Here is a 144179-nt window from a genome sequence, read left to right as displayed (position 1 = left end):
GATATAGAGAATTCTTGCCCTTTTCCCCTGCGCTGGCTCACAATGGGCAGCCAACGCAGGCACCCTTGCACAACAGTGCAAGGGTGCCTTTGTTGCGGGGCTGATAAATTTTGTGCAGGAAGGGTTACCTTCCTGCCCAAAATCAATCAATCCAGGAGATTTCCTCTTTCTATATGTGCTGCAGAATGCAGCACACACAGAAAAAGGTAAAAACTAGGAGAAATGAAAACATTAGATTTTGATGCATGCCCAGGTTTACAATTTCTCATAAATTTGGGAATGCTTCAGATTCCATGCGTGTTGCGTGGGAACACCCACAGCAACACCCATGGAAAGCCCTTTTCATGCAGTGTTGTGTGTGAAAGGGACACATATTTACCAGGCCATGAAAAGCCACGTAAAGTGGTTTTATGTAGCTTTATAAATATTCCGTGGCACATTGCGCCACTGGATCGTCCAAAAAGTGAGGTTACAGCAAAAAAACATTTGGTGTTCAAAAGCAGGTTTTTGCGGATGACCTCAAGGCACCTCCTCATGTGGTCCCTGCCATCCAGTTTTTCCATCAGCACATAGGACTCGTACCCCCCAGTATGGCTCCCGGCCCAGCCCCCATCCAAACCCACGAAACAATGCTTAACAACCAGCTGTGGGTTAAAAAGGCCATGTTTATTACAAATCATCACACAAACATGACAATAGATAAATCATACAATTTGATACGATATGTATCTATCAAATTCAAACGTTAAACACCATTTTTATTTAAGCTGCCCCTAGCTTCATGCTCCATCCGCAAGTCGGGCAGAACTCAATTTACTTACACGAAGAACGTTGTCTATTGCTCCAGCACTAAGGGGCTTTCTGGCTCGCGTCCCCCTCGACCAACTGAGAACCACGCAAGGCGCAACCCACCTGCGTCCTTGAAGGGTGAGCCCCTGTCATCTGGTCTAAGTCCGCCACTTGAGGGGCCCACCCCTCCACCAACAGGCTGCTCATCGGAGCTCGTAGGGAATAACCAGGGGCGGAAGCCCCATGCCCTATTTTTAAACTGGCGCCCTTGCCCCCAGCCGGTGACCCGTTCTCTCTGGGGTGAGCTTACCGTCTCTCCGCCTCAGTGCTGGCCTAAGGAGTATGCAGGAGGACTCCCCTTAACAATGTAAATGCAATTTATGTGGCTTGTTTACCGCCACAGGGGGGACCAGGGCAGACCGCCCTTCGCCCTCCCCACCCCACAGCTACAAATGACCCCAAATTCTCACCAACACCAGGCCAAGAGCATGCCTGATTCAAATGGCCGGATTCGGCCTGTTACCTCTGCAATGCAAGGTAACCCACTCAGGGGACAGGAGTCCCACACGGCGTCTTGCGCCCGCTGCCACTGTGTGGGCTCTGAAGATCACCCATGTCGAAAATATATCTGTCTGAACAGAATCAATGGGAATTGAACCTGTAACGTTGAGAGTAAGCATCTCAGACCCTAACCATTAGGCCACAGTTACTCCCATCAACCACCCTACCTAAGCCCTGGCCAGTGCATTATCTATCCTGCTGTGCATGTCGCGGGTCCAAGTCTGACTCTTGCGACCAACTATCGTGATCCGCCCGCCGCGGTAAATAACCCTGTAAGCGATATGTTCCAACTCTGCACGAGTTTGTCATGATCCTCGAAGGCCCTGTATACCCCTCTGCATATCCCCCTCTGCTACAGAATCGATCTTAACCTGCTCAGGCTATCTTCTACCGTCGGTAAGGGGCCTGTCTACCCTTAACTAACCCAGTTTCGGGGCATCACAGGCCTTCCCCCGCCCTGAGCAATGATGCCCATACCAGTCATTTCCCTCTGGGGGAGCGCCCACCGGCGCCCTGCCCCCCCTGCCCGTGTTGCGAGAAATCAGGAAAGAATGTCAGAAGACTGCTCTTGAAGTAGGGAACCCCTCACCCACCACTTCCTAACAACTTCCTCCTCAGGAAGGAAATACCCTTACCCTACGTTTTTCATGAAAATGACCGCCACTTATTGCGTCCTCGCGCCAGCTACAGGCTCGCTTCGTGGACTCTGTCCATGCCAACCGCCTCAGACCTAACATCCTAAGCAGGCTTCATCCTCTTCCCAGATGGGACCCCTGGCATGTACCTGAGCGACCCAGCGAACTAGGGATGCCCTCTAATTGCAGGTGTGTTGAAAAGCCCCTCTTTGTCCACATTCTTGTACAGTGCAACTTTATCGCAAGGAATATGGGCGCAGCACATGAGCCCCAGCTGTGTTATAGATGATCACCATCAATGTGTTATACCTGGAATGATTTCTGGCTGGCAACGGGCAGTTTTCCTTATACAATAAACCCTCACGGGCCTCCACCGGTAGTACGCTACCCACCCAGCATCCGCCCATCTGCCTAATTGGTAACCCCAAACATTCAAACCGTATAAATAACATGCCACCTGAAGGTCTATCTAATGCGATGTTACCCTAACAGGAAGCTTTCTTGCCTGAAGTGAGCTGAATGATGCGCCCCAACTACCACCCCCTGACAAGGTGCGACTAATCTTCAAACCAGTTAAATGATGCCTACCTGTGATGCAGAACACCACACCCCTACCTATCCCAGAGAGGCACGTGACCCACCTGTATTCCGAAGGTGATCTCAGGTGAACCCTGTACCTGACCAAGCCCACCTAGTAGCCCTATTATTTGCCAGCCAGATCTCGGCTGTACACTGCCCACACTGGGACACATGGTGGGCCCAGCGTTACGGAGGACCGACCCAAAACGTAAGACAGGACTGCTCGCTCCCGTCCTGTGAACCCACCTGCGTAAGGTACACACAAAAACCACCCCTCGTACATGAACATTCTCCCATGGCGGGAGCGATGTAGCCACGGGGGAGGGGACCCAGCGAAGAAGCCTACTGGTACTGTACAATAATAAGTGCATTCACCGTGGCCCCGACAAGGGCGGGGTCAATATACAATTTAATAAATGGCAGCCCCAACGTGTGTGTAACCGTGTGCGCGTCAACCAATTCCTACATGTCTATTCTCAGTCAGGGTGCGGATTCTGTAAGGATGCGGTATAACACCATACCTCACACTCTGATGTTCTGATTACCACCCAATGATAACAATCCCACCACTGTAGTCACTATGCAACGCAAGCGTGTCCTATTTGTGTTGCTATATGGGGGGGGGGCAAGCTGAGATCCCGCTAGTCGCCTCCAGGCCCCCCTTCCTACCCCTTAAACATTGACCGAGCAGGAGCCCGCCAACCTCGCACTTGTGTGACAAGCCAGAGAGTAGGGTGTGCGTCCGCCTCCGCTTTCACGAGCCGTGAGTGAGAAACGGGACCAATGTCACGGGAAGACGAGAAGCGGTCCGGGCGGTGATAGTAACCACGCGCATGTTTGTCTTTCATTTATCTCCCTTACCACCGCACAGCCACCTGGGAAACCCGATACTGCCGCGCGCCCAAACGTTGATGAGTGCAAACGCTGCATTATTGCAAAAAACGGGCTTGGGCTTCGATGCACACTTTCTGAACTCGTGAGTGGTTTCACATTGTACGCATGTTAAATGACAAAAATTCAAGCGTCGACCGAAGGACAAAGTGCAACCGGAGATTACTAACCAAGAGGCCCGGGTGCGCCATGCATTCTGCTTTGTATCCCTCCGTTTTTTAAATTGGAAGAACCCTTTTAAAACGTTGATCCACCTGTACTGGGGGACAAGGCCAGCCTGTACGTGATAAATCCCCGTTACTACCGAAGGCGTTTATAGGCCCCAGGATCTCCCCAAAAGAAGGAAGTCTATGCAGTCTATATTTATAGCTTTCAGAGGCGGGTTAACCCGTTATCACTGCTGCTTTCTTCAATAGTGGGTTTGCTTAATATAATAAATTTGGGTTGTCTGTCTGCACTGCCCATCCTCTTTGGCGCACCTCGCATCAAAATCTGTAACCAGCCGCACTTGCTCGAGTCAGGCATTGATAACGATGATTGACCCAGCAACGTGCGCGAGATCCCTGGCCCCCGGCGCCCCCATTCTAACCAAAGAGTGCCCGCCATTTTTCCCCGGTAGACCTCAAAGTGCCTATACAAAGTACATTTTTCCCACTTCTTAGGCACGCTCGTCGCAGCGATTAACTGAGCGTTATCCAAAATGGGATATTGTTGGCACATTGATACTTTCCAGTGCAAACCTTGCAGCTGGGGAAAAGATACAGAGGGGGGGTCGAGGGATCTGAGTGGCAGGTGACTGCCCAACCCCAGCGGCTCCCAGAAGAGGCGTGAAACGGTGTCCACCTAGGGGTACACATGGGGCCACGTCCAGACCAGGCAGGATGTTGTATCTGCCGGTAAGTGCCTGCCGTCTGTTCGACGCTGCTGCTCGTCCGGGAGTGACGGTGCGGTGTGAGCGCTCGGGTCCAGATTGAACCCTTGTGGGTATCATTCACCCTTGCGACCACCCCGTCATTTCTAACTCCTACACCCCCTAATCCAGTGTCGAGACGATCCGTGCTTCCCCCGGGTCTTTTCACAGCTTCTCTCCCGGCTGAACCCCCTGATAGAAGCCGCCGAATAACTGGCGAGTAGTTCACGAATAGCGTGGTTTACTACTAAGCGCGTTTTGCTATAAAGGCGCAACGCTGTGATTGATTGAAATGGGGTTCTAACCTAAAGTGCATTATGGACAGCAGTAATTGAATAATAAGGTTTTATATATTAGAAGGAGCGCTGTGACCGTCAGTCGCTGAATAAAATGTGCCCAGAGAGGAATAAAAAAAGCATTGATTGATGTGGGATGCGAACACCAAGCACTTTATGAATAACAATTCTTGAATAATGTGCATTTTAACAGGAAGCGCTGTATAACTAACATCTTTTTAACAACGGGCTAAAACATGACACTTTGACAAGCGTGAAATATAATGAAGCGCGCACCCCCACCTACCGGCCGACACAGGCACTCTGATCCACCGAGACACGCCCGGCATCGCCCGTGACCCTAATCCGGTACCACCACTGCAACGAGGGTCGCTACGCAGACCCACAACAGACCGCGCCATAGCTCCTGTGAGCGCACCTAGATACGGCCAGCCATTAGCCAAATTAGGCCAGGGGGGGGGAGAGGGGGAAACAGAGGACCGCAAAGCTAACAGCCCACCCCCACACCGCAGAGACCGACAGAGCGCGAGCGACTCGGACTCTCCTAAACGGAGAACTGCCCCAATTGGCCAACTGAGCGAGGTTGACCCCAGCTCCCAAATTCTAAGGCTCCCCACTTTAGACGGCGCACTCCAGCACTCCCTCCCCACAAGGACACAATCCTGACTCGAAACACCCAATGTTGAGCAGCCACAATGCTAAGCTAGGGCCGGCGCTGCACACCCAAGGACACAGTACGCACGTAGCGTACAAGGGGGGAAAACCCACCACATCGTCAGAGCTATAAGCAACTACAGGCAAACGATCGGTAACTAGGGCCCCTAAAGGAAATTGATGCCCAATCCCCTCCGGCGCTGAGTTGAAATAATTAAATAAGGACAAGGGGTGCAAGGTGACCAAAGCGAACACTCCTTTCCCGCGCGCTTTCTAAATCAATCGCGCACTGGGCAGCCGCTGGGACTATCGGCGTGAAAAGGGGGGCACCTGATCTAGTCCTCCCTACCCCGTCTACCACAAAACAATCTAAGGCTTCACCCGCGACTGCCCTGCCCGCAACCGAAGAAACCCCGTACTGTTTGCCTCCGTGCACCACCAGTACACCATGGCTAAATCACCTCTTCCTATGCTGCGCCGCACTTCCGGCTCTACGGGAACTCCGCCGCTCTCCACTTTTTTAACCTGCAGTCCTGCTATCCCTCAACTGCCGTCCATCAAAATCCACGAGCGCCGATCCTCTAACAACGCGTAAGTCGACGACCTGCACAGAAGATTAAACGGAGCCCCCTGCATTACGAGGCCGGCGCAGAAAGAAAGAGAGGGCGAGGACAGGGCCAGGTGCCCTAAATAGGCCCACGCCCCCTCCCCTCGAGGTGCCGGCTCCAGCCGGAAGTGACGTCACGACGCTGACCCGGAAGTAGTTGGTGCTGCCGTCCCGTGTTCTTCTTCGATGAGGACCACCAAGGAGGGCGTGCCCGGGCGCCCGGGGGGCCGAGTCCTAAGTGCTCGCTTCATTATATTTTGCGCTTGTCATTCCTTTCAGCTTTGGGAGTTTTAGGGGTTGCTTTGCTGTAATATGTTTTTTTATTACTTGTTTTCAATTGCATGGTTGATAATTTTCTTCTCTTTTAACTGTAGTATTTTGGGGCGGTGGGGCATTTGTTGGCAATGCAGCTCACATCTGAAACAATTTTGTATGATTGGCTATTTTTATCTTGAGCCTCTAATGGGGCATTTGGGCACCTTCAACATATTTTGGTTGAGGGTGGACGCTGCCACTACGGTTTCTGGCCTGCATTTGGCTGGGGGGCTCCATTGTTTGAGCTCTTTCGGGTTGTGAGGGATGCGATCTGTGCTGGGGAATCAATTATTGGTCTGGTTGTCCAGCCCATCTCTTTTCCTGGAGCTCGGGGGTCCTACTAGGGTGGGATACTTGCCGCATGGTTGTTTTAGATTATTATCTGAGCGGGTCTGAACAACCAACATGTTGGTGGTCCTTCAGACTACCAGGGAGAGCTCTGATTTGGTTTCTGGGGATGTTGGGAGGACCTGGGCAAGAGTCAGATATTGAGCTCTGCGTCGGGTGGTTAGGATGAATATGTCTAGCTCTGAGTACTCTGTAAGGGGGGGGCATTCATATATGCCAGGAACTGTAACTTGCTGTTTGTTGAAGTAGTTGCTTGGCAGCCATTAATTTTACAGTTTTGCAAAATGTTCTTGTTAATAGATACGGTGAGAGATGTTTATCACCAACAAATGAATTCTGCCTCAGGTCAGTTCTTGTGTTGGCTGGTTGCTGCTTGGGGCTCCACGCGGTACTTCCGGGGTCCCATTCCTATGTTACAGTGCTACAAAGTTATAAAATCCGAAGGACAGCTCCGCTATAGAGCGCGTTTCTTCAGTGGAATGTGACCTGCAGATCACGCTGTCGAATAGCTGCAAGTCCACTTCGGCCTGTCATCCTTCCAAGGTTGAAAAACGTAGTATTACCCAGCTAGATATTAATAACTTTTTAGGAGACGGTAAAAGAAGGGCAGAATTCAAAGAAATCACCCACCCCTCCAGACACACACACATACAGGTGCAGCTTGGGTGATGATGACAATAATACAACATTCAGGGTAGACCCTGAAAGTACCAAGAGCGAGTTAAACGAGGCAACGCGCATTTCAAAGAAGTAAACACAGTATTTGTACGCGCGTAAAAAAGCCGTTATGCGGACTCCGGCCGCCAGGCAGGTGGACGACAAGCTGGCATCTGTAAGAGCGGCCCCTCTGCTATCACAACTCGGCGAAGTGTGAGACTTGCCTCTCTCATCAGATAAACGGAGATTAGAAACCTTTGTGGGGTTTCCTCATTAAAGCCCGGGGTGCCGGGGGCGGAGGGACGGGGGCGGTCAGCTGCAGCCTTGACAGACATGCGGCAGCGCCGGGCCACTTCAGTCCCACCCCTCTCAGTCTCCTTCCTTCCGAGTGAGACTGACCTTTCCCCAGCCCAACCCGCCCATTTCCACCAGATTCCGTTGTTGGCATATGGGTGTTTGGATTTATACTGATAGCTGAGATAAAAGCGCCTGTGACTGACAGGTAGGCCTGTCTTTGCACGTGTGACGCACTAGATTAAAGAGCCATAAGATGGAATCAAGACTACACCGTTTTAGTATTCGCCACCCCCCACCCCCACTCCACCCCTATATTCGAAGCACTGACAGGCCGCATGTTTCTAAACAAAACGTTTGGCTCCGGCACCTATTGTTGAGCAAATTAAGCACGGTGTACGGCGCGACATCCAGCCAGTCCACACTGACAATGCCAAATGTAAAACTGGAAGACACCGAAAGTAAATCGATATTAGCTAAATGGTCAAGGTAGGTTTTCGAAGTAAGAAATCCAAAAGGCCAACAGACAGCTCTGAATGGCTGCTACATCTAGTTGTATCGCATCTTGTAACTTTGAGGGGGAGAGAAATGGTCTAAAGGCGTCTATTCTTGTCAGGTTTTTTTTATCAACCCCTATTGCTACCTACGTGTTGTTTTCTGCCTGCAACATATAGTTTATTGTCTAAAGCCCTTATGCTTCCCTACATCTGGATGGAATACATCATTGCAGTTTGTCAAGTGGATTGTCCCACAAAAGTCCTCTCTAGAGCGGTTTCCCCAGACTTTGTATCCCAGAATCGTAGTCCCCGCGTGAAAGAAAACAGCAAATGCAGTCTCGGTTCTACTCATTTGAATTTTGAAATTTAGCAGCATTCAAGCGCATGCAAATACGTGCAAGTTCAGATTTTAAGCAAACATGTAGGAGTGAATTGACTCAAATACTGCCTTTCGGCGCCTACTGACTGGTAGATGAACAAATACCATGTGCTTAGTAAGGCGCATGTATTTGTTGTATTCTGCGTTACCGCTCGGTACACCCTGCAGCTAGGGTGGGCGGGGCAAATGAAGCTGGCGCACGAGCCCTCCCAAATACTTTCACTGGCTAAGGACGTGTCAAAGCAAAACGAAAGCACCATAATTCGACGTAACAATCATAACTGAACTGTCTCCCCCCCCCCCCCCCCCCCACGGACCACAGGACATCTCGAGTTCTTTAAAAAACAGAAGAGGGAATTGTCGTTGTTTTCGGTTCACCCCACCACCATCCCCCTGTCTCCTCCCCAGAACACGGACACTAATGTCTCGAGCTCCCCCTCCCCGTCTGCGGAGGACACAGTGTCAGACACGAGTCTGCGGAGAGCCCCTCCCGCAGGATAAGGCAGAAGTGATAATTGGGCCCCGCGAGCCCCTCGGCTGAAGAATGCCCCGCATTGTGCTCGGCGATAAGTCTCTAACGGGACAGAAGTTTGTTTACACTCAGATATCATTGTGTCCAGGTACAGGACAACTGCTGCATTGAAAAGCGCAATCGCTCGAAACATCCATTATTTAAAACCAAATTCAGTGTATATATACAGTAAATATGGTTTCCGGGTTTGCCTCGGATAACGTCGTTCAGCACTTATCTATACCGTTATCCTAATCTATTATACATCACCCTCCGACCTCTCACCCCTCCGTGACGTGGAGTTTTCCCTTATTTGTAGCAGATGAGCACCAGACAACCTCACACAGGCTTAACCTCTTCTCCCCCCCAGAACACGCCCCTTACCTATTCGAAAGTAGTTCCAAGGAGCATATGATCTTTCCAATTTAAGGTGGGTAAACTCTAACAATACAGGATGTGGCCTAACGGGCTAGGGCGGGTTCTCTCAAATCTGAGGAACCGGGTTCGAGTATGGCGATGACGTCAACATCCTGTGATTCTGGGCAAATTCCATAATCTCTCCATATCTAACAAACATGAATGTGACCTTGCGTAACGTAACTGGCGCTCGTGTAAAGCGTTCGCCTACATCTTTAAAAAAACATACAGCCAACTCTATCTAGATTTCTTAGCAGGTTCAGGCTATGTATCAAATCATAGGTGCAAACCGAGATACCGCCCAATCAGCCTGTAATTCCCCAAGCTTGATAGAGATATAGGTTAGTTTTTGAATTGAAACTGTGTGTACACATAGCGGCTACCGTACCTTCTTTACTACTGTAGAAGATGTACCGTGCTGTGTTTTACGGGGGCCGCCGAGTGTCTTATGCACAACCCCCCCCCCCCCCCCAGGTTCAACGTTTTCAGTCATTAATAAAACAATGACGTGCTATATTGTTAAAAGAGAGCAGCTAATTTGGAAATGTTGTTATGGAGATTTCTGTAGCGCTTAGAAGTCCCACTGAGATAAGCAGTGGAGGGATCAAAGAAAGCCTGATTTTGGAAGCGAGGGGGCTGCGTCAGTAGAGGAAGTGAGATCTGAGTGGTGTTCAGAAGTCCAGCAGGTTGTTATATATGTGGAGCAGGCGAGTCCCTGTAATGAAGAGCGTACATCAGTCTGAGTAATTACATGTAAGTGTATTCCATAAATGGGTAGAACAGGTAAACGTGTACAACTCCAACAAGATCTCCCCTAACTGTGTCTCCCAACGGTCCTACCCCAACATTCTCTCCTTTTCCACATTCCACCATCGATCTGAGTGACGTCATACTCACATCAATATAGCACTTCTCAACACCACACATCTCCCTCTTTACAATCGACAATTTTCCCAAATACAAAAATTATAGAAGTGCAGCTAGACATAAACATTAAGAATGCGATTAGAAATGACCACACATTTGCAACCGAAACTAACAATAAAAGACCTGTGGCTCTGCATCAAAATATCATACATCTTTCTAAAACATTACATTTCTATTTACATTTCACATGGCAATTTCATCGTATTTCTTAGGCAATGTCACATGTCTGCCCACACGAGTAGATATTCCTGAGCAAAAAGGAACTTGTATATCTTCCTCATGTCTCATTTCCTAGTGAACTCTCTCACAACCAGTTTGTTCCACTTCAAACCGAAAGCAGTTATCACTCTCTGCCGATTTCCCACGCATTCCTTCATCACGGTTCCACTACAATACTTTATTACACTTCACCGTTCTGTTCAAATGCCACATTTTTCCAGCAATCAGCAATGCCCAGCATGAATAAAGTTCCTTCACTTGGAACGGTTCTAAAAATGTGCTACTTCCTTTCCTAGAACTCACTCCTAATTTCACTCTTACCCAGTCTCACACACACAACACAATGTGTTTTTTGTCATAATCCTCCTTATACACTTTTTGTGCATTTAGCAGATTACCCTTGACAATTGAGGGGGGCCGCTTGCTCTGTCGCTTAAACCATGCTGGATTATCTCTGGTATATGGCTCTCTCCCCCTAAGAAATCTAAAGGGACTATACCCCATCACAGTAGGAGTGATGCGGTAGGCCCACATAGTCCGAGCTAACCGTCTCCTAATCCTTTCCAGTTCTGATTGCAGCTTGCACAGGGCAAGTGATGTAACAAAATTTGAGACCACCCCCTGCAAAGCACATGGAGGCTCCCCACAGCAGCCCAGCCCACCACCTACCACTTTGCCACACTGCCCAAAAATCTGGTATATTCTGATTTGAAACCTCCAACATTTAATGAAATGCCTCTATTTTGTCCTGATTAAAGTTCTAATTAATAAGAAAGTGGGAAACACTCTTAACATATAAACTAAGCCATTTGTAACATTATTGTCAAGAGCAGATTATTTAACTAAGGCAGCAATCAGAACAATGCCAAGGAGCGGTCCTATTGTCTTAGGAACTGCCTATCGCTGACGAATAAAGACCAACTATGAAATTCCGGTCTGAATTAGAATTTACATTGATGGAAAATAACTTGAAACTTTGAAAGACAAACCAAAACCTGCAATTTCATAGACTCGACTGACAACATACATGAGGAGTACACATGATATAACCCAGTATCTTGAAATATGCAAGAGAAATAGATTGGTGAAATATCTGCATGCCACACACTTGTGACTGTCAAGGGTTGTGCATGATAAAAACGTGAACTGAGGAAGCAATTTCAATTCCTACCATCATGTCTTTATTAGTAAGCAGGACAAAACAGACAGGCAAACGAGGCTGAGGATGAAAACAGTTTGGATGCTTCAGAACACTGATGCAGATGTTTGTCTGTTTGAATTTGTCATTTGTGTATATAAGCAATGCTGATTACAAGATTTAAGGCATTGCGTGTTACAGACAAGTGCAAGCAACACCATAAATAACACAGCATGTTGAATAAAAACATACCATATCAACAAGTAACTGATGACAGAATCCTTACAAACTGTAGTTGGTAAAGCAAAGGAAAAGTGCAAATACTTTCAAAGTGCACCATGAAACAATCAACAGTCCAGCAATATACAAAAATCAAGCATGTTTTGTAAAACAGTCACCCCCTTTTCCCTTTGCACCAAGGTGAAAATACGTTCAAAGTGCATGATAAAAACAAGTCCAGCAGTATGCAAAAATAAAGCCAGGTTAGTCAAACAATCCCCCCTTTGGTTTGTTCATAAAAGGCACAAATATTTCAAAGCAACTGGTAAACAATAACAAGTACAGCACCAGACAATAATCAAACTAGTTTAGGGAAATAATTCCCTTTTTAAATGTGCAAATATTTCAAAGTTACTGGTAAAACAATAACAAGTACAGCAAGCAACAGCATACAAAAGTCAAACCTATTTATTCAAATTAATTCCCCTTTTGTTTGTGCATGAAGGCACAAATATTTCAAAGTAACTGGTAAAGCAAGTTTAGCAGCATAAACATCAAACCTGTCTAGTCAAACCGGTTAGAGGTGAGGCGCAGCGGCCATGGCGGCAGACTCTGGACCGCAGGGCTCACAGTTGATCGCTGGCGGCAGCTTCGCTAAGCACCATGTGACTCTCGGCAATAGCTCACTTAATCTCCATGACGGCCCTCAGCATCTTGAGACCCTTACAAGTGAGTAGTTCACGTTTACAAATACAGGATATAGATTTGGATTGAGATTTAAACAATTCCCCTTTTATATATATATAAAAGCGCAAATATTTAAAAGTGACTGGCAATACAATAACAAGTTTAGCAGCATATACATTAAACCAGTCTAAACAAACAATGCCTCTGTTTGTGCTTAAAGGTGCATATATTTAACCTCTTCAGTGCCCATGACGAGATAGTCTCGTCATGGAGCACGGTTGCGCTGTGCCCATGACGAGACTATCTCGTCATGAACCCCGCCCGTTAATGTAACGCCCGGCACAGGGCGGGGAAAGGGCGGGGCACTGAAGGGGTTAACCCCTTCCCCGCTCATGACGGAACCGTTCCGTCATGAGCCACGGTTGCCGTGTGCTCATGACGGAACGATTCCGTCATGACAATCCTGTTGGCGGCCGCTCCGCCTGCGCGGCGCTGTTTCCCCGCCTGTGCGGGGCGACAACGCAAATGGGCGGAGTCATGACGGAACCGTTCCGTCATGAGCACAGCTCAACTGTGGCTCATGACGGAGCGGCTCCGTCATGAGCACAGGCCCACCGCGCTGCCCCCCTGCCCCCCCCAGCGCTGCAGCGGAATGTCCGCAGCAGCGAAGGGGTTAAAAGTGACTGGCAAAACAATAACAAGATCAGCAGCAAAATAAACAAACCTGGTTACTCAAATTATGCCCCTTTTGTCTGTGCAAAAGAAAGTGTCAAGGAGGGGCATATATGTAAGCTTAAACTGAATACTTTTCTTCTTGCCCCTATAAACGTACCTTCAGAATATTGAGGTAGCCTTTTTATAAACACACAATATTTAAGTATGATATACTGGCAAAATACCATATTACGTACTGCTTCCTCATGGGATTCAAAGGACAGATACATTTAGAAAATCACACTGTGAGTAAGAACACTACTTGCAGAAGCCTGACAAAATTAATTGTAGAGTTTGAAGGCTGGTACAGCAGAAAACAATACTTAAAAAGTGGACACAGGGCTGAAGGCTGCTCACACCAGGAAGGGTGACTTGTAAAATAAACTGGCGGCTGAAGTCTACTACTACTTGGTTCACTGAATTGGAGAGATGTACTTGATGGAAAGAATCTCTTTGCCTTTCTTCGTGCAAACTCTTCTGTTTAAGCTTTCACATTTAGTTTTTTTGCCAGATCACTGAAAACCCCAAATTACTGGCAGCAGCCAACAGCTCTACGAACGGATTGACATCATTAATGCCAACTACTGAGAAAAATGCCTGGAGTGCATTTCAAATCTAATGAAGCCAGGCACTGTGGAGTGCCAGCATTATGACCCACTTGACCTCAGAATTCCAGGACACTGTGCTAAGCTAACATTATTCACATTCTGTTACTCCCTGCAAGATTGACCAAGTTCTTAGAACTTATTTTTCACACATTTTCTGGTAAATAACGTGAGAGATGGAAATTATTACCTCCCATGTGAAAGTTAAATAAGTTTAAAAAAAGACATGCATTTCATTATAATTTAGGCTTTGTTATGCTGCTCAGTGCTCATCTTGTACCTTTCTTGATAACATGAAGCAAGAAGAGTATTTTCTACTTTGATATTAGGCAGTCTACGAAAGAGGAAGTTAGAGCAATCCATAGCCTGTAGCATTTCCTATAACCTCAAAAACATTTCTGCAGAGTTTAAACATTCTGTACCTTTGCTACAATATTTTTTTGCTGAACTTTGTACACAAAATGTCATTTCCATGGACCTAGAAGTGCCAGCCCAGCACACGTGGTAAATAGGGCCATCATAGTCGCAGATGGCACAAGGGACATCTTAAGGATTTTGGGGGCCAAGCATATTTTGGGGGCCAAAAACCATCCCTGGCAAAGTGCTCAGCCGCCCCCCCCCCCCCGGGTTGGGGTGCCGCGAGCTCTTTGCCAGGGCCGGTTTTTGGCCGATTTTGTTATAGGCTCTGATTTTGCAGCTAAGCTGCAAAAACGGCCCACCCGTGCGGCCCACCGGGGGATTGCCCGGTGCCCGCTACGGCCAGTCTGGCCCTGTTGGGTGCCCCAGTGAGGACAAGTTTTGAATTTATGATCCTATTTCATCTTTTTCATGCCCTCTTTGGCAGAGTCACTGACAGTGCATAGACACACTTGTCCATTTTCTAAATGTGTTTACATTTAATACTCAGGAATAGTCATGTGTGTTTTCAGTATTGTAACACAGCAGCTGCTCGCTAATATTATTGGTAATAATCTCTGTGACACTCTCCCAATTCTCATATGTGAAATCCAGATTTGATCTAAAAAAACTATTTTATGGATGTTGCATGAAACATAAACACAACATTTCTCTCCAAAAAGTCTGTAATGGAGACACATATGACTGATATTAAAAATAAAGCAAAGGAAAATGGTATTTAAAGCAATATGTTTAAGAATCATTCAATGCCATGAGGCAAAGACTCTGAAAGTTTGGGGCCCTGGGCCAGAGCCCACTTTGCCCATGCCTTAAAATGTCTCTTGACAGCTGTTGAAAATAGGCTCTTTACACGTTGAATAGTGTTGATCTGATGTTTAATCAGGAATAAGAATGGAAAGGCATCAACAGTCTCCGTTCATCACGACCCCCAGCTCCAGTCTGAGCCTTCCCTCACTAACATTCTATATGACATCTCTATATTCTAGAAATAACATTCTAACTAGATTACAACACATCCCCCCTACTTAGAGAAAATAATAATCAATGTATACCATGAACATACTACAAAATAAAATGCAGAAAATAAGCAATAAAAATAAAAATACAATCAAACAATACTAACATCTGTCAATTTAGCATAACCTGGGCAAACCCTCCAAGGAGATACAACCCAGAGTCACAATTACTGTAACTCATAATCACTGAATCTCCTTGGCATGTGTTTCTCTCTTGAAGGACGCACACCAAATGGCACAGCACCCCCACTCTCAGGAATCCCACTTCGAGATTCCACACCATTCTCACAACCACCCCTTTCTACATCATCGCTGTGAGAGTTGCCGCGATACTTCACTAACCTGGACATGCTCCACATAGCACCAGAATCTACTCTCACTACATTTTTCCTGATAGTCACAATAGTAAAGGGACCAAGGAAAGAGGACTCACCTTTCAAACAATGTCTAGGATTCTTCACTAATACCTTGTCCCCCACATTACACTTCCTGCACTTAACCCTCATTCTCAGATCATAATCAGCCTTGTACTTATGCTGATACTCTAAGACTTTACTACGACAATCCTCTCTGCTCGCCACAGGCCCAGAGGACACAGGCAACCAAAAAGGATTAAGTTTCGACGTAGCCTTTCTGCCCCTCAAGACTTCAAATGGCGAGACCTGAGTAACCGCATTGGGTGTGGTACGGTGCGCCCACCACGTGTCTCTCAAAACCCCACTGAACGAGACCCTCGAAGTCAATGCCCGTTGAGCACAATCTTTCACCATTCTGTTCATCCTCTCAGATAACCCATTAGCCTGTGGAGTATACAATGCTGTCTTTTGATGTACAATACCATGATCTTTGAGAAACTCAGCCATCTCATGGGACACAAATTGCACACCATTGTCTGTGACAAGAAACTTTGGAAACCCCTCCGATTAGAAAACATCCTTCAAAAAGTCAATAACCACCTTCGTGGTCACAGAACTCACGGACTTGGTAACCACCCACTTAGAGGTATAATCTACCAGCAAGATAACAAAACGTTCATAAGATGGCAGCAACTCAAAAGGGCCCACAATATCCAAACCTAACTTTGACCAGACCGCATCAGGAACCACAACAGGAGACAGTGGAGCCTTACTAATGACATGTGACTTATCGCTAATGGCACAGGATACACACTCTCTTACCACCTCCTCAACCATACGATCCATCCCTGGCCACCAGTACCGTTCTCTCACTCTAGCCTTCGTAAGACTCCGCCCCAAATGGCCTTCATGGCCCGAGTTAACAATTCTCTCCCTGAACTCAACTGGAGGAATCACCCTCTCACCTCTCATGAGATTACCCCCAGTGAAAGACAAGTCATCCCTTACCAGCCAGTAAGCTTTCATTTCCGAATCCAAGGTTTTGCAGTCAGGCCAACCCTGAGTCACCCAGTCTTTTAGTGACCCCAAGGTTTTATCCTTGTTAACCCCCTCAATCCAAGATTCCAAAGATAATGATGGCTCAACCACCCAACACACAACGTCGCTTTCACAACCTCCACTTACTGTGTTAACTGGCAATCTAGAAAGACAATCTGCAGTCTTTTATTGCTGGAACCTGGTATATATTGCACAACAAAATTGTACTCCTGCAACCCCTCACTCCATCGTTTTATCCTAGGAGTAATATGTTCGCTATGTCTGCAAGAGAAGATCTGTACCAGTGGGCGATGATCCGTCCTCACCAAAAATGGTATCCCCCACAAATAAAACTTGAAATGCTGAACAGCCCAGAACATACTTAAAGCTTCCCTCTCTATGCACGAATGATTGACTTCCGCATCCCTAAGTGCTCTTGAGGCAAACGCCACCGTCCTCTGCTCACCATTAACCACTTGGGATAGAACAGCTCCCAATCCCTTAAGACTGGCATCTGTAGTCAAGATCGTTTTGTTATTAACATCGAAATGACCAAGAGTGGGCATCCTGCCAATTTCCCCTTTGACAACCTCAAAAGCTTCCTGACACTCCTCTGACCACACAAAGATCGACCCCTTTTTCAGCAAAGCCCTGATAGGTTCAGTTACACTCGCAAACCCTCTGACAAATTTGGAGTAAAACTCAGCAAGCCCCAGAAACGATCTCACCTGCTTCTTGTCTTTTGGCACAGGAGCTTCAACCACACTCCGCGCAAGTTCAAGCTTGGGCTGGATTCCTTCCCCCGATATTAAATGACCTAGATATGTGACAGTGTGAACACCAATACGACACTTTTCCTTTTTCACAGTCAACCCCTTTTCCTTAAGTCTCTCCAAAACCTCCGTCAAAGTCTTATTATGTCCTTCTATATCCTTACCATAAATTAATATATCGTCTTGAAAGAACAATATATCCTTCACCTCACCCAGCACTTTCTTCATTATCCTTTGAAAGCACGCCGCAGCTGAAGCCAACCCAAATGGCATCTTTAAGAACCGATAGGCTCCAAGTGGTGTCACAAAAACGAGGTGAGATGCCTCGAGTCTTTATGCAAAGGAATCTGGTGGTATGCAGAGGACAGGTCTAACACACTAAAAATGCACGCCCCCTTAAGCATACTCAACGACTCAGAAATATTTGGCAAGGGTTGCCTGTCCACCCAGATCCACTCATTCAGGCTTCTCAGGTCAGCACACATCCTGACCCCAGCACCACCATCCTTCGAGGCCAAAACAACGGGCGCCAACCACTCTGAGGCTTCAATCTCCTCAATAACACCCAGACTCAACAATCTATCGAGTTCAGTCTTGAGGGGTCCCATCATCATGTTGGGTACCCTCCTCACCTTATGAACACAAGGCGTGGCTCTGTCCTTAAGAATGATCTGGTGTTCAAACCCTTTGAGGCAGCCCAACTTATCGGTAAAGACCTCAGGAAACCTCCTAATACATTCATTACCTTGCTCACTCCCAAACCCACACCTATCCTTATCATCAACCAACATGACCTGGTCTTTGGGATCTTGGGCATTGGGATTGAGCATAATCCCCAAATCCCTTTGATGTCTCCATCCCAACAAGTTATCGCCCCGTTCAGCCACATACACCTTCCCCACCGTATCACGTTCCTTGAATCTGATACAAGCCTCAATATATCCTAAAACATTGATTTTAGTACCTCCATAGCTGACTGGATTAATATCTGGAGGGAAAATGTTGGAGGGTGGAGTGCTCATTACTTGAGAAGCTGAGATGAGGCAGGCATCAACCTTTAATGGATGCAACAATCTCCCATCCAATAATGGCAGCTGAAGGCAGCAAACATGACCTGGGGAAAGTAAAGGAGGCCCTGGCAAATCATGTTTTTTCCCCAATACACTCCATTCCCATAAAACAGACCTGTGCAACCAGCCACCCAATAAAAGCAAAGGTGCAGCCATCACAACCCCAATATGAATTCCGTCCCACCCCGTCTTTCCCGTACAGCAACTGGAGTCACTGACTGGACCCTCCATTAAAGAATTCTCATCAATCAAAACAATCTACAATGCCCTCGCTTGCAGGGCGGCATGCAGGCACGCAAAATGCATTTATTCCCAATGTCGCGCGGTAAGGACAAGGTTTATTAAATGTGGCTGTGTGTGGTAGGAGTCTCACATTGTAAACAGACCATGTGTCGGGGCCCTAAATTAAAGCAGCCCCACCGCAGAGAAGTACAGAACATTCCAACTAGTCCACAAAATAAATAGTGAGGGACTACTACTAATCGTCTTGTCCGTAGGTGTCACTCTGTCTCCGTCCGAGACTCCAACTCACATGACCTGAGGGCTGAGGCCTGCAGCTTCAGCCGGCACAGACGGGCTTCGGCTATCAATTATTAAATCATGGCCTCAGATCACGGTCCCTCTCAGGGCCCCTTGGACCCACCGGCCGCCTCGCTCAAGTGCAGTTTTAATTGAGCACTGCGCTTCATTGTACCAGCCCTGCTCCAACCTATGCTAGCCTATGCTGCCCCACCCTGACTGAGGCTGAAAAGTAAGACCATGCACCACGGCCGCGCGCATTGTAGCCAGAATGCACGCACCATTTAAATTGCGAGGCGGCGAGTGTATATTTAAAACGATGAGGTCCCCAGATGGATGTCACTCATGGACCCTGCTGTCACTGTCGGCGAGTGTAGTCATTACCTGCTCAGTGTAGTAGTGAGGGGGGCCCTGAAGTGTGTGATACTGCGCTGAGAAGGTGCCCTGGAGGCTGGAGCACGTGGGACTGCGGAAGCCTATGTTGGCGCCCATGTCTCCGAGACAGACTCCGACTCACATGAAGCCTGCGGTTTCGGTGGCATGCACAGGCAGGCGGCAGAAGACCGTGGCCGGCTAGCAATTACTAAATTATGGCCTCATGGTCCCTCTAGTCAGTGCCTCGGATGGACCCACTGGCCGCCTCACGTCACGTGCAGTTAATACCACTTAGCCCTGCCCCACCATATGCCCCACCCTCATGCTGAAGACCATGCATGCACCATTTAGGCGAGGCAGCAATGCCGGTGAGCTTAACTTTATAACTAGGTCCCAGACGGATGTCACGGACCCTGCTGTCAGCGAGAGTTGTACGAGCTGTACTGTGCGCGGTACTGCACGTAGGGGTCCCCTGGAGCATGGACCTTCCCCCGCAATTCAGGGTCTGTGGGGGCCTGTGCTACGCCCCTGCATGGGGCCCATAATCACTCGATTGAAACGTTCCATAGCTCCTTTCCCGGCCGGATGGTAAATAGGAGTATTTTGTTCCTTTACACCATTCCTAGCCAATAATTCTTTCCAATTGTTTGAAACAAACTGTGGGCTGTAGTCACTTAAAATAGATCTGAGAATTCCTTCACTCAAGAAGACATTGGTTAAGAAGGAAACCAAGGAAGATGCATCAACCTTATCACACAGCTTGAACTTTGGCCATTTAGAATACAGATCCAATAATGCCATAATGTATTTGGGAGCACCCCATGAATCCAAAATAGGACCCATTACATCCACCGCTAATTCATCCCAAGGGCTCTCAGGACATTTATACTACCCTAATGGTGGTCTGATGACAGTTAATGAATTGTCAGCAATGGCACATGAAGTACAAGATCTCACATTCCTTTCGATATCCATGTCCATTCCAGGCCACCAATACAATGACTTCACCCTCCTCTTGGATTCAACAATGCCTAGGTGTCCTTCATTCATAATGTTGAGTATACGTCTCCTAAGACTCTCCGAAGGAATTACTCTGTCTCCTTTAAAGAAGAAGCCTTCCTCACTGATTGATAATTCCGTCCTCAATTCCCAAAACTTCCTACATTTCTCTGATAATTCACTCTTCCCAGGCCATCCATTAGTTATAAGGTCCGTCCATTCCTTCAAAGAGCTCTCAGCTTCATAAGCTGCCTCCCAGTCTTCCTCTTGAATTACACCCTCCTTTTCCATAGTACACGCAACACTGTATTACTCCCATTCACTGCTGCATGTTCTTTCAGTGGGAAAGGTGAGCTACTCAAATAATCTGCAACCTTTTTCCTGTTGCCCAGTAGGTATTCTACATCATACACATAGTCTAAAAGTCTTAAGGTTATCTTTGCAATACGAGGAGTTACTTTAATAATACCGCTGGAAGTCAGAACTTTAACTAAGGGTTTGTGATCTGTTCTAAGGACGAATCTGGTACCCCACTAATACTGTCTGAGCTTTTCCATAGCCCAGACAGTGGCTAACATCTCCTTCTGTATTACAGAGAGTTTTTCCTCCGATGAAGTAAGTGATATTGAAGCATATACTATTAGTAGTTTCCAACCCATCATTTAACACTTGGGTCAGCACTGCTTGCAAGCCCTTGCCACTAGTGCCAGTAGTGAGTACACTGCACACCAAAAAATCAAACCCTTGTAGGGGTAACGCAGCACAAATGTCAAGCTTAATACACTCAAGCTCTTGGTTCAATGTTGTCTTCCTACTAAATACCTCTTTCTCCTTCAAAAGTGGCCTTAACCCTTGCTGCAAAATACTTCACAAATTTGCTGTAAAATTCTGCAAGACCTAAAAATGATCTGACTTCTTCCTTGGTCGTAGGGGTAGGTGCTAAACTTATGTAGCTTTTAGTATGTCCTTTTTGGGTGTGATACCATTCCTCTCAACTTCATGCCCTAAATATGTCACTGACCATAGAGCAAATTTACATTGCCCTAAGTCGGCTGTCAATCCATTCTTAGCTAGTGTTCCCAAAACCTGCCTTAATTTAAAATCATGCTCCTCCTTATTCTTACCCATAATGAGTATATCATCTTGGAAGTAGATAACTCCTTTCAAATGAACAAATAACTTATACATTAGCTGCTGGAAAACAGTGGCGGCTGAATGCCAGGCCGAACGGCATTCATACAAATCTGTAACATCCACAGGGTGTTATAAATTATGTTGACTTTACCCGCTGAGTCCACACTTAGCCCCTCTTGACATAACTGTCGGCGATCAGATAATTACCTGGAGCGCTGCCGCGCTCCGATACCTAGGGGTAAGACTGTATCACTCTCCCAAACACCTGTATGAAGGGATCCACCTCAGGGTACTAGCGCAAATAAGGACGGCGGTAGACTTCTGGAGAAAATTACCTCTAGCCCCTATTGGCCGAGTAGCCCTCGCTAAAATGATTATAGCCCTCAGACTACTCTATCACTTCGCTAGCCTTCCAGTGATACCACTGTGCCTATTTTTCTGGGAGTTGGACACGCTGCTTGCCTCCCTTATTTGGGGAACGGGTCGCCATAGGGTGGCATTGACCACGCTGTATCTGCCCACGGATCAAGGGGGTTTGGGAGCACTATCATTCGAAGCACACTTTATGGCAGCACAGTTACAGTGGTTATCACACTGGACAGCCGAGCGGCACATAGGAGAGACAAGCACTGATGAGGGACGGATACCTCGCCTGGCAATACAGCGAATGCTAATGCCAAGTACCAAACCGATGCTCACTTACCCTCTACAGGTGTCAATAGCCCGTTCGTGCATGCTGAGGATACACCGCATGTCATGAGACAAGCCCCTATACTCCCCCCTACTCCTACTAGTAGGGTTCCCCTGAAAGGACAAATGCTACACTACCCGAGCCCTTCAGGTATGGACTGAAAACTCCGTCACTGAGGTGGAATCACTATTTGACGACGGACGGTTACGGACCTATGACCAAATGGTGGCGGACTACGGCCTCCCTCTGGGCCAATTTCTACTACATAGGCAACTCTTAAACAGTAGTTATCAATGCTGGGATTTGAATGAGGGGGAACGTCCGACACATCCGGTACTGCACATAATTCTGCATATTAGGGCGGGTCGACACCTAATTGCTTGGCGCTATAAGGCTATCAGGGAAATGCTTCTTAAGCCGCTGCACACGTTATGGCAGACATGGGGGAAACGAGGCAGGAAGGGCATTCAACGATAAGGAATGGGAGACAGCACTAGAATACCCCAAAAAGGTTTCCAGGAACGCACGATTCAAAAACATACAATTTAACATTCTCCATAGAGCATACCTCATGCCAAAATGCCTTCATCGTTTTAATCCAGACTCACAGTTTGCATGTCCCCATTGTCAGACCCCTGAGGCTGGCTTCAAACATATGTTTTGGGATTGTCCCACTATCCAGCAGTATTGGAATAAAATACATCAGACACTCCGAGTGACGACAAACATCACGAGCATCTCTACATGGGAAGCGTGCTCCCCCGGGATATTCCACAGGAGGAAATCCGAAAAGTACAGGGTCGCTTTGCGTCCCTAGCTATCCTTTTGGTGGAGAGGGGATTAGCCATGTACTGGCGGGCCCCAGAGGGGCCCCCGGAAGCGGCCTGGGTGGGTGCGGTGAGAAAGTGGGCTGCAGCAGAAGCAGAGGTGTTGAGGGATGAGGAAGTGAAGGGAACGCGCAAACACCCCATATCTCTAGAGTGGGCACAGATATTGCACCAATTCAAGCACGAAACCACTCCTGCGGAAGCACCTAAGGCCTCTCCACCCCAGACACCACACCTGATCGAACCGACAGCACTACGTAATAGGCTAAGCCTGAGGACCTAAGGCAGACGCCATATCCAGGCCAACCCAGTAAGCCCCACATGCAGAGCCAGGACTGCCCATAAAGGCCCCCCCACGTACATGCGACCCACTATGACCAACCACATAATGGATCTCAGCGATACATATCCGCGCTGTCCCCTAACAACTTTCCCAGTTCATCCCCAAAGTTTGGAGTTAATACTCTCCATTGGCAATTCCACAGCCGTTGATCATGACTAGGGAATGCAGTCATCACTCACCACACTACATTGCACCCATACGTCAGAATGGGGATAGACAAACCTCCGAGCCCACGGGAAAGGTACCCAGCCAGGTTCTCACACATGTCTACCAAAGTATTTGGACCTGCTAAACAGGTAGCACCCAGAATGTACCACCGAGAAATGTTACTTGTGTACTGTATGAAAAGCTATTGTAAACTTGATCATCAGCAGATGTTCTCCTTTTTGTCCTTACTGCAAACATATGTCGTTCTAATATAGCTGTACTATATCAATCTGCTATGTGTTATGCTAAAACCCAATAAACAAATTTAAACAAAAAAATAAATGATGTTGACTTCTGTTTTTTAAACAATTTTTTATTATACATTTTTTTGTCCTCATTCGCCTTGGATATACACAGAGTTATTTTGGATTTCTCTGGGGCCCCCCTCTTGTTCAGCACCAACCAGAGAGCTCTGTTTCCAAGATAGGTGCACTTTACACAGAACCTCTCCTTTCGTGGTTGATCTATTCCATCCCTCTCTCTGAGTTATCCAAAAGACAATCGGAGTGGTGAAGTATATTGGTGTAGAGGCATAATCATCGGACTGTGTTTACCCTAGTTTCCAACCAATTTATGCATGTTAACCAGAAATCTTTTTTCTTTCTTCTCTCATTCAGGGATGCCCTATCTAGCTTTATTGTGCATTTGACAGAATTAATCCAATATAAGGTAGTCGGGGGAACATTCTTGATCCTATATTTACAAATTTCCCTCCTTGCAAGTAAGAATAAATAAAACAGTAATTTATTTATTTCTGTGGATAGAGATTCATAATTTGCCATAACCCCCAAAAATACCAGCATTAGGCTTACCTGAAGGTCCACCACAAGTACGGCTGAGATATTTTTTACATACATCGGCCCAAAAATGTTGTAACATTGGGCAGTCCAGAAACATATGCATATCATCTGCCTTTTCTAAGAAACATTTTGGGCATTTCGGAGTGGCACCCTTCCCAAATTTGGAGAGCCTTAAAGGAGACCAGTACACTCTATGGAGACAAAAATATGATTTCTCCTTTGGTTTGCAGCCTGGACAGTTGAATACAAGTGTCACATGATACTTGCCATAATTCTTATAGATGGATCCTAGGCAAGCTCTTTTCCCACAGCTCCATCGGAAGTTCAAAATCGCCCTCTGCAAGATTGATCAGGAGGCAATATAAATTTGCCACCTCTTTTTTCCTTTCGACTTTCCTCCATAAGGCGAACTCCAATTCGTTCGGTATACCAACAGTTATTCTGACTGATTGATGTCAGCTTTTCAATTGCAGATATTTAAATCTAGACAGCTCATTGCCTGTGATGCTCCACAAATCATCCCAAGAAAGCAAAGAACACTCTTTAACAAGCTGCTCCCTGCGCAATATTCCGTCTTTTTTCAGAGGTGCTGCTAAAGAATCCTTTGTCCACTCTGGGGAACGGGGGGCATCCCAGATAGGTGCCAGTGCACTATAATTGCTAATTTTTAGTGTCTTTCTGATGTTATGTTACGTAGAAGCTAACCCATGCAAAATCTTAAGGCGCACCTTTTTAAAGTATCTGGGATCTCCAAATTTATATATAAAACCTTGGTCTCCTCCTTTCAGATCTAACAGCATCACCCTCAACATTTTCCCAATGTCTGAACCGTCCGGTTCATGCAGCAGCATTTTTGCGGCCCTCATAAGAAAAACCCATGCGTAATAAACAGAATCCGGCAGACACAGACCTCCCCTGTTTTTTTTCTACCCAGTTTTTTCCATGCAATTCGTACACCTCTAGAAGCCCAGTTAAAACTGCTTATTTTTGACTGGAGTTTCTTCAACCACTCTTCTCTGAAAACTAAAGGGATATTCTAGAATAGAAAAATACATTTTGGAAGAACCATCATCTTAATTAGATTTACTCTGCCAATCATAGTCAGTGGTAGATGTGCCCAACTTATTAGTGATTTACATATATCTTTGCTAACTTTTTAAAAGTTTATTTCTAGAATTTTCTCGAAGTTTTGCGAGATCATGATGCCCAGGTATCTTATCTCCATTTTCATTGTATGTTGTTGCGTATCCATGTTCCATGCCATGCACTCTGTTTTTGACGCGTTCACCTCATAACCTGAAACACGGCCAAACTGTGAAGCCAAATTGTACAATATTGGGACTGCCGAAGTTAGATCTGACGTGTATACCATTAAATCGTTGGCATACAGGCCCACCTTTTTGCTACAGTTACTATATTTAAAAGGAGATATTCCAGCATGCTGTCTGATCTTTACAGCTAGGGGCTCAATATATAAGTTAAGGAGTAAATGCGAAAACGGACATCCCTGTCTAGTTCCCCTCTGGATCTTAAAAGGGGCAGACACATTCCCATTCACTAAGACTTTAACTGTAGGGGTTTGATATATCAAACTCACAGTCCTGCAAAAGTTTTCTCCCAAACTACACAACCTCAGTATTCATTGTAAATAGGGCCAATTTACCCTATCAAACGCTTTTGTTGCGTCTAAGGTGATAATTGCCAAAGGTGTTTTATGGAGCGTAGCTAAGTCTATTGCCCCTATTAAGTTGTAAGTCAGGTCCTGAATTCCTCTCCCGCAGACAAAACCTTTTTTTTATAGTCGCAATTAAGTAGAGAGATGGGCCTATATGAATCGCAAGAGTTTGGTGGTTTTGCAGGTTTAAGAATCAAAGCAGCTATGGCTTCATTCCATGATAGTGGCATATTTCTACCTTCATCAAAAATTTGAGAGAATAACTTCTCCATTATAGGGATGAGAACCTCCATCAAACACTTATAAAGTTCCGCTGGTGTCCCATCAGGACCTGCCGCTTTCCCAGACTTCCCTGCCATTATGGCCTTCTTAACCTCGCTTCTTATAATTGCACTGTTGAGATTTTTAGAATCCTTCTCATTGATTCTGCACGGTACATCTTGGCCCAACCAAGCCTCAACATCAACAATTAAATCCTCCTGATAAGCCTTTTCAAAGTGATTATGAAAGCCTCTTCTATCTCTACTCCTCTCCTAAGTGGATTTCCCGATATTACACACCTTAATTCTTTTATAAAACCTTTTGCCTGGTCATGTTTAGTTTTCTAGGTTAGAAGTTTTCCACAGCCTTCCCCGTATTCGAAGTGGGCTAACTTGCTAGCTTGCCACCGTTTCCTTAGTCTCTGTTCCATTACCCTAGCAAGTTCCAGTCTGAAACATTGAAGAGACGATTGAGTGCCTTCTGACTCCTGATTACTCCTCTGGGCTAATAGCTGCTGCTCCGACTGCTGGATGTTATGTTCAATTTCCCCTACTTCGGATGTTGACTTCTTACATGAATGATGCAGGGGAATTTGATAAAAAGCAGCGGTTAAGTCAATGTACCCTTTGTCGCAGCAAAAAGTTCATTGATCCTAGGTAAGGGAAACTTATCCACCACAATGCTTTTATTCAGACCCCTAAGATCGACACATAACCTGATTTGACCATTCTGCTAACGTGTGACCACCAAAGGTTCCAACCATTCAGCACTTTCTATGGGCTCAATTATACAGTGCTTCTCCCATTTGCTTAATTCTACATGCACAGCATCTGTTACTTTCAAAGGAATGTTGCATACTTTATGACAAATCGGTAATGCTCCTTTTTTTTTTTTTTAGAATTTTGTGTGCAACATCGACAATTTGCCTACTCTACCTGAAAATACATCTGGAACTTCCTCTTTCAGTATATCTTCCATTGAAACAACGGAATCACCTAGCATTAATACCTGATCCTTACAATTGGGATTAAGTGTAATGTCAAGTGCACCCTGGTCTGCCCAACCCAACACAGATGGTCTCTTCTCTGCAACAAACAACTCCCCTAAAGTCTGTCTGCCTTTAAAGAAACAAATCGGGGTCTGTAACCTAACATGGGAATTCTTTAGCCAGAGGTGCTCCCTCATGCTCAAGGTCAATAAATATCTGTGCGATATGAGTGACTTGGGGGTCACCCTTCACATTCTGCAAGGTGACCCCATCATTTTACCTTATGCCTCTGGTTGGTGCTTGATGTACGTTTGGAATAGAAGCTGGCACAGATGTATCAGCACGGGGACTACATAGGCTTTCTCTGCTTAGTATGTTTTGACTTTTTAGATGTCTGAAATCCTTTTTTAGCGAGTTCTGTCTCTAACAGGTTGTCTTCTGTATTATATTCAAGGTAAATGGAATTAAGCAGCAGTGAAATTAAGCATCAGTGTTGCCAAAATTATCCAATTATTTATGCATCCGATAGTAGATTTTGTGCTAAGGCGACTGAGCTGTATTTCTGTGCAGGGACGTAGCTCCCATTGGTGCAGCAGGTGCAGTGGCACCGGGCTCGACTGAACTGTGATAGTTGCTGTATTTTATTACCCCAAACAGCAGCCAAAGCGTTCATTTTCCTTGCCTGCCAGGGTCCATGGCATCTTTTCTATGCTGCTGCTTATGTGGAAAACGCAGCATGCACAGAATTGCATAATTCTAGTGCCTTGACCATATTATGCAGTCTGTTATTGGTTGGGTGGGTTTTTGATAGTAACGTCTGAACAGCCTTCAGTGGATTTGTGTAGTGGTGGGTAGGTTTCACAGTGCTTATGTGATTCTGCGGTCTCACAAGAGTTTTGTTATCTGAGGTATCAGATACCAATCTACAATGCAGGTGTTCCTTCCCTTTCGACTGCAGTTGATGTATTATATTGAAGTGTTTCCGTAGTGGCTTTTCTTCCCCTTGACCAAACTGCAAAGCACTTTGTGGTTTCCTGAGTAAAGAATTATGCTGTTGTGCTCGGTCGGAGAAAGGTGTTGGTTGCAGTGTCGCCCATGACTAGTGAGTTTGGTGTGGCATGCGGGGCCTGGAGAAGTTATCAAGACCAGGTGCAGCAAAAGGGAGAAGCATCATAGGGCCTGGAGACCCCCAGTTTTGGACCCCACCCCCTCTCAAAGTCAGCCAAATCAATGACAAGACAAGAATTCCTTAGGTTAACTGGTCATGTTTATTCTGAAACAAACGACAAACATAACTTTCAAGCTTACCAAATTGATCGATGCTACAAAATCAAACTGAAAATGGTCATTACGTTATACACCAAAACAACATAAGCATCCGCTACAAAACATGATTGTGTACAAGGTTATAAAATGTTTCAAGAAACATATTTACAACATTGTATTAGATTTCTAGAAAGAAAAGTTGACGCAGCACTGAGGACCAGACTACCATCCCAATTCTACTTTGACCACACAGTTCTAATCACCTGCGTCATTGGGGGGTGGTCCCAGCCCTGGATCTGCCTGCTGCCTTGTTCTGGCCCTCCCGTCCAACACCATGCTGCCACCTGGGCCCAGGTACAAGACCAGGGGCTAGAGCCCCATGAACTCTACCGGAAAAGTGTAACCTATGTCCCCGGGGCTGGGCTCCGTCCTTTGTAGAATAGGGACTGCTGCTCACCTGCCCCCAGTGCTACCCAGTGAAGTAATTTGTAGGAGAGTTTGTCCTTCCCTGAACTTATCAGTACTTGCTGCATGTCACTCCACAGCCCTGCTTAAGTAAGAATGAGAAATGGGACAGTAGGAAAATGTTTGCTGCACCACCACAGCAGTTTGATCCCGCCGCAATGGGCAAGTCGGAAACGGCCGAGGTGTTGCCGACATGGGCATGAACAGTCCGTCGCCATCGCGACATGGGCCCAGAAGTGATGTGCAACTCACACAACTCCCTTCCTCTGTCCCACGTTCGTGAGACCTGGGGTCATAAGCCCTAACCCGAGGACCCGTATATCCTCCACTCGCTTGTAGGCCTAAGAGTCGCAAGAGCAGTGGCGGGCTTGTGGTCTGCGGAGGCCCCGTGTCCTAGTGCTGCGCACTTCAAGCAGTGCGCTCTCCTCAAACTTTTGGAGCAGCATAATGAGTTTTGCCCAACGGTCACTGCTGTCGAATTTGGAAATGGAGAACTAGGTTAAAATCTCAGCGTCGGGTCAAGATCCTGTGATTCTGGACATATCACTTAATCTCCCGGTGCCTACAAACATTTTTTTTCAATGAATGTGTCCTTGTGTAATGTAACTGATGCTCATGTAAAACGCTCCAATCCCTTCGGATTTAGTTTGCGCTATATAAAAAAAACTAGCCAAAAAAAGCGAAGGGTGTTTGAGGGATAAATCAGCAGGCTGCGTATACAAGCTCGTGCTACAGTAGGAGAGAAAGATGCCATGGGCCCTGGTGCAAGCAGGCTCCTTTGACTGCTGTTGTGGTAGTAAAATACACTATTTGGGTTCATTTTGCCTCGGTGCACTGGACCTGACGCATAAATGGTAGCTACGCCCCTGCGTGCAACATGCAGCCTGAGATTGTGACGCTACATCAAGACAAGTACTTCCGGAAGATCTCTGCAGTACTATTCTTTCAACTACCATTTCTGTGGAAATTACAGTAGTCGGTGCCGTGAGATGTCGGAAGGCCAGAGGGCATTCTGAGTGGTTTAGATAGCCTCAAACTGTTATGTTACTCTCCGGATCTGCAGGAAATGTCAATTTGTTTTGAACTCTGATTTTCTTGAAATGGATTTTGTAAAACGAATACCCTTCTTTCTTATCCTCTCAGCAGATGCCCTCCAATCTCCTCAAGACAAGCCCAGGCACAGGTGAAATGTCGCCTGCTTTCTTGGCTGTCTAGACTCCTCCGGACATGTCCGGGCGGCTCCTGGCCCCAGTTGCGCCAGTGACCTCCTGTCTTCCTCTTGCACCACACACACGCCACAGTGGTACTGGCGCTTTAACACGGCCAGAGATGGCCTGTGTAGCGCGTCCCGTGCACCAGGTGACAGCTAACATAAAGGTAATCAAGCTGTCTGCGCGCTCATGTTGTGAGTATTTGAGCGCAAATCTGCATATCATGCGCAGGCGTATTTCGCGGGCTGTGACCTCACCACGCGCCTGTTCTCTTGCCAGCACCGTAAATGCCGATAAGGGGCTTACACTTGTAAGGTGGTGGCCAACGCATCTTAAAAAAAAACACAAGCTGGCGCACAAGAGACTATGGGGCAGAGCAGCAGTCGAAATTGGTGTGAGTCGCTTTTCTGGGCAGTAGTGTAGCCATTGTGTCAGGTACCTTAGTGCATGGAATGAAATGGGGCCCCTGGCAGTTTTCTGAGTTACAAATAGACAGGGCCCTATTTACGAGAAACTAACTCAGCGTGGTGCCGCAAGTCATTTTGCTGCGCCGCGCTGCGTTAGTTTCGAAGCACAGGGTTGTGACATATTTACAACAATATGTTGCATCTCTGTGCTTGTCCCTGCGCTGGTGCACAAACTGCTGCCATGTGCCGGCGCAGGCACCCTTGCAACATGGTGCAAAGATGCCTCCGTCTTTGTGTGATTGCTTTTGTGCAGGAAGGGGCCCCTTCCTGCACACAACCAATCAATTGAGCTGATTTCCTCTTCTAGTGCGTGCTGTAGAATGCAGCACGCATTGAAACAGGAAAAAAACGATGAGAAATGAAAAATGTCTCCTTGTTGCTCCACGCTACCCCACGTAGCATTCTGACGGATTTCCAGATTTACAATTGCGCGTAAATCTGGAAATGCATCAGTGGACATAGGTGTTGCGTGGGAACACCCACAGCAACACCCATGTCATGCCCCTAACACGCAAAGTGTTGCGTGAAAGGGGCAATATTTACAAGCCCATGTAAAGCCACGCATGGTGGCTTTACGTGTGCTTGGAAATATCACGTCGCCGATGCATAACGCAACATGACGCACCGGCGGCGCAAGGAGTTTGTAAATAAGGCCCGCTGTGTTTTAAATGAAAATATAAAACTGCAGGTATGAACAGCTTAACTAGCACACAACTTTCTATGTTCGGGTAAATTATGAATGGCTGAACTATACTGGCATGGGTATTATATGGTAATGTCAATTCATATATAACCCTTCTGTCCCTCACTAATATTGTAACACTCAGTGGTAGTTCAAACAGGCTTCATAATACCTCCCTATGTGTTTGACTCTCTTATGCTCACATAAAACAGAGCTCATACAGGTCTTGTCCATCACCCAGACCTTGTCAGTCAACAGCAATAAATCATCCATCGCTAAGTGAAGAGACATGGAATAACAAAAGAGATCTGCAACATACGGCTGGCCATCGAAGGACTCTAAGTTAATCCACCACCGTGGGTCTCAACATTATACATACTATGACTGCTTCCTAACATCGTGCAGCGCTATATAAAACTCTCAAATAAATAAATAAATAGTCATATATGGGATGACAGTAATGAAGTTGTCCCATCACAACTCGTCACCATCTATCCCTCCAACATATGCCCGCTTAGGACCATAAACATTGAGCTAAAATTCTCAGAATAGACAATCCAGATTGCTAACCAGTTTAGTGGACTGTGAGCATAGCATAAGAAATACAATCAACGCACTGGCATAGCTGTTCAAAGCTGCCAGTTTATTGGAAATGCATATCCTGCGCACCTATCACTCACACCGCTTCATACATCACTTTGCTAAGCTCTGTATCCTATAACACAATAACCACTCCTGAGTAGTCCTCAAACACAACATGGAACCACTTCCCAAATAGGATCAAAACAAAGACAACACATTTCCGACTACATCATACACAGTGTAGCATGCTATCCACTAGGCAAGTGCTCAAGAGCCCCACATAGGGGTCCTCAGCGCTATATTATTATATTACAATACAGTACAATACACCTGGATGCTGAGAGATAAGTTCCAGTGGCTTCAATTCTCCTGACACTTGAGGACTCCTCCATGGTACTGCACACATGTGATGGCACCGTTTCTGTCCCTATTTGTAAAAACCGGAAGGCTGAATTCTCAATCTACAAAACAGTTGTAGACAGGGAGTCCCTCCTGCATTGTCGTTCTGCTCTTTGGCTTAGTTTTATTTGCATATGCAAATAGCTTTGATGTCCTGGGTGCTATTCTCACCAAAGTTCAACAGCATCTTTCAGGATGCCTAAGAAGAAACCGATCAAGCTGAATGTCGCCAGCACCAGGTGACTGCGAGTCTGGCTCCTCTATATATGTTGCGTTCTGTATACAATCCAAAATCAAGCTGGCGCTAGCAGCATAAGAAAAAGTGTGCATCCTCAAAATGTCGATGGTCCTATGTCTAGGGCATCTCTGATTGTGAACTTCTGCAAGGCAAATTGGTCAACAGTATCTGGACATGTGGCTGCAACCAGGCCATCCGAAGAGAAAGACAGACATGCCCACACTTAAAAATATAATCTCCCACATCTCCAGTGATAAGTCTTCTTACAACTGGACCTGTTTGAAGTTAGTCTTGCTGAAGTTGCACCCTGACGTCAGGAAGACAGTGACATTTTTTAACCTATTTGGGGATACACAAATATAACATATGGATTTTGTGATTTCCACAGCCACGCAGATGTCACAACAGCGCAAGATATCTTAATGGGCCTTTAGCGCTTCTTTTAAATGAGCAACAATATCCTTATCTAGCACGATACATGGAAGAACAGCGTGCGTGCCTTCTAATGCCAAGAGCGTATGGATTAACCTTTCATTGCTCCAATTAAACAAAAACTAAGGGGCATATTATCAAGCACGGCGTTAAAATGATCAGAAAACCGCCACTAAAGCGGCGATAATGGGCTTGATAATATGCCCTGGAGAATTCCAATAGAAGCCCTGATTCACACCAGACCATGGGCTTCTATGGGAATTCTATAACGCATATTAGCAAGCCCATTATCGCCGCTTTAGCGGCAGGTTTCTGCCGCTAAAGCGGCGATAACTTTAACGCCGTTTCTTGATAATATGCCCCTCAGTCGTCAATGGTTCTGCGGTCCCACATACAGTAAACCAAGTGAGAGGCATCAAATTGGCTCCTGTTCCCACTATCGCCCTAAAGCTCAGCAGGATCCTTAAGTTGAAAAAGACATGTGTGCATTCTTCACTATGGCTGGCAACGCTCACTCTGAATACTGGGCGTTCTACAGCAAACTATCAATGCTCCCTGGGACAGGGCTTAATGTGGGGAGCGGGAAAGGAACTTATGGGCTACCCTTTTTCTGGATGGCCTCGCAGGTGTCCTTGCGAAACTCTCTGTCATCGAGGATAGCCTGTGTGCACTTGTCATTTTAACGAACAGATCCGCCACACCGTATGAGTGCAGCGCTGAGCGGAGAAAGACCCACTCGAACTTGTCAAAGGCCCTTTCGGCGTCCAGTCCCATAGCCACCGTGGGGGAGCCGACAGATCTGGCATGTTTCCCTTATGCGGCTGAATAGTCTCATACTGCTGTTTGCAAGCCGACCTGTTTGGAAACTTGCGTGGGTTAGTGTTTGTAGTACTTTTATCATCATCAGTCTTTATTCGATTTTAAAAAGATCATAAAAGACACAAACATGAAACAAAACTTAACATCTTGTGCCCAAAGAAGTTATAAAAAACCCATCAATAAATACTTAGAAAAGTTTAAAAAAGCATTAAACAAGTCAAAAGACTGGAGAGTAGAAATACATAGTTAAAAATGACAACAAAATCTACTGCAGTGTATAAATTACTGAGTGATTAAAAAACATATCATGATACAAGAGGAGAAGTGTTTGTAGTACTGATTCTGGCCTTGTTGCAAGTATTTGCCATATATATTGCAATTTACATTTTTCAAAGAGATAGGGCAGTGTATTTTAATGTATAGAAGCTCTTTCCCCACCTTATAGATGATAACTATGACTTCTGTTGCTGTTTTTTTATTTCGACCCTGAGGACAAAATATTTGAAAAGTGATCTGGGCGGGTCTAGAAAAGCTTCCAGATTGCTTATTCTTGCTTCTGCTTCCGTTTCCTGGCTGCAGTATCACAGAAAGTCGTTCCTTAAGCTTGTAATCTCTGCTTGCTTAAGAAGTGTTGTTCTTTGTTCCCTGAGTTATGTCACGGAGGGCTGCAGGTCTCTGTAGAGTTATCCTTTTGAGGCACTCGGATCAATTTTGCTTTTAATAGTAGAGTCTTTGTTAGGAGGCTCCGATGATTTTATTCTCTTTTGGCCTGTTTGCATATCCTTGTCTTTTCAGCCATTCCAAGGATGGTGGCTCCAGTCTTGTAGATGATGCTCTAATGTTGTTAGTTTGTTTCTGGCAGGTTATTGTGTGGTGGTTGTTTGACTGGTCCTATTCACGAGGAGCCAGAGGATTTTTTTGGCGTAGGTTATGCAACAAAGGAGTCAGTTCTGTCTGCACAGTTTTTTGTGATCTGCGCTGATTACTGCATCACCTTTGTCCTAACACACTTTAGTAGTGAGGTTATAGAAGTGCACAGCCAATTTAGTTAAAATACACTGTGAGTGATCATTATGTCATATGATATTTCATTTTTCAAGGCTAATAATTCGGGGCTACGCAGAGCACTCAAAAATATGGAAAGCATGAAGCGCAGAGTACCAGACTTGGTTTACAAAACTTTGTTACACTTTAATCAACTTTGGATGTTTCGTGCATACTGTGAGATGACACGGTCATATGTGGGAGTATTGCTACATTTGAGCAAAATATCTCAGAATAAAATGTTTTATTGTATGTGCTCATTGCCACATGCTGCTTCCCTTCCATTGTACTCATTATCAAACTGCAGCTTGGAAATGCAACTTTGCGCTCCAGCAGCTCCATGCCGAGGAGCATGGTGATAAAATGTTCCATTCTGACTGTGTCAGTGCAAGCTCACCAGTTTCCAGCCCCGCATATACTAATGCCCCGGTTACTTAAGGTAATCTTCATTACTCCGAGTCCTAGTCTTCCTCGCCACAGTAATTACTAATGAGCATTCTGCTCATACAGAAACTCCAAGCAAAAGTTAACATACTAGTCTCCCTATCCCTCCAATATGGCCTCGGGTGGCAACCACCAATCATATAAAAGGATACAAGATCCACATCACGAGCTGAAACACAAAGTCGGATACATGAAACCACAACAGAGGGCCGGGAGGGAAGGGAAACTATACTGTGGCGAGGAAGACTAGGACTCAGAGTAATGAAGATTACCGGTAAGTAACCGGGGCATTACCTCCTCGTACGTATTCCTCACCACAGTAATTACTAATGAGCAGATACCAAAGCAACATCAGCTTCATGGATAGGAAACAGAGCCCACACACGGAAGGCATTCCAAAAAGAACTTCATCGACAACAATGGAGAGAGACACACATCCCCCCCAAAAAGACACAAAGTCCAGAACCGAAGAGGCAAAGGTAACAGAAGCACCACCCCCAACCTCAAGCCGGCAATGAGACATGAAGGCATGAGGGGAAGACCAAGTGGCGCTCTGCAAAATCCTCCATGGAAAAACCCTTAAAGGCGGCCCAAGAAACAGCAACAAAATGAGTAGAACGCCCCAGAATCTGATGAGAGGGAACCACAGACTGGACAACAGACACCAAAAAGGAGAGCAGTCCAAATCCACCGATTGAGAGCGGCATCAGGACCTGTCGGGCCACACCAAAAGTGACAAACAAATAGGCCACCCTACAAAAAGAAGCTGTGCTAGACAAATAAATCACCAAAGCAAACTTAACAACCAAAAAGGTGCAAAAGAGACAACAGGAAGCACCACCTCCACCGACAGACGAAAGAAAGAGCATACATAGGCACAAAAGAAGGAGCCGCAATAGCACCCAAACCTTTATAACGTCAAAAACAGCAAGTCCCCCAACTCCAAATTACCAAAGGGAACCCACCAGCAATGCCCTCAACACCAATGGAAGGTCCCACGGGGAGGAGAGTACACAGGACGAGGGTGTTGAAATGCCAGAGACTCGAAAAGATGAGTCACAAAGGGCCCCACAGACACAAAAAGGACACCATGAAAAGCTCTAATGGCAACCCACTGAGCATGGAGGGTAGAAAGGGCCAAGCCCAAGCAAAACCGCCTCCCCAAAAAAATTCCAGGACCCAAGCAGAATCCAAACCAACAACAGACCAACGATGGTGCAGATACCAAACAGCAAAGGAGACCCAATGCCTGGCGGAAGACAGCAAAGGAGTGGAGCGCCTGTACAGCTGGAGGAGACCCGTAACCCCAAATGAACAACCATTCAGGAACAGGGAACACTGTATAAGAGCCAAGCCGAAAGAGCCACAGACCGGGACCCTGGAAGAGGAACCAGAGGGCCCATCAATGGAAATGGAAGGAACGGCAACGGCCAACCCGGACGCATCGCCAACTCCAACAACAGAGGAAACCACGGGCGGCGGCGCCAACCCGGAACCACCAGAAGCACCAATGCCCCCTCTCACCCGAACCTCAGCAAAACCGCCGGAATCAGGGAAACCAGAGGAAAGCCAAACAACAGGCCCCTGGGCCCCCGGAAGGACATCGCCTCCATCCTCCAAGCCCATGGACAAGGCATAAATGTGCAGAAACAACGGATCGTGGCATGGACCGAAGACGCAAACAAGTCCACCAGCCGGACACCCAAACCACCACTGCAAATATCTGGAACATCATCTGGTACAGAGAAAAAGACCCCATGGAGGGAAAGATCCTGTACAGACAGTCCGCCACCACATTCCCCCGGCTCTGGAGAGAAACCGCAGACAGGGAGGCCAACCACGACTCCGCCCAGAAACAAATGAGGTGACAGGCGCAACTGAGGGAATGAACACTGCAACCCTCCTGAAGATTGAAGCAGGACATGACAACTTGATAGTCCGTCCGGACCCTAACATGGCGACGCTCCAGCAAGGCAGTAAACGCCAAGAGACCCAACTGAACAGCCTTCAGCTCCCTGTAAATGGAGGAACAAGACAGCAGAGCCACAGACCACCAGTCCTGCATCGTAGAGTCATCCAAAGTACCCCCCCCAGCCCAACAGACAGGCACCCGTAGTGACCACCCAAGAGGGAACAAACAGAAACGGACGACATCCGGACAGGTGACCGTCACCCAGCCACCAACCCAGATCTACCCTCACCTGGGCAGACAGAGGAACCCCCTGATCGAATTCCTGACCACTGGAGCGCCAATGAGAAAAAATATATATCTCTACCATAGGAGACAAATGTAGATGAGCCCAAGGAACCACCAACAAGGAGGCGGACATCATACCCGGACCCCCAACCAAAGTCACACAGGAGGCAAGACCCAGACACTAGGAAATGAAACACCAACATCAGAGGCAATGTCTGTGCATGAGGCATGAACACAAAACCCAACATAGTCCTGAGTGAGCCCCAATGTACGACCGATCCAGAGAAGGAACCAGGAATCAACAGAAATCCGTGACTCTCTAGGACCAGGCAAACCACTCGGACATGGTGTATTGTCTCAGAGAAAGAAAAAGCAGAAATCAACCAATCATCCAGGTAAGGAAAGATCCCAATCCCCCTCCCATATAAATGCCCAATCAGAGGGGCCAGAACCATAGTAAAGACACGAGGGGAGGAACACAGGCTAAAGGGCAATACGCGGAACTAAAAAGACTGCCTATCACACAGAGGCGGAGAAAGTTATGAGTGTCCAGAAGGACAGGGACATGGAGAGAAGCATACCTCAAACCGAAGGAATCCAGAAACCCAATGAACGATCAGAGGCAGGATCACCTGCAAGACACCAACTGGAAGTTGACGGGAGCAAAGCATCAATCGAATTAAGGCAGATCCACTACCGGTCAGAGGTACCTGGTGAGAAATCCCACCAGGAAGAGAATAGAGTATACTGCCAGGCCCCGCTGATCCACAGACACCGGAACAACAGCGCCAAATCCTACATGGCAACGGACGCACCCAACATTGCCTCCAATCATAGAGTGACCCTGGGGCAAGGAGTGTCCCGAAACAGTCTGGAGGAGACAGGAGGAAACCAAGGAGAAAACCTTCCAACACCACCAGGAAAGCCCAGTGAACTGACACAGTCTGCATCCAGCTGATCACAAAGAGAGACAGACGACCGCCCCACAGGACCCACTCCTGGAGCAACCCTGACATGATTTGGAGGGTGTAGAAGAGGAGGAAGAGGTGGCAGGGAACCGGGACTTTTCAGAGGAAGGAGTATCCCGGCCACGCCCTTGTCCACGAAAGGGCGGAGGAGCCTGCCCACGACGAGCAGGACCAAAGTTCAGAATCACCGACCATATCCACCAAGGGAGCACCAAAAAGGTATGCACAGTAGCAAAACCCTCTGCGCAGCATTGGCCTTCCAAGAACTGAACCACAACAGGCGACGAGCCGCCACAGAAGACCCCGCCGCAGACGCAGCCGCCGTCTAGGAATCAAAAGAAACGATAGAAAGGAGCCGCACCTGTTGTCCCATCAGGGCGAGAGTGGGAAAAAAAATCCACGCCCGGTCCAACAACTCAGACAACGACTGGAATACCCCACAATGACCGGATGGCATAGGGGGAATAGGTAGCAGCTCAAACAGAAAAATTGGCGGTGTCAAAAGAGCATTACACTGCCGCATAAAACTCATAATCAATCGGTTCTGACGGGGAAGCAGCCCCAGAAACATCAGTACCCTGTGAAGACATGCCGGCCATCAAAGAATCTACCCTCACCGAGGCCGGAAACTTAACAGGAAAGACCCACAAGGAAACCGTGTGGTGAAAAACCTGGGAAGACAATACAAGACAGAGGAGCGGAGCGGAATGACACCGGCTCCCTCTACTGAGACTGTGAAAGTACATCAACCTCAGACTCCAGAAACAACAGGTTGGAGTGAATGTGCAGAAGAACATTCCTAAGACCTGATCCCTGCACAAAACGACCCTTAAGTACCACATCCACGTCCCCATTAGTCACGGGAGGGACCAGGGACACAACTGGCCCTATTAGAGGGAGGAACAGAGTCCTCATCATGCAAAATAGCAGCCACTGCAGTATTAAACCTCTGCCTGATCAAGGCTAGAGAAGGGGCCGCGTCCAGAGACCCAGAAGACCACTCAGTGGCATCAGAATCCAACTCAGCACCGGCCACCATCATTGCACACACAAATAATATGCAAGACCTTTACGCAAGCAAGAACGCCTGAAAAGGGCACCAATGCCATGGAAACCATAAAAAAAACCTCAGGCCAGCCATCGGCACGCCCATAGTTAGCACGTCACAATCACAAGCACAAGTTGCGCTGTAATTATCGCGCCGAACCATAGCAAGACGGTATGAAGCCATGCCCCCCCTCCGAAAAACACGTCCACCGTACTCCGCTGCAGGAAACGAGGAAGCAGACAACCACGAGGGAGGAGGGAGCCCGCGTGCGACTCAACAGCCCCACCAGGAGGCAGGAAAAGAAGTAAAGCACGCCAAGTCCGCTAAAGCAGGACTCAGCAGTACAAGTAACAAGACAGGCACAAGGGAAGAGGGAGCCTGCGTGCGACCCACCAGCCCCAGCGGGAGGCAGGAAATTAATGAAGACACGCCGAGTCCGCTAAGCAGGACTCGGCGGTACAAATCAAACCAGACAGGCAGGGCAACTCCCAGCATCCGCTAGAGCAGGACAGAGGAGAATGCCCAAAAGTGCCAAATAAGGGGGGGGACAGTAATAATACAGGCAGGTATGAATATGAACCCACCCTGTAACGTGGGCCCATGAGTCCGCTAAAGCAGGACCGTCGCCCCCAACTTACCTGAACAAACAGGAACACGAACAGCACTCGGAGCAGTGCAGAAACAAAAAAACTGGCTGTGATGTGGATCTTTTATCCTTTTATATGATTGGTGGTTGCCACTGGGGGCCATTTTGAGGGATAGGGAGACTAGTATGTTAACTTTTGCTTGGAGTTTCTGTGGGAGTAGAATACACATTAGTAATTACTGTGGCGAGGAAGACAGACAAGGAGGTAATGCTGCTGGTGCTTCAAATTAAAGCTTGTGCCCAGCAAATGCTCCTTGCTTCCTGTGGGTTTCCCAATAACAGGTTCCGAGCCAAAGGTGCTCTTCAAAACTCTATAGGAATGACATGGTATTTGTGGTCATTCAGTTAGTGAGAAAAGCGTGAGGCCTGATGCTGGGCGAAATCCCTCCTGACTGAATATTGTACTTAAGACTGGTAGTTCAGAGAGGTGTTATGTGGCTCAGCAACCAGGCAGCGTAATAATACAACGTCCAAGGTCATGGGGGGAAATTAGACCACTATATTAGGGATGTGTGATACATAATGTTTGGGAGCTGTACAGGACGCCAGGATTATGTTTTCTTTCTTGCTTATGTAAATTCAACAGATCAACTTCAGAGAACCACATAATTCGTGGGGTTGTTACTACAAACCAATCAATTGACAAAAAAATAACTAATTATAACATTGTTCTCTCAATAACAGTACTATTTGCTCCTTTTGCCAGCCACATTCTTCTCTGTCCATCAGATCAGATAATCTCCACGTGTTACCTTATTCATGTCGATTGTGTAATGCACAGCTGTGTTGTATTTTATCTTTTATTTTCCTTCTACTTATGGTTTACTTAGGTTCCCACCTCCATGGAGTCGGCAGGAGTTATGGATTTCCAGAGTCCTCCGCTGTGCTTTTCTCCATTGTCCTTGAGTGGAGGCCTTCCCCATTATGGCACATTTGCACAACTTCCTCCATCATTGCAGTCTTATTTCTTTTATCCCTGGTAACTGTCACTAGGACCGCCCGCAGGACGGCCTCTCTCGCTCCCCCATCAGCAGGTTCACCCTACCTCGTAGGCGGTGCTTATCACCCTGCACCCGCTTGTGTTGATCCCAGACCCATTTATGGAATGTGCTCCTCTGCAGATGGGGCCCATTAAGATTTTAGTAATGTTACAATTTATGCATATCATTTCACAAAAGACTCTAGTTCTCATACCTCACAGCCAAGACCTGGAACAGCCTCTTGAAACACCTCAAAACGTCCCCCTTTCTTCATGAACTTCCGAAGGAACCTCAAGACATGGCTCTTCCAGACGAAAGAGGCATGAACTCCTCCTCCCTCCTCAAGGCCTGGCTACACAGCGCCTGGATACTCTCACAGGTGAGTAGCTGCGCTCCACAAATTAACATAACATAACACAAATCCTAATTAAGTCTTATGCCTTCACTGTTAGGTGTGAGTCTCCCCTTCAAATAAAAAAAACAGATCTAGGAGATGGGGTCTTCAAGGCCAGGCCCTATGGCCAGCCTCATAGAGAGCACGGCCGAAGGTTGTGTGCAGTGTGGGGTTGGCTATATGTGGGGATGTTGGCTGGAGGGCTGGCCATAAGCCAGCCCCTGCAGCCAACTCCCCTTTTGTGCAGGACCTTGGTTGCATTTATATATGGTAATTAAATATTACTTTACATTAAAAAAAACCCTAGTAACATTATAGTTAGGTGTAATAAAAGGATCTTTTTATTTTTTTAAACTTAGACATTCACTGAAAAAAACAAAGGTTATAGTTAGGTGAATATGCCAATGATAACATTAACGTTTTAAACTTTTAAAAAAACACAGAAATTCACCTGTTGTACTTAGTAGCGCTAACTGTAACTTGTGCCTCCGCCATGCACTTCTTTTGACCTCACATGAATCACTCATGACATATACTATGACATAATTTATGGCATCACTGATGACATCTCAAATGACATTGTTGATTACAACACTGATTACATAATACAAGCTTCTTTTGTTAACATTGCTCTTTAAACGGGTATAAAATCGGAGCTATGAAAGTAAGTTCAAAATAGATTTGAATAATTTGAAGCATCTTTACTGCAATCATATATACAACCCTCATAGATTACAAAAAAAAGCATGTGTAATTTGCAACATTGACCCTATACCATACATTTCATGGGCAGCCAAGTTCATGATGACTATGAACCACAGATAAAAAGGTAACCTATCCTACACACAGTGTTCAATCTGTATAGAACTGTTCAGGGAAAACTAAGTTCCTTCAGATACTCAAGGCTTGCTGCATAACTAATGCCCTACTATGGACATTCTTTACCTGTGTCAAACCCATGACAGACACTAAACTTATTGAGAAATTAAGTGGATATGAGTAGAAAAGAAGTGGGTACTGTTAACAATGTTTACTCTATGGAGAAAGTTTACTCTGTACCAACCTGTTTGCAGACAGTGGAACTCTCATGAGGAATATACCACAGAGTATCAAAAAGAGTCTACTAAACATATTAAACACTCCATGCAAAACTTGTCCAAAGAGCGAATATTCACTTAAAATAACCAAGGTACTACCTGCAGCCTTCCTACTGTAGTGAAAACTTTACAGATATCCCATCCTCTGAAGCAAAACAAGCACATGTACAAAGGTTAGTGGCCGGTGCACACAGTCTTCTATGTTAAGTAAAAATTGTCATGCTGAGACGATGCTGTCTAATAACTCACCACTGCTTACAATACGTAGTATATAGTTCATAGAACCTTTGTCCTACTGGAAACTTTTTCTACTGTACCAAATAACTGATGTGGAACATAACGAACACAAGTCTTTCAACTGTCACCAGCACAGAGAGTTACTCTTCAATGCAAAGATTTATAACGTGTTCAGTACCCCTACATACCTATAGTGCATTGGGAGCACATGCGTTTTGTACACACTTTACCAATTAACTGAACACAGGCGTTTACAAAAATTAGGTAGAAAAGTAATATAGTAGTTAGCCACCACTACATAAACTATAAAACAATCTAACACACTCATTGGATGTTGTCATTGGTGATTTCATTTGAAATGGGATCAGTGATGTCATAAATGATGTCATAGAAAATGTCATGAGTGGTGTTAAATGTGAGGTCATGAGCAGTGCATGGCGGGCGCAAGTTATAGTTAGTGCTTCTAACTACAACTGGTGATTTTTTTTTATTTCTTTTAGTTCAAAACGTTAATGTTATCACTGACATATTCACCTACCTATAATGTTACTTTAACCTTTGTTTTTCAGTGAACACATATATATATATATATATATATATATATATATATATATATATATATATATATATATATAGAGAGAGAGAGAGAGAGAGATTGATTTAACTTACCTTGTTTATACTTACCTGTGTGGTAAAGGCTTGCGTGGTAAAAGCATTGTAGGAAACTGGGGTTTTGTTGGGGTAGCTTACCCCCTCCCCCCGCTTTGTGCCTGGTAATTGATGCATCTTTGACTGAAGTATACTGGGTTTCTGCTAACCAGAGCAGTTGCTTGACAATGTTATGGTTTATTAGATCTGGAGAGGGATTGTAGAGACATCCAGTGTAAAGTATGCGGAGGATATTAAGGCTAAGCGTAAGGGAATTCGTTGGGGGAAAGATGCACAGGAGGGGAATAGGAGAAAGGAGAGAAGTGGTTATTTGTTTAGAATTATGTTGGATTATGATTTGTGGATGTAGGTACAATATGTGTTGATGTTTAATTATTGTCACATATAAATGATATGGGGCTGACATATGCATTTTTTAACAATTGTAGATACCCCTGAGGAAGGTCAAGAAAAGACCGAAATGCATTGGGTGAAGCAATGTAATGGACTAATGGAGTTTCTTTACGTGCCTGTGGATAGGCCCGGACGGGCAATCCGAGAGTAATTAAAATGCGTGAAAATTTTGACCTTTTTTTCTGTGACGTGACGGATAAAACATGAACAGAGTATTGAAATAAATTGGATGAACTTTTATTTACTACTGAGTACGTGGTTAAACTTTTCACAAATGTGCATTGGGCTGTGCAACTCTTTGACAAGTAAACCACGTGTCACACTTCTTGACTGAAATACATCCCTGTGTGCCATGTCCCTAACACTGCATGTAATATATGTAAGTCATCCATAAAGCAGGCCTGACAGCCCTAAGGCAAAGCACTGAATATTACATGTGAGGGCATACCTGCATCAGCAGATATACCCCTGTGCTTGTCAGTCCTATTACTGGCAGTACAAGTGACCAGGGACGCCATTTTTAAACATGTGCTGGACACTGGGGAAAATTAGTTCCCCAGGTACATGAACGAGAGGAAGCCACCCCCTGTCTATAGCCCCCTTGCACTTGGACAGGCAGGAAAATTAGCTAGTCACCTCCAGGCTAGGACCACCCCTAAGTTGGGCTACTGTGACAGGATTTTTCAGAAGTAGCCATATTTGTGATGGCATGCTTAGGAATTCTGGCACAGGGTTATGCCCACTTCCAACAGGAAGTGGTCATATATAGGGGCGTAGTAACCCCAAGGGTCAGTAGACCATTGGCTACTACCCTACAATCCCCTAACATCCCTAAATTCAGTATTTAGGGGAGTCTCTGGAACCAGAGAAGCAGATCCTGACAACTTAAGAAGAGAGAGGACCCCAAAGACCTGCAAAAGCTGAGATGGGAGAAGAAGCAGCTGACCTGGTACCAACCTTGCCGGCCTGTCTACATCCCTCGTTGAAAACGCAGCCAAAGTTGACTCATCCTGCAGTTGTGACTCCAAAAACCTGGGAGGACTGCCCCCCCCTTTGGAAAGACTAAAGACCTCCTGTGAACAGCTGGCCTGTTCTAAAGAATGTCCAGAAGAGAAGACTCTGAGAACTCCGGAATCGCCAAAACCCGACAACTGAAACCACCACTGCACTCGTCGCCTCCGGCCCGAGTTGAAGTGGATCAATGGTGCCAACAAGCTTCCCCAGCCCTCCAGAGCTCGAGTCCATCATGGTTTCACCCCTCCTGGACTTCCCAATGTCGCCGTCAGCCTCTGCACGCAGGCCCATTCAACCACGACTGCTCCAGTAAGGAAAAAAGCAATGCCGAACACCCCTGCACCCGTCGCCCCTGTGACGTGGAGAAGAGGACCAAAGGTGTCCTCTTGTCCCTAAGCATCGCAAACCCTGAGCACACTTGCTGGTTCAGCTCGACTGGCTTCCTAGCCAGAGCCTGCAGCCTCTTTTTACAGTGACCGATCCCGACTGAAACGCAATGAACACCTGATGCTAATTTGCGCCATACACCCAGCCGCCCTCGTGCCGCTGTTGATACTGTTGGTGCTGCCTTGGACCTTGCCTACCACTCACCTTAACTTCTGGAGATTGGTCCTCTAAGTCGATGTACTGTACCTGTGTGCAGAACTTGGTCTTCCTTCCATGGGATATCATTGTAGAATTCAGAAATTGTACTGTGTTCACTTTTTAAAGTGAAAAGTATTTATATTTAAAAACGTACTTACCTCAACGATTTTTCTCTGATACCAAATCATATATAAAGGTACTTGGTAATTTTATAAATTAGTGTAGATCTCCTTCTTGAGTCGTGTTGTAATTTATTAATCATTGTGTGTAGTTTGCAAATGTCTGGCACTCCTCTGTGTTAAGGCCAAGGCTGCTCGACCACACTACCCCTTAATAGAGCATTTTTCGACTGCATAGCAAGCCCCTGTCCACTCATAAGAGAACCCCTGGACTCTTTACACAGAATATCAGATTCTTGATATATTACAATTGGCACATCTTTTAAAAGGTTATCAACATCGGAATAGAATAATTTAATGGAATCTTGTTGGTAAAAGAGATTTAAGAAAACACAGCAAGAAGGGAAGTAGTACAAAGGTAAATGAAAATATGCTGCTCCCTCAGCCATGGAGGCTTGAAGGTAGGAGCACACGAAGCATTTCTCTACCTCAATAACTTTCACATATTCAGCTAGCACTTGATAATATACATTTTAACTATACACACTCTTATGCTGTGGGACGAGTGAGACCTTACTTTCGTGTGCAAGTGTACTGACAACAGACTTAAGGGTGGAGTTTTACAGAACTTGATTAATATCCCCTCCCAAAAGATAAATATCCAACAGCCATCCAAACATGGAAATAAGAATGGCAACTGCTACACCTACAAGCAAAGTGTTGCAGTGTTGCTTAAATCAGATCAAGGAAATCTCAGATGATAATGGTTAGTCCTCTAGGCACTACCCTATCGTCATGACCCTAGCTTGAAAACTACTGGGAATGTTGTTCTGTGCCAGCTGGAGGCCTGACTGAGCTACCATCCTTTGACCGTTACCCTAACTTCCTAACAGTTCTTTCAACATTTGTCAGTGATCCACATGGATGGGCTTTTGGTGTGGCTTGTCTTGGTCTTAAGGAGATTCATCAACGTCAGACAGGCAATCATCAGATTCAAGTTTGATTTTTGCAAGGTATCTCCATTCTGGGCCTGAATACTTTCAGTTGACCTTTCTCTCCCTTTTGGGTTGCTTGGTACTGGTCAAGTCCAGGCTTTCGCCAACAATGTCAGGCTGGCAAGTCTGATCTGGTTCTTCTAACTCACTATCCTCTCTTATCATCTCCTGTATTTTCTTAACTTTTAAGAGTCTCTTTCGGGTGGTTGTGGTTCTTAGCCAGCCGTCCTCAGTTAGGCCTCGATCCTTACAGGTGCTTGATATTTCTGGTTCTGTTGAGGCTGATTCACTCTTGGAAGTAGAACTTCACCATGCCACGTCACCCTACAGACTCTTGCGACTTTGGCAGGTTAGTTTCAGCTTTCTTTGGGTTTTCACTGTCCCAGTGAATGCATATTCTCAATAAAGTGGTTGGTATCACAGTGTTCGCTGGAATACTGCAACCTTGTCTGGCTCTTGACTCTGATGATGCCCGTCTGATGACGACGGTAGATCCTCAGACTGATCTTTCTCTTTCTCTGAAGCCTTGGACACTTCAAATCTGGGGAAACTTGAGGAGTTAGTGGATGTTTGCCTGCCCTGTTGGTGTGGGAGGCTTGTAGACAATTCGGCAGGCCAGCACACTTGACTGCAGTGATTGTGAGCAAGATCACTTTATAAGGGCCTCTCCAGCGCTCCTCCAAGGAAGATTTGCGAGTGTGTTTCTTGACATGAACTCAGTTTGTGGGGTTCAAATCCTACCCTGGACATTCTCATGCAGCTAAAGTAGCAACATCAATCTGATGATAGATAGAACACACCACATCAGATAAAAACCAGGCCATCTGTGATATTCACAAGAGCAACTACAGAAACAGATGTAATTGCATGGCTCTCCCCATCAGCACCTCATGAGGAGACAATCATGTTCGCTTACAGGGGGTCCTTTGGATGCTCATTAGTACCAAAGGAATAGAGTGTCAGGCCATTTGAGCCATTTGTGGGCACAGGCTTTAGCCAGTTTAGCTTTGATTGTTCCATTAAACCTTTCTACAATGCCTGACCTCTCAGGCTTGTAGCTACAGTGGAATTTCTGGTCAATCCCCAAGGCTGTACACAGCAACTGCATTACCTCACTCATAAAATGAGTTCCTTGATCTGATTCAAGAACTGTAATCCCGACTCGCGATATCAACTTCTGCAGCAATAATTTTGCAATGTTAGGCTGTCACGTCTCCTGGTGGGATATGCCTCAACCCATCATGAAAACAAGAACGCAATGATGAGGATATACCTCATTTGGTTACACCAGGGCATCTCCATGAAATCAATCTGGAGAAAGTTGAAGGGATCATCTGATTCCCCAATATGGCTTATGGTCACCACAACACTTTTGCCCACATTTTGGTTCTGGCAGGTGGCATAACGCTGGCACCAGCTTTCTGCCATTGATCGGGAATTAAGATTGAACCAATAAAGCCTGAAAGTGGACACCATTCCATCTCTATCACCATGTGTTGGACTGTGCATGTGATGCACCATCGCATGAGAGGATCCAGGAGAAATGGCTTCCCATCGTCGGGCACCCAAATGTCACTGCTATTCTCCACACAATCCATCTTTTCCCATTTGGCCTTCTGTAGCTCTAGGGCAGTATGTTGCAGTTCCCTAAGCTCATTGAAGTGTACAGTATTCAATAGTATATTGAAAATAGTCTCTTCCTCTGCATTACATGGTTCATCCTAATGGGAGGTGCCGGACTCAAGAATGCAATATCGGGCAATTTCATCTGCATAACGATTGCCTCTGGTGACAAAATCTCTGCCACTCTTGTGTGCACCATACTTCACCACTACAAGTTCCCTTGGCAATTTCAAAGCATTCAACAGATTTAAGACATACAGTCCATTTAGAATAGGAGAACCAGCAGAAGTCAGGAAACTTTGCTACAACCACAACTGACCGAAGCCATGCACAACTCCGAACCCGTACTGGCTGTCAGTGTAAATGGTGACTTGTGAGTCTTCTGAACTGCAGCAGGCTCTCGTAAAGGCAATCAGTTTGGCTACTTGCATGGACGTTACATAAGTAGGATGCTTCCACGACTCCGCTCAGCATAGACACAGCATAAGCAGCTCTTAAAATACCACGTCGGTCTCTCAAGTAGGACCCATCATTAAAAAGAGTATGGTTAGAATCAGGAAGGGATACGTCCAGTATTTCCGGTCTTGGTTTTGTGCACAACTTGGTAACACTAACACTATCATGGTCAAATTCGCCTTCATCATATCCCTCTGTGGTCGGCAACAAAGAAGCAGGGTTCAGTGTGTTACACCATCTAACAGAATCACTTTCCACTGCCAAAATGATTCTCTTGTAGCAGGTTAAGTGGCTGTTTGTTAAATGTTGAGTTTGTGTACGGGTCATAAGGTTCTCAATGGAGTAAGGTACCATCACTTTCATCATCCTTTGCTATTGGGACTTTGACATCGGTGTGCATCAACCTTAGCAAAGGCTTCGCTACAAACAAAAACATTTTTGGGATCCATTGTCAGTAGTAGCCAACCATGTCCAGGAACATTTGCACCTCTCACTGTGTGCTGGGGAACGTCATTTTAAGAGCTGTCTCTATGCGTTCCTGAGGCACTTGCCTCACTCCCTGATGTCCCAGATACATAACTTCTTTTTGACAGTTTTGCAATTTCTTAGGAGAGACCGTATGCCTGCTCTCAGGGTTGAGCAGAAGAGCAGTCGTGTCTTGCTTGCAAGATTACTTGGTCATCGATGCTATCAAAAGATCATTGATGTATTGTATTCAGTTAGAACTACACGGTAGCTGCAGAGACTCTAGATTCTTTTTAAGTATCCAATTGAAATTGGATGGGCTTTCACACCAAGATGACCTAACACAGGTTTGGGAATATGGCAGCCGGCTGATGATGGTGTCTGGAATTTACTGAACTTAGCACCAAAAGATTGAAGACAACATAGTAGAAATGAATAAGCCAAATTAAAGATAAGTTATTGTTACTTGGAGAGTGAACGCAGCATTTCATGAAGGCCACACTGTGCTGGTACAGGGCTGTGGGGTTGCTGGGCCGGCAGAGACCCCTTGCAGTGCTTGTGCCGGGGAGGAGCGAGGGCAAAGCCAGCACAAGTTGCACAAGCTGTACCAGAAAGGCAGAGTCTGCTTCAGCGCTGGCCCCATTGAATGTTCTTAATGATTTTTTCGTTAGGAAGAGCTGCTGGACTAGCCTGTGAAAGACTGGACCTGACTCTACTGGTGAGGTGCAGGTGGTGGAAATCCACAAGGGCTGCATGGTGAAAGGGGGCTCTTCTTTGGGGAATTACAGAGTTTTGGCATCAGAACACTATGTGCTGAGGTGTCCTACGAATGCAGAGCCATCGCTCTTGCATAGGAAGGGTAAAGGACAAAGGTCCACTGGCACTTGTCTTACTAGGACGCACTTGTGTCATTCTAGCTTCTCTGGTAGCTTAACTTCAGCTCCCAGGAGTGGCTGCAGGCTTCCTCAAAGGTGTGGCACCTCTGCCGCTTCATTAAGTGAGTGCTCTCGAGGGGATGTTGGAAGATGTATTGGAAGAGAGGCAGGGGGTTCTAAGCGCAGGAAGCAGCAGCATGCTCAGACAGTGGCGGTGGCCATGGACATAAAGTCGCAGGTCTCACTTAAATCCCTCTTCAGAATTATGGCCACGATTAATAAAAACGCTACTGGGGAAGGAACTGAACGCATTTTTTAAGCCTAGGGCTTGGCCAAGGAAAGAGAGATGAGCCCAGAGGTGTCCGTGACACCCTTAACGGAGCAAAACAGAAATGACCAATCTGGGGGAATTGCAGAGTATTTTGAGTAGGAGGGCAGGCTCCCACAGAGGGACCCCTCAGATGTCAGGTGTCCCCTATGGATCCGACCGGGTGATCCACATAGAGAAAGTAGGTATGAAAGGTGAGTTTTTGCAATCTCAGTGGACAACAGATATGAGACCCTGGCAAGTCTGTCAGAAAAGGATCTTAATGACAGAAGCACCCTAGTCCTGGAAAAAGTTTGGGTACCCAGGCAGATGTGGTTACCCCTCCTCAGCTGGAACTGCCTACCTCCCCCAGTACTGTGGGACAGAGACTTTTCAATTTCCAGCAGGAGAAGGAGAGGTAATTTGGCATATCAGAGACCAGCCAAAATGGCATTCAGGTGGTGTGTCAGGCATTGGAAACCAACTAGGAAGATGTTTTGGAGAGGATCAAAGACCATGATCAAATATGGAGAGGATGGAAACTCCTCTGAACTAAGATCACTCAAGCTGCAGAATCAGAGTCTGCAGGAAGGGCTGTAAAAGATGGAAAAACATCCACAAAGGAACCATTTGGAAATTCTGAATATCACAGAGGGCAGAGGCTGTAGGGTTATAAATCTTCTCTGGAAAGGGGTCCTGAAGGGTAAGGCCGAGGTCGACCGTGACAAGGAAATACAAAGATTCCACTGAGATCCCTTCAATCAGTCAGAGGGCCGGAAAAAGCCCAGTAATATATTAATAAACTTTTTGTCATACAGCATAAAAGAAACAATTGAGTTTGGCACTGAGAGAGGGGAATTTGGAGGGAAATGACATACCCTATGCTATCAGGTCAGATATATGCAGGCTACGGAGCAAAGGCAGTGGGAGTTGGGCAAGAAAATGGGGGAACTGCAGAAGTTTGGGGACTGGGTGCAGTTGGGTTTTCCAGCCATGCTCAAGGTGAGGTGTTACAATGAAATGCTTAATGTAAGGCACATTGAGAAGGCCAAGTATCTAATTAAGAGGAAACACAACTCATCCCATGGCAATAATGGGTAAGCTATACCTTCTGTGATAAAAGACGGTCGATTATTGCAGAATTAGTTTGTTTAAGTCTAATTCATAATTATTCTTCCTTAGGTTTTTGCTGTTGGTGGTGGGAATGAGCGAGGTACATACGTTTGCACATGTAAATATATAACCTCTGATGGTGAGGGCCAGAGAAGACAAAGACTATGCCATTAGTAGAGATGGGGGAATTTCCTTGGGAGGGCACTGGGTGAGGGAGCATGTTGGAAAAAAACAAAAAAAAAAAGAAAAATATCCTCATTGCTAATTCAGTAGATGCTAGGCTTTTCTGTTCTCAGTAAGTATATGTCTGCTCTTCTTGTTTGCTTAGGACTGCCACAGGAGATATTGGAACAACTGCTTTATCTCAATTTAAATATATCCATTGTACATTTCAGTGGGTCTTCATGTGTAGGGGATGGAGTAAGGGCCAGGGAATTTCTAAGAAATAGGTAGAGGAGAGGACATAGTGATCCTGACTTGGAATGTGAAAGGCTTCTGGACTAGGAGACAAAGGTTGATCTGTCAGTATAAAAAGAATAGCCCTTCCCAGATTATAATCTTGAAAGAAACTCACCTGACTAATTTGAAGTGTAAGGCTCTGTTAGCATCCGAAGGTGGGTGCTTTAGGGGCTATTTTCAGAACAATTGTTGTCAATAAAGGGAGTGACCCTTATTGTTAAAACAAACACAACTATAAATATGCTAGACTGTAGAACAGATTCTTCTGGGAGATGCGTTATAGGTAAGTTGTGCGTGTGGCTGATCATGTTTGCACATGTATGGTTTTATGGACCTAATTGGGATGATTCATCTCCACTTAGGAATTTGGTTGAAAATTTGCTGGATTTTCTGTTACCGGTAGTGATTGCCAGGGATATCATTGTTCATCTGAGTGAAGAACTTGATAGGTCCGCCAAGAGGAGAGCAGTTATCTTTGCCAGAGTAAGGAAGGTTGTGAAGAATCTTATGCATGATATCTCTCTGTGTGATGTGGGGGGCAAGAAAGCAGGAACCTAAAAAGGGTATGCTTTTTTCAGTAAAGAATACAGTAGCTCCACCAGGATAGATAATTTTTTGGTAGATAGATCAGTACTACACGATGTTAAGGTGATGAAGCATATTACTCTGATATTAGTCTAATTGCTCTAATCATTCAGTGGTGTTCTTAGAGATGGGCTTGTCAGTAATGCAGGCTACATCTAGGTGCATAGTGAAATGAACACTGCTCTTCAATCTTGAATGTAGAAGCACTGCAGGTATTGAGGTATTGAGGGAGGAGAGTCAGCAGTATTATAGAAGTAATCTTAGCACTGCTCCCCTGACAATTAAATGGGATGCATACAAGGTGGTTTCCCAGAGGCATCCTATGCAAGCAGTGGGCTCTGAAGGGGAGAAACGTGTTTGAGGAGGATAAGAAGCTTGAGGAAGAAATTGGAGTGTTGGAAAGAGAAAGAAGAAAGAGGAGGTAGAGAAAACTGAGTATAGTCAGTGAGAAAAACCTGAGGGTCTCAGGCAGGTAAGAGAAGGAACATAACATATAGCATATGAGCAAGTTGGCACATTTCAAATATGGGGAGATTCCCCATTTGGCCCTGTCACCCGTGGGGGTTCCTGTGTTGGCTAGTCACCTGTCCTTTTACATGCTGCCCACAGATCCTTTAGGACAAACCCCTCAAATAATATATCCAAATCTTCCCACAGGACTTTGGAGATGGTCACAATCTATGTGTACCATTTATCAAGAGTTTCTCTGAGTTTGTAAATTGGAATAGGTCTAATCGGGCCATGTAACATATAGGTATGCTGCTTTTCATGCTTCTCGCAAGGGATACTCCTTTACTCTCCCCCTGTGGCTCCTTCCCAATCCTCCTTCAGAATCTCTTTCTCATGTTTCACCTTGACCTTGTCTTTCCTAGACCACAACTCCCTAAACTTTTCAGTCTTGCTCTATTCTCTGATGTTCTCAATCAATTCAACATGCATCCTTAGACCCCTTATCTCCAACAGTTTCAACTCCTTCTCACCCGTTGTCATCCTGGCATTTTTCTGCAACTTCTTTCGCTGGGTTATATCGATTCCACATTCATCCGCCACCTTTTCCAACCTTGCAGGAGCTTCTCTTGCTACTCTCACTGCTTCCCTGCCAATTTAAAGCAACTTGCTGTCACTGTAATGCCCTAAGTAGTCCATTCCCACATTTCCTTTAACAATTTCTTCAAACTCTGTTTCCAGTTGGGCGACATTTAGTCACTGTGGGGTTTGCCCTGTCCTTAGCTGATAAGGCTGTACCAGTTGTCTGAACTCCCACCTGCTACCCAAACACTCTCCTTGCGGGGACTCTAACACCTGTACTTCAGGCCTCGGTGCAGAGTCCTGGTCACTGGTACTGTCGGGGCTGTGCACTTGGTGCAGTGGCTGTCCCATTGTATGTGGGTAACCTTATGTTTAGGAGCTCGTCTATGAAAGCATCTTTCTCCTCACCGTCTATTTGTCTCTCTTTCTGGTTTCTCCTTCTCTTTCTTTTTGTTCTCTATTAAGGGATATGTCCCAGTGGTCTCAATTACTTCCTTTATCCCCTTTCTCTGCCTTTCCTCATCTAGTGTGCTTCTCTGTGCATGAGCCCAACTGCAGAGTTTTAATTCAAACTGCTTTCTTTTCTTTCCACTCGCCATTTGCTCCCAAAGATTTAGGGGCAGATGTATTCGTCCTGTTTGCGACTGCAAAATTGGGTCTGCCCCATGCACAAACCATATTTTGCGAGTCGGTAACCTATTACCAACTCGCAAAATATGGTTTGCGACTCGCTATTAGGAAGGGGCGTACCAAGGGCGTCCGTTCTTAATAGTGAGTCTCAGTGCAATATATGATTGTTTTGGGACCGCATTTGCAGACTCAAAACACTTGCAGTTTACCACCTACTTCAAGTAGGTGGTAAACCACTCGCAAACGAGAAGGGGGCCCCAGGGGACCCCTTCCCCTTTGTGAGTGCTTGCGAATCCACTGCCAGTCCTTAAAAAATGAAACTGAAAAGTTGAATTTTCTCTTTTTTAAATGCATCCAGTTTTCCTTTAAGGAAAATGGGCTGCATTTAAAAAAACTGCTTTCTTTAAAAAGCACAGATATGGTGGTCTGCTGACCCCAGCCGGCCACCATCCCTGGTGCTAGCCATTCCCAATGGGGTCGCAAATTGCTCTTGCCTCGTGAATATTAATGAGGCATGCAATTTGCGACCCCATTGGGAATTGCAAACAGAGTCTGAGACACTGTTGTACATTCCATTTTGCGAGTCGCAATTCAATGTAATTTGCGACTCGCTAAATGGAATGATCGTACATCTGGCCTTAGGGCTTTGAATTATGTGGGCCTAGGCTGTGGTTTTAAGACGTATATTCTCCTCTTCAAATTTTCAATGCGAGGGATATGGAAGGTCCTGCTGAATGCGAATCGTACCTCCCCATCTTTGGATGTGTATTTGTGCCATTGGCTAAGCCACATGCATGCGTGTAACCCTTTATTGGCCGCAATCTCCACCGCTGGGGTACCTTCAGGGGCATCATCAAAAATGCAATAACTATCGTTCCCACAAATCCAAAGATCAAAGCCACATAATAATTCCTCTCAAAATCCGTACACTGCATTTCATCAAAATTTCACCAAAATGCACCTACTACAACTCCCAATATGCATTGTTCTGCAAGTGATTCATTTTTCGCATGCATGCAAATCTCTATTGAGACTCGTGCCGTTCTGCTTTAGCCACCTCGTCTTCCTAGGACCAGGTTCTGATGGGGACTGGGTCAATTTAAATTTCAGGGACAACCGTCTGGACCATGAAGGTGCAGTAATCGGTTCTAAAGCCAATTGATTTGTCAATTACTGGTCGGCTCCAATCGGAACCATCCTCTTTGCTACCAGATATGTCGGTGTGCAAACTTGTCCTAATTGATCATACCAAAAGCACACAAACCTCTGGGACCGAGAGATGTAGTGTTGATACAGACATTGGTACTCCCCGATTGGACCAGTCACTGATACAATTGAGATTAAGTTCAAAGATTAGTCCTGAGGCATTCTCAATAAGAATGACAGACAAACGTTGTTGTTTGAAATTTTTATATACAGAGTTAATACTCAGGATACATGAAATATGCCATCAGTAAGTTTAACAGCAAAGCGTACAAATCATAAGCATAAAGAACACAGTGCAGTTGTGTATAAAATCAGGCATAGATTTGACTTCTCAAGGCGGGGAATAAGGGGTTCTGAGGTACAGAAAAATAAATGTCCTTTTATAGGACTTTAGACAAAGACTTTAATACATTCTATGCAAGTACATGATTATCAGGATATGCACCAATAAGGAACAAGCAAAAAGAAACAATTTGCCACAGAATACATTTGGGGATTCTCTCATGGTAGTATTACACCAGATTTCAGTCATTCTCACAGTTTATTCGCGCATGCTAGTTGATACATCGTGGAACAATAGCCTGAGACAGCTGGGATGTTCTTGGTTAGGAACACTGCTGGGAAAAGTCTCTGAGAAAGTTATTTTTGGTCATAGTAAACATACACTTCTTATTGAGAACACCAAATGAAATTACTAGTCATCATGAGATATACTACAACAGCGATTCAAGATGGAGGACAGTGTAAACACAGATTTATTAACATAAGGCCAGTTCCTAACGCTTTGAATGTGAAGAAAATGAAACAGCTTTCACACATATGTGATCCTAAATGAGAATAATACAAAAGTTAATATATGTAAATACAAAAATGTAATGAAGGCTTATAATCAAAGCCCAAATTTAGTTTAAAATGTGCAGAAATAAATGGAGTTTATTGTAAAGTGGTACTCAGCTATTCAGTTTACTGAGAGAATATACACTGTTTTCCTTATATAAAGCCCTAATTCTGATGGGTATGCCCAGATGTGGGTCCCATGCTCACTGTGCTACTGGAACTAAACTATACCCAGCTGATGAGTACTAATCAGGGCCAACCCGGTCCTGTGTTGCTTGTGTTCTCGTTCAAGGAGGACCTGGCCTGGCAGTACGGTCTGGACTGTTCCCATTGGAGCAGGGACAAGGCTGATTTGCATAAGGCTGGGTCTAAACTGAGGTGGCATGATGGGCATAAACTGATGGACTGCGATGCGAAGTGGGCAATTGCCAGTGGATGAGATTGATTAAAGCATTCCATTCATCACCTTATTGTTGTTGCATTTGTCACTGTTTTCCTTCTAATAAGAGATAAATATACCAGGGTGAAAGGGTACTGGCCTTCATGGATCTCACCGCAGCTTTTGACAGCGTGAGTCTTTGTAAACTATGGGAGATAATGGAGACAATGGGGGTTGATCCACCAATTCTTACATTTATTCGCAAGGTATATTCCCAGTCGTCTTCATCTGTTCGGTAGGCAAGGAATGGGAATGCACTCGTCCATTTTGAGTATTAATGGGGGATAGACAAGGTTGTGTCCTTGCTCCATTCCTGTTTTCATTATAGACGAATGAGGTTGAGGCAGCAGTGGCAGGTATAACATCGAATATACCGAAATTTGGCTCCTTTACCCTCCCACTGCTTGCCTATGCTGACAATACCATCCTAGTTGCCAGAACATGTAGGGCCTTGCAATGTATGATAACAACCTATGCCTCTTTTATGACATCCCTGGACCTAAGGGTAAATGATTTCAAATCCTTTATACTAACAGCAGACCCTACAGGGCGCGGGAAATCTCCTTCTTTTCATCCAGGGGCCCGCAGATTAGAGGCAGTTGATTCATTCTCCTATCTGTGGGTCATGTTTGACAAATGTCACACCTGGGCTAACATGGTTAAAAATAGGTCGCTAGTGATGGAAAGTAGCATGGCAGCAATCACTAAATTTACTTAGAGATTGGGGACAAAACCCATAAAAGTTATAAAGAGTATATACAATGCTAAGACGATCTCAGCTACTATTTATGGAGCAGGAGTTTGGGGGTCGTGTCCAATTAAGCAGCTACAGAACCTTGGGGATACATTTTTTAAACGGTTAGTTTTTATACCGGTATCATACTCCACTTTTAACTGTCATGCGGAAGTGGTTCTTCCCTATGTTGGCGACTTAGTAAGGTTCGCCCCAATAGCTTTATGGCACTCAGTCTGGAGGAGTAACACCGTAGCTTTGACCCAATATTATAAAGGATTGCCTCAAACTAGACAATGTGCACAAAATAGAATGGCTGCACCATGTAAGGTCAACTTTGAATTCATTGAGCTTGGAGGACTTGTTTAGAAAGCCTAGCGCATACCTTCAATTTTCTTAGAAGGATGGCAAAGTCATTGTATGAAACTAAAGTTCGGAGAAAAATAAAGACAAACCAACAGTAAGGATATACCGTCACCTCCCACCTTTAGCAGAGGGAGAATATTGTTACCTAGAGGAAATCCAGAATTTACATCATCATTATATCTTAGTAAGGTTTCATATGAACTTGTTCCCTCTGATGATGAGTTATCCAGCAGGACAATTTAAGCCCTCGGACCTGACTGTTTGCCCATATGATGGTGGCTTGGAACAATCAGAACTTCATATCATCCTATTTTAGCGGAAGAGCAAGATAGATTTTACCAATTTTAAGATATTATAATTTTAGACAATGTAGAGTGGCTTTTAGTTTTCTTACAAAACGTAATAATCCGCCTATTAGCTTTGTAATAGCTAGTTTCCTTTGGGCTTGTATAGGGAAAAGGAAAATTATCTCCTAGTCATTCTAAGTATGATTATGATGAAACTGTGATACTTGTATTTTAGGTTACAAATTTTAAGTACATTTTATATTCTGTGATGTCAATGTATGGTACTTTTATGATCTTTCTTTTTAAGATTGAATAAAGTTTTACGACTGAATGGATGAATAAAGCATTCCATTAATCACCTTATTATTGTTGCATTTTTCACTGTGTTCCTTCTAATTAGAGGGAACACCACATTAGTCAAGAATTTGGTCTCTGTACATGAGCTGAACAATGTTCAGATATTTTCTATAATTGACTTTAATAAGCAGAAGGGGCATCATTAGAGTAGATTACATTTGCCACTGACATGGGTCTGACTCATTACAGATATATTGTCAGTTGCTAAAGTGTTTCAAGAAGATAAACTAAGAGTGTCCCAACCTGCATACATTACAGCAGTGACATTCTTCTCTTTGTCATGTCCCTGCGGTAGCATGATGAAGTGCATGTGGTCATCTTTAATGTCATGCAGAAAGAACATTTCACATTCACTGAGGACAAGTGTGTCTTCATACCGAGAGTCCTGAAATTCTAGAGTCCCATTCTCACGAGAAGGTCTTATACTGATGAAGGAGCTGCCCTCTCCTGAGTATCTGTCCACAACAACCTATTATCGCTTCACTTGTTTTTTCCTATTGTGCGCAATACATAAAGGGCGTTGCCTCCATAGGCACACCTTTAAGAAAACTGACTAAGGATGGACATGATTTTCATTTGTCTCAACTCTGCTAAGCAAGTTTTGAAGACTTCTGAACCCAGATTGCCAAAGTCAGCAACATGGCAGACTTTTATCCCTCTCACAACACTGAAAGTGTTGTATATGCCAGTCATGCTGGCACTATTGCCATCTTTGCACAGCATAAGGGTGACACAGAGGCACCACCTAGAATCATTGGATGCAAGTTACAGTTTGACCAAATCCAAAACAGTATTCTCACAAACTGAGGATGAGAATAGCACTGGTCTGGGCGTATTTATTTTAATTTAACTCAGAAGGAACCTGCGTCGGAAGTTTGCCGGAAGTGGCAGGTGGAATCAGACACATGGAGCAAACAGACCAATGGTAGCAAGTTGAAGTCAAGAGTCTGTGGGGTATGAGAAATGTGCTAAGACACGACACCCCCTATCAGTAACGAAGCGAGGAATACAAACATTGTAGACGTCTGTAAATGACAACGCTGAGTTTGAGATGATGTTCACGCATGAGAGTAGACACTTGATTTGTATTGGGCGTATGAACATTTTAATTTAGAGTCATGTTTACAGTTCTCACTAATCATCAAGAAAACACTTTTGATAACCCCAAAGTAAACATGCCATCAAGAAGAAGAGATGGGGTTTATGTCCTCAGAACTATTGTGTTTGAACAGTCCACAAACCTGGAAAAGATCACGAAAAAGATCACGTCTCAGCTTATATTTTCTCACACTTTGCATGCCAGACCTCCTTCGCAAAGTAATGTATTGCTAAGGCATACCTTAAATATCTGGTGAAAGAAGCCAGACCCAAAATTATTAAGACACCCGTTTTTGTCCACGCCACAGTACTGTGTGTGCCCTAGTAGATCCAGTTGTCACATAAGGCCACACACTTGACTCATCACATTCACCACACTTCGTGTGTATGCACTCAGAAGGAACCTGCGTCGGAAGTATGCCGGAAGTGGCAGGTGGAATCAGACACATGGAGCAAACAGACCAATGGTAGCAATTTGAAGTCAATAGTCTGTGGGGTATGAGAAATGTGCTAAGACACCCCCTATCAGTGACGAAGCGAGGAATACACACTATGTAGACATCTGTAAAAGACAACGCTGAGTTTGAGATGATGTCCCCGCGTGAGAGCAGACACTTGATATGAAAAAAAAACTGTGGCAAGCAAACACTCCCATAATACGTTTTTGGTCTATGGCAATAGGTACTTAAGGGGCTAAGATGGGGGACAATGGTCGAATGGCACGGCTTCACAGGTTAAGAGACAGTGTTGCTGAGACCTCACTCTCTACCCCATGGATGTGCGCTAGCTGGTTACCTCTGTGCCACCCACTTGGTCCAGTGGTACACCACCATCCACCAGAGGCTAGTGGAGCGCATGCTCTGTGGCCCGGCTGATTGCACAGGCTGCCAAGGCGGGCCTTCAGACACTGTACTGTTCACACCCTCAAGCCGATGCTTCCTTAGCTGGTTGCGGCAGCGGGCCTCTTCCCACCAGTGCTGGCCTGCAGCCTCTCTACATGCAACAAAACGAGGGCCCTTGGATACAACTGATAGGAGGTAGGAAGAACAGGGGAACAACATCAGAAAGACAAAGGATGAGGTTTCCTGCCTAAATATCTTTTTAGTCAGCGGAATCTCTCACCATCTCACAAATGCTCGCTAAGAGTCCTTGCGGAGCCAAGAAACAAAAACATCTATACATACAGCCACAATGTCTGGACATATATAGACCAAACATACATCAACTTATTTAAATCTCGTTTTTGTGATATTTATTTGTAATATTTATGTCAAAAAGATTTTTTCAATAGTTTACTTTCACAAAACATACATTCTTGTATGTAGCAAAATAACAATACTGTGGAACTAGCAACAAAAGACATATATACCTCTGGTCATACAAATCTCACATACTCTCATCATTCATAGCTCATTCATTAACCGCTAAACCAGAAGCATTGAATATAACGAACACCAGAAGAACAAGGTGTATCTTGTATACAAAAGGGCCTAAAGAGACAATCAGCTCTTTCGTTAGAGCAAAGATAGTGGTTTTTCCCAAAATGGTGAAAGTACAATTTACGCCGATAGACCTATTTATCCATTCCAAACAATAGCTGAGTGTATTGGTCCTCTCGTCTTGTCTTCTGAGACTGTGCTGCAGCCTCTCAACTCCTGCTCTGGACACGGGATCCTGGCTCCTTCCCTCGTTTGCGATGGCGGACCTCTTCACACCACTGCTGTGTGCTCAGCCCTAGCTCTGGATGCTAGCGACACTGGACCCTGGTTCCCCTCTAGAACAGCTGAAGACCTTCCTTTTTCCCTGAGCTGTGCCTGTTGAGTGAGGTGTCATAGTAAGCACTGGGATGCCTACAGGTAGCCATGCGCTATACAAATGTGTATTCATTCATTTATTCATAATGGCCGCAGGGCTTCTTTCCACCAAAGTTGGCCCCTCCACATCGTTTCGGCAGAACTACGGGGCCCTAGTGTCTGTTCTGCTGGTTTCTCCTTGTTGTGGACGTGTAGTCTTTTCCAGCATCAGAATACACCTCTGTCAGCATATCTATCTATATACCTTTGTGTACTTATCTGTTTTCATTTGCCTCTTCGCATCCAACAGTATATCTGTCGCTCCACCTATCATCTCGCTCTGTCACTCTCTCTGCCTCTTTACCTCTTTGTGTGTCTCACTCTATGTCCTTCTCAGTATCTTACTACCTCTCTCTGATCCTTTGTCTCCTTTTCACTTTCTACCCATCCTCCTTCTATTTCACCCACCTGACACAGTCTGTCTCATTATGAGAGTATTCTGCTCACAATCTTTCCAGGTACTGAGTGGGCAGAAGTGCGTTCTGGGCACAATCTGACCCTGCATCAAAGGGACAGGAGAGCTTTCCAAGCTCAACCTGATCCTCCATCTGCAGGTACAGTAGTTGTGGCATAAAAAAATTAGCAAGCACTGCAAACACAAATAGATCTTCTCAATGCTTGTTTTTGGTATTTTTTGGGGGGTAAAAATGTGTTGTTGGGGAAGCTGTGGGGGGCCTAGCCAATATAACAAAAACACTGTCTGAAAGCAAAAATATTTTTGGTACCCAAAAGGCACACATTTCCACAGTAATCCCTGACACTGAAGGGACTACTGTAACCCCGACACTGACGGAACATGACGCTGTGAAGTAACTCAATAGTTGAAGTGGGATGGCCCATTGCCTCAAGTTGTATGCTGTAGTGCGTGGGAAGAAAAATGTGAATGACAGAACAACAGACCACTAGCTGTAGAGCGGTACAAAAGGGGGTGGTGATGGACGGAGCATCAGAACCAATCAAACACTCACACCCAGTCAACAGATCTGGGGTTGATCCATCACCGTTCTTTAGCCCACTCTGCCACCCCAGTTCAGACATGGCCATATGCAAATCAGTCTGACCCTGTGCCTCATGGGAACAGTCCAGCCCGAACTGCCAAGCCATGCCTTCCCTGGACCGGAAACACGCTTCCTAGGACCGGTTTCTGGCATTTCAGCCGTCTTCAGCCAGGCTTGCTTGAATCCAGTGGCAAAGTGAGCAAGGGACTCACGTCTGAGCATACCCTGCCAACTTATGGCGAACAAAGCGGTACAAAAGGGGGTGGTGATGGACGGAGCATCAGAACCAATCAAACACTCACACCCAGTCAACAGATCTGGGGTTGATCCATCACCGTTCTTTAGCCCACTCTGCCACCCCAGTTCAGACATGGCCATATGCAAATCAGTCTGACCCTGTGCCTCATGGGAACAGTCCAGCCCGAACTGCCAAGCCATGCCTTCCCTGGACCGGAAACAAGCTTCCTAGGACCGGTTTCTGGCATTTCAGCCGTCTTCAGCCAGGCTTGCTTGAATCCAGTGGCAAAGTGAGCAAGGGACTCACGTCTGAGCATACCCTGCCAACTTATGGCGAACAAAGCGGTACAAAAGGGGGTGGTGATGGACGGAGCATCAGAACCAATCAAACACTCACACCCAGTCAACAGATCTGGGGTTGATCCATCACCGTTCTTTAGCCCACTCTGCCACCCCAGTTCAGACATGGCCATATGCAAATCAGTCTGACCCTGTGCCACAAGTTGGCAGGGTATGCTCAGACGTGAGTCCCTTGCTCACTTTGCCACTGGATTCAAGCAAGCCTGGCTGAAGACGGCTGAAATGCCAGAAACCGGTCCTAGGAAGCTTGTTTCCGGTCCAGGGAAGGCATGGCTTGGCAGTTCGGGCTGGACTGTTCCCATGAGGCACAGGGTCAGACTGATTTGCATATGGCCATGTCTGAACTGGGGTGGCAGAGTGGGCTAAAGAACGGTGATGGATCAAACCCAGATCTGTTGACTGGGTGTGAGTGTTTGATTGGTTCTGACGCTCCGTCCATCACCACCCCCTTTTGTACCGCTTTGTTCGCCATAAGTTGGCAGGCTATGCTCAGACGTGAGTCCCTTGCTCACTTTGCCACTGGATTCAAGCAAGCCTGGCTGAAGACGGCTGAAATGCCAGAAACCGGTCCTAGGAAGCTTGTTTCCGGTCCAGGGAAGGCATGGCTTGGCAGTTCGGGCTGGACTGTTCCCATGAGGCACAGGGTCAGACTGATTTGCATATGGCCATGTCTGAACTGGGGTGGCAGAGTGGGCTAAAGAACGGTGATGGATCAAACCCAGATCTGTTGACTGGGTGTGAGTGTTTGATTGGTTCTGACGCTCCGTCCATCACCACCCCCTTTTGTACCGCTAGCTGTAGAGGGCAGACTGAACCCCTCCATGTGTATGTAAGTGTGATATATATATGTATATATGTTTCAGTAAAATCAAAAGGTCTTGGCCGACGCCAGCAAGATAATGCAACCTTCCAAAGTCTCAGGATCACTGAAGTAAGCATGAAGTGGGGCATTGGGCGTGAAGAGAAAAAAGGTTTTGTTTACCCAGTTCTGCATTATTAACAATCACCAACACACAGCCTTAAAAAGTATTCCATTGGTGAGCTCAAGTCTACCACCATATGATCCAAGGACCTCAAGGCCAACATCATAAAGAGAAGTCAAAAACCTAGTGGTAACCGTGATTTCAGACCTATTCTTAATACCACATGCTAACAATTTAACAGAGTGCCTCCTCCACAATGAAAACACAGCTACCCATATCTTGGATAGTAATAGAAACTGCCAGCTATCCTCAAACTCATAATCTCCAAGCTGGACTACGCCAACAGCCATCTTAGCACACCCAGATTCAACATATGCAAAATACAACTCATCCAAAATGCTGCTGCAAGACTTCTCCGCCTTCACTCAAGAGAACGCATGACACTAGTCATGCAGTCTCTGTAGCTAAAAGGACAATGTTTAAGACACTCAGCATTGCCCACGGAGCCTCCCAAAGAAAAAGGACGACTACACCTACAAGTTAAATCAAGCAATACAAACAAAATAGGACACTGCACTCAAAGCTTGCAACATATATATCATCATACCACCTTACCATAAGAAATCCATGGGAGGCCCTGCTTTCTCAGCACAAGTCGCCAAGCTCTGAACTCACTACCAGCCCACAGTTGAAGTATCCAAGAGCATATGCACTCCAGAAGGCAGCTGATAAACATTGCTATATCCAAGATGACTTCATCATACCAAAACCCGGGGATAGAACCTATAAAGACAATTGCATCTTCAGGTTCCATCTTCAGCTTACAACTCAACCAGCAAACGACTTCCGAAATGCAGATAAGCGAAGAAGGGCTGACCCATGGTTTGCCTATGTATTATATAGTTATGTCAACTCATACATAACATTTGTAGCCCACACTAATACCATAACACTCAGAGGTAAGCAGCCAACTGTATCTTACCCCTCTTACACTTACATAAAACTTATCTGCTATGAGGCGTGATCATCTCCAGTACTCTACTATAGCCCGCCGTAGCAGGCTATACCGGCTATTAAAGGCCCGCTCCAGCGTTAAAGGCCCGAGCCGAAGGTGAGGGACTTTAACAAGGGAGCAGGACTTTAATAGCCGGTATAGCTCAGCCACGAACGGCTATAAGGTTATTAGAACATTCTGCCACTAGACGGTAGTATGTTCCAACAAATAAGACAAAGGCCTCTTGGAGTTCGAGGGGTTTAAATTCCCTCTGGCTCAGAGAGGCCTTTGAAAACAACATTGGAATGTAGCTTTGCGGGCCTTTACCAGCCCGTAAAAGCATGGAGCACTCCATTGTCTTCAATGGAGCTCCCAACATTCCAATGTTCTAATATCTAGTAAAGCAGCCATCACCAAATGAACTGGCATGGTATAACTGAAGAGGTCTGTCACATACTGATGGTCAATTCCAAGACTTTAATCTAGTCCACCACTGCAGGTTCAAAATAACTGTCCACTATGACTGCTTCATTACATCTCACAATGACACTCAGATATGAGATGACACTAACGGTTGGTAATTTGAGCAGAGGGAGCGGGCTGGCCACACATACACCCACATACACACTCATACTCACCCATCTTCATGCACACTCACACATTCACAAGCATGCACACACACACCCACCATTCATAAGCATACATACACCCACTGACAGCACGCATGGACAATACACATTCCTGCACACATGCAAGCACCAAACATTTAAAAAAAGAAATTTCTCAGGTGGGATAAGGTAAGCCTCCGAGGACCCTGGAGGGTTGCAGCAAGCACCTGCTCTTGTTGGCTGATAAGGAGGCAGCAGTCCCTTGATTGTGGCATGTGGTCAGTGAGAGTTGCTGACCCCATCTCAGTCTGTGATGATTGCCACTGATGGATACTCAGCCACGGGTACTCTATTAGCACCAAGGTCCGAGTGTATCAGTGATGTGACCCCTGGTCATGCAGGGAAGGATCGTCAAGTGCTTTGCCAGGCTGAGGACCTCACTGTGATATGAAATCCACAGTCCAGCAAAGCTCAACTCAGTCAACCAAGTGCCTGCACGTTTACTGCATGTACAGCGCCTGGCTGCTTGACCTAACAAGTGTTTAGCCATGCAACAGTTGCATAACTAAATACTTATAAGGTCCCAAATGCGAGACCTATTGGCTATGCCAATGCTTGTTTCTGTTTATTACTGCTCTGTAGTAATGGCGGCGCACGGGTGCCACCATTACTACATAGAAGTAATAAACAGGAAAAAAAGCGAAGAGAACATCAAAGCTGCCGTGCGGCCGCAAAAGAGAGGCGCACGCGCCCGCGCACATGCCATGTAGCTCTAGGCTACAGTGGTAGCACTTTTTTGAGCCCTCACAAAAAGTCTCGCCCGACCAGCGCATGCGCTGGGTCAGGCGAGACCTAAAAATGAAGAGTGTCCGTTGCTCAGTTTGACAGACACTCTTCTTAATGGCAAAAAGGTGAGGGTCTGGGGTCCTCAGTGCTCCACATGGGGGAAGTAAGCGCTATATATAAGTTGCAATACAATACAATGTCTGTTTGGATTTTGAGAGCCACTGTGACATCGTTCACCACCGGCTCCTGTAACTCTCTGAGATGTTCTTCGAAGGCGCATTGCGTTGCGTGCTGCAGCACCACCCAGCAAGCGGTCAGCAGCACCGCGCCGTACCCAGTTATCTCCAGCCCCATAGCAACCAGACCTGGCTTAATTAAAATCAAGTTGACTACTACTTCTTTCAGCCGTCTCAGACTTTGCGGGCTGACCAACACAGTCCCCGCAGGGCACCCTCATAAGAGGGCGGCCCCTTTAGTGCCACAAGATGGCACACTGGGCAGCCTAGTCTTTTGGCCAGAGACCCCTGCTGGGGTCCCACACGTCACTTCCGGCCGCGGGGGGAGGGGGGGGGGGTTCAGGGAGAGGTATATAGTCCTCCCCCGCCCCCCTGGCGGCCTCTTTGTCCCCTCGTCCTGACGGTGGCGCTGAGGGCGGGGCCTCATGCGGGACACCATCCACGGGGGTGGCGGGGTATTTCGGCTCGCCCGGTGCCTGCTCAAGCGTGCGATTTTTCTCCTCATGTAACGTTAATGTTCCTATTGTGAAGCGCTCTGACACCTTCGGGTAAAGTCCGCGCTATATAAAAACGCATTAAATAAAATTTAATATTAACAATAAAAAGCCCTCAGCCCTCCTGGCAGTACCTTCGGGCTTTGGCAGGCCCCCCGCTCCTCCCACCTCTACTCTCCTGTGGTGGGAGGGGCGCGTTTGCATTCTCTGGTGTGCGGGTGTAAGCGGTGGGGCCAGCGGCTGCCCACGCCCGACTAGGAAGCAGTCTCGGAGAGGGTCTGCGGGGCATTAGAGCTCAGCCTTGTGTGCGCACTCTCATCCTTCCGGTTTTTTCATGCAGCTTGTGTTTCCGTACCACTGCAGCCGGCCCCCCCTTGCGGTTACCTCCATCGACTCTGTGCTTGCTTTGTGGGGGGGCAGGCGCCATGCGCCCGCTTCGCTGAGATCCCTCTCTGACCAGGACGGGGCTACGGCCCTACACCTCGCCCAGGGAAGAGGTAATCCCCGGCCCCCGCCCCTGTTATATACAGTTTCCAACGGCCACCCCCAAGCAACTGGGCAGCACTGGGGGCGACAGAGTGGGTCCGGTTGCCCGTCTTGAGGGGGCCGAAAGCATGCTTGTCAACGCTACTTATGCTTTCATACCTATGCATATTGCAAGCGTGAGCTACTGACTTGAAGCTGGAATCCCAGGTTCGAGCATTGCGTTACTTCATTAACCGATGATTCTGGACAAATCGCCCATTCCCCCGTGCCTATAAAAGCATTTTTTTCCCCAGGGGGTGCCGCAAGTTGCGTTTCAGGCAGATGCAGGTGCATAGGGTGAGGGACAAGTGCTCTTTGCGCTGCAAGCGACGAAGCATGGCGCGCTGCCGTTGCCATGGCACCATATTAATAGGCTTTGCCAGTGGGGGCACAAATCAGTTCGTCTGATACAATAAGGGTAATAGGCTACCCATAAATGACGTTTGCCATGGCAACACAGCACTCGCTTGGCCAGTGGGGGGCTCAGCCAGTTCCTACAGAGGAAAACAAGGGTAATCGTTTACCACACATTTAAACTTACAGTCCTGCCCCTTACGGCTCCGCCATGAGGAGAGGGGGGCTTCATGGAAGGTAAGGGGCAAGGAAACGGAAAGCGATCTGGGTCCGAGGATTAATTTCAGTCTCCTCGGTATATTGGATAGCTTTTATGAGTTAGTATTGGTTCAGTTGCATTGCAGTTTTCCACTCAGAGGGGGTGGCGAGAGCTATGTGCAGTTAACGTCTGCCAAGCCGTTGTTTGGATCCGGCTCCAGGAGCCTACTTTGAGCCAGCTTTGGTAGGGCATTGTAGCTTTGTGTCTGTTGGTCAGGCGCCACGGGCCGTGAAAGTCTCAGTTTCGTGCATTCCGGTGGCTTTAGATGCAATAAGTTCATCCTTTTCCAACTTGGGCATTAGGGCCATGGCAGGGTCTTGGCCTACAAATCGTGAAATGTTCATACCAGCACTAATCAATGGTGGCTACACAATTCCGGGGTAAATGTTATTACTCAGTACAGACACAGTTTTAAACAAAATCGGTCAGTTGCAAATGGACTGAGGTCTGTATATTTTCGTCACGTGGGAACTCAACCTGAGTAACAAGGTTGCAAACATTTTACAGCTTTGAGGCAGGGCACAATGATGTAAATTAGCGGTATAGGAAGGTTGTATTACCCACGACGACATAAATTGTCAGGCCACAAGGTGGCACTGCCTCACTTTTCTCTCAACTACACAATGCTGGGAATTCTTTATATAGCTATTGACCTGCCCCAATTATCCTTTACCAAATGAAAGTAAATAAAGTAATAGATGTGTGTATTTTCCTGTTGGCTCGATGTTTTGTTTTCTCTTAGCTCGAAGGTGAGTTCGGCCAGCAATTCAGAGGGAAAGGGCAGAATTGCATTAGTGACGTTTATATAGCGGCATTGCCAGGCAGTACGATCCGGACTTCAGTGGGGGCCACATCGCTGCAGCTTGGCAGGGCTTGCAAGTAACTTAACAGCGACTTTGTTATGGCCTGTATCAGTCACCCATGGTGACTTCTCCAACACGTTGGCCGGTCAGCAGACATTTGTGCTTCGTAGTATTCTGGAAGGGTGGGTCAATGAGTTTATCCGGCAGCTTCGGGTGATGGAAGTTGTTGGACCCCCCCCCTCCTCCTATTGCTTAGTCTCAGGCAACAAGGCGGGACTTGCGTGTTTGTTGAGTTAAGTTTGATGTTAGGTTATCGTAGCGCAGCAAATGCTGAGGGTCGGCTGGCGATCCAGAGGACTGGTGTTGTCTGGGCGCACATTGATTAATACCTCCTCTCTGTTGGCTATGCACACCCATCTTCAGGGTGCTTGGGGTGCTCTGGCGCATTTTACCACTGCATTTTGGAAGGAACTCAACCTGAGTAACATAGGTTGCAAATATTTCACAGCTTTGAGGCAGGGCAGAAACTTATTTAGGGGCCCCCGGTTTGGAACAGCTTTGAATTTGATACAGTCCAGCTCTTTCATGCCCACTTCGGGAAGAGTTAAGGTTACAGGTAAATAATAATTAAAAAAAATTAAATTTTTTTAAAAATAAATAAATAACTAAAAATAAATTTAAAAAAACACTTGGTTAGCGCCAATTTGATAAGGGACTGTGTTCTGCGCAAGCACATGTGCCACCTGTCCAGAATCGTTGCATTTTCAGTACACTACTACACCAAAGCCATAATGGGCCGGTTTGCCTGGTTGGTGTCCTGTGTTCGAGAGGGACAGTTTTTTTGCTTCCCCTCCCCTGCAGGGGAGGGTACTGCTATCTCTAGGTGCAGCTGCCACTGGGGGGGGGGGGGGCCTTGGAGAGCAGCTTGATGATGGCACCATGGGTCAGTGAGTGGCGTGCTCAGTATGAGGCGAAGCCGGCACGTGCCGGTTCCCCCCTCAGCGCAAGGGTCTACATTGCGCAAGGCCTGTAGTTTGCATGCGCGCATCTCCTGACTTACAGTGCCAGGCTGTTTAGACTGACTGTGTATATTTGTGATACTCTGCCCCATCGGGGCTACGTCAGTCTCATACCATACCAGGCACTTTGACTCCCAAAGTATCGTATATATGTAACTGTCTCACACATGCACACTCCAAGCTTGGGAATATCTCACAAAAACAGCATTAAACCTTGCTCTTCTAGAGTTTCTTGTTGTTCAAATGGGCGTAATAACTGAGATCGGTATGTCTCCTCATCTCCATTATTTTATTGCTAGCAAGTAAGGGTCATTCATAGTCTTATAAATGTCACTCATAGTGCACTGAAATGGTGGAAATGTCACGCAGAGCAGTTGAAACCTTGGCAGCCATGGATGGGGGTGGCTAGCTCTCAGTTGGCTATGCAAGGAAGCTATAATTGTAGCTTAATTATCTTATACAACTAAGAAGCATTGACTAAGCCAACAGATGGTCTTGTTGTAGGTGTAGTGCTCATTTTGTAGTAAATACAGGGAAGCAATGACATAGCGGCTAACTACCAGGCAATATTCAGCACATTGCCTGAGCAAGCTGGGTAGCCCTGCAGATTAGTTGGGCCTGAATAAGCCACACATATACCGCCTACATTCTGGCCCACGCTGAGACATTTACATAAGTTGTATCTCAGCATCGCCAGTTTCTTATACTCAGGCCCATTGGCACTATGGTGATGCATTATCAATTTGCACCGATATTGGGCCTGCATTAGCCACACATACCTCCTCCAGTCTGACCCCACTAGGACCATTCAGCTCTGGCTCCACTTCGGGTCTGGATGAGACAACGAAGCCTCTAACTTGCTTAATCTCTTTGGACTCATGTTGGCACGTAATGGCCATGTAGGCGATTGGTGTGGCTGGTTTTACTTACAGGGTCCTGATGTGGGCAGGCAAAATCAACAGTCGAAAACTCAACAACAGGGGCTGACACGCAGTGGGGGCCCTGGGCTAGGTGCACCAGTAAGCATTTACCCAGACAGTATTTATTTAGTGGTTATTCAGGAACTAAAGTAGGGATACCTTTGGCATTATTTACATGCCGGGAAGTACGTAGGGAGGAAGTAATAGTTACCCTAGCTGCGCAACATGTATATACATTTATATATGGTGCTTGTTAAAAGCTTCCTGGGGTCCAATGAGTGCCAGGCAAACGGGGACGACTTGTACAGGAGATAAACAAGAGTCGTTACTCAACACAGTGTGTTAGAAGGGATGTTGCCTAAGCAGAACTCAAACTGGCCTTAAACGCATATTGAGACAATTAGTGACATGCCTAAGGAGAAAAACCTGTGTTAAAGGGAGGGCATGCCAAGGGCGATAGCTTACATATTTTCACTGAATTCCGTCAATTCAACGTGCCTAAGTAAGGGAGGAATGCCCGAGTGATGGGTTGGTCCTGTTATTAATTTTATTAAACACTCCAAGTACTGCGAGGTAGTGACATTTGAAATCTTATCAATGGTTCTTCCAGGACACATCTCCTTCAGTACACACACCGCAAGACAGGGCTGCTCTCCCTAGAGCAAAGGGACGGCATAACGCCAACGTTGGCAACGTTAGCTAAGCTTGCGGCCAGGCAGTGGGCTTGTCCAACTTATGTGATATGTTAAGGGTTGCAAGCATGCATCAAAAGAGGAATCCTCGAGACCATCCAGGACAGACAATAAGACCCGCCCTATAGCCAGGGAGCCAGGCATTTCCAGATGCTGCCAGCTAACTTGTGGTTGCGGTGCAATAAGCTGAAAGGAACATGGGGTCAGACCATATTTGGCTACAATGAATGAAGAAGGATGGTTTTGGCGTTCACACTGCTCAAGAAGGGCCAAGTATTTGTTCATGTTGTTCCCCCTCTTACACAGCAGGTACACTAGGACACCCGTGGTTATTCACATGTCCCATGGCAGGATAGTCACCAAAAGGAGGGAATGGCCATTGGCAGGTCTTGCCAGGACAGGGATAGCCACTCACACCAACTGGAGCCTCTAGGGAGGATAAATGTTAGAAGCAGACTGGGTGTGCTGGGCCCAAAACCCTTCACCACAGCAACGAGGGCATCAGGCTGTCAGGTGTCTTTGAGGGACGGGCAAGGGCTTTAAAGGGCCGTAGTGCGCAACACAGCATTTGCAGGGATACAGAAGGGTCCAGCGGATCCACCAAAGGGAACACAGCGAAATAAGTGACACAGAATCTGGTAGTCCGACACCATTACTGGTTTTAGTATCAAGGGTCACAGGTGGATAGCAGGGACCGGGCATCTGTGAACAGTCAAAGGTTCAGCAAGCAGGGTAGGCTGCGTAAGTTGTCACTTCACAAAGGGCGCAGTGTCTAATAACAGGTACCATACACTTATTCCTTCAAACCTGTTGTGACACCATTACTATGTTTGCCAGGGATCAATCGAAAAGAACTATGAAATTGTCTGGTCAGTGGGGCGAAGTAATGCACCCTAGAAGAAGACCACAATGTGCAAATTAGCAACCAGTTGGGGACAGGTGAACTTTTGTGGTCGGTAATCAACCCCAGCTCCCGTGGCAGGGAGCTCGGTTGGGGGGGCGATGGAGCCTGCGCGCAGAAGGGTCATCTGCACTATGCGTTTATTCACTGAGCAGAGGGGATTTGGCTTCCTTAGACATGGGTTGCTACACGCCAAATTCACAGGGTGCTTTGAGGACAATGGGGAACATCTGTCCAGTTAAGCATGGACCTATCCTTGCTGGATAGGGGGAGAGGCACCATAAATAGCTAAAGATAAGGCCGCTACTTTGGGCAAAAGGACACTGCTTCAAAACATTAAGGCCACGTTTTGCAATTGAAGTGACCAGTTAGGGACATGTGAACGGTGGTGGTCAGAGATCACTCCCCGGCTCCTGTGGCAGGGAGCCCGATCTGGGGAGGCAATGGAAGCTGCGCGCAGGAGAGTCAGATGCGCGATGCGTAAATTCACCGAACAAATGGGGTTTGGATTCATAAGACATGGTTTGCTTCATGTTAAATCCACAGGGTGTTTCGTGGACGATAGAGTACATCTCTCCAGAATAGGCATGGACTTGTTCCTCCTGGACCATGGGGAGGCCCTGGAAATAGCGGGATGTAAGTAGGAGCGCCGGCCTTGATGGGGGGCCCTGGCTGCGACGGTCGCCACACCCAGGGCTGTGGCGAAGTTACATGGCGATCCAGAGGCGGAAAGGTACTCAGGGGTACCCTCTTCAGGAGCACTAAGGGTGCTGAGGCCGAATAGCCCCAGGAAGTCTGTGCGGTGGACCCTGGGATGCGACGGCGCCCCATCTGTCGTACGGGCTGTTGGAAACCTGTACAACCGGGGGTCGCTTGAACGCTCCGCCCCTCGTAGGGGGGGGGCGTGAGTTATATGGTGGACCAATGTTTCACCTGAAGTGGGAGGGGCTATCCCCTCACCACAAACGCTAAGCACCGATTGGGTAAGACCACGATGCAAGTTGGCCCGTCAGGTGGTAGGCCGCGAGGGGCGGCTTGCCTTTGGATCGCCTGAAAGATAACCCACCATGTTGGCATATTTGGTATGCTAATAAACCTGCAGCAATTTTCTCCACCAAAAAGTTGTCTTGTCTGCTTATTTATGCTACCTGTATGTTGCTGCGGGAAGGCTGGTGAGTGTGGCCGATATTGGCACCATGCGGGCTGACCGGCACAGTCCCCGCAGGGGACCCTCATAAGAGGGCGGCCCCTTTAGTGCCACAAGATGGCACACTGGGCAGCCTAGTCTTTTGGCCAGAGACCCCTGCTAGGGTCCCACACGTCACTTCCGGCCGTGGGGGGGTTCAGGGAGAGGTATATAGTCCTCCCCCGCCTCCCAGGCGGCCTCTTTGTCCCCTCGCCCTGACGCCGACTCCCTCCCATCGGCTTACCCGGCGATCAGGGTGAGGGGAGGAAGGATGTTCTAATCTTTTTATTTGTTGCAGGCGGAGTTACATGGCGATCCAGAGGCGGAAAGGTACTCAGGGGTACCCTCTTCAGGAGCACTAAGGGTGCTGAGGCCGAATATCCCCAGGAAGTCTGTGCGGTGGACCCTGGGATGCGACGGCGCCCCATCTGTCCTACGGGCGGTTGGAAACCTGTACAACCGGGGGTCGCTTGAACACTCCGCCCCTCGTAGGGGGGGGCGTGAGTTATATGGTGGACCAATGTTTCACCGGAAGTGGGAGGGGCTATCCGCTCACGACAACCGCTAAGCTCCGATTGGCTAAGACCACGATGCAAGTTGGCCCATCAGGCGGTAGGCTGCGAGGGGCAGCTTGCCTTTGGATCGCCTGTAAGATAACCCACCATGTTGGCATATTTGGTATGTTAATAAACATGCAGCAATTTTCTCCACCAAAAAGTTGTCTTGTCTGCTTATTTATGCTACCTGTATGTTGCTGCGGGAGAGCTGGTAAGTGTGGCCGATATTGGCACTATTCCCAAGCAATGACGGGAAACAACTGTGTATATCCAGCTGAGAGAAAATTACAAGACCCATTAAAGGCATCCACCGTAGGCGACATGAACATCGGTCCTTCAAAACTGACCTCAAAGTTCTCCTCCGCCAAAGACACTTCCAAATCTAATTCACGCCCTCTCTATTCCCTGAAGGAAGTTCTTCTACTATGGGAAAGTCTGTACTCCATGCCTATAGAAGTGCCTTCCCAGTGTGCTCTTGTGTTTTGAGTGTCTGCCATTTATTGCAGATTTATACCTCTACTTGTATCTTGTACGCTTATGTAACTTGCACACGTCACTTTTTCCTCTTGTAATGTATCGTTTGCTACCTCTTCTTGTATTTTGTTTGCTTCTGATACATGCACAATTGTCACTTTTGCCTCATGTAATGTAACGTTTGCTTTTGTAACATGCCCACTTGTAATTTTCTCCTCGTGTAACTCTGCTGTTCCTATTGTGAAGCGCTCTGACACCTTCGGGTAAAGTTCGCGCTATATAAAAACGCATAAAATAAATAAATAGAATAAATAAAAATCTGCATGTACCTGTTCCCATCTGAGCCCACAACAGCCCCTCCTCCCAACCCGGAAAGGCGCCATCCGAAGAAACAGCAAACAGCAGTCTGTTTAAGTACCCGCAGGACCTAAAGCTGTACCGCTGGAACCAACGCACTGCACACGACGACAATGCAAATGAATTTAGAGGACACGGAAGTGGACCCACCCAATAGCAGTGGAGCCTTGCCCTGCCACTGTCCAACCAGAAAGTGGGTAGGGGGTTCGGCCAATAGCGACTGAGCTAAATAAATCTCCCGGCAGGCAAACCAGCTTCGCTCTCTTTGACAGCACGTCTTGCTACCTTTTGTAACTTCTCCGGGCATCGGCACCCCACGGTTTCATGTTAATATTATTCACTTCTTCCTGCAGCTAGGATGCCTGCCGGGTCAGACAGCGCTTACTTCCGGAGGACCGGTGTTTTTTGGATGCTTTTCATCACCTCGTCCATGAGCTTCTTTGCAGTAAGTGCACATACAGAGCAGAGCCGCATTTACAGCTGATTCAGGGTTGGCTTGGCCCAGGAGATTTGTGTAAGTCAGAGCTCTCAACTTTCCCTCTTCCATATTAAAGGAGCTCACCCATTCCCGGTATTTTCTTCGATTCTGGGACATGTAGTCCTGGGGTTATCACTTGTTAAACAATACTACAAATTATGGTGACCAGATTTTGAAAGCCAAAGTCACCTTTTTTTGCCAACTGTTCTAGCTATGACGTGCTTTTGAAAAAGAGCCAAAAAATACCTTACGTTGTTGTCCGCGTCATCTTGCAGGTGAGCTCAGCAGGCTCCATACGCTTACAAAATTATGCAAGTGTTTATTTTTCGTCTGTCTACCTATCGAAGGTGGATTGGTTAACCAATGAATGCACGGGTAGTTGGGGGGGGGGGGGGGCAACGGGCAACACAGGAGAAAGTGAGATTAAGTTGAATAAACTTTTGTCTTTGATTTAATTATACGAATTTGTAATTACCATCAAATTGTGACTAAAAAGACGTATGCTTTTTCAAGTTTCGAAACCAACAAATGATATAGAAAATGCCTTAAATGACATACATTTGATTTGACAATTACATTGTGTGACTTCCATCCTGATGGTCACATCACATGAGATGTGACCCAGATTAGAGGTATCTGCTCTGCAGTGTCGTACTCAGACTGCCTCGTGAGCAACAAATGACATGACACAAGTCAGTGACCTTTGACCACTGCTGTTAGGCTTAACCTTATTAACATGTCTTCATCAGCAAATATACTTGCACTGGTGTCTCTGTGTAGATTCAGCACCAGCAGGCATTTCAAAGCACTGAGGGTTTTCGGAGTTCCGTTGATAAATCATTCCTTCAAATGGCACTGACTTCTTAGCAGGTTCAATCTACTTTTTCCCCAAAATGCAAGATTACTCCAATATATCAGTAAGGTTGGTTGGTATGCAGCTTAACAAACATCTAGGGCTTAATTACGAGTCTGGCAGGGCCCAGTGGTGGCGTTCTCCAGACCGCCCTATTACAATAAGGGTGGTCGGACCGCCATTGACTAGCCACCACCAGGTAACCGTCGTTCCATGATGGTGTTGCGGCAGTGAGGAAGCAGTAATATGCTTGGCAGGACCACCGCAGTCGCGCCAAACATATTACAAGTTTCCTCTCCTCTGTTGATTTCATGGGGTTCCACAGCCATGAAAACCGCGGCAGAGGAAACAAAGAGGATCCTACAGGGCCCCCTTGTGCCTCTGTGCACTAGTTCCTTCACGGGATGGACTTTACAGTCCATCCCGTGCAGGAACTGTTTTTGGTGTTCCCATAGCGGTGCCCATTTTCTGGGCACAGCCGTGAGAACGTCAAAACACAAGCCTGACAGACAGATTTACACTCGTAATCTGGTGGACGGCCTGACAGCGGCTTTGGCGGTGGGGCAGACCTTGCGGCGCACCGCCAGTCGTATTCAGGCTCATTGTGTGTTTCATAGAACAGCACATATAAATACACATATTTTGTGAGGAAATTGTAATTTTTCAGAGAAATCATTGAACTGTTCAAAACAAGTGGAATTTGATGTGTTCAGATTTGAAAGGATTTAAATAACTAGTTTGCTAGATTGAAATGCAGTAAAAAATAATTTACATGTGTTCCTGGGAAACTGAATTGCATTATTATAAAGACCACTTTGAGGACTCATGGAAAAGTATTTGGTTCAGAATGGTGAAACTGTTTGTGTGTGCACATAAAAGATAATGTATACAAGAATGTTATTGATGCTCTCGTAGCCCTAACAGGATAGCAGTTTCGCAAAGAGGCATGCAATGATCCATATTGGTTTGCGGTTCCTTTTGATTGGCATCTCCTGAAAGGAGTTACTCTACTGCATTAATCACGCAACTTTGTACACGGCACCTTACGATCCTTTGATATGTCCTTTTGGTGACATCCAGTCCAATAAAAATATTCCTGTAGATCCAATATAAGTGAATTCCTTAAAAACCTCATTGTGACTGTTTAGGTTATATCTGGGTGCCTGTGTAAGAGCATCTTTTTAGAAATCGTGTTGTATCCGCTTGAGTGGCCTCAGTGAGTGAGGTGTAAGTAAGGCGAGAGTTGATGGTAAACTGTCAGGAAAGTTGACATGCAGTGAGGGGTCGCGGGTGATGTTGGTCATTCATGTTCTGTTAAAGTGCAAATCAATTGACTTGGTGTGAGCGGGCACCAAGATGAACTGTGTATTTTAGAGATGACCAGGAGTCAACGATGGCACCTTCATTCTCTTAGTCAGTGCATCACTTCTGAGGGTAAAGGTGTCAAGGAAGGTGGTGGTGTTATAGCCGATGGAGGGTACTGTGATGAGATCAGGTATATCATTGTTGGGTCCTGGGTTGCTGGTAGGTTCTCGTACCAAGACCTCATTCATTTGAGCAGTGGTCGAATGAGGCGGGTTCCTTTAATAAACATGCACTGAGGTTCTTAGCAGCTGTCGTGCCGTCTGTGTAGAACTGCTGATTCTGTGCTTTAGCAATCTGTGTGGAGAAGTAGAATGTTGAGGTGGTACAATGTTCTTTGTTGTGGTGCACTAGTGCATAGGTTGTGATATGGTGTGAAGGAGAAGCGCATGTTGAGGGTGTTTTACTGTGGAGCTATGACAAGTGTGAGATGTAGGTCTTTTACAGGCCTAAACAAGCATCTCTCTCCTCTACAAGTGTGAGATGTAGGTCTTTTACAGGCCTAAACAAGCATCTCCCTCCTCTTTGTCTTTCTCTAGCTTAAGACTTCCTTGGAGATGCGGAAGACAGGCTCCTAATTCCGCAACTGGCTTATGTGCATGACGGCCTGTGCTCCTGCATGCCCTTTTTGTCTCCTTCATAGGTAGGAATGGCGGGGGCCGCTTGTGGGGCTCAGGCACCCTGTAAATCCCAGATGAGATTTGCTGGATTTGCATGCTTGTGCTGGGTTTGGCTGCTCACATCCGCTCTCTGGTTGGTGGAGATGGGGTTTGTGGATCATCCCCGGGTCCCACCATCCAAGTTCATAAAGTGGGCTTTTAGTAGTCTTTCAAATAATACAGATTCCACAGGATGAAAGTATGCAGAAGATGAAATAAGTTATCTGATGGCTGTTAGTGATGTGTTTGAGAGTACTCGATTCCTCATCCTGTACCCACACTTAATTTTCTCACACCCTTTACTAAGTTCTTCCTCAAGCTGTGGCTGGAAGTCTGCAAAAAGCAGGGGGCGCAAGTATTGCCAGCAGTGGAATCCCTCTTGGTGACACTCACAGCAGATCTGTTTAGCTCAGAGATCACACAACCTAAGAAATGATTGTTAGGCAGGAATCTCCAGTTATGTCGCAATCACTAGCCTTATCAGAGTGCCGTAAGGTGAAGGATTACATAACCTGCTTAAATCACTACTCTGAAAAGAGTTGCTTTCGCTCTCATCCTGTTACCTTATGTTTAATTCAGGTGCAGGGTGCTTCGCAGGTCTACAGTGATTCTTTGGCACAATACAACCACTATCTGGGTACAATAAAATGCTGGCATTAGCATTCTGGCGTTTGCTGGTTCTGCATGTGAGCGATTGTGTTTGAGATCATTGCTGCTCATTGCACTGCTTTCTACCAATCACTGAGCTTCCTCATATCATTGACCTTTGTCCGTTTGCTGTGTGTGTGGAATAGCGGTTCAAAGTACTGAAAAGTTCTGATGTAAGCAGCTGGTCCCCCAAAAACATTTATGCAGTGCAATCGAGATGCAAAAGCATAGAGTATATTCGGCATGACTTATTTTACCCAAAAGTTGGGATCTTAGCAGCTGTTTTCCAAAAAATCTTTAGGTAGTTCAATCCAAATGAAAAAGCGCAATCTCTTTTTGCTAGATTGCAGCTGGATGACCACAGAATTTGCCACAGAATGAAATGAGATGTTCTACAGTTCGCTTGTAGTTCAAATCCCAACAAAGTTCACAAATTTCATTCCAGTATATTTTTTGACTCCTCCTACATGTTGATTGTCTTGAGTACAGCATTTGATTGGTCAGAAGTTGTATGCTTCCATTGAAAAGAATGCTTTTGTTGCATTTTTATTCCCTTGTGACAAAAATCGTGCTCTATACAGCAGGACTGCGCTGGTCAGAAGCTCTATGCTTGACTGGTCAGAAGCTCTATGCTTGATTGGTCAGAAGTTGTATGCTTCCAGTGAAAAGAGTGTTCATATCGTTTTTTTTTTTTTTTTTTTTTTTTTCTTTTTTCCTTGTGACAAATCGCGTGCTCATACAGGAGGACGGTGTTGGTCAAGGTTGTAGGAGTGGTCGGTTTTTTTTATTATGAAAAGTTTCAATAAAGTCAGTAGGCCTGATGTATTTATTGTGAAAGTTCTATGTTTGTCGCTAGGCATTTAAAGGTGTATTGTTATTACTCTTTGTTGGTAAAACTCTTCTCATAAACCAGGGGGCTTGAGGATTTGCTCTGTGGTAATCCTTGTTAGACCCTCGCAGAAGAGCTAGTATTCTATTTTGGCAACTGTGAATTTTAAAAAATATATATATTTTTAATGTTATGACAGTATAATTGATGGTTGCCTAGTCATAAAAATGTACACTCATTATGGTAGGACTGAGTTGGCTATGCTGTTAAGCCAGTGATAAATAGATCTGATTGGTTCACTGGGATAAATTATGTGCAATTCCATTGGTCTGATCTGTTTATTATGAGAAGTTATTACCAAGTCAATGGGCCTGGTTTATTTATAGTGAAAAGTAATTGTGAAAGACCATGAACGTTTAACTGTGCATTGTTAGTACAGTGTTGAGATTGTAGACAGGTGTTTTGTTACATGAAATCTCGCAAGTTAATAATCGGCCATCACCAGCCTAAAACGTTCCTGTGTCTTCGATGGATCCTGGATGGAACTGTGCATGCTTTAATGCTTTTATCAGTACCCTGGTTTGAGATCATGTGATCAAGAGCTGCAAGGGGGCATATGATGTGTGGTGGAACAGATAAATATTTCTAACTGTTCAAGAAACCACTAGTACTTTGCGATTTTAATGAGTCTGCAAAATCTATTTATTGAAAAACTGATCACGGATAAATGTCCGATAGGTCTTCCAGGCAGCTGCCATGGAGATGAGCTTACCGAGGCAAGCCAAAGTCCAAATTTCAAGCAAGCATTGGAAGTTCTTAAAACAGAGTCCAATGATTTGTAAGATTGATTCCGTTAGGAAACAGGTGTTTGGAGGAGATCATGCGTGTGGGTGAACGTGTGTGCAAGTCCCCTTTAAATGCATCTCAACATGGAGCTTAGCTCACCATCTTTCTGCACAGGAGCCCTTTTGAAATTCCAAGTCTGTGGTGCAATGAGCAGCACCTGATTTTTGCAGCGAGGCAAGGGCTTTTTGTTAGTTCGTTAATACTGCCTAATAAGTAGTGATTCTTGCTGAGGGGTTACTGGCCCTTCCGCGATCCCCCTTCCCAGAAACAACATTGATGGGGCACCGGGGAAGGGAGAAATACTTACCTTTCCTCAGGTGGGCAAAACTCATTAGGAAGATACTGCTTGCTGACTTTCTGCTAGAAAATGGCTACCAGCGCGTCTGTGAGAACTTTCACATCATCAGCATGAGGTTGGCAACAGAAATGCTTCTGATGCCATCTATGGCGGGGCATCTGTGGGGGCGGGGAAGGAGTAGCGCTTCCTCAGAGAGAGGGGGTAGGATGTGTTAGACCTGTCCTTAGCACATCAGAGGTTCATAGCTGCCAGGTTTTCAGCCTTCTTATGCGTAACATGTCCATGGCTTCTGCATGCATGTGAGTGACATTCCAAAGCCAAATGTGACACTTCGAGTGACATGTTAGCACAACTAAACTAAGCCATTGAAGCCTGTGTAAACAGACTAATATCATAAAATTATCCCTTTTGGGTAATATGAAGCTTTTGAAAATGCTTTAACACTCCTGCAATGGGAGGTCAATAACCTAGTTCCCTTTTCTAACATGATTTTGTACTGTAAATCATAGCATCATGATATAAAACAATTAACACGTCTGTCACTGGCTGGGGATCATAAATGCACGTTGAGGACTTTTCAGAGTTGCTAGTGAACAGGGCACCCACAGACTCTCACAATAAGGCCATTCAGCTGTAGAGCACCCAGAGGACTTTACAGAAGGGCAGCTGCAGGAGTGAGGAACATGTCCCGGCCTTTGACGCTACAGTCACAGTGCACCATGAGATCTTCATTGAGACGTCAGAGTAAACTCAACCGACTTCCACTCTCACTGGGGACAGTCTCTGTACCCTGAAGGCGCAATAATCCAGTGTCTGCTTAGCTTGTGCCATCCCATTGGTTGGGGCTACTTCCCCAGATACGCACTATCGTGGAATCCATCTCCCTTCTGAGCCCTCTACTCACAGGTGGTCACCGAGTTCTACTGTCTGCTGCCATTTCATTGGAATATCATAATGCCCTCTTCACTCGGTATCACCATCCCCCACCCGATAGCTTCTGTCCAGTCATGCCCATAATAAGACTGAAACTTGATGGATATGCTGTGCACGCTGAGAGTTAAAGACTGGCGCTGCGCGCACTGACTTACAGTGAGCGACTCTAATTAAGCTTACTTCTGCAAGGAGGTGGGAGGTCACTAAAGGTTTGAGCCATCTCGAGCCATATGACTCGCTCTGTCTCAGCTCAAGGTCATCCTGGACCCACAATCCCAAAATAAAATGAGCTTCCATGTGGTTTTTGCTTGCCCTTACGTTGTAACCTCATGCCCCCCGAATTAAAGACAAAACAAGAAGCTTCGAGAGAAGGATATACCCATTTAGTGGATGAATTGCACAAGGAGAAAGCAGAAACCCTGGGATCAGTCACAGCTGACTGCTGGAAGCCAATCTCCATCAAGGATCCCAGGAGGGTAACAGCCAGCAGGCAGCAGAGTACACACCTCTCATCTGGACTGTTCCCATGAGGCACAGGGTCAAGACTGATTTGCATATGGCCATGTCTGAAGTGGGGTGGCGTAGTGGGCAAAAGAACGATGGATTTAACCCAGATCTCTTGACTGGGGGAGAATGTCTGCATTGTCAGCATTCCGTCCATCAATTGTTTGTTGTAACGCTTTTCGCCCTAAGTGGGATGGGTATTCCCAGACGTGGGACCCGTGCTCACTACGCCACTGGAGTCAAGCTATCCTGGCTGATGACGGCTGATAGCCAGAAACCGGTCCTAGGATGCTTGATTCCGGTCCAGGGAAGACATGGCTTGGCAGTTCGGGCTGGACTGTTCCCATGAGGCACAGGGTCAAGACTGATTTGCATATGGCCATGTCTGAACTGGGGTGGCGTAGTGGGCAAAAGAACGATGGATTTAACCCAGAACTCTTGACTGGGGGAGAATGTCTGCATTGTCAGCATTCCGTCGTTCAATTGTTTGTTGTAACTCTCATTTGCACCAGGCCAAAGGAGTCTGAGTTATTTATGACTTCCTAAGCCTGTGACATGTATCAATAAATTGTGGAGGGAGAAGCGGTGTACAAATCCCAGCCAGCACCAAATGTGTCATGACAAGTTCTCAGCATATCCATGACAACCTCTACATTTCATGACCCGGGAGGCGCTGCCTGTATAATCCGGCAGAACCATCTATAGTCTTGAATCGTCGCCTGTGTACACAGCAGCTACAGGCTCGCAGCTCACACTGAGTATCACACAGCAGCACTGAGAGAGCCTTGAGCAATTCTGAGGGGCAAAGAGGAGCTTTTAATGCGTGACTAATGCATTTCAATGCAGTTATGCAGGAACCAGCACTGACATGCGTTAGTCTCACCTGGGATGAATGGCACATGGTCGGGCTGGAGTTTGTGCTACAGACATATCCGGCACATCCATTGCTCCCAAGGTGTTATGAGCAACATGTCAAAAATGAATAAATACATTAGTGCCCTCCATGCTTAAAGTTGGAAAAGTGCACCCACGGTTCTGCGACTTTGCAAAGCTTCATATTAATAGCACGCAAGATCTCGCAAGACTTTACAGAAGCAGATCTGGAAACTTCCGTATTGGCGTGATTAAATATACATATATGTATTTGCTTATGTGAAAACCTGCTGAGCAAGGGCAAAATCACTTGCTAATTTTTTATTTCTTTTATTCTCCAGTGGAAAAATATATTCCTCCATGTTGAAATTCCTTTCCTCTCACCTTATTTTGTTGGAGTGGGTGGTCCATTCCCACCCTTCAAAAAGTTTTACTCCAGCGCTTGTCATTTTGACAGGAAGGAATTTCTGACTTTTCCTCTATGAAAATGGGTTGAAAATGGCTCTAATGGCATTCTAGCCCTCAAACTATCCTTCCTGCTTGCTTGTAGCCTTTTTGAGTAGATCTGCTCGCGCCAACCGATTGATGCGAATGAATCCTTTTACGGGTGAAGAACTAACTTTTGAACTTGTAAGCCGCGCTTACATGCGTAAATCACTTTGACTATCTGGCCCGTAACATTTTGACTGTGGCAAGACCCAGCAGGGTTCATGTTGTTGTAAAATACAGACCATCCATTGATCTATAGCTTGGCATACGTTCACGGTTATGGCAAACATAGGGAATAAGGCACAGCGAGATGAAGTAAATTGGGCAAAAACCACAGTATGTTCTCAATGGAGAAGATAAGACTGTGAGTGGTCTCATTGATCCCCAGTTTGCAACCCCGGCACTGGACCACAGGCATTATCTGGGTTTATTTACAATAACATTGTGTGGAATCATGTGAATGCTTTATGTTTGGCAAAGTACGAAAGAGCAGTTGTACAGTTAGAACACTGGTATCTACTGACCTCTCCTTTAATCAGAACTCTGCAAATCAAAGGTGTTCGCGTATTCGACGTCCTACTGTGATAAAGAAAATCTGTCCTTAATAGAGGCTATCATAAATGGAACAAGTGAATGTTGAAATGTTTGACAGAGATAAAACCCTGATATGTTCAGCACATGATATAAACATATATGATGATAATCAGAAATGTGGCATTATTAGATCCTTGCTAAAATGTAAACCCTGACATAGCATGACCCCTGGCATACCCAGAGAGGCTACTATCCGAGCTCTGGAATGAAAATGTTGGCATAAGGTTTCCCCATACTGCATGGCATTTCATAGATTATGAAGCAGTACTTCATTTGCACAAGTAGATTTTGTATACAGTTCCACACGGATGTATGGCGAAATCCTACATGTATTTCCCACGCGTGCCTTTAGTCTGCAGTCACTTCCCCAACTGTGACGTTACGACGCGTTCCTTTTTCCACAGAAGTCGTTACAATGACTTGCCTTGTGGGGGCGCTGGAATTTGGAATAGTATAAATTGCTATTCCAACTCCAGTCAGTGCATCAGTAGGAAAAGTGTTGGACTGAAAGTACAACACCAGTCCAACAACGCACCCCCAAGTAAGTTATTGTAACGACTTGCGTTGTAAAGGAACGCGTGGTAATGTCGCAGTCGGGATGGAGACTGCAGAGTAAAGGCAGGTCATGGTTCTGCCTGCAGGATAAAGGATGTTTCCCATTCCAAACCCCTGACATGTTTTATATATGGCTCCTGTGAAATAGTGGTGCTGTTCCATAGCTCTGCATACTTCTGCGGTTGCTATTTTTCAGTGCTACAGTACTGAACTTACTGACCGGAGGGTCAAAGGCGGAGTTTGCTCTGCTGGGGGTTAACACTGTGACATGGTGTTTGCAAGATGACCATTAGGTTTGCCCATTGTTTACTAAAATACAGTGATGCATAGAAATTCCTTTGTCTGCACAGGTAATTGCTCATGTGAAAGGACTTAGCATACCTGTTGCATTGCGCTTTACTGGAAGCAGCGCCCCCTCTTGACTTCTATAATAGCGTTCTTCTTCTCTGCATGACCTGCTCTCTGGGGGGCTTAGGGTCTTAAGGGCTTCAGAAGTAACTGTAAATGCTGTCTGTGGTTGCATACTGGGTCAACGTTTCTGAGTTCCCAATTAAGGTCTGTATGTAAATTATTGCCATTTCAAAAACTAGGAACACTCATGGGAGGAATGGTTGCTAACCACTGGTAATCACTCGGGTAGCATTCCAACCTGGTGTATTTTTTTTGGCCACCTCATATTAGACCCAGCCATATGCAATATCCGGTATGGTCCTGACCAATAGGGACAGTTCAGCCTAAACTGAAATGCACCCTTGAGCAATTGCCAGTGGTTAGACGATTTGCAACTATAACTCCCCTCACCTTTTGTGTGTAAGAGTTCAAAAACTCTTCCAAGTCCAATCTGGTTGTTAATCAAGCATTATTGACTGCAGTAGTGGTCTTAAAGTAACAGTAATGTCATTTTATTTGTAGGCTTTGGTTTGCAACTTTGCTGCAGCATATGCACTGAGGGGTGCAGTGTTGCATTTAGGGAGGCCTGCAAGAACACTGTTTTGGCCGTCCAGATGCGAAAGCACTAAAGCTTGCACGGCAGCTCTGAAGTCTGATGGTGGAATGGAGGCTTTTTGTTTCCTCAATAGGGGGAGTTGTTAGTAAACTCTATTAGTGAGTCTGGGGGAATGCTCCCAACTTGTTCTCATTTTGGTTGATTAAAAATCCAAGATATTTGGTTTTACGGTACTAGATAAGAAGAAAATAAAGGGTTTTTAGACATTTTTGTTCGCCGTTTCCCTAATCCAATACTAGCCCTTTCCCATGCTGACATTGTTCCTATATTATCCCCTTGAACTTTCGTCACCTCATTCAGGAGCGGCTCGTATCAGGTAAAAGAGGCGATGCAGGGGGCATGGGGATGGATGGAGGACTTTGGATAAAAAGAAAAAAGAACATACCTGCCTCCTTCTAACATCCTGCTCCTGCTCCCCTCCACTGCAGGCACAGACTCCCAGACTGTCCTGCGGCCCAATCCTGAAGCTGCTCTCATGAATGAGAACAGCTTCAGGATTGCCCAGCGCGCCGTGAATTTGTGCTCCCAGACAGGCTAGGAGCCTGTGCCCGCTGTCTCCAAAGCAGCAACGCAACTCGGGTTGGAGAGAGCTTCAGTGCACATGACTGTTTGGCTGTCCCAAGATGGCTGACCAAACCTTAATGCTTACTGGGAACAGTGCCCACCATCCCCCCTCCATTACAGCCACCTCCCTGGCCCCGCCCTCCAAGACTCAGCACACATTCACTTCGAGGAAAAATAAAATGGGTTTTGGACTCGTTTTATTTTTCACGTTTTTGAGGGTGCTGGCAGGGGGGGCGACCCTCCTCGGCCATATCAGAGGAGCCGCCGCTGACTTCATTATAACCACACATTATCATATACTCGCTTTAGAATAACTCCGCTCCAATTCTCAAAATATGTCTACCTCACTTTTAGAAGGGACTTCTCACCAAGTGTATATTTTAATGTATAAATGTTATACTTTTTGCCTGTGATGGGAGCAACAAAGCGTACATTGTTTAATTACTGTTTCCTAATTACTGTAATGACCTTACATATCAAACAATAGGCCATCAGTTGTTGCCCTTCACTGAGCCCCGTCTTAATTACAATAGCACTCTCAACAGGATGCCTTTTTTAAAACTTCTACCATATGCTAAGTGTTGGGAGATCATGCCTGCTTATTTGTACAGGTGTCTAATTACATTTTAATTTTAATCTGCACTTGCTCTGTGATCGTCTTCCTTTTAAAAGGTTGTAAGACGCAGGGCGTAGATTCTGGTTTTTCTTTTTTATATATGTAAGGTTAGTCTAGAAAAATGACATAAGAGAGAGACCCTGTATTGAGTAAGATTATTTGCACAAGGACCGTCCTTTTAGGTTGATTACCCTCTGTTCTTAGACAATTATGGCTAACGCGACTAGTAAATTGATTTTTATATAAAGGTTTACCATGCAGCCATGTATAATTTTAAGTAGAACTATTTATTGTTGTTTTGTTATGTATTGTATGCTGCTTTTAAGATCCTGGAGATCAAATAAAGGTTGTTGTTGTTGTTATTATTATTATTATTATTATTATTATTATTTTATTACACACATTACCGGAAATTCTCTCGTCTAAACTGACTAGTATAAAGGTTTCTTCTACCCTCAGTGCGCTCGTCTTCTCACTAGCTAACCTACCAGGGAAACAGAGTATTTCCCATCAAATGAAGACCTACCGAGCTACCTTGGTTTGTGCTTCTGAAAGTATTCCGTCCCGCCTCTTATTCGTGGCCAGTAGGCTGGCTTGGGAGTTCAGACAGTCATACGTGCATAGAACAAGCGTCACTCTCAAGCTGAACTCTTACTTCCAACAGCTTGGGCCACTTTCAGAGTGAGGGACTGGGGTCTCTTTCTGCCTGGGAAAGCTTTGCACTATTGTCAACTGCTCTCATTTGCTAGTGCTGTCCCTGTTTGTCAACACTTATTGACCTGCTGAGCCAGATGCGACTCTCGGACCAGCCAAGACTGTAAAATGTCTTGGTGTGAAGTTTGGGAGTCCGCTGTCTTTGTCAGCATAAGTTCTGCTGTAGTTTCAGCTTTCAGCTACCGCATAAAATTGCTGCGAAAGGTTCTACCTTATCAGTTCTTTGATGGTTAACACATGGAAGGTGCTGCCCTGATGGGTTCGCACATAGACTGTGCCCTGGACCTGTGTCTGGAGTTGCTTCATTTCTTTATTAATAAATGTTGGGCCAGGAATGTCTCTCGCATGAAATACAGTTATGTCCCCGGTCTGGAGTACTTAACTTTAAGATCTGGTATTCCGGTTTTAGGATTGTTGCAAACCTAGTGTGTACATGAAAGTCTTAAACTTGCTTTTGTCATGAGTCTGGCCCTAGACTTGCCTTAGCCCAGAGGAGCACACCAAGCAGGCTCTCAGGAGTGACAAGCAACGCTGTCCCCATCACCTGTTTATAGGTATAGCACGATCGGGGCAGTACGCCACGTTTCTAGCCATCTTACCAAGACCAGGCCTTTTAATCTGTATAAAGCAAGGTGAAGCCTGCTGGCCCACTTGTGTAAATTCCCACTGCTAACAGTGAACCCAGAACCCTAGTGTAGTTTGTTGCACATTACATGAGTGTATAAGGGAACAAGAGTGACACAGGCCTGTGTGTTCAATTTTGGAAGGTCTCGGACGGTTTATGTGCACAAGATGTTGGGGAGGTTACCTTCCCAGGTAGTGGAAGTGTATTGCTGACATTCCTGTGGCAGGGAGATCCCCGACACTGAAGAGTGAAAGAGGAGACAGTCTTCCTTTCTGAACTTCGATCAGATCTTTTTGATAAAGGGGGCTGCTGATTAATCCTCCTGAATCTGCCTTTTGGTGGAAGTTGCGGTAAAGGGTGGGAACGCAGTTCCTGTTGTCGAGGTTTAAAGGGTCGTTTAAAAGGGGGGGGCAGCCCATTGTTTCTCTTCCTGATCACTGTTGGGTATGGTGGCTCATAGTCAGTGCAGACTGCTCACACCTCTTTGTGAATAGGTTGTGGGTGTTCCAGCCTGGAGACAACCCTTCTGAGAAGTGCATCACTCAGTACGAAGCCTAAGCCTGAAAGACCGCCTGAGTGGGACTACTGAGCAACCAGAGCTGGTGTCTGCCTGGCATCCAGCTTCCAAGACGTGAAGGGACATAACCAGGAGTCTGATCTGGTGGAAGAACTGCCGGTCTTGTCCTGGAAACCTGAGGCGCCCTGCCTGGGTGAGAGTGAAAGAGCGAGCCAGCCCTACAGGAGGAGCTGACGATGAATGTGGACAGAAGCAGTTGACTCTTTAGCAGTGGTCCCTCTACTAGAGACTTGCTACTAGAGTGATTGGGGCTCTAAACTAATTGGGGGAACCACAAGACTTCTGAATTATGGCGGAGAGGCTCTCACCATCATCCTTGTCATCGCTGCGGTGCCACGTGCCTGAGTGGCCCGATCGGCATACTCTACTGAAGCAGGGATTGACATGCCTTGCGGCACCTGTTATCTGCCTGTGATTGTGGTGACTGTGGCACAGTCAACCCAGGCCTGAGTGGTCACTGCCGCCTAATAAGAATCCTGCAGACCTTTGATGCCCCCACCCAAGGGTGCCCTCTCTGCCAACTGACTAATTTGCTAGCCTGGTACTGATCCACAGCTAAGACTATACACTCTGAATGTAAAGCTGCTGCCTCGAGGCACTCTGTGCCAAAGCACTGATTGGCTGACAGCTAGCATGCCAATGTCTTTGGGACTCTGCCGCGTGGCTTCGCCCACCTAGCCAAAGTGCTTCTTCTGCATGACTGGACCACAGCCCAGCCCAACTACGTGAACACAGAATGAGAACAGGAGGCTCGCCGCTGCGTCTGCTTCCCAGAGAATGGGTGAGAGACGATGCGGCTGCTCCAGCTTTGGAGGCTGCATAATGCATGGAAGAGCTTCATTGTTGTGACTTAAATTGTTACTGCAAAAAGAACAATTGATGGACAGAATGCAGAACAATGTCATACATTCACCCCAGTACAGAGATCTGGGCCTAAATCCATTGTTTTTTTTTCTCTCACCGTGCCATTCCAGTTTGGACCCAGCCATATGCAAATCAGTCTTGACCCTGTGCACATTTGGAACAGTTCAGCCCGAACTGACAGGCCAGGTCCTCCCTGGACTGGAAACAAGCATCCTAGGACCGGTTTTGGGGTTTCACCCCTCATCAGCCAGGATAGCTTGACTCAAGTGGCATGGAGAGCACGGGACCCACGTCTGGGCATACCCATCCCACTCAGGGTGACCAATGCAAAAAGAACAATTGATGGACAGAATGCAGACCAATGTCATACATTCACCCCAGTACAGAGATCTGGGCCTAAATACATTGTTTTTTGCTCACCATGCCATTCCAGTTTGGACCCAGCCATATGCAAAACAGTCTTGACCCTGCGCCCAATGGGAACAGGCCAGGTCCTCTCGAATTGTTACTATGCATCCTTTCCCTTAGTTACCTGTTTGCTGCTGTTCAGTCACTATAGATGTGATTTAATGGAGTGATGGAGTGACTGGTGTGGTTGAGAGAGTGTCAGTTGGAGTGTGGGCTGAGCAGAAAGGAGGCTGCTCCTGGTGGGGCTATCTGCTACTTACCATCTTAATAATCCTGTAACTAAATCTTATAAAACTTTATTCTACAATCTACCCTATGGCTGCCTGGACTTTCCTCTGTTACAAAATTAATCTGTAGTAGTTAACATGCCATGTGACTCGAGGCTACCTGAAGGGGGATAGGTAGAGTGCGATAGTGCTAACCTGCTAGAGTAGTAGCTTGCACTGTCCATTGAGTATCGGATACATTTTGTGTTGCGAGTAGTATTTTCTCTTACAGCCAGGGCCCCTCAAATGATGCCATTTTGTGACTCAAACGTTTTCTACAATAATTATGGATTTGCTACATAACCCATCATCTGCTGCATAATGTGCAGATTTCAGTCAAAAACATTTGCAAGTGGCACGTGTTGCCACACAGTGGAAGGCCCTTTGCAAAGGCTGACTGCTCACCCTAATAATGCTAATTTCTGTAATTGGCTATCCAAGTGATACTTATTGGGTGTAATCTCTGTTCAGATAGTGTCAGCATGTGTAAAACTTTCAAAATAATGAGGTAATAATCACACAGAACATGCCTCATTATGCTGCAAAATTTGCCTTTTCATGCTATTTAAGCAACCCGCCGCATAATTTGATCCTCCCCTGAGGCATAATTCCAGTGGCCCTGCTTATAGTGGAATAAAGTACTTTACATAAAGAGAAGCACTTGGCTGGGAAATTATATTATTGCTCTCATAGGTTTTCAGATTTTAGTTTTGTGTGCCCACGTCAACCACCCTGAAGCCTGTGGCCGCTCGCCATCACTTCCACTCAGAACCAAGTCTTGAAGGGGGTGTTCTTAGCCAAGATTTTCAGAGACTTACTAGGATCGACCCCAGGATAGTAGAGGCAAGCAATGCCTGCCCATGACTCCCAGAATGGGATTTGACAATAAATTGCATTTTCATCACTTTGGAAGGTGAATGGCTGAATTGTCTCTTCCCTCTGTCACTTCACTCAGTTTTATGTCTGAGTTATAGATTGCACAGATTTCTGGAAGAGGCACTAAAATTCACTGAACTATTTCAAAGTCAATATATGTACTTCTACAGGATGTTGTTGTAAAAAAAGGAGAAACTATTTAGGATTCACATAACCAGAATCAAGGTGTATCGACCATGGATACTACACAAGAGCTATTTGCTAAAATGGTTGTTCGTTTATTCAAGTGCTCTTTGGATAAAACTGGGTACAGATGAACGATTGAGTGGTGCAGCATTCTGAAAAGCCCTTTGTTTGCTTTTTTTGTGTTTTTACTCACGATTTAGGTTGGCACCACACGCCTGCCCAGGTTACCTCCTTGAGATGCAACAGCTTATCGCATTCTGTCACTCAGATACAACTTTCTTACTCTTTTTTTTCAGTGGACGGTATTTTGGCCTGAACACGTGCCGTACCAACAGCTCGGCCCCCTAGGGTCCTTCGTCAAGTACCTGGTGAGAAGCCACTACCCATGGCTATATTATGGGTAAGTCGGATCATACAAATCGTAAAAACACATTTTGTGGCCTCTGTTGATAGAAAAGGGTTTCAATTGGTGGAAATGGTCATCGCTATGACAGTCAGAACACTGGCTGTAATTATCGCAGATGGTCATTTGTGCAAAAAGTTAAAAAACAAAATGTTGTTTCTTCTCTTTTCTTTTCTCTGAAATTTGAGGTACACAATTCAAGCAGTGTGAAATCTTGAGGGGTGCAATGGGTGCCTCTTTAGGCTGCATATCTGCCCATGCAGTACACCGTGTAAAGCACCCAGGTAATGAGCATTAATGTGTGGAGCTGAGCGATGCCCTATAATCAGCCCTTTGATATGTTTTATTATGAGTTGGGTATTGAACTGATCGGCCAAGTCTAGTGATGAATCTTGACTGTCTCTGGAACCCTATTTTCTTTTCAATGAATTTTTTTTTAATGGGGTCAGTCGATGAATTTACTAGTCTAAAGGCAATTTTCAATATCTATTGGCTAATTCCAAAGGTTTTACATGCTCTTATGAAAAGCAATCCATAAAATATACTGGTATTTCAATGTCCAGTATAGATCCTGGAGCATTAGTACTCTTCAGCATTCGCACAGAATTTTAGGTTGAGTTCAAGACTTATTAAACACAAAAAGTTCACATGGAGATAAAGGCGTTCAAAATTAGCATTTTATGGGAGAAAGAATTTTTGTCATAAATGTATTACTACCTCCCTGAGGGATGCTCTCCGAAAGAGCGCACTAAAGATTTCATTGCAAATTTCTGACTCGTGACTTTAAGGCTTTTATTACGATGGCGGATGGTCGGACCTCTGGCCGCCATCATTTCGGGCAGGTGACCGTCCGACAATGAGTTGGAGGTCCCACTTGCCCGCTTAGAATAGGACCGCAGTGCAGGCAGTAGTAAAATGCCTTTTTCTCCTGCGGCTTGTGCTGCAGCCCAGGAAAAGGAGCTGCAGTAGATAAAGGCTCTTTGTACACATCCATGCACCGTGTGCCAGGTACCATGCCTGACACACAGTGCATGGGTGTGTGTGTGGGGGCACTACATGTGCCCCTGCAGCCACTTAGCAGGAGCCCATGGGGGACCTGCTTGGGGCTGCAAAGTCTGTTTCCATCTGCTTGTTCATGGAGGTGGGACCACTATAAACAGGCAGTCTGAAAGGGATATCCTAATCCCCACAGCAGTGCCTGCGCAGGCGCCTCCTCCATTGTAGGGTTGGGAATCCAACCGTTGTCCCGACGGGATGTTTGATCCTGTCTGAGGTGGTGATCCAGCGGTAATTTCACCGTATTTTCTCAATGCAAAACCTAATTTACCTATAGTTTACCTCTTTCAAGGTAATGGACCTTTGCCACCGTGTATCATCTTCAGGAGACTTTACATAAACATGAAATATCAAAATACAATTAATATTTAAGCCAATAAAGAGAGTTGAGTATTTTTAAAGGGTTTGATTTTCTAGTTAAAAGTTAAGGTTCTCTGACCCTTTATTCATTAGTCAAATATCAATCGGGTTCCAGAATTGAAAATAGGAACAATAGAATTAATACAGAACATATTGCAGACTGAATACAGGGCATTCCATAAAGGAAGGGAATGAGGCATCAAATGTCAGTCAAAATTTTTTAAGGAGTTCAGGAAAATATAATTCAAGAGTGAGTTTTGCAAGGCTAATTTATTAGTTAATAATTGGAAAAAATCTCCCATAAAGAGAAATAAATGCATAAGACAAAAAAATATTTTCAAAACTAGTTAGTCTAAGCATAAACTTAGAGTTTCAGCATCTAAATCTAGACCTGTTCCATCAGCTGCTCTCTGCCCTGGTTTGCTCAATCTGTCTCTCTCCCTCTCCATTGTCTGACAGAGAGGCTGCTCCTTGAAAATGCCCCTCCTTCACAAGACCACAGAGGAATGTGATCTGCCTTGCCAAAAATATGACGTGCAAGGACTCTCTGAAAAAATATGAGCAAGGCCCCCCTCCTCTCTCTGTCTCTCCTCAGACGCAATCTCCTCCCAGGCTGCACCCGCGACGTTCACATACCTAACCCATATGGTGTCTGGTCTCATCTGCTCCCTCTCCTCTCCTCTCCTCTCCTCTCCTATCTCTTCTAGTCCGACACGCCCCCTAAGGGGTCGTCATTATTTATACTCTAATTCTTAGCTGACTAAACTTATAATGTTGCAGTTTCGGTAGAACCTCACACTGTGATTGGTTAGCATAGGCGACAAGAGGGTCTCCCCGTCCTGTTCTCATTACAAATCCAACTCATACCAGCTTTAACAAAGGAAGCGTTAAGGCTTAATACAGTCATATGTTTCACCATCAATAATTAAACAAATATTGCAACATTTAGATGGAAAAATGTATCAGTCCATTTCCTTCTCGCTTTCACATCGCACGCAGGAATGACACTCTCCCACAAACACTGGTACATTGGCACGATCACAGGAGTGTACAGTTCATTGTGGCCTTGACCCATGTGTCTTCACTTGAGGCACTTGGCAGTTCATGCAGCTGGCATAATCTTCTGCGCATGTGTCCCTTATTCAGCACACTGCTAACAATTCTCAGCCATGCTGGATTCCCAGGCAGCCATTTTATGGTGTGCCCAAAAACATAACAAACACAAAAGAGTATTAATTTATTCAATAAAACCAATTATGTTTACCTCCCTCATACTAGCACCCTGTATTAGTTATTACCTAGCAAAAGCTATTAGTTAAAAGCAGCTTTTCTATTATTCGTGCACAGCATGCAAAAATGTGCACTGTACAACATAGCATAAACATGCACCAGTGCAAATTTTCAAAGTGCAAACAGTTAATACATACTCATAGCAACATGCTCTAATGTTTTAAATAGCTTTTTATACAAAATGTGTTTGCCCCACGTGTAGTGTTGGTGCTTGGTTGATTAATTAATACATTATAAAAAGATGTGTTATGAACTGAATATGTATTGTCTAAATATGCTACAAAGCCAAAGTCTCTTGAGACAGGAAAAGGGAGTGTAGATCTTATCTTCAAAGCTAAAGAGGAAACTGAAATCACAAGTTTTTCTACACTGCAAAAACACATGTTAATACAGCACAATTATGTGCTACTTTAAAAGTTCCAAAAAAAAAAAAACATTCTCTAAATTAAATGTACATTCTAGAGTGAGGTGAAGTCTCAACTCAACACATTAAACATCCATGATTAATTAATTAAGCATGGTTTTAAATGAAAACATTTCAGACTGAAAGCATTTTGACCAGACCATATTTCATGTCTTTCACTTAGCATACACCAAAAGTGCCGCTTTAAAAAAAAAATAAGCATTTGACTAGGCCTCATTTCGTGTTTCATGTGCCATGTGTTTTAACTTGCACCAAAATCTGCGTGCCATTTTAAATGCAGTCTGTCTGAAATACAAAACCGACCACCCTACGGGTAGAACATTTGGTAGGTAGCGTTGCACCTTGCCACACATTGTAGATAGTTTTTTAATTTTTTCACCCGGTTCTGAAGAATCGCCAGCTGATCACTATCATGACTAATAGAGGCAAGAAACATGTTGACCATCTGGGGGTTGAGCGAAATTTTTGTCACATTATAACAAAAACAGTTGCCCCCCCTTGTTTCCTTTTAATTAGGTTGGGACCCATATAGAATAAAACTCATTACAGAGGTTCCCATTACCTATTTTATATTCACATCTCACATCTACACATACCTAGGCCCCTCACACGCACAGCACCGATTTGGTGAGGAACAAAAGATCTCCGAAAAAGAGCCCCTTTATGGGTGCCCGTCGAGCATTGCAGCGCCGGCTCGACGAGGAGCAGACCCATATGATGAAGCATGACACCTAGCTTGCTGGGTGTGTGAAGGTCCTAGTTCCTAGAGTATGCCCAGACGTGGGTCCCGTGCTCACTACGCCACTGGAGTCAAGCTATCCTGGCTGAAGAGGGGTGAAACCCCGAAACCGGTCCTAGGATGCTTGATTCCGGTCCAGGGAAGACATGGCTTGGCAGTTCGGGCTGGACTGTTCCCATGAGGCACAGGGTCAAGACTGATTTGCATATGGCCATGTCTGAATTGGGGTGGCGTGGTGAGCAAAGTAACAATGGATTAAACCCAGATCTGTGACTGGGGATGAATGTTTTGCCATTGTGCAACATTTCGTCCATCATCTTGTGTGTTGAGGGTCCTAGTTCCCACAGGAGGTATTCCCCACCTCCCTACTACCTAAAGTACACATTGGAACTTCGTACCTTTCCGGTTCTTGACTTAATTTAGGGCATGTACATTGGACCTTTATCAAGCCCTCTCCGTCCCTTCCTTTGTTGATATAAGCAAAGATGAATAAACACAGTATGGTAGAAAGGAAGCCTTAGAAACTCCAAAATGCATTTATTTGTCTACGAAGGAAGATTGTGTCCCACCAGACAGACAAGACGCAACCCACTTTCGGGCAGTGCCTCCTGTCCCTGTTGTTTTTGTAATCTATGTAAGAACATGGAGCTGTTGACTGTTGAACGCTTCCTGAGGATCCTGTAGGACCAAGGTCCTGACACCGTCTCTATCCACCATTTATCCAGTAGACAACATCTTGGATCTTAGTCCCCACAGGCCTCTCTGAGGCCCAAAATACAATACCCAGGATTACTGTTTTACACATAGGTTTGAATCTGAAGGGTGACCGCGCCATCTAGGAGGTGTGAGGGTGCCAGCAAGTTTCAAATGAAGCAGACCTTTCCGTCTTTGGGTGCAGCAGGACTTCTTCAGTAGTGTGGCCTTAGACCTCCAATAGAATAGAGTCATGTGACAGCAAGACATTACACAAGCGTGCTGGATAGTGTCATTTTTTTCATGTTTCATTAAGAGCTAATTCAGAATTACCTATCCTGTGATGGATTATTTGGTTGGATTGTTTGTTGATAGTAAAGTGCTTGTGTCGACTTACTATCCACGTGGTCAATGTCGTGATTCCATTTCTATTTTTTCATTTATACCTTTAGCTCTGAGACATGAACTTTAACTGCTTGGAGCCCCAAATTTTACTGTGTGCAAAACCCTTTGGATTCACCCTAGACACCAGCCTCACCCTCAAGGAACACATTGCCAATAAAACAAAGATGGATTGGTACGATCTTACTAGCTCTCCCGTCTTATTTTTTTTATTTTTTTTATTGAAACCATATCTTCCAGAAAGTGATTTCAAAGCTGTTGTTCAATCCCTCATACTCTTGCAACTGGATGGTGGTAATTCCCTATTCCATGGCCCTCAGACGCCACCAGGGCAGCCTTTCGGGGCATCCTATGTGCTGCAGCATGTCTCATGCGGGGCCTAAGGAGATATGATCCCATCTGCTGTATCCTGGTGGAACTCCATTGACTCCCCTTGCCAGCCTGCACCGACTTCAAAACCAGTGGCATCATGTGGAACGCTATCCCGACCAGCACCCTGCTTATCTTGTAAATCAGCTCGCCCTCTGCGGTGGTTCGCAGCACTCCCGCAGCCAGGACACCTCAAACTGAAGACTTAAAAGTGTAAATAAACACAAAACCAATACAGCAGGCCTTTTCCATGTATGCACTTAGGATCTGGAACAGCATCCCTGTATCCACCAGGACTGCCCCAACGCTGCTCCATTTTAAGAAGTGTCGAAGACGTACATCTTCATTCTTCAAAGAACACTACATCACAATGCATTAACTGCCCTCAAACCAGCTCCAGCGCCTCTTAATCATTGATTGTATGCTAGTCTTTGACCTTTTATTGTGCGCCACCGTCCTTCGGCTTGGTTCGAGTTATATAAATACCGTATACATACATAATCGTCTGTAACCCAGTTTACATTGTGTAATTCCCATAAATATTAATTTGGCAACAGCGACATCTAGCGGTTCTAGCACATAATTAGAAATATTGCTAGTTTTAGATTTCTCAAATTCTACTGCACCGTCAGAGAACGCGTAGAAGAGCGCTTGAAACTCGTGCACAGTCAGCACGGGGCTGCCTTTCCAATAGATCATAGCTATGCGAGAGTTTTTCAGTCATGTTATTTTCCCTCAAAGCATCGATGGCTTTCAAAAACCTTTTTAAAGGGCGCGATTGGTGGTGGCTCCAAGGCACGACAGCCCTTCTTGCAGGCTCCAGGCCATCAAACTGAAACCGGGACACTCACGGGAGCAGTGACTGTTTCAAGCTTAAAAATAAAAAAAACGTTAAAAAAATATTTATATGTTTCCTGTTGTGAGAGAGAAAACGCTGCCGATTCGGTATCTGGCTCCTTCTAGTGGTATTATTCGTGTTAGCCTTTTCCTCATTAACAAAGATATAACAGCTACTCTTTAAAATTAGGATGTGGGTTAACGGCTAGAGCGGGCCAACTTTGAAGCTGGGGAACCGTATTCGAGACTCGGCAGGGAAGTTCAAACATCCTGTGATTCTGAGCGAATCACTTAATCTCCCTGTGCCTAAAAATGAATGTCTCCGTCTGTAATGCAACTGGTGCTTATGTAAAAGCGCTCTAATACCTTCGGATCGAATTCGCGCTATATAAAAGTGCAAAACAAACCACAAATCTATTGTCGGAGCACAAGCAGCCGCGTATCCTCAAAGAGAAAGGGAATTTACTAATGTCTCCTCGGCAGCCCCACCCCCCTTCTGAGAGGCATGGTGCCCCATAATAGATTGAGTCTGTTTCTGCGCCCAGTAGGTACCGGTGCCACGTGAGGGATTTACCAGATTTCATAAGCACCTCCTTTATATATGTTACCGTATATACTATAATTTATTGTCCCAGCTGTAATCGTGTCATTGTTTTGTATTTGGGTTCTTTTTGTCTGCCAAATGTGAATCCTCAATTTTCTTTCTTGTATGTTTTCAGGTTTTGGGTAGCTTGGGCAGTTCATCTCCTAGAGGGCTTGTACACCATCACACTATGCAGGTAATCACCCGTTCACTCAGTAGACCCCAGTTCACCTAACTTGACATTTATGCTGTGCATGTATATAGTTAAGAATTTGTAAAGTGTGCTTCTCGAAATAAGACTAATGGTTATAGTAAAACAAGCAATTTTATTCGAGCATTTTGACTGGTCTAACTTTTAAAGTTTTCAGTTTGGAAATGAAAGTACGTCAAGGTTGATTCACCCCTGGGCTTTTTGTAAGCCTGGGCAAAGCACTACGCTACGCTCGCGTAGTTTGCGAAGTTCGCGCTACTTCGCACTACGCGAACTGCACGTAGCACAGTGCGAACACGCGTAGCGTAGTGTTGCGGTCATTTTTTGCTTGCTCGCGGTCCTCAACGTCAAGTTGGCGACCGCGAGCAAGCAAAATGACATCCCGGCGAGACTTTTTCCTTGTTCGCGATCAGCAACATCAAGTTGGCGACCGCGAGCATGGAAAATAAACCTCCCGGTGAGATTCCCAACGCGAGGAGGTCAGGTTTCTCATTGCGAGTGGTCGCGTATGCTCGCGACCGCTCGCGATGAGAATCTACCAGTTCGCGTTGAGAAAGCTGCCGCTCGAGTAAAAATCTACTCTAGCAGCAGAAAACTACAGCTCGCACTGTGCAAGATGCCATTTTCAATGATTGCACAGTGCGGACAAGCAACCGGCACTGTGCAATCATTGAAAACGACATCTGGCACAGTGCGAACAAGGTACTACGCAGTTCGCGAAGGGCTACGCGTAGCTCGCGTAGTGCGAAGTGCACTTTGAGTAGCTTCGCGAAGTGCTACTTTGCGAACTACGGCCAGGGTTAGCTTTTTGACAACTCATAGAAGCGAAGCACAAATAAAATAGCTCCTGTCTAAATTCTACCGGAAACACCGAGGTGGAAACAGCATTGTAGTAGGATTTTCCAGACAAAATTATCCTTGAATTTGTCACATTGGTCCATATATACATGCCAACAACCTGATTTCTTTTTAAAGTCAAAAATGGCTTTGTTTTTGCTGTCTGCTGCCTGAAATGACCTCTACCCTAATAGAAGTCAGTGGGGAAAATTCATTCCACCGGTTTGTTCTATCAAAACCTTCCACTTTACTGTTCTAAAATGTTGGCATCGTGTATTTGGGTCTGATAACTTGAATGTTGTTACAGATTAATTGCTAAAATAAGGTTTATTGTTTATCCATCAGTGTTCGCAACAGCTTGTATAGCCAGAGCTATGGGGGCACCTCACCCCAAAAAAAGAGAAATTCTCTGGGAGAGCAGGGTGGCAAAAAACATACAACTGAAAGACGTATATGAGCAGTTCATAAGTTACTGCAAAAAATATGGAATGACATTTTTTGAAGCGGCATCTTAGCGGCACCACAAAGTTCAGGTAAAGCATAGCAACCTATTTCAAGTCCTGATGAAGAACCCCAGGATTAACTAATGAGCAGCTTGAAACCTGTTAACACCATCCAAGCCGACTGGAAAGAGTAGTGATGGATTAAATAAATAAAATGAGGAAAGAGGATATGCCACCTTTTCCACGTCCTGGCACATCTGTAGCTTCCTCTCCCTGCGATAGGATGTGAACTGTCTAACCCAGACCAACATTATTGTTGCCCCTTCCTTTCCTCAAGTACAGTTACAGGACTGGTTTACTAAATGGACCACTGTACTCTAGAAATACGATTGTTGAAATCTTTTCATAAAATGATGTTCTCTTTATTATACACTCCAGGTGTGTGCACTTTGCTTGCTGGTGCTCATAGTGCAGTATGTGGTACTTCGCTTCTGGCTGCCTTTTGAAGTTTTTCTATGTAAAATATCAGCTGAAAATGTCAGAAGACTTATGGACTGGTGTTTCTCTTCTTCTGCTTGAATGTTACTGGTTGGACTACCTTTTTACAAAAATGTGTAAATTAGCAATTATGCTTTACACGGGCAGACGCCTCTGCATACCTAAATACAGCAACAGAAGGTGTTGCGGAACAGGGGGGAGGGTCCTTTCTTGTATCGGGCTCCTCATCCCGCCCATACTCCCACAGCTCTTCAAACGCAGTACATGCAGCCATCTATCCCCAGATCGCTGAGGCCACAACACAGACCGGTTTGGCATTCAGAGAGGGGGTCACTGTAACAAACGCGGTCCTATGTTGGTCCAGTTAGCGTCTGTGCGTTTGGACATCTGAGTAACCTTTGAGAGAGGCGGCTGTGTTGAAGCATTGGCCATCCTAAAAGAGACACCACAACAAACAATTTATTCCTTTAAAAGGTTTTCTGTCTTCCTTATCAAGGCTTTCTCCTTCAACCAGAGATGTGTAATATGTCAGGTTTTCTTCATTTCCAAAACTTGCTTCAAGGCCAAATAAAACGACGAGTGTGCTTTAGTCAGCGTGGCAGCAGCCTGCAGTCGTTAATTGACCTTGCCTCGACTGCATTTGACGCTGTCTGCTGAGAAGACAACTGGTCTCCTGACTAAACTGGTGACACTGGAACTGAAAACATGGAGGTTAATCTCCCCTTATGTCCAAGGATAAAATTGTGCTATTCAAGGCAGATCTCTTAATTTTGCCTTGCATAATGTAAATATTTAGTACAAATATTTTTAAACCCTGCTTACTAGACCTGATCTCCAACCATACTCCAAATCCTTATTGGGGTCAGAGCTACAAAATAGTTACATACAAAAGATTGGCCGACATGGTGGACTTTTCTTTCCCAAGCCCCACAATCATTAACGCGTCTAACCACTAACGGGATTGAGTGAGAAAATGTATGTGCCCCCTCTCAGGGTGCTGCCGGCCGGCTTCAAAGCTCTTTTCATAGGATAGAGACTTAGGACAATAGAAAGCATTTGCGCTTCCTCCAAAAAGAGGTGTATTGAAGAGAAGCCATTTTTTGGAGATCTAGAAATTCTCTCTGCTAGTTACTCTTTATTAGCAACACTTTTAGGTCTTTGATTTGGGCAAGTAGCATCAGTAATTTGATTGCTTTCTGCGTGTTCTGTTTCCTGCAGGGGATGGAGGGTAGAGTTGTAGACAAGCATTTTAATTGCTGCAGGCTTTTTATGAAATAGTTGAGATGGACACGTATGTAAAATATGCTTTAAAGTCAATGGCACGGCTCACAGCACATAGCACAGCAGGGGAGAGCAGCACTGCCCATCAAGGCTGACTCTGTGTCCACTTCTGCCGAGTGGTCCTGCTTGGACATGGTGCACTAAGAGAGCGATGCCAGACCCTCTCCCGCAGTGCAGCTAAGTCGTTATTGCAGCCCATGCAATTGACACCAGTTGATGGGTTCACTTGAAAGGAAAAATGCAGGTGACGCATTATTAATTCACTGTTGCTCGGGATTGGTCTAAAATGAGTTTGTGTAACACACAACGTGCAGCACTTGGCGGGAGAGTTGCCACTACTGCTATATACGCACCATCTGCGTTGTCTGTTGAAGAATTGGAAAATGATTTTTTTTTTAAATGTATTTAACCACACAAAGCTAACTGTATTGGCTATTACCATTGTTTGTTTGAATTTTTTTGTCAGTTGCATAGGCCTGTGCACAATTTATATTCTGCTTGTGTAATTCGCTCAATTTTTCATAAAGTGAACTGTCTGGTTAGTTAAAACCTGTACAAATCCGTAAAAGAGAATCATAACAGCAAGGTTCTTAATTTAAACAGATTAAAAATAACATTTCATAAACTCCCATTCCTAGTATTAGCTGTGATGAAACATTTATCAAAAATTATTATTCAACCCTTTGGTAAAATACATAAAAACGAATTCTTGTAAAACTTCCGTACATTATACTGGCTATTGTCCATAGTTGTCGTATAATGCAGTACAGTAGTAAAGGGTTACAACCTTTCAGTGCAAAAACTAATTACCAGATGATTCCCTTATGAGGGTCCGCCCTTAAAAGTGGACTTTTTGCTGCAGTGATCAAGCGTGCCGGTCAAGGGCGACAGAGTTTCTTGTTATAAACCAAGAAATCCTAGGGTCTGATCACAAATCAAATAGTAAATGTGAAACAAAAAATACTTCTAACTTAAGAATGTATCTATAAACAACAATGGAGGTGTGCTCATGGGGTTATCTAAGGGCAGATCCCTTTAAGGACGTAATCCGTCACTCACCATAGGTGACATGCTTCATCATAGGGACTCTCCTCCCAAAGGAAACACCTAGTTCCTTTGAGGGCTACAACCCCCTCACTGTGAGGGAGGAGCTCAGGGATGTTTTAATGGAGTATATTGGGTATCGCTAAACCCACCTATGACGAGTCTGACGTGTGAGTGAGGACGCAGCGCAAATGATAAACTAGAATAGCGTGAGTGAATGTTAAAACTGACTACTAGGCAGCAAACAACAATTTTAATCAAGATATGCCTAGTGTCAGGATTAAAATAGCAGTGCACCAACGGTATAGATTTAAACCGCTAGGGTGTGATGACAAATGGTCGACATGTTTCAGCCGTATTGATCCAAAGTCGGATCAGGCTTTCATCAGGACCTACGCAAATAATGCTGCTGCTCTCTAAAAATGTGAAAAAACAACTAAATGATTATAACTTGAAAGGATATTTGAAACCAATCTCTGGTCTCTCAGTGAATAGATTTCTCCATACCTATAGGGGTGAAAAACATACACAATGAATTCCAACACAGTATATGTTATGAAGCACTTGAAAGACCAAGGGAACTGACAAAAGTAAGCCCACAAGATATAGAAACTCTTACCTGCAATTGCTGGGTTTGAGACCTCACCTATACCTGGCAACCGCTCAGGAAGGGAGCACCGCTCTACAATGAACGAAAAAGGAAAGCAAACTAGGTTGAAAGTCCCTGAATGTACCAACTATTGGCATGCACAATTATGTATCATCGCTATATTGCATGCATGAGACCTAGCAACCCGTATGAACTCAAGGAGAAATGACTTAATGGACAGTTACAGGAGATCTAAAATGTAACACCAACACTAAAGTGTAATCTGGAAGCGTAACTGGACCAAGATAGGTGTTCTGGAGAGTCCTTCAGAGTAACAACTTTATCTTTGTATCCATACGCTATGATCTATACCCCAAGATATAGTACAAAAATTGTGTGATAATCATTCTCATTCACTTGGCCTCATAAAATAAGGAATAAAGAAGTGACACATATGGCCCAAGAAAGTAAGTGAGTCGAGAGGCTAAAAAAGACCATCATGGCGGTCTTACCTGTCCGTCGGTACTTCTTGGCAGAATGAGCCTGCTGCCAGAGGTAACCAGACGGTGTTAAACACCGCCCTTAAATACCCAGTGTCCCATTCTGTTAATAGATTGCACCTGATATCGTGGCCACAGACGAAGCCTTCACGGAAGAAGCGCGCATGCTCTCTAGCGGAAACACTAAAAAAGTATACTGCGCATGTCCGAAATCGGACACTTAGTATGCGCGCATGCGTGTAAACTCTAATGAAGCCTGAGCATTAAACGAACAAACTGCGCAGGTCCAGTGAGATAAACTGAGCCTGCGCGCATGCGTATAGCAGTAAATGTAGCCGAGAATGTTGCAATCGGCAGAACATTGTCGAAAGGGACCGCGAACCGTGCAGGCCAGTGTAATGCACAGTTCGGACGGCGTCCCCCGTGTACAACAAAAGCCCACCATAGCAATGTGCAAATAGGTAGGAAAACACATTTGGCAGGTATAAAGCGTATAACACACCACCAAGTATGCATTGAAAACAGACAGAACAGATGGGACCAAGGACACACACATCTGCCCAAATGGATAAAGGCAGCTATCATGTCGCCAAGTATGCATGAATTATGATAGAATCAACCAGACAGACATAAAGAACAACCAGACAGACATAAAGAACAATAAGTCTGGATAAGGATCTATCTCTATAAAGCCATCGTAATAAGAAACAGTAAGCAATACCCTGTATATCATAGTACAATCAACGCCAAATTGATTGTGCACCAAGCAGCTCAAGAGTTCAACCGCCATAGAGTGTTACTCATGACTATGTGCTAGTGACTCAAGTGGGTACTATAGGGAAGCCCAAGGGATATCATCATTGAGCCCTGACACAGAACTGTTGAGCTTATATACCCAACGCTGTTCTTGCTTGAACAGGAAAGCCGAAATATCGACAATATGTGAAGGGACGAAGGGTTGTTCAATTATCGTCCATTGTAATTCTTGAGGTGAGTGTGTTTGGTGTTCGCACAGGCAGCGCAGCTACCACAGGGAAAGTGACCACGTATTGCAGGGAGATTCCAAAGTGTGTTCTGCTGTTTGTCAATAACCTCGCGTGGGCGGGTATGCACCAATCGATCCCTAATGTTAGAACTGCGTTTAAATGCAAAACGGGGACGTTGGAGTGGTATTGTGCCTGTGCGAACACCAAACACACCACTGAGATTGACATGGGGACTCCCAGACCATGGACTCTAATGAGCCATACAAATTGCAACAGCAGCAATGTTATTTACCTGATCACCTTTCCCTGTTCCCTTCGATACGTCGGGATGACCACCAGACGAGTAAAGACGAGGATATTGGAACATAAGAGCACCATTCGATGTAAAAAAAACATCCACAAGACTTAACCAACATTTTGTCACAGCACAACACTCACCTCAAGAATTACAATGGACGATAATTGAACAACCCTTCGTCCCTTCACATATTGTCGATATTTCGGCTTTCCTGTTCAAGAAAGAACAGCGTTGGGTATATAAGCTCAACAGTTCTGTGTCAGGGCTCAATGAGGATATCCCTTGGGCTTCCCTATAGTACCCACTTGAGTCACTAGCACATAGTCATGAGTAACACTCTATGGCGGTTGAACTCTGGAGCTGCTTGGTGTACAATCAATTTGGCGTTGATTGTACTATGATATACAGGGTATTGCTTACTGTTTCTTATTACGATGGCTTTATAGAGATAGATCCTTATCCAGACTTATTGTTCTTTATGTCTGTCTGGTTGATTCTATCATAATTCATGCATACTTGGCGACATGATAGCTGCCTTTATCCATTTGGGCAGATGTGTGAGTCCTTGGTCCCATCTGTTCTGTCTGTTTTCAATGCTTTAACGCATACTTGGTGGTGCGTTATACGCTTTATACCTGCCAAATGTGTTTTCCTACCTTTTTGCACATTGCTATGGTGAGCTTTTGTTGTACACGGGGGACGCGGTCCGAACTGCATTACACTGGCCTGCACGGTTCGCAGTCCCTTCTCGACAGTGTTCTGCCGATTGCCACATTCTCGGCTACATTTACTGCTATACGCATGCGCGCAGGTTCAGTTTATCTCACTGGACCTGCGCAGTTTGTTCGTTTAATGCTCAGGCTTCATTAGAGTTTACACGAATGCGTGCATACTAAGTGTCCGATTGCGGACATGCGCAGTATACTTTTTTTAGTGTTTCCGCTAGAGAGCATGCGCGCATCTTCCGTGAAGGCTTGGTCTGTGGCCACGATATCAGGTGCAATCTATTAACAGAATGGGACACTGGGTATTTAAGGGCGGTGTTTAGCACCGTCTGGTTACCTCCGGCAGCAGGCTCATTCTGCCAAGAAGTACCGACGGACAGGTAAGACCGCCATGATGGTGTTTTTTTAGTCTTTTTTAGCCTCTCGACTCACTTACTTTCTTGGGCCATATGTGTCAGTTCTTTATTCCTTATTCCTTATTTTATGTGGCCAAGTGAATGAGAATGATTATCACACAATTTTTTTACTATATCTTGGGGTATAGATCATAGCGTATGGATACAAAGATAAAGTTGTTACTCTGAAGGACTCTCCAGAACACCTATCTTGGTCCAGTTACGCTTCCAGATTACACTTTAGTGTTGGTGTTACATTTTATGTCTCCTGTAACTGTCCTTTAAGTCATTTCTCCTTGAGTTCATACGGGTTGCTAGGTCTCATGCATGCAATATAGCGATGATACATAATTGTGCATGCCAATAGTTGGTACATTCAGGGACTTTCAACCTAGTTTGCTTTCCTTTTTCGTTCTTTGTAGAGCGGTGCTCCCTTCCTGAGCGGTTGCCAGGTATAGGTGAGGTCTCAAACCCAGCAATTGCGGGTAAGAGTTTCTATATCTTGTGGGCTTACTTTTGTCAGTTCCCTTGGTCTTTCAAGTGCTTCATAACATATACTGTGTTGGAATTCATTGTGTATGTTTTTCACCCCTATAGGTATGGAGAAATCTATTCACTGAGAGACCAGAGATTGGTTTCAAATATTCTTTCAAGTTATAATCATTTAGTTGTTTTTTCACGTGTTTTGAGAGCAGCAGCATTATTTGCGTAGGTCCTGATGAAAGCCTGATCCGACTTTGGATCAATACGGCTGAAACATGTCGACCATTTGTCATCACACCCTAGCGGTTTAAATCTATACCGTTGGTGCACTGATATTTTAATCCTGACACTAGGCATATCTTGATTAAAATTGTTGTTTGCTGCCTAGTAGTCAGTTTTAACATTCACTCACGCTATTCTAGTTTATCATTTGCGCTGCGTCCTCACTCACACGTCAGACTCGTTATAGGTGGGTTTAGCGATACCCAATATACACCATTAAAACATCCCTGAGCTCCTCCCTCACAGTGAGGGGGTTGTAGCCCTCAAAGGAACTAGGTGTTTCCTTTGGGAGGAGAGTCCCTATGATGAAGCATGTCACCTATGGTGAGTGAGGGATTATGTCCTTAAAGGGATCTGCCCTTAGATAACCCCATGAGCACACCTTCATTGTTGTTTATAGATACATTCTTAAGTTAGAAGTATTTTTTGTTCCACATTTACTATTTGATTTGTGATCAGACCCTAGGATTTCTTGGTTTATAACATGTTTGATAGGGGATACAATTCGTAGTGGTCTATAAATCTGTCCCTTGAACCCTCCTCCCTTGAACTGTTTTGTTGTTTGACGACAGAGTTTCTTCCCTGCCGCTTCCATAAATTGGACAAAATGGCATGCTAACTGAACGTCTCCTCCTCCGAGACATGCCATCGCTGCTTGTCTGCAGGTTCTTTTTCTATTACTTAAAAAACAAGGCTTCAGTAGCTGACGTCTTTCGACTTGTAGTTCTCTGCAAATACACAGAAGATGCAACACACTTTTGTAGGCTTCGTCACATAAACGACAAGTTGTCTGGCCCGGTAGTCGTTTCCAGGGGAAAGATGCGGCAGTACTGGTAGAATGCCCATTCGAAAGTGGAGGTATTTTTCTTTCTTCCTCCTGTTGAAACCAACCCCTAGGTAAGGCTGCGGAGAGGGCTTAACGTAGCTTTGCACAATAAACCATCCATAGGATCTCTTCATGAGTGCTGCCTTGTCTTCTACTAGGGATAGGTTTTTCACTGTTTTGTTTACAATTTTTTTGAAACAGTGATTAGACCCCGGGCCGCCCAAAGTTCATACAAGCCTAGACACTCTTTTGATGCTGTCAGATAGCTCCTAGCTGCAGTCTTTCTTTTGTTGTATTTCATTCCATAGGTAGGAGTTCAAAGATCCTTGTTTGGCATTTTTAATCCTGTACCGGCTCTTGGCGTATGCTCCTCTGCGGGCTATTTCTTGGCGCTGTATGCCGAATTCCATGATACCAAAGGGGATGATGGACGTAGCATTTGAGCAACTCAAACACTCACCCCCAGTCAACTGATCTGGGTTTAATCCATCATCATTCTTACGCTCACTCCACCACCCCTGTTCAGACATGGCCCTTTGGTATCGCTTTGTTCGCCCTAAGTTGGCAGAGTATGCCCAGACGTGGGTTCCTTGCTCACTTTGTCACTGGATTCAAGATAGCCTGGCTGATGAGGGTTATGAGCCTGAAACCGGTCCCAGGATGCTTGTTTCCGGTCCAGGGAAGACCTGGCTTGGCAGTTTGGGCTGGACTGTTCCCATGAGGCACAGGGTCAGACTGATTTGCATATGGCCATGTCTGAACTGGGGTGTCAGAGTGGGCTAAAGAACGGTGATGGATCAATCCTAGCTCTGTTGACTGGGTGTGAGTGTTTGATTGGTTCTGATGCTTCGTCCATCACCACCCCCTTTTGTACCATCACAGTGAAGATATGACATATCACACGGATCCAAAAACAACAGTTGATGGACAGAATGCAGAACAATGTCATACATTCACCTCAGTACAGAGATCTGGGCCTAAATCCATCGTTTTTTTGCTCACCATGCCGTTCCAGTTTGAACCTAACCATATGCAAATCAGTCTTGACCCTGTGCCTCATGGGAACAGTCCAACCCGAACTGCCAAGCCAGGTCCTCTCTGGACTGAAAACAGGCATCCCAGGACCGGTTTCGGGGTATCACCCCTCTTCAGCCAGGATAGCTTGATTCCAGTGGCATGGAGAGCACGGGACCCACGTCTGGGCATACCCTTCCCACTCGGGTTGACAAATGCACAGGGTCAAGACTGATTTGCATATGGCCATATCTGAACTGAGGTGGCGTGGTGAGCAAAATAACGATGGATTAAACAAAGATCTGTGACTGGGGGTGAATGTTTTGCCAATGTGCAACATTCCGTCCATCATCTTGTGTGTTTTGCTGTTCACCTATGTGGGAAGGGTATGCCCAGACGTGGGTCCCGTGCTCACTACGCCACTGGAGTCAAGCTATCCTGGCTGAAGAGGGGTGATACCCCGAAACCGGTCCTAGGATGCTTGATTCTGGTCCAGGGAAGACCTGGCTTGGCAGTTCGGGCTGGACTGTTCCCATGAGGCACAGGGTCAAGACTGATTTGCATATGGCCATGTCTGAACTGGGGTGGCGTGGTGAGCAAAATAACAATGTATTAAACCCAGATCTGTGACTGGGGGTGAATGTTTTACCAATGTGCAACATTCCGTCCATCATCTTGTGTGTTTTGCATATCACACGGATCACCATAAAAAAAAGTTGGTTGTTTCCCACAGCCATGTTAAATAATTTTTCATAGGACCATATTGTATCTATGGCCCTTTATCACCTTTTTGCCTGTTCCTCTCTCTGGGTCTATCCTTCTGTGTTGGCCCTGTCCTGTCCCTCTGGCTATCTATGCCCCTGTTTTTCTCCCGGACCCTTCCTGCCTGTGCTTTTATCTCCGTGGCACCCTCTACTTCTCCCTGTCTGTCCCACTTTGGCTTAGAGCGTATTTCTCTTTTTAACCCCGTGGTTCAGTTGACCTCTTCCCTTCTACAGTTCTTGGACCCTCTACCTTCTTCTCTTTGTTCCTTTATCTGATTCTGTGACGCAGTCTGTCTCTTTCCTTTGATCTTGATTTTGTGGCCTCCCTCCGTACCACTGTCTGTAACGCCTTTTGCTCTCGTTTATCTCCCTTTCTTGATTTCCACACCACCTTGTTTGTTTCGCTTTATGCCCCCCTGTATATCTATCTTTCGGTCTGCCTCTACTCCCCTGACTCTCTGTGTCCCTCTGTTTGCACCCACTCTATATACTTGCAGGCGTTATGCCCCCACCCCCATTACCCACCCAACATGAAGGAAATACAAATCCCAGAATATTAGCCACTTGAAGAAGCAGTGCTCCCTGAAGCAACATCACACTCTGGAGCAGGAGCTACCCTGGAGCAAACCCAGCAGCTGGCGAAACTGGTGCACCCTTGGCATCTGGTCACTTAACACCCTGGAGCTCCCACGTGCACGTATTTAAAGCTATCTTTTCAGTGAACAAGAGTTCAGACTGTATTTGTAGAATCGCAGATCAGAGCCAACTTCACTCACTTAGAGAGCCAGGATTCAGCAGTTACGACACATTCTTAACCACTTATTAGCTGATTTGTACAAAGTTAAACCAGAAAACCTGGACACATTGTGGCTCCCTGGCTTAAATTGTGTTATCAAGTGGAGAGGTGTGATGCAGCGGCCAGGGCAGCTGACTTCGGAGCACAGGGTTCAAGGTTCAATCCCCGGCTCTGGCGGCAGCTCAGCTCAGCACCATGTGACTCTGGGCAATAGCTCACTTAATTTCCACGACATCCCCCAGCGCCTTGAGACCCGTAAGGGTGAGTAGTTTGCGCTTTACAAATACGGATTTACATTTTTTTTTTTTTAAAGCAAATTATTTATTTCACTAAAAAATCGTTTTTTCTTCATTATTGCATATGAAAGTACTTTCAGATATGTGAATTCAGACTACCAGTTATACAAAAATAAGAATGGGGGGAGTCGGCAGTCAACAGAATAGGGAAAATAAAATAAAAAATCATATTCCATCCCACCTGCGCCCCGCCCCAGCGCGCTTACCTGCAAGAGCCGCGACTACATCCTGCTGGCAATAGTGCGTTCCTCGGTCACACCAAAGACAAAACTTTTCAATCCCTGGGAAAATGTTTTCGATTACCCATGGCTTAACCCCTTCGCTGCCAGACCTTTTCCTCTCCTGTGCCACGCCCTTTTTTGGCTATTTGGGGTAGTGCGCGCTGAGGCCCCTGTAACTTTTTGACCACATAAGGTATCCACGCCAAATTTGCGTCCTTTTCTGCCAACATCATTGGGATTCTAAAGGTACTCGGGGTTTGTGGATTCTCCTAGAGGGGTCACAGAAATGAGCCAAAATACAGCAAAATTTACTTTTTTTTCGGAAAAATGGGGAAAACGGGCTGCAAATGAAAGCATCTGGGTTTTTCCCTGCAAATGTTATCAAAAAAGGGTTTGTGGGGTTGAAATCACCATTTTTCCAGCTTTTCGGGGATACCAGACTTTTGTCTGAAACCCAACATCTTTTACACAGTTTTGGCATTTTTCTGGGACATAGCCTATTTTTGCTATTTTTTGTGCTTTTGACCTCCTTCCAGTTAATGGCAGAAATGGGTACAAAAGCAATAATGGATCCTGGAAAGCTATACATTTTCGAGAAGAAGACAAAATTCTGAATTCAGCAAGGGGTCATTTGTGTAGATCCATCAAGGTGTTTTTATAGAAACTAACAGTTAAATATAGGATAAATTGAAAATTAGTTGAAAAAAACAGCCTTTTGTGTCAACGTTTTCTCCTGTAACTTCTAATTATGACAGCTATTTGAAAGCAATATACCATTATACCATTACATCCGCTGGACATTACTGGTTGTGGGGATATATAGGACTTGTAGGTTCACAAAGAACCCGACGAACCCAGAGCCAAAAACTGAGCAGCAACTTGCAATGGTTTTTTATTATGTACCGGGTATATAGTAATAATTCTGTAAAAATGTGTACATGGAAAAATCGGTATGAAAGACACCTATGTATTTCTGAAATGGGAACAAAATATAGAGTTTAGAAACAGTAGATATTTGCACATTTCTGAAATTGGGAATACTCATACTAGCATGAGAATTATCAGTCATTTTTTAGAATGACTTCTTTTTTACACAATATCTTTCATTTGGAAGGCAGAAATGCATCGAGAGTCAATAGATAATAACAGTTCCTTTACAAATCTGAATTACCCTAAGTCTCCCGATAAAAATGGTACCTCACTTGTGTGGGTAGGCATAGTGCCCGCGACAGGAAACGGCGCAAAACGCAACGTGGTCACACCTCAATTTCGCAGTGAAAAATGACCCTTTTTTGGCAAAATGTCTAGCTGTAGTTTTTGAACCCTAGCTCTGCGGGCACCTTGGGAAACCTAGCAAACCTATACATTTTTGAAAACTAGACACCCAGGGGAATCCAGGATGGGGTGACTTGACTGCCTCCCACCAGGGTCTGTTACCCAGAATCCCTTGCAAACCTAAACAAGCATTTACAATGCAATGGTCTCTGCATTGGTAAAGTTAGAGCTATTGGCATTGCTCATGACATTATTTCTGTTTATGTTTTTGTTATTAAAACATTTAAAGAAACAGCATTGTTATTTACAATTCACAAAGCAAGTTCTTGAGCAGGTCGTCGTACGCGTGGGGGTTTATGTGTGTAGTGCAGGATTCACTGCTGGATGGGCACTTTATAATCAGCCCTTATTCTTAGCCGACTGGGACTGTTACTGGAGTTAAAGCTATTTTTCCCCAGAATACACATGTTGACATTCAGATGACAGGTATGCTTTTCCCTATGGAAGCACTGCGTGCTGTGTAGACGCGTGGTTCTCTGTACTGTGATGATTATGATAGACTTGCGTATGAGACTTCAGGAGCATCCTTTAACTTCAGTGGTGTGTCTTGATAAACACACCAACAGTATTATTGTGTTGTAAAGGTATAGCTAACTATATGACATGACGTCACATTTGAGCACATCACACCATGTGACATAACACCATGTCTTATCTGTGCACATCACAGTGTATTAAAACGCCAACTGCACAGCATATAACACACATGAGAGCATATCACATGGGACGAAGGAACAGAACACTAAATCACTCCACTAGATATCCAGGCACAGCTACCACAAAATGCCAATTACATTGGAGCAGATCAACCAGATCCCATTTTTGCACAGCAAATCACATAACAGCACACCAGAGCATAACACACCCCATGGTATAACAGCAAAGAAGCAAACAACACATTGCAGCAGAGCACTCCGCGTGGGATTGCAGTACGGCCCCTTCTTCCACAGAACCAGGGATTACAGTGAAGCACAACATTTGATAACATGCAACACTGTAGCTAAGTGTGTAAACAGTACATTAAAGCACAAACCAGCGCAGCATATCAAAACACATCACAGCACACTACAGGGTATCATGGCACAGCACACTAGGGCACGTCACATGTCACCACTGGACATCATGCCTTATCATATCTAAGCACATGACAGTGTACCATATCACAACACTGCACCTGAGAGCGAAGCCTACGACACACGACATTACAGCACAACATTCTACCACATGGCATGTCCCACAGCGAATCACAGGACACATACATGAATGCATAGCGCATAAGAGTGACATCAGATAACAGCCAAGCATATCAGAACTCATCACCTCACAACACATCACCAAACAGCACAATACAGCACAAAACATCATGGCACAGTCCATCATGTCATCACTACACATCATACCAGGAGGTAGCAATCGGAACAGCATATCACAGCACAAAAATACAACGACACTCTGCATGAGGTCACAACAAACACATCCGCGTGCAGCACAGTGTACCAAATTCCAGGACACAATATTGCAGTACATAGGCGCCCGTGGACATCGCGTCGTGTCTCACGCCTGCCACAGATCTCCCGAGGCTTCGCCGGGAGAAACGCTGCTTTTTAAAAAATTTTAGCTCACCTGGTGACACGATCCTTGGTGTCCTCTGGCTGCGCTCTGGTCTATTGCGCAACGCCACTCCTGCTGCTTCCTGCTCGCCCCCCAGAGCGCCGGCCGCTGATCGCCTCCTTCTGCCGGGCTGCTGCTCGGAGCGGAGACGGGCGAGGCATCCATCTTGGGCGGCTCTGGGTTAGCGGTGCAGCTTTCTGGCACCTCCCCCCCCCCCCCCTGCCACTCCCCCTATGTGTCCCTACATTTTGGCCAGTTGGCCCCGGCGGCGCAGCGGTCGGGCGCAGCGGGCGCGACGAAGGCGCGCCGAAGTTGCGCCTAAGTTAAGCCCGTCTGCGCCCGTCCGCGACGGGCCGGCACCAGGGGCCACAGACCTTGCCTCTCCTCTGGTGTATACCTCGGCTCAACTGTCTGCTTATTCCACTACTTCTCCTCTTTCTCCTTCTCTACGGCTCCATTTAGACGCTTTGGGTATTTATGCCCACCCTTCCTTTTGCTCCCTCTCTGATGGTAGTACTTCTTCCCTTTCTTTGCCCTGTACTCCTCCTGCTCCCCCCTCTTCTCTTAGCTCCCCTTTAGCCTCTGCTATTCTGCTCAATACTCACTCTGCGGCCAAAAATCAAACGGCACTTGCTACTCTTCTCCATACTGACTCTCCTGATTTCCTATTCCTCACAGAAACTTGGTTCTCTTCCGACTCTCTTCCTGATCTCTTAGCTATTCTGCCTGATACCTATTATGCCCTCCGAGCTGATCGCCCGGACGGTAAGGTAGGTGGGGGTGTGGCCATGATAATTCGATCCTCCCTGAAATTTCAACTCCTTGCCCACCCTTGCCCACCCTTCTATACTTAATGTAGATTTCTTGGTGGCCCGCTCCCTTAATCTACCCTCTCCTCTTACTGTTGTTCTTCTGTACCGTCCCCCCCCAAGTCATGCCGCTTTTTGTGTCCACCCTGCAGGATCTCCTGGCCACCCTGGTGGTCAACAATTCTTCGTTGTTGCTACTCGGGGATTTTAATTATTGGCCAGGTGATCCCAGGGAGGACTCATCATCCAAAGATTTCACTGCCACTCTCGTGCCTCAATTTTTCCTCTCCTGTTTCGGCCCCCACTCATACACAGGGTCATACCCTGGATCAAATCTGGTCTTCACGTTGTAACATTTCATCCACTTCTATTCTTCCATGTGTCTGGTCGGATCACTCTATGATCTTTTTCCATCCATCTGGGTTCTGCCGAGAAAGCTCCTCCCTCTAAAACCATCCTGGCACGCAGCTGGAACCAGATTGATCTTAACTCTCTCTCATCTTCTTTGGCCCTATCCGTTCCCGACCTCACCGATTTGCCCTTGGAAGATCAGGCTGACGCCATTAGTGTCTGGCTCTCCTCCTCTTGTGATCAGGCCGCCTCTCTCAAGAGGGTTAAGCGTGTCCGACCTTATGATGCCCACAAATGGTTTACTTGTGAACTAAAAACTCTTAAACTGGGTCTCAGGCGCTCTGAACGTCAGTGGAGACGGAACTACTGTCCCACTCTCCGGCTTAAATACAAAACCCTCTTGAACGAGTACAAAAGTGCTATTTTAGCGGCCAAGACCAAATACTTCACTGAGAGAGTTACCTCCTCTGCCAACAAATCCCGTGAAATTTTTTCTTTAGTTCATAATCTTGCCACTTCTGACCGCACTTGCACATCTTTGGTTCCTTCCCAATCTTTGTTCCTCACTCAATGGTTACTTTATTGATAAAATCCTTACTGTTAAGGCCAACATTCCTCCCGTGCCCCAACCTGAACTCTCTGCCTTTTCCTCTTCACCCTCTTCTTCTTTCAATCACTTTCAACCCATTTCCTCTCAGCTTTTCTTGGATCTGCTTGCTAAAGTCAAGTCCGGCTCTCCTGCCGACTGTGCTCCTGCTCGCATCCTCAGAACACTCTATTCCAGCTGCCCTTCTCCCCCTCTTGCTCTTCTTAATGCTTCTCTTACTTTGGCTACTGTCCCTTCTTCATTCAAATCTGCTATTGTTCTTCCCATTCTTAAAAAACCTAGTCTTGACCCCTCTTTGTTATCTAATTTCAGGCCCATTTCTTTGCTTCCCTATTTTGGGAAGATCCTTGAAAGCTACGTCACTACTTGCTTATCCACCTATCTCGAGGAGAATCGTCTTTTGGCCTCCCACCAGGCGGGTTTCCGCCCCGGCCACTCTACAGAGGGCGTGGTGCTGGCGGTCATGGATGAACTTAAGGGGAAAGCTGATATCAGTCTCCCCCAGGCTCTGGTTCTCCTCGATCTGTCCGCTGCGTTTGACACGGTCGATCATGCCATTCTTCTCGACCGTGTCAGCGCAGCGGGCTTTCAGGGCACTGCCCTCTCTTGGATCGCGTCCTTCCTTTTAGGCAGGACGCAAGCGGTTCATCTTTCTGGATTTTCCGCTCCCCCCCCCCCGTTCGGTCACCTGCGGGGTGCCGCAGGGCTCTTCTCTTTCCCCTCTTCTTTTTAATCTTTATATCCGCCCTCTTGTCTATTCTCTTCTCGAGCTGGGGGTTTCCGTGTATAACTACGCAGATGACCTCCAGCTTGTTTTCGATCTTTCATCCCCTCTTCTTTCCCTTCCTAAATTTTGCTGTACTCTAGTTTTTATTTCGCAGTGGATGAGCTCCAATCATTTGAAGCTCAATCCGGATAAAACGGAGCTTGTCCTCACCGGTGGCCCTTCCAACCCTTGGTCCCCTGTTCATTGGCCTCTTTCTTTTGGTCCTCCTCCGGTACCTGTCTCTTCTGTCCGGACTTTGGGCATTAAGATCAGCCAAGACTTGTCTATGCACTCACCATTAGTTCTGTTGTTTCTTCATGTTTCCTTTCTCTTCGTATCATTCGCAAGATCTCTCGGTTTTTCTCGGTTGATGCTCTCAAAACTATAGTCAACGCTTTAATCATCTCCCGCCTTGACTATGGGAATGGCCTGTATGTTGGCATCCCGGCCTATGAAACCCGCCGTCTTCAGGCCATCCAAAATCAGGCGGCCCGACTTATTCTTCGTTTACCCAAATGTTCTCACATCACTCCTGCCCTTAGGTCTCTTCACTGGCTCCCAGTACATTTCAGATCTTTTTTTAAACTTGCCTGCCTGGCCTTCCTGGCTCACCATCGTTCCGCTCCACAGTTCATTAACTCCCTTATCACGTCTCATGCCCCTGCTCGCACTCTTCGTTCCTCATCACTGTCTTTGCTTCACATTCCCCGCTTTCGTAAATCTCGCACCGGGGGTACTCGCTTCTCGGTTCTGGCCCCTCGGCTTTGGAATAGCCTCCCTCTTGCTATCCGCTCCATCCCCATCTACCGTCACTTCCGCAAGGCCCTCAAAACTTTTCTTTTCTCTCAGGCTTTTCCTGGCTAGTCCTTTTGGGTCTTCTCTGTGAGTATGTATGAGCCCCCAGCGCCAGGAAGCCGCTTTGGCCGCAGTGCGCTTTACTAAATTCCTTTTTCATTTCATTTCATTTCAACACCAGATGACATCCCAGCACAGGACACAACCGTATACCACAACATACTAAGGCAGATTGCAGTCTACCACATAACATCTCACCACAGCACAGCACACCACATGACATTTCAGCAACACACTTCACAGCACATTATAAACAAGGCACTTACTGCTTTAATACTACGGTGTCTCACCTTTACGACGTCTGGCACTGCCCACAACATGAACAGGAGGAGGAAAGGACGAGTGAGCGTGAGTGAATAGCCCTGCCTGGAGGAAGTCCCGCCCAGGGAAACACAAAAGAAAGAGAAGACTGGTGGATCGCTCACTAATCTGTAGTTCGCTAGGTTGCGAACTGATATGGCTGCCATCTTGAAACTACAACTTTTTCATAACTCCGAAAGAAACCTTACTATAAAATTAAGATTTGTAAGGGTATTTAAATTTAAGTCTTTAACTCACAGTATTTGTGTTGTGATAGTTAGCTTCTAATTTATTCCGAGCTTGACATTAAAGAAAGTGTCAAAAATAACCTGTCTATTTCGGGTTTTCCACTAGCGTGATATTTTTAAAACATCTGCGGACAATACCATGGCAGAGCTTCAGAGGGGATTGTTGGAGCGTCCCTTTCATCGGCGGAAATAACAAGGCGTGCGTGGAACATTCCGCCGCAGGGTTTAACCCAGGTTTCCACGGAGTCCCCGTGCCTCGGCAGCTTCGGGTGGCAGGGCTGTGCGGGGAACACAGGGCTTTGCATTTCTGTTGGCCAGCGAGTTTGTCTCGGACGTGAATTTGCGCTTCAGCGCGCCCTTGAATGGCCTTTGAAGAACGCCGACTAGGCAAAGTTATTTTGCTGTCTGGAGACGTTTAGCGGCGTGTGTTTGTAAACGGCTACAGACGGGGGCTCTCGACTCCCCTCTCTCTCCGTGGCGACATCCTGGCGGAGTCAGAAGCTGCCAATGCACTGTCGTGTGCATTATCAGCCACTGTACATGGTGAGAAAGTATAAGAAATGCGACGGGCTAAGGTCTGATGCGGACCTGACCTTCAGAACTCACTGCGGTCGTATGCCTACTCCGGCCCGTGCTTGGATCTGACCCTGCTGCCCTCTGTCCCCACACCGTAGACGTAAATCTTTCTTTGTGGCGTGAGCACGTGCCTTGTCCCTGCTAGTCTGTTCGGCTACTCAGTTGCACTCTTCTCTGACAACTTTACATGTGCTGCCTAGTAATTGTGGACACTTAATTATCATCGGTTTTGTGAGTGAAAACGGCATTCTCGACTTTAATATAGCACGCATTGCTGAGTCAGCTGAGTTCTGTTGATTCAACTATTTTTTGCAAAATGTCGAATACAGGGGGAGAGGACGCCATTAACACCGCTGCCTTTCTCCGAGGCGAAGCAGAAATGCCTCGGAGAAAGGCAGCGGCGTTTTCGGATTCGGGGGCGTGTTCTCCTCTTGCCATTGGCTGGAGGAGATAATCAGAAAAGTTGAAAAAAACACGCCCCCCGAATCCGAAAAGGACTGGGCATGTTCGGAGTGACGGACTTCTTCTCCAATGGCTGGCCAGCATTCAAGAGGCCAGGCAATGGAGAACAGGGGAGAAGAGGGGCGGGTTCAAGCCCCTCTTCTCCAAGTCATTAAATCTTGCAAGCGAGACTGCGCAAGCGCAGCCTTCGCTAGCCGAGACCTAAAAATTGTCCAAAAAACACATTTTCCCCACATTTCTGTGGTGGAAAGTTCCGGAATCTGCGTGGATCCACAAATTTCCACCCACCCTGCGTTCCCCAAAGTCTTATGAGAAAAACGGTACCTCACTTGTGTGGGTCGGCCTAGTGCCCGCAACAGGAAACGGCGCAAAACGCAACGTGGTCACACCTCAATTTCGCAGTGAAAAGTGACCCTTTTTTGGCAAAGTGCCTAGCTGTAGTTTTTTAACCCTAGCTCTGCGGGCACCTTGGGAAACCTAGCAAACCTATACATTTTTGAAAACTAGACACCCGGGGAATTCCAGGGAGGTATGGCTTGCGTGGATCCCCCAACGTTTCCTTACCCAGAATGCCCTGCAAACCTCAAATTTAGCTGAGTAAATCACATTTTTTCACACATTTTTGTGTGGGAAAGTTGTGGCATCACTGGGCTGACACACATTTCCTACCACCCAGCGTTCCCCCGGGTCTCCCGATAAAAACGGTGCCTCACTCGTGTGGGAGGCCCAAGTACCCGCGACAGGCAAGGGCCCAAAACGTATTGAGGCGACATGAAAATTGCCTACATCAAAAAAACCTGGTTTTGCAAGGGGGTGTCACCGGGGTTTTTGGCCCGGTGCTCGGCAGCCACCTAGGGGAACCTACCAAACCAACACATTTCTGAAAACTAGACACCCAGGGGATTCCAGGGAGGTATGGCTTGCGTGGATCCCCCAACGTTTCCTTACCCAGAATGCCCTGCAAACCTCAAATTTAGCTGAAAAAATCACCTTATTCACACATTTTTGTGTGGGAAAGTTGTGGCATCACTGGGCTGACACAAAATTCCTACCACCCAGCGTTTCCCCGGGTTTCCCGATAAAAACGGTGCCTCACTCGTGTGGGAGGCCCAAGCAAGGTTCCCCTAGGTGGCAGCCGAGCACCGGGCCAAAAACCCAAGTGACCCCCCCCCCCCCCTTGCAAAACCAGGTCGTTTTGAGTTAGGCAAATTTCATGTCGCCTCTCTACGTTTTGGGCCCTTGCCTGTCGCGGGAACTTGGGCCTCCCACACGAGTGAGGCACCGTTTGTATCAGGAGACCCGGGGGAACGCTGGGTGGTAGAAAATTTGTGTCAGCCCGGTGATGCCACAACTTTCCCACAAGCCCGGGGTCAAAAACTCATGGGACCCCCTTTGCAAAACCAGGTTGTTTTGTGATGGGTAATTTTGATGTCTCCTCAATAGTTTTTGGGCCCTTGCCTGACGCGGGCACTAGGCCTACTCAAGCAAGTGAGGTACCATTTTTCTCTGAAGACTTTGGGGAACGCAGGGTGGGTGTAATTTTGTGGACCCACGCAGATTCCAGAACTTTCCACCACAGAAATGTGAGGAAAATGTGTTATTTTGGACACATTTTTAGGTTTGCAATGGATTCTGGGTAACAGAACCTGGTGAGAGCCAGTGAATTCACCCCATCCTGGATTCCCCTCGGTGTCTAGTTTTCAAAAATTTACAGGTTTGCTAGGTTTGCCTACGTGCCAACTGCACTAGGGCCCAAAATCCACAGGTATGCACATTGCTAAAAAAAATTCGGAGCCCAGTGGGCTTTCTGCCGCCCTGGGGGGGAATCGGGGAAGGGTGTTTCATCCCGATATGCCCCTAAAGGGGCAGAAAGACTGTGGCTATTTTTTGTGGGGGCATTGGTATGACCATTTTGGGCAGCCCCCACCCCCACGCATAAAAAAAGCCGGCGTACTCGCTGGCGCCTAGTGGGCTTTCTGCCCCCCCAAGGGGCAGATCAGGGGCCACTGCCACCATCTGCCCTCCCGGGGGGGGCAGAAAGATTGGAATTTCTCTGGGGGTGGGGTGGGGTATTGTCATGCCCATTTTGGGGAGCCCCTAACCCTACACTAATAAAACAAAAAAATCCATGGTTTCTAGTGGGCATTCTGCGCACCCCAGGGGGGCCAGATTGGGGGCTACAGCTCCCATCTGCCTCCTGGGGGGCAGAAAGACTGTCATTTTTGTGGGGGGGGAGGGTGGGGGCATTGGCGTGCCCGCTGCGGGCAGCCCCCACCCTAAAAAATTTTTTTTAACTAATCCCTGGTTTTTAGTGGGCTTTCTGCCCCCCCCCCCCCTGAAGGGGCAGATTAGGGGCCAATGCCCCATCTGCCCCCCGGGTGGGGCAGAAAGACTGTAGTAATTGGGGGGTGGGGTGGGGGCATGGGCCTGCCCGTTTTGTGCAGCCCCCACCCCTATTTTTTTTTTTATATTTCCCTGGTGTCTAGAGGGCTTTTTGCCCCCCCCGGGGGGGCAGATTGGGGGCCAATGCCCCATCTGCCCCCCAGGGGGGGCAGAAAGACTACATTTGGCCAAAATTCTTTGGGGGGGGAGCAAAGGCCCTTGCCCAAGGGGCCGCTCCCTCCTCCCTGGTGTCTAGTGGGTGGATCCCTGCTTGGGGATCGCCCTCCTGTGGCGATCCCCAAGCAGTGATCCACTGGGGAGGGGTACTATTGGAAAGGGGAGATTCTCCCCTTTCCAACGATACCTCTCCCGTCTTTCTACGTGCTCAGGGGGCTGAGATAGCCCCCTGAGCACGTAGAAAGTGAAACTGAAATGAGCCTCTTGGCTCATTTCAGTTTCACTGTAATGACGTCGGCGCAACGTACGCGCCGATCGTCATTACAGTGAAAGGGGGGGGGGGGGCCTCGGGAGCTGGGGAAGCTCTTCCTCAGCTCCGAGGCTATTTTGGCAGAAAGGGAATCCCTCTGGTGCCCGCACCAGAGGGATTCCCTAGGGTATGCCTCATGACGAGCTGGACTCATCATGGGCACAGCGCGACTGTGCTCCATGATGAGTCCAGCTCGTCATGGGCATACAAGGGGTTAAAGGGTGGTCTTGGATGCTGAAAAGTTCAACTGCTAACGTGAGCTGGTGCGACATGTTTACAGCAGCGGCTGCTATCAGCTGGGGGTGTGGGGTGGGGTGTAGTTGGGAGGGGTTGAGAGGGGGAAGAGGAGAGGAATTACATTTTAAAAAATAGGTCTTACCTTTATGGGATGGCCGCCGCCTCTCCTCCGTCCTTGTTCTCTTCCTGTCCCAGCTGGCAGCAGGAAGCACCCGTGCAGACAGGCTCTCCTGAGCCAATCACAACGCTGAAATGCAGCGTATTGTTTGGTCTGAGCGCCGTGGATCGGCGTTCAGACTCGAACAGGGAGCCTGTGTATGTTCCTGACCAGGCTGTGTAATACAGCCTGTTAGGAACATGCAAAGTGCGCAAAAACTGTTTGATTGACCCAAGATGGCCCGCCAAATGGTTCATGCGCATTTAGGGAGTGCTGACCACTCCTCCCCTGGCCAGCCCCGCCCCACCTCGCTACTGACTGCAATCAGGAAAATAAAATGACAATAACGATATGTTATCATTTTATTTTCTCCTTTTCAGCAGTGGAGCGAGGTAGTCGCCTCTGCGTAATTTCCTGTCAAAAGGATGCCACACTTTGCCCTTTCACAAAACCGCTCACGACGAACCGCAGTGATGTACGGTATCAATGCGCGGCCTCCAAAAAGACCCCTTAAGTGGTGTGTTTGCCACCGGAAAAGACCCCAAGAATTCCGCAAATTATTTACCGGAAGAATACGCGCTCTTTTGGGTGCAATACCAAACAACTGCCACCAGAGAGCATCGCGAATTTACCAACCAGGAGATGCACACTAATGTACGAATGACTGCAAAAAGCACCTCCGGGGTGCAGCATTTTGTTACTGCATTTGTTTGTGCAGTCTAACGTTTTTATGAGCCTCGTTCTGCCATCGACTTCACAGGAGGTCGCAGTTCTGGAGTTTCCATTTCAGTACACAGCCCGAGTCATTCTGTGATTGCCAATGTCAGACATGAAAACCGACAGACGAGGATTGGAAGAAAACATTAAAACCAATAACAAGCTATGAAGAATGTTGTAAGTTTCAAATCTGGCATGTTACGTCGTAAAATACTTCCTTTATATTATCCTGTTACACGTAGCCCTGAATTTGCAATTATAAAAGAAAACCTACACGTGCCATAACGCAAAAAAAGCAAGCACTGGCATAGGCAATTTCGGTGTTTGATTTGTTGAGCGGTGCTGCCCCGACGGTTGGCCCGATCCAAGCTTCCGTTCTAGAATGAAACCTACACAATGAGCGGCAGTAGAGCAAGCATGTGATGGGCAGCAGCCATCCGTGTCCGCGCTCGACCGATGCATCATGGCCTCCGCCTTGCAAGCTGCCCCTAGATAGAGCACAGGAGCAGCAGACTTGTCTTAACACTGGTCTTTGGGTGAATGATGCAGTCTGCCTAGAATGGCACCATTTTTGGGGGATGGGTGTTTGAGAGGGGTAACACATTGGCTAGGGTGTATAAGTAGCACTCACTACAGGCTTTCAGTGGGGAGTGCCCCATTACACAAAAATGGGGAAACCCAAAAACAATCCGTAGGACCTGCGTAGTATATGTTAAAAGACACAAGTGGTCCTGGCGGAGACAATAAACATGTCAAGAAAAAAGTTTTTCATACCCAAGAAGAAGCACAATATATACAAATAGGGATTAGCCTCACTTTTTTTTTAATATTGAAGATTGTTAATCAGATCATAAATTTAGGTTTTGGAAAATATTTTAAACAAGGCTATTCGAGCAGTTGCTCCAAAATGTGCCGCACTGAAGGTGGCCTGGGCCGAGGCCAGCGTGCTCTTCCTTTGATGGTGGTGTCACAGTGCGTTAGGTGAGGGTGGCACACGCCTCCCACAGAGGGAAAGGTGGACTGGCATTGACAGCAATGGGCAAGCAGGATTTCTCCGAGCAAAATGGAGGCATGGCATGATGCGTAGAATAAAGGACAGAATAGTGGGAGTTTAGCCAGACCTATTGGGCTCAGGCTCTAGATGGTCAGTGGTAAAAGACTCCATAGGGCACGGGTCAGGTTATGCATAAGATGAATGGGAAGATAACAGAATGGTTGATGGCAGTTTTGAGATTTGAGGGTACGGCGAAGGTGCAGGGGAGTGTGAGTTCAGGAAGTTGTTGGAAAAATTGGATTTAGGTGCAGTGGCTATCTGGAGAAAGCCTACATGTGGCCTTGGTGATAGTGGGAATACTGAAGTCAGTAGATAACTGGGTGTTGCAGGCAGAGGTTCAAGAGGGATGAAAAAACTGGGGTGGGGTTCTCTCAAAGGGGTGTGGTCGATGTAATTAAAAGGGTGTGGCTTAAAAACACTTAAGTTAAACATTTGTGTTTATCATAGTGTGCCACTGACTAGTATTTTGCTGCTTTTTTCATTGCATCCAGAGATCTAATACAACATGTAACATTACACCTACAACATGTAAGAACTATTGGCTTTGCCAATGGTTGTTAGTTGCATAAGATAAACAACAACTGTGGCTTTGTTGTATCGAATATTGAAAATGTTGCAATGATGAGACTTTAAAAGATCTATGACGAGTCTCTTCGAAGGTACATCAAAGGCAGTGAAGGGTGAAACTGCTACAGAGTTAAGATTTGTTCACCCTGATGGGCAGGGCAAAAATACAGTGGAGACCATTCGCAGCACCTGCTTTTTAAAGTTGCTGGTGCTGAGCACCGGCAGGACCCGGCCCACTAAAAGCCCTGGTTGTAGGGCTGTGAAAAATTGACAAGAACACCCAGTTGTTTTAAGTTTGGCAGTTTACCAACACCAACCATGAGCAGGCTGAAGAGGGGTCCTGCCCCACCCCCAAACTTTTCTGGAGAGCGGTAACTCCTCTCCTGCAGAAGCAAGGTGGACCTCAATGCAGGCTCTACTTCCTCCCCAAATAAGAGAATGTAGGCCAGTCCAAGTGCTATCCCGGTTGAACATGGTAACTAGCATGGGGATTTTAATGCACGAAAGCAAGGATGTTTGCCGCTATGAGAGACCTTCGGAGGGGAACCATGAATAGTAGTTGAGAGGGGCTGGCTGATGTCTTGGATTCTGGTGGACACATGGAGAGTAAGGTTAATAATGAACAAGAGGTTGAGTATATAAGGTCAGTTCAGTGTGAATGAACAAGGCCAGAATAGAAAGGGTGCAATTGTAACGTAACAAAGGGACAACTTTTGGCCAGGAATTGACCGTGACCGCAATGTCTCCAAGAGTGTTAGGTGTTGTCGGGGAGAAGTTGGGTGTTTTTGGCTTAACTTTTTCAGCAAGGTGTAGGGGCAAGACCGGTGCAGAATAAATTGTTACATTGAAGTAAAAGGGTTGGAGGAGGGAGCTAGGGATGCTTTCATGATAGATCGATTAGTAATGAAGTCAACTGCTCATACAAAAGGTTAGACAGGAGGGCAGATTTTGGTGCATTAAGAACAGATAAACCACAAGAGCGGATTCCACAGGAGGTTTTTAGTGCAAGAAAGGAACAGGTGGGATATAGCAGTATTGGTAAAACCTTTCAAAGAATTTGGCCATTAAAGTTGAATATAACATTGTTAGTTGGGCATGTGTTTCATGAAAGGGACGCATTCTCAAAGGAGCCAGCTATAGTTGGCAGGATGGTGGGTATATTTCGGCCCAGAAGTAAGTATGGATGAGGCTGGTGCTGGTGCATGCTATATTGGTTCACGATGGTACGGAAATATTGGAGCGTTTTATGATGCAACTTGGGTAATATGGAAGTTTTGGGTATGTTTTATGCTTGTGCGTGTCTCTTACCCTGAACTGCGCCCTGAGTGCTGCAGTGGACGTGGCGGACACTGGAAGGGCAAAACATTACTACCCTAACTACAGTCCTAGAAAATTTGAAGAAAGAGCAACTTTCCCCAAAGTATTAAAATAGGCTTACTTAGAATTCCAACTCCAGTCTTTGAATATATATATATATATATAGGAAGCTTATACACGGATCACAGGTTAAGAAACTCTGATCTAGTCTTTTGTTCTAGTCAGTTGCTTGCTAATCGTCATGCTAATAATCATGCTAGATGAGGTAGTTATTGTGCCAATGATCATGTCACAATCATGTTTTTGATGCATCAGTAATACTTGACAGAAGTCAAGCCACCATCACTTACTATACCAGCGAGTATACCTCCTGAGTTAAACTTTGCCTAACGTGGCTTCATTAGTTATAGTGTGACTAATGTCACCTAAGGTACTTAGTGTGGATGTAATTATACTACAGTGGGTTGACATTGTGTCAGTTTGTCTGGGTCAAATGTTTGAAACCAAAAGTTCGAAATGGAAAGTTGGTAAAAACAAAAAGGTGCAAAATTTTAATTGCAATTCTTAGCAAAAAAATAACCATAAGTATCGGGTTTCAGTAAGAAATCAAGTTTTGTGTTGGGGCAAAGCAAAGGGTTAAGATTGGTGAAAGGTTAGTTTAGGGTTAGGAACTGGGGGTTGGTTCAGGATATTTTTGGATATACGTGAAGGTACCTGGTGAGGATGAAGATAGGGGTTTGGTTAAGGTTTAGTGTAGAGAGTGGGATTTTTAGGACAAATGTTAGGGTTATGGGGTGAAAGCTAAGGTTAGGGCGTCGAGTTATGGCATAGGAGTGGGAGCTATGGCGGGGGTACTTCACAGCAGCAGGAGAGTAATGAAATGACTGTCAAACGTAGGAGGTGACTGAAATGGCGTAGATTTTTAAGATCAATGTTTTAATACAAGTATATATTTTTACAGTTTAATTGATTTTTTTTTTAAACATTTACTTTGAAACTGAAAGTTTGATACTTTCAACGTGAATCTGTACTTTATACCCTGATTAGGCCCCATCAGGAAGTTATTTAGTCACCTCTCTACAGCTTTGTCAAGTGCTGGTTGACTGTGGAGTTCATATCTACTCTTCTTGCTAGTATCAAATTAATAAAGAGGACAAATGGTCATGGGTCTTTTGTGCTTATTTATCCATTTATGTGGCAAACACATGGCTTGACATGTTTTTCAGGGCGGTATCTCATAGGTCAGTAATAGTACGGTCTGAGGGCAGCATGTGGCCCTCCTGACCTAAACATGGGCCTGCCCCCTGGTCAACCGTAGCACTGGGCTACTGTTTACACGACTTAGCAGTAATATTCATAAGGTGTTCAATAAACGGGCAAGCATTTATTTAAATGTTAATTGAAATGAAAGAAAGGAAGTAACTAGGGTGGACTGCATTGCTTAACTTTAGGAACACCTTCATTTGTAAAGACATCATGCAGCAAACTTATAAAAATCTGATAAATTAAAATAGGGTATTCCATTAATATGCAGAACTGTTTCACCTTATTACATCAGAATATCAGTTCATTGGGAAGTAGTTTTTTTTAAGTGACAGTATTCAAACATGAATTTAGAAACATTCAAGCTTCTCCCCCACCATGATAACAATGCCAATCCGGAACTAAGAAGCAAGTCAGTTGTTATGTGCACTCTCTGGGCGGCGGGGGTGGCTATTATACATAAACAACATCAGGCGTGCAACGCCCATTGGGCTCAAAGGGCTTCAAAGTCGGTCCTGGAGGGCTGGATCCATGTCCGATTTTTAAGATATCTACATTTATCTAAATGAGGATATGCAAAAATCTGGCAAGGATCCGGCCCTCTAAGGCCAAATTTGGAGAACCCTGTCCTAGACATCTCCCCACACAATAAAAATGTCTGCCCTCCAGACATGTTTTTCAAGGAGTCTGTTGGCCGAATCTGAGGAGAGGAGGAGATCCATGAGCAAATAAGACAAAATGTTTCTTTCCTCTAGCTTCTTTTCATGAGCACCAGTTACCTCGCTCTGTCAAATTTCCCAGGTCCATGCTTGACTAGCTGGTCCAATCCAGGCCTTTTCTCTGATTTCTAGAAATTTTAGTCTTGGATTTTCCTTAATAAAACCAGGACCAGAATTCCAAGGAAAAAAACATGCATTGGAGCAGCTCATCACACATTGATCAGAAAAATTTGGCAGCTATGATTACCACGTGCTCTCAAAATGTTCTTGTTTTATGGCTCCTTTGTACAAATCCACCTGTGCTATAAAGTTGTTTATCAGTTGTGGCCAGTGCAGGGGGCAGTTGTCTGAGTTATAATATTGGTTTTCCACATCCTATGTAGCAGAAGGCATGGTGCCCTTGTTTCTTCCAAACCAAGTTATACCTTTCTAATTTTTTAGGTTGTAGCACTGTCTGGTTTGCTAAAGACATCATGTGGACATTCAGAAAGTTGACCTAGGAATGCATTCCATCCATTTCTTACCATTGGCTTTGTGGTCTGTAATTCACATTTAATGGCTTTCTATTTGCTGGCTTTATTTGCTTTAGTCTCTTCAGCTCGAGTGTGTCTCTCCCGTTGCCCAAACCTTATTGCCTGTATTATTCCAAGAACTCAAACTCACTTTCTATAAACAAGCCTTTAAATTTTGTTCTTATCACATTTGCTGTGCATTCGAAGAGAGATGCTAAATGTCATGCTGTGTTCCAGGGAGCTTGGTATTTAATTTTCTTTCTCTGACTTCAAAGTGAGAGGATTTATGTGACAATCATGGTAGCTACTAGGGTCTGCTTGAGGAAGGCTGTTCATTGTTGTTTTTTTTCTAGCACACAACAAAATGTAAATGTCTGTAAATTAATTGTGCTGACAATCAAAACAAAACATTGGTTGATAACATTTCCACACATTATCGTTTGTGCGCTGTATGCTTTTGTCAGTTTAACTGAATGGGAGTGCAAATGTAATGGTCATTTCAAGTGAAGATGTGTTGTCTGTAATGGCAGTATGCTACCACACCATGCATACTCCACGTTACCCCACTCCACTCCACGCCACTGTACTCCACACTGCACCACTCCACACTACACCACACAACTCTTTTCATCATCACTCCAATTTGCACCTCTCTACTCTGCACCACTCCACCCCACTCTACGCCAATGCACTCTATCCAACATTACTCTACTCAACTATGCACCTCTGCACTCTTCGCCACTGCACTCTACACCAATCTGCTCTATGCCACACTACTCTGCAACACTGCACACTATGCCACTGCACCTTATGCCAATGCACTCTACTCTGTACCACACCATAGTACACCAGTTCACTCTATGCCAATCCCCTCTAAGCCACTCTAAGATACACCATTACACTCTGTGCCAATGCACTCTATGCCACTCTAATCTACTGTGCAGCACTGCACTCCACACGACTCTGCACATCTCTACTCTGCACCACTCTATTCAATGCCAGTGCACTCTACACCACTACTATGCACCACTGCATTCTACACCACTCCAGTCTACGCCACTCCACTCTTCACCACTCTGATCTACGCCACTTCACTCTGCAGCACTTCACTCCATGCCAATGCACTATATGTCACTACTCAATCAATCAGGGTTGGTAAAGCGCAACTACCTCAAATCCAGCCCGCGTGGCATGCATGTCGCCCTCTGTACATGTTTACGCGTAACCACGTCATAGATTAAAGGTGAATTGAGTCGCTCTTCGCCCCACCCGTGCTTCTTGAGGCCTGCTGTCATGCATGGATGGCGTGGGAGTGGTCACGTTAGCAACGGTTACGTCAGTCTTTGCTCGTGCAGCAGAATGCCGACAATAATAAGTTCCTCATGTGCAGCCCCACCCCTGGCCCCGGGGTCCAGGCTGAACTGTTTAAACCGGTGTCGTCCTCATGGCAACATGGTTTGTTTCCTGCGCGGAATAATAGTTGTTTCTTGAGTCCGTAAAAAACGCAGAAATCACCGCTGAAGTCATTGCTGTAAAATGCACACATGGCTGATGTCGCTGCCAGTCTTCAAGGCCTCCGGTTTAATCCATTCCTGGTGTCCATTCCGAACAAGTTCCCACATATTGTTTCTACGCATTCATTCCTAAATTAATTTCAGCCAAGGCACGTTGGCACCAACAAAATAAATTCAGATCTATGAAAGCTTAATCCCACCTAGGCCAATTATTAAATGTTCACTGAAATTCATATACATCTACATCATTCACCTGAGTAAATTAAACATGTACGAAGTGAACGCTCCTTAATAGAAGCTACATTTCTACAGGAAAAATACATTATTGAAACCAAACACACTCTCTACCAAGCAAATATGGAAGAATTATTGCGTACCTCGGGCTACCTGACTTTACTTTCTCAGTCACGGTCGTTCGTTCGCTTAATTCACACCTATTATTGTGAGGTAAGGGTTCCACGGGTACAGACAACAGCACTTAAAAGATATCTAAAAATCACCGAAGTAAATAATTTACACTATTTACACACATCCTTGCTATACAAAATGAATACCCTACAATACATGCTATGACAATGCAATATTCGTGTTGAGTTATTTGTGTAGCACAGGGACCTCAGGGCCGCTGAAATTAGGCAGTTTTGCAGCCGCAGCTTTTTTTCTGCATAATTATGAATGTGACACATTTGCTACGCAATCCATCGCTTGCTTCATTGTCTGCAGAGTTTAACCGAAAAAAAAGTTTTAGCTAAAATGGTTAAAAAGTTACTAAAAAGGCGACATAGGTCTTGCTGCGAAGTGGAAGTTGATTTGCAAAGGTTGACTAATTACCTTTCTGTCACTTATTGCTGAGTTTGGATGTTAGACTGGTAATAATGAGGCGAAACTTTTGCCCAAACAATATCAGCATTATTTAAAAAATGTCAAAAAAATGAAGTAATTTTATCAAAAAAAGTACAGCATTACGGAACATAATTTGTATTTTCTTGCTGCATAATTTAGGGCCCGATTACGATGGCAGATGGACCTCAGTCTGTCCACCATCGTTTTTGGGACTGCCCGCCTGCAAGGTGGCCCTCCCTCAGGGCAAATTAGGATGCAACCGCCACCATAGCGGTCGCATTGCCCATGTTTTGTATTGCGGCGGGTGCTGGGCTCACCCCACACATATCCCTGCACACATATCCCTGCACAACGTGGCAGGCACCATGCGGTGCCTGCCACATGGGGCAGGGATATGTTGGGGGGCACCCATTACGGGATAGGTTTGGGGGCACCCAATACCCAAAGTCAAGGGCCAGAAGGGAAGTGGGGCCCGCTACAGGTCCACAAAGTCCCTTTCCGCCAGCCTTTTCATGGCGGGTTAACCTCCATGAGAAAGCCGGTGGAAAGAGACCTTGTAATCCCTATAGCGGTGCCTGGCAGGCACTGCCAACATGGTAGGGACTACAAACCCCTGCACCGCACTGGTGGGCTCAAGGAGCCTGTCGAAAGCGAAATCCGACCGCCATCACCCTGCCCGCCATTGTAATATGGCGGGCGGGAAACATGTCTCTGATGGCGGGGAGACCGCCACTGACAGCTTGTTGGTGGCGGTCTCCCCGCCATCATAATTAGGCCCTTTGTCTTCCTGCCGCAAAATTCCAGTGACCCTGCCTATTATATTGTGTAAAATTACAGAAGATTCTTTATTTAACCTGACTACCGCACTTGACAATGCTAGAAGAAAGTAACAGGATTAGTTTGGTAGGATGTGGGCGGTATCAGTTCCGGGTACTGGCTTATGCAGATGACGTTGTGGGAGTGACCCCGGATCGGGCTGCAGCCATTCCGGAGATGGAACGACTCGCCAGTATGTTTGGTGTTGTATCAGGGCATAAACTCAATCCAACTAAAACACAGATTATCTGTACCAAGGCGGCCTGTCCAGGTGACGCCCGGGTAACAGATGAAGCCACATATTTGGGGATTAAAATCAGGATGTGTCTGCAGGAATTATTGGAGATCAACTGGGGGGGTTATTCTTGCCGGAATCAAGCATAAATTAGACCCTATGGAATGTTTGCACTTATCACTGGTGGGGAGGTGTAATGTTTTCAAAATGAAGGTCCTACCCAAAGTTTTATCTTTCTGTAGAGCAGTACCACTTGAATTATCGCGGCTGCAGCTGCAAAAACTACAATCAATAGGTTTTTATGGGGGCCAAGGTAAATCCCGTAGAGCATTTAAATATGATATTACCTCGCAAGTGCAGGGGCTGGGCAGTCCCCAACTTTACATTTTACTATTACGCTTGTATTCTACAAAATTTGTGGATTATGTTAACCGGGGAGGAAGTGGGAAATGATGCGGAAGTACCATCAATATATTAGATGTTCCTTGGCTCGGTAGCTAAGAATTGCTTATTTAGGATTTTGGAGCCAAGCTATTTTAAAAACCCACCGTTTTAAGGTTATGGTGGCAGCATTTAAGGTTTGGAAGGCGGTACGGAGGATTTTTCAGATCAAGGGGATATGCTTTTATACTCTTATGAATGCTACAACTCTGCTACCCTTTGTTTTTTGGGATGTGAGAATGGATAGATGGAGAGCTAAGGGTACACTACAAAAAGGGGACTGTATGATGATGAAGGACTCTCCTCTTCTTCAGGCCTGGTGGATAGATATGAATTGTTAAAAATTGATTTTATTTAAATATCTGCAGGTTCGAGACTTTTTATATCGAAACCAGAAACAGAGTGGGATAAAGCCTAACACTCCGGTTGTGGCTATAAAACGGTTAGCTAAGGTGGGTGTATTGTATAACAGTCTGCTGGATACACAGTGGACAATTTAGCTGCTCAAAATCTTAAATGGAGCACACGGCTGGGGCGGCAAAGGGTTAAATATGGAGCACGCTATAGATATGGCTGAAAACATTCTGGTATCAGCCAAACTAAAAGCACAACACTATAAGACGATATTTAGCCTGTATCATACCCCTACAAAGATGTTGAAATGGGGTGGCACGAATGACGGGAAATGTTTTCGGTGTAGGGCGGAGAATGCAGACATTGTACATATCTTTTATACGTGCACCTATCTAGCACAATTGGTGAGGCATTGAAGGATTTTTGGCTGATATTATGGGTGTAGACATTCAAATATCACCAGAAGTAATGTTATTAGATGTGGGGAACAGCTCTAGACAGGGACAAGGGGTGAACACGTTTAGCTATTTAAATTTTATGGCCACAGCTGTCGCTTGGCTATGTATTGCATCAGTGTGGTTACAGAAGGATGCTCCTTCCTTTGAGATGTGGAGAGCTAAATTTGACGCTATTTACAATCTGGAATTTAGTCTTTATTCCCTCCAACCGTCAAGAAGACGGAAATTGGGTATACAGATATGGGGCCCATGATGGAGCATATGAAGTAACAAAATTAATTTGTACTGTATTGCTTTGCTGGCTTTGTTTTCTGTCTCTACCACAGTGTTTTTTTTTTTCTTTTTTCCCCTCTCTTTTTGTCTCCTCTCTCCCCTTGCAGTGTTATATTATTAACTGTTGGCCATTATTTTTTTGTTTAAAACTATATCTGCAAATGGTATATACTGATGCTTCTTATGGATTGAAAAATGTAATAAATAAAAAAAAAAAAGGTAATCGGACTTCTGCAACATTCCTATAATTTACACTTGCGTGTCACACCACAAAGAAAAGAAGACAAGCCATCTCAATGATGTATGTTATATTGTCATGCAACTTCTCCCATGCTGATTTTAGACCGAATCCTAGATCTTTAAGTAGCCGAGGTGATATCAATGATGTCATTTGAGATGCCATCAGTGATATGATATAATTTAACATGTTCTTTGTTATATATGTGAGGACATAAGTAGGGCATGGTAGGAGCGCAAGTTATAGTTAAGTCAGTAAAGTATAACTGGTGTATTTTTAGGATTTTTCCTGATTACGCTTTCAATAAATTTGTTCAGTACTTGTTAAGAAATTTAAGGAAATCTAAATTTGGATATCTGCAAATACGACAAATTTGTGACGATTTTACGATTAATCACGAATGTGTGCACCAAGAGAGGAATGCCATGATTGGCTAGCCGCAAACTGAGCAGAGAGTTGCGCCTGCCATTTTATCTCATCGGAGCAGTCCAAACAGTCGTAAGTGGCATAACGGGTCAGGTTGCATGTGCTTTGACACGATGAGAGGAATATAGGGGTGTTTGAGGAACCCCTTGTGGGTATGATATTTCGAATTTTTTTTTTTCCACTCGTGATATTAACAAATTCGCCGCGACCTTCGTGGCAGCCCTCCCATGTAACTTCTCAATGAATTTGCGAATATACGTTGAGACAAATTTGCGAGTATTACTGAAAAAAGTTTAACACTTTTTTTTTATACACCCACCCTCTGTTTTACTCACACACCCACTCAACCACCCACTCAGAGATGGTCATGATTACTGACCGATCCAATCAGAGACTCCCACACCCACTTAGAGACTCATGTTCCCATTCACAGACCCAATCACTCATGCACCCACTCTCATACCCACTCAGAGACTGACTCATCCACTCACAGATGCACTCAGACACTTATGTACTCACTCAGATACCCACTCATATTGTCATCACAGACCCATACCGACACTCACACAGTCACTCTTAGACCCATTGATATTCTGATGCAGTTACTCGCAGACCTACTGAGACACTCATACACTCACTCAATACCCGCTCAGAGACTCACACACCCAGTCACAAACCCGCTCAGAGACTCACGCACCCAGTCACAGACCTATTCCAAGACTGATGCATCCACTCCCAGATCTCCTCAGCCAGTCATTCACTCAGACTCCTACAAACAGCCACACTGTCACTCACAGACCCTTTAGTATTCTCACAAAGTCACTCACGGACCCACCCAGACACTCAAATACCCACTGAGAAACTCCTTCATTGACTCACGGACCCTGTCAGAGACTGAGACACCCACTCAAAGACCCATTCAGACCTGATGCACTGACTCGCACCTACTCAGACTCATGTACCCATTCAAACACCCACTCGGCGACAGACCGGCACACTCAGGTTCACGTACCCAGTCACAGACCCTATCGGATACTTATGCACCCAATCAGAGACCCATGCACCCACTCACAGACTCCCTGAGAGATTCACAGACCCACTCTGAGACTGACGCATCCACTCAGAGATGCACTCATACACTCGTACTCACTCAGAGACCCTCTGTGTCATGCACTCACTGAGAGACCATACAGACACTTGTGCAGTCACTCACAGACCCATCAATATTCTGATGCATTCAATCACAGACAAACTCAGATACTCACACACAGTCAGACCCACTCAGATTCACACACCCAGTCACAGACCCACTCAGAGACTGATGCATCTACTCACAGACCCAGTCAGAGACTCATATACTGACTCACATACTGACTCACAGACCCAATGAGACTCTCATTCACCCACTCACAGACCCCACTCACAGACTGATGCACCCACTCACAGGCTCACTCAAACGTACACACCCACTCAGACCCACTCAAACAGTCCCACACCCACTCACAGTACCAGTTAGACACTTCTACAACCACTCAGAGTCACTGGCACACTCACACACCCAGTCACATATCCCACGCTAACACTCATATAGGCTGCCACAGACAAGTTCAGAGAGTCATTCATGTTTTTAAAGAGTTATTTAGAGAGTGATGTATCTAGTGTGATGGTTAGAATCAATTATATAGTTATACATTTTGAAGGTGTTGGTGGCTATTGAATATCTGCTTTTGTTTTGCAATTTTGTGACGTATTAGTGAATATCGCAACGACATCGCAAATATTTAAAAAATGGAAACAAATTTTATATATATATATATATATATATATATATATATATATATATATATATTTTTTTTTTTTTAAACGATATTTTTGGCATTAGGGTGGCTCTAATAAGAGCCTTTGTGTTCATTGTGTGTGTGTATATGACAACTACACATATGACTGGATGCAGAGTTTCAGGTTGTTAAACACCCTAATGCCTTCATCTGTAAAGTGAACTCCATTACTGCTATAGCTTCCCTCCATGTCAAAAGGCTGGTTGTTGTTGTAGATAAAGCATTTCTCAGAGATCATAACATGGGCTCTAACAGTTTTATTACCATGTTTCCTGGCTTTGTCAATTTGTGGACAGAATTGATTAGACCACCTACCTTTTTGCCTTTGGCATATGTTTTAGTACACCAAGACAGTATGAGGGAAAAGTGTCATTAAGTGTGAAACGGTATCCTTCATTTGGATTTCCAGTCCTACCCCAGTCAGTGTGCCTAGGTCTTGCACAATCATGAGGTCAGGGGGTTGGAAATAGTCACATGATCTTCGTGAATACCGATATCATCGTGACTACCTGCATTGTCGTAAAAACTGGCAATATAATTTAAAAGTGGATTTCATTAAAAACGATCAGAGGTTTGAACAGTACATTTGTAAACAGCTACTGTCAAACAGTGTTTAAAATATGTGTATATATGTGTTTTACACTTTATGAAAACAAAGCGGTCTTCGCGAATTTCCAACGAAACTGGAACATACATATCACAATTTGCGATGAAGAAAACATCTAGAAAAAAAACAGTTAATAATGCATTGAAACAAATGACAAGGAGTGATGCAGAGAAATACAAAAATGGATGGTGCATTATGCAGGTGTAGTAAATAATATGCAGTAGACATTTGCACAATGACAGAAAAGTAAGTAATTTTACAATACAAAGTAACACAAACGAGTACACATTTTCCACAAAACTATAAACTCTTCCTAAAGAATTGACTTTTCAATCAGAATGTCATGTTTTTTGTTTTTTTAAAATAAACCTCAACAAGAAATATTTTTAAATATAAGCATGGCACGTGCCTCAGGTAAAGCTCTACTTGAGAAAAATGGAAATGATGTGCATGGCGGCAGTTGAATTAACGTATAGTAATTAAATATCATTTACATTAAAAAATACCCAGAAATTCATTGAAAAAAACAAACGTTACAAGAACGTTATGTCCTCACTGATGACATCATCCACAGAACCGCTCACTCACACTCCCATGGAACCTCTCATACACCCACACAAACACTCACATACCCATTCACAAACCTATATAAGGACTCGCACACACCCACTCCCTGATCCATAGAGCCACTTACACATCCACTCACTCACCCATACAGCGACTCACGCATCCATTCATAGACATACAGACACTAACACACCCACTCATATACCGATACAGCCACTCGAACACTGTCAGGCACCCATACAGCTACTCACACACCTACTCACTCACCCATAGTCACTTATACAGCCACTCATTCACCTACTCAGTTACTCATATAGATAATAACACATGTACTCACTCACCTTTACAGTATCTGACACATTCACTCACTCACCCATACACTCAGTCGTCCATACAGCATTTATGAGTGGATCACTCACCCATACAGCCACTCAGACATCCCATCACTCACCTCTACAGTCTCACATTCCCACTCACACACCACTGATGCACCCACTCACTTACACATCCACACACAGTCACTAATTCTCCCATACAGCCACTCACAGACACTCACTCATACAACCACTCACACACCCATAGAGCCACTCAAACACCTACTCTCACATGGATACATACAGTCACACAGCCTCTCACATAATATGTGTTACAAATAGTATCACTCAGTAGTACACAAACTATACTCATTTAACTTTTGTAGTATCTTAGTATATATCTTTAACACTCGAAACCTTTAGGAAACACTCACAATCATTGAATGATGTATTCAGTGATGTCATTTGAGGTTTCATCAGTGAGGTCACTGACCATGTCGTGAGTGATGTAATATGTGAAATCATAAGCAATGCAATGTGGGGGCGTAAGTTATAGTTAGCTCAGGTAACTAACTGCGGAATTTCTATGTTTTTGCACGAGTGAAATTTGAGCCTAACTGTCACTGTAACCTTTGTTTTTTCCAGTGAATATATATCTGTATACATTTATTCAATTGCCCAGTGGTGGTCATTGGTTAGTTATACGTAGATCTGCGATTCTATAGGAAAGGCATTTTTTGTTTTTATTAAAATTTGGCTCAGTTTGATGAATCTTCACGTAACTTTTTCCTGAAAATAAAGTCTCATGCACCCTAGCTTCTTCCTGGAAGGTTTTGGCGTAATCTGTCAAGCGGGGACCGATAAAAGAGGGGGGGGGGCAAAATGTTTTTCTACCTTTCATATTTCAGTAGGAAAATCTAACCGTGATTCCGCAAAAACTGCTTAATGGAATTACACCAAATTTGGCAGACACCTAGATTTTAATCCAAAAAGCGTGCTTTTTGTGATTTAGTGTAAATCGGTTCACTAGTTTTTGAGCAATTAAGGCTCAACAACTCTGTATATTTCATGCAGCTGAGGATCCGGGGGACCCACAGATCTCTCGAGACCTGATTGGCTGCCACTACATCAACAAGGATGTGGCAGCCGCCATCATAGGACTTTGCAACTCAGTCAGGAGTCCTTGAAAACATGTTAAAAATAGATAGATACAAGGAGCCAGGGTAGGGATAACCTGCCACCCCTAGGCCTAATAGGGGAGTCCAGGGTGCCAAAATTGTTTACAAAAAATAAAATAATAATTTGCCACGAATTTGCAGAGCTTCTGAGCTACCTAACTAAATACGGGAGGACGGAATTCAATGTTTGGGGGGAGGGGGTAGCACGTGGCCCCTTCCCCAAGCCTCTTGGAGGCCTTGGGGACCACATCCCTGGGGCAGACTGGTAACAAAGGTAATGGGTGTGCGGTTTCCATCCCAGAACATGGATAAAACCCCAAGACCCCCTACCCGAGCATGAAAATACCCCAAGGACCCCATCCCCTGGGCTAATATTAAAGTAAGGGGAGGGGCGTGCGTTGCCCCCTTCCCTGAGTCTGAAAAATCCCTGGAACCCGATGCCCGGGAGCCAGCTCACTGTGTCCTGTGGAGCCTACTCCCAGTAGTTTCCCTGAGTGTGGGCAGGGAAAGCATGTTTTCTTCCACCCAGTGGGAGCTTTGAAAAATCTCATGCATGTGTTTCCCTGCTCTTGTGAGCAGGGACACTCTGATTGATCTCACTCAGAGGAGCAGTGAAAAACAGCTGCTCCAGGCGTAATTAATGCTGGCTCCAGATGCACCCAGGATGGGTACATGCGGGTAGCCAGCTGGGCTGTGTGGGACTTGCATCCCTTCCCACAGTCCCCAGTTTAGAGTTTTGTGGGTGCCCCCGTTGGGCCTGCAGTGCCCTGGGAAGGGGGGACGCATGTCCCCTTCAAATATGCTTTGGCCTTGGGGTGAGGAGGACCCTAGGGCCAATATTGGCTCACAAAGGGGGGCCACGTGTCCCCCTCCCATATAACAAAAAAAAGGTGGTGCCGGGAGATCGTGGCCTGTAGAGGCTTGGGGATGGGGGGGGAGGGCTGAACCCTCCCTCTCCTTAATTAAAGAAAGCATCTCGTGATGTGATCTTCAGGGCCTTAAAGGCTCGGGATGGGGGGCCTCGGGCTCACTCTCCAATATATATATTTTTTGATTGCCCCTCTCGCTACATCCGTGATAGGTGCTGGGAGCTGCCAGGCCAGGTCCTCCCTGGACCAGAAGCAAGCATCCTGGGACCCGTTTCTGGGTATCGCCCCTCATCAGCCGGGCTCACTTGAATCTAGTGGCATAGCGAGCAAGGGAACCCACTGACTGGGTTCAAGCAAGCCTGGCTGATGAGGGGTTATACTCTGAAACCAGCCCCAGGATGATTGTCTCTGGGCCAGGGAGGACCTGGCTAGGCAGTTCAGGCTGCACTGTACCCATGTAGAGTAGGGTCTATACTGATTAACATATGGCTGGGTCCAAACTGGAGTGATGTGGTTAGCAAAATAACGATGGATTAAACCCAGATCTGTGACTAGGATGAGTCTCTGAAAAGTTTCAACCCTCCAGCCATCATTTTAGTTTGTGATATTGTATTATCTTGGAGATATGCCGGTATTTTTACGTCGTCCTGCACAAAAATCGCCTCCTTCCATGAAATAGCCAATAGCATGCTGTGGAAAAAGCATTGAGTTCACATCCAATGGGACTTAGATGTTCCATGTATTTGGGTATGTTCGAGTTCAAAACAGTACCAACTATAATAACTAAACACTCATAACCAATATAAGAACAACCTGTTAGTCAGTACAACACACGTCTGGCACAACTCATGAGCATCATAAAACTAGTTATTAGGTATCAAGGGGAGAGGGAGGAACAGCAGGGCTAGTTCACTTCCCCTGAAATATATGTATTATCAAAGGGAACTAGCCTCAAAGGGCATAAGGGTAGTGTGTTTGTACGGAAGAAAGAAATATTATTTCTTTTGAAAGCGGAGTTGGTTTCGTGGTGAATGAGTGTGCAGTGATAGCGTGTGAGTGTGAATTAAAAACTGTCCTCGGGTCCCAATTCCTATACTAGGTCATTTTATTAGCGGGCCCTTGGCAGTGTTAACTCCACAACACATCCATTGCCTTGTTTTTATCTATGGTCTCCCACATCATGTGTGGTCAACATCTTTCAGCCAGGCCTTGGTAATGAGCTGGCTTTCTTCAGGACCTATAAGTGTGTGAAGTGTTTGTGAAGTGATTTAAAAAGGCAGGGTCAGGAATTCAGTGTAAGTGACCCGCTATGTATTGCACTCGCTAAGGTGCAATATGGGTAAGAGGGTGCTTCCCTCTCTGCTTTGTACTCTTGAGATTATCAGAGCAAAGCTTCATGAGTATCCGGCATTGGGGATGGCTTAGACATGCCTATTGGGTGAAGCTCGGTCCCCGCGTCCGCACCTACTTGGTATGCATCGGATCTCCGTGGATCATAAAACTAGACCTTAGAGACCTCACAACATCTCCCTGCTCTTCATAGAGCAATATGTCACTCGCAACACACTAAACCAGCACCCTCTTGCTAGTCTGATTCATATGGATGCTGTGGACACCTACCCACTCTTAATTGCCTCTGACACTTTGCCTCTGACACTTTAAGCTTGCCGAAACACTTACCTATCCTCCTATATGACACATACCCAAATGGATACTGACCCCTAGCTACACAAACCAAACAACAATAAACCATTCTCAGTAGCAGAACAGCGGTGGCTCATTCTTCAAAATGTGATCCTGATTTTTTTTTTAAGTGGTATTGTCTAGAAGGAAACGACCACACCAGCAGTGGTGGCTTGCACAGGTAACGCTGTAGAGTGGTGAGGCGGGGCAGGCGTGGGGCCGGGTGGCGAGGTAGTGGAGTTTGACATACGACGGGAAAGTGGAATGGAAATATATGCATAAAACTACTCTGCGATGCGGCGAGCGCAAGGTAAGTGGATTTATTAATTTATTTATTTCCATACCACTTTCCCACCTTATGTCGAGCTCCACTACCCCCCCCCCCCCCAGCCCGGCCTTGCCCCCTCCCCGCCTCACCACCCCACAGCGTTACCTATGAGAGCCGCCACTGTGACACTAGCTGTGTGTCCTCCTGTGCGGCAGCCTGTCCATGCAGGTAGCAGAACCACGCCGCTGTGAGGTAACACACACTGTATATGGATGAAAGGGAGTGAGCCTTGGGTGTGGGTAGATTGAAGTTCAGATGTGGCTTTCATCTGCCTACAATGGCATACGTCGTCTACAGATGCCTCGGTCATGTACCTTTTGTGTCTTAACTAGGTCTCCGAAGAACGTTTAATTGAGCTGCTGCAATCAAAGAAATTTAAGTAATTCTGCGTTACTCTTGTAACACGGAATTACTGATTAATTTAAATTCTGCCGGATCAATTAAATTATGCAGTGGTTCCCAACGTTTAGAAACCACTGCATAGGACTTGGCGCCCTTACATACTCTGCAGTTTTAATCACTGCAGAGTATGCAGGGGCGCAGAGTGGTATTTGGCTGCTCTGTTTTCTCAGGCAAAAAGCACCCTCTCACTGATATTTTTTATTTTTTTGGGATGCGAGGGTGCATTGTACGATAAGAAAATAGTGCCAAATTCCCACTGTGCCCTGTCCCGTAATCTGGCAGAATTTTAATGTAATTCCACGGGATCAAACGCTGCACACCCTCAGCCTTAATCCCATGCTTCCGACTGCCTGTCTTGTAACAAATTGATTTTTACCATCTTGCCTGAAAGCAGTTCGCTCCATCCAGCTTTGTTTTATGGTTGTATTTCAGAACATCATTAGCAAAAGTATAGTTTACAGAAATATTGTCCTATTGGCTGAAGATTTTCGATTATCTCCTAAGGGATGATATTTTTGTTACCAATATTTAAGGCACAATATTTCTGTCCTACGATATTTTGGTTCAATATGGTGGTTCCACTCTGCATTGTATATGTTTGTTTCTTCATTTATCCACAGCCATGCAGTTATGCACACTACTAATGTAAACTGACCGGTTTGGTCCATTGCATCAGGCGTGTATATGCGGTATCACGATTAGAAAGATCTTGTTTTTGGATCGTATCCATAGTTGACTCTAAATTTCCCTGTTTATTTTTGTCTCCATGCAGCACGAAGGGCATCACAAATGGATGGGCTCGTGCCCAGTGGGTGATACAAACAGTGCTCTTTGGTATGGCCTCCCTGTCCCTCCTGTTGACCTACAAACCCGGGCAGCAGAAGAAACTTAAATAATTTTGAACTTGTGAAGAATTTGCAATGATCCACGCTTCTACCAGACTCCACGAGTGAAGGACCGCGCTGCTGTTGAACATTCGCCCCACCCTGCCCTGCATGTTGGGTATTCGCCAAAACCTGGCTGGGTTTAGCTCCATCCCTTGTGCCTAGGCATGAGTGTTCCAATTTAGGGCCAATCAAATACTGGAGGAACTGAGTAAATAGTATACTTTTAGATTTAAAGATCACTTGTAGAATCTCACTGATACAATTTGATGACCTATATCAACGGTTAAGATTAATATTAAATCATTACTATAGCCTATTTTTTTTTCTCCACAATGGGACCAAAATAAAACTCTGCTGCAATATACGGTGTAAAATAGATTTCAACCAGCTGACCACACCCACCTGGAACACCCTGGAATCATTTTCCGTCCTCTTCCATAGTGGTCCCTCCAGCACACCCCTCCCCCATCAGATTCATACTCTGCCCCACAGGGAATCCACGTTTCCTCACAGGCAGAGCAATTTGAAATATGAATTTGATAGAGCTAGGAATGGCCAGATTACTAGTCCACCTCTGCCCCGCTGGGGCCAGGAAAAGTGGGTGGGTAATGCAGATCAGTAAGAAAAGACAATATTGGCATATATGAAAAGCTCTAACTACTTATTAGTAAAAACCGTCAATTTCACACATTCCAGGCTCGATCACAAAAGCTAATGTTGCTGAAGAAAACACTAAACCTAGGGCAGTATTTACATTACTTATTTGGGGCGAGATGGCAGTAGAATGCTTTGCTATGCAGTGTTTTTATTGTGGGCGTTACACTTAACTATGAGTGAGACACCCACGTATGGAAATGCCTGGTTGTAACCATCGTAGTGTCTTTTTATTAATATTTATTAAACAAATTTAACACAATGTTTTGCGTCTGTAAATGCCTGGCTGCAAACACCGTGGTGGTTCTTTTTTATTTATGGGACACAAGATGTGATTTGGTAACAGTACTAGCTGCTAATGGGATGTCGAAGATCATCACGTTTTCCCTGCAGAGCCGGCTAGCTCACAGAAGAGTATCCGCCAATAGGTATTTATCATGTGGCTAGATTCTCCCCATTTCCTGGCCACCGCTCATGACAAGTACTCGTCGTCATTATCCTATAGGTAGGACTTCTTTGTGAAA

The 144179-nt window shown here is 45.6% G+C and overlaps 1 protein-coding gene and 1 long non-coding RNA gene across 2 annotated transcripts in view; both read left to right on the top strand.

The window, feature by feature from the left end:
* The window catches only part of LOC146867394 (uncharacterized), a 70053-nt gene extending 24227 nt beyond the window's left edge, over positions 1-45826 (top strand). Inside the window, exons 2-3 of the long non-coding RNA XR_014966086.1 lie at positions 41077-41605; positions 44052-45826. This is a non-coding gene — a long non-coding RNA (uncharacterized LOC146867394). The remainder of the gene's footprint in view (positions 1-41076; positions 41606-44051) is intronic.
* Positions 45827-75350: 29524 nt separating this feature from the next.
* On the top strand, positions 75351-143917 carry TMEM254 (transmembrane protein 254). Its single transcript, XM_085605094.1, has 4 exons — positions 75351-75575; positions 92050-92153; positions 99046-99105; positions 142887-143917. The coding sequence occupies exons 1-4, from the start codon at positions 75489-75491 to the stop codon at positions 143008-143010; spliced, it is 375 nt and encodes a 124-aa protein (XP_085461220.1). The 5' UTR covers positions 75351-75488; the 3' UTR covers positions 143011-143917.
* Positions 143918-144179: the final 262 nt, after the last annotated feature.

The sequence above is a fragment of the Triturus cristatus genome, chromosome 1_2 (assembly GCF_964204655.1).
Source record: "Triturus cristatus chromosome 1_2, aTriCri1.1, whole genome shotgun sequence".
Taxonomy (NCBI): Eukaryota; Metazoa; Chordata; class Amphibia; order Caudata; family Salamandridae; genus Triturus; species Triturus cristatus.
This window is presented reverse-complemented; position numbering and strand designations above follow the sequence as displayed.

Excerpts from the sequence above, each read along its gene's own strand:
- TMEM254 (XM_085605094.1), top strand. The coding sequence starts at position 75,489 with ATGCCTGCCGGGTCAGACAGCGCTTACTTCCGGAGGACCGGTGTTTTT. Across the intron at positions 75,576-92,049 it reads CGTCCATGAGCTTCTTTGCA|TGGACGGTATTTTGGCCTGA; the intron begins GTAAGTGCACAT and ends CTTTTTTTTCAG. Across the intron at positions 99,106-142,886 it reads TACACCATCACACTATGCAG|CACGAAGGGCATCACAAATG; the intron begins GTAATCACCCGT and ends GTCTCCATGCAG.